The 144,179-nt window shown below is 34.2% G+C and overlaps 4 protein-coding genes and 1 non-coding gene across 12 annotated transcripts; 2 read left to right on the top strand and 3 right to left on the bottom strand.

Annotated features, from left to right (window-relative positions):
- The first annotated feature begins 77,664 nt into the window (after nt 1–77,664).
- On the top strand, nt 77,665–81,481 carry LOC133804982 (probable choline kinase 2). 2 transcript variants are annotated; one of them, XM_062243084.1, is made up of 8 exons: nt 77,666–78,070; nt 78,326–78,731; nt 79,575–79,696; nt 79,776–79,971; nt 80,052–80,169; nt 80,287–80,334; nt 80,903–81,003; nt 81,121–81,481. In XM_062243084.1, the coding sequence occupies exons 2-8, from the start codon at nt 78,378–78,380 to the stop codon at nt 81,229–81,231; spliced, it is 1,050 nt and encodes a 349-aa protein (XP_062099068.1). In that variant the 5' UTR covers nt 77,666–78,070; nt 78,326–78,377; the 3' UTR covers nt 81,232–81,481. The 2 variants fall into 2 exon arrangements, with proteins under 2 accessions (XP_062099069.1, XP_062099068.1); XM_062243085.1 differs by lacking the exon at nt 81,121–81,481 and having other exon boundaries at nt 77,665–78,070; nt 80,258–80,334; nt 80,903–80,969.
- Nucleotides 81,482–86,002: 4,521 nt separating this feature from the next.
- Nucleotides 86,003–86,073, top strand: TRNAG-GCC (transfer RNA glycine (anticodon GCC)). The gene has a single exon. It is a non-coding gene; the product is annotated as a tRNA-Gly (tRNA).
- Nucleotides 86,074–86,179: 106 nt separating this feature from the next.
- Nucleotides 86,180–89,365, bottom strand: LOC133804981 (uncharacterized). The gene is made up of 10 exons (XM_062243082.1): nt 89,197–89,365; nt 89,055–89,116; nt 88,787–88,906; nt 88,584–88,683; nt 88,360–88,440; nt 88,189–88,238; nt 87,908–88,058; nt 87,764–87,820; nt 86,692–86,813; nt 86,180–86,605 (listed from the first exon to the last, which is right to left on the bottom strand). Exons 1-10 carry the CDS (start codon nt 89,209–89,211, stop codon nt 86,395–86,397), a joined length of 969 nt encoding a protein of 322 aa, XP_062099066.1. The 5' UTR covers nt 89,212–89,365; the 3' UTR covers nt 86,180–86,394.
- A 4,550-nt stretch (nt 89,366–93,915) lies between these two features.
- On the bottom strand, nt 93,916–96,443 carry LOC133804980 (pentatricopeptide repeat-containing protein At4g08210). Of its 2 annotated transcripts, XM_062243081.1 has the most exons (2): nt 96,123–96,443; nt 93,916–96,036 (listed from the first exon to the last, which is right to left on the bottom strand). In XM_062243081.1, the coding sequence occupies exon 2, from the start codon at nt 95,967–95,969 to the stop codon at nt 94,119–94,121; it is 1,851 nt and encodes a 616-aa protein (XP_062099065.1). In that variant the 5' UTR covers nt 95,970–96,036; nt 96,123–96,443; the 3' UTR covers nt 93,916–94,118. The 2 variants fall into 2 exon arrangements, with proteins under 2 accessions (XP_062099065.1, XP_062099064.1); XM_062243080.1 differs by having other exon boundaries at nt 93,916–96,443.
- Nucleotides 96,444–98,187: 1,744 nt separating this feature from the next.
- On the bottom strand, nt 98,188–112,073 carry LOC133804979 (type IV inositol polyphosphate 5-phosphatase 3). Of its 6 annotated transcripts, XM_062243077.1 has the most exons (14): nt 111,864–112,073; nt 111,656–111,712; nt 106,920–106,971; nt 106,661–106,778; nt 106,336–106,410; nt 104,244–104,316; nt 103,985–104,089; nt 102,773–103,631; nt 101,932–102,116; nt 101,305–101,413; nt 100,302–100,444; nt 99,465–99,699; nt 99,159–99,232; nt 98,188–98,507 (listed from the first exon to the last, which is right to left on the bottom strand). In XM_062243077.1, the coding sequence occupies exons 3-14, from the start codon at nt 106,959–106,961 to the stop codon at nt 98,474–98,476; spliced, it is 2,052 nt and encodes a 683-aa protein (XP_062099061.1). In that variant the 5' UTR covers nt 106,962–106,971; nt 111,656–111,712; nt 111,864–112,073; the 3' UTR covers nt 98,188–98,473. The 6 variants fall into 6 exon arrangements, with proteins under 6 accessions (XP_062099061.1, XP_062099058.1, XP_062099060.1 ...); XM_062243074.1 differs by lacking the exon at nt 111,656–111,712 and having other exon boundaries at nt 106,661–106,823; XM_062243076.1 differs by lacking the exon at nt 111,656–111,712.
- Between the last annotated feature and the right edge of the window lie 32,106 nt (nt 112,074–144,179).

Raw genomic sequence — 144,179 nt, 5'->3', positions numbered from 1 at the left:
GCTACGGTGATTGTCTGTTTTTCTCTCTAGGCTCTCAATGAGAGCACCAAAATTTTGACCGCGTTTTTGGCCAACGACGTGTAGACGCCAAAACGACAAAAAACCTTCAAGAGAAAAATACGACATAAACAATTTTTATAGTGGTTCAGCCCCAATGTGTTAGTAATAGCCTAGTCCACTTAGAGTTATACTTATGAATCTACACTCAAGATCATATGAACCTGAGTCAACTGAGTTTCTTCAGTGCAGATGAAAAGAATACAATATTTCTCTCAAGAGACAAATACTCTCTCAGGAAAATTAGAATCTGAATCCTATCTATGATGCCATGAGCTTTGTATTTATAAGCCCAGGATCGTACAAATGCAGTCCCTCATAATCAGGGTCTTTTTGTTAATCTTTCAATATTTAATTAATAATAACATCTAAAATACAACAATATGCGATTCTTTGGGATAATATGAGAGATTCCCGCGTAGGTATGACCGATTCTAGCTGAAGCCGTTACTGGGATCTCTTGCGTAGCAATGATCTGTTCAGTCGGTCCACATTACACCCAGAAGGAAAACTGAAGGGCCAAAACACTTCACCAGTCGGCCCAACCCTCACTGGTCGGCCAAGACAAGTGACTAGTTGGCCAAACGCATGTCTAGTCGGCCAAACACTTGACTGGTCGGACAAGCTCCTAACCGGTCGGACAAGCACCTGACTGATCGAGCAAGCACCTGATTGGTCGGACAAGCACCTGACTGGTCGGACATGACACCTGACTGGTCGGACAAGCACCTGACTAATCGGTCATGACACTTGACTAGTTAGTCAAAAATCTTCACCGGTCCGATGAAAACTCTACTGGATTACTCCTAAGCCAGATTACCCAGCCATTCCTTGCCATTTGTCACTTCTATTGCCACGTCATTGTTTTCAAATTTTGGGATAACATTTACCAATAAAAAACACAGGGAAATCTAAGCATTTAAACAGAGAAAAAATACGGAAAAAGGTTTGAGCACATCTCCAAACTGGGGGAACACCATTCAACATGGCAGAACACAACTGTTGGCAATCAGAAATGAAGATCATATCCTCCCAACCTTGATTCTCAGCCATCCCAAGAGCAACCATGAAAGCTTTAAGCTCTACTTCTAACGGGAAACTAGCATCCACAAAGCTTGTTTCCAGCATAAAAACTTCACTAGAACCCCTTCGAGCCACAACTCCTGCTGCAGCAGCTCCATCCTTGAAGGAGGCATCTAAGAAAAATCTAATTCTCCCAGGTTTTGGCAGCAACCAATCTGGAGCACTCCAGTCACGACCTCTATCACATAACTCATGTTGATCTTTATGCTGGACAAACTCAAGAAAACGAATGTTAATCTTATGGAGAATAACTTGAGGTAAATCAAGTTTCCCCACATGGAAGGCAGTATTTCTCACTTCCCAGATTTGACGAGACAAAATAGCAGCATACAAAATAACAATATCTTGAGAATGTCCGAAGGAGTGATTAGGAAAATTAGAGGAGAATAACCAAATTAATAAATCCATAACAGTGGTGTAATCATTGGAATCAGGGCATATAGATAATCTACTGCCCAGCCAAATCATTTTCACAACCTCACAGTGCAAAAAAGAGAGCAAAATTATCAGGGTCATTACCACAGATAGCACAAATTGATTGCACTCCAAACAAACACGGCAACTTATCTCCAAACATAAGTATGTCTTTAGCCATCTCCCACAAGAAAAGTTTGAGCCTAAGATGAAGATTAGATTGCCAAAGCTTCTTCTAGATGACCGAAGCTCCCTAAAAACGAGCCTTATTTATGCTTCTGTAATCCATCTTGACAGAAAACTCTCCATTAGAAGCATCCTTCCAAACAAGCTTACCCGACATAGAAGCATCCAACTTTGGAGAATCAAACACCTGTTTAGCAACATGAGGAATAAGCCAAATTTTGAGAGCCTCCAAGTTCCAAATCCCATCAGAAGGATTAAGGAGAGAAGCAACTCTCAAATTGTTACCAACACAAGGATTAAAGGCAGCCCGATAGTCTTCCCAATCTAAACAACTCATCCAAGAGGAATTGGTTATAGAAACTGATAAACCATTTCCTATTAGAAAGCTCGAGTTCTTTCTAATAAAATCTCTAGTACCCCAAATGCCTTAAGCCAAGAGCGACACATGCGAAGGCAGTTTAGCAACCCAGGGGTCCTCCTCTTTACAATACTTCCTCCTAAGAACATTAGCCCAGCAAGTATCCTGACCTAAGAACAAGGTCTGGCCAAGTTTAGAGACAAAGGAAAAATTAGTATCCGCAAATCTCCTCAGCCCCAACCCACAACAACCTTTAGGTTTGCAAATAGAGTCCCAACTAGCCAGAGCCAAAAATCTAAACTTATTTGAATCGCCCAACCACCAAACTTTCTAGAGATATTGTCCAAATCATCATAAATCGACTTAGGAACAAGATAAGTGGACATGCAATAAGAAGGTAGTCCTTGTATCACCGAACTTATAAGGGTGGTCGTTCCTGCCTGGGATAGCAGCTTACAATGCTAGGCTTTCGACCTATTCATTTATCCAATAGAAATTTGAAGCTAGCATATCTATTCCTTGATATAACTTGGCCTAGAATTATACACAACAGATTTCCAAGGAACGTATCAGTCTTGTCCATCAATTTGAATCCTAACTTGGCCTAGAATGTAACCTTAACACCTTGAAGGACATTCTTGGAGAAGATCATAGATGATTTGTTCATATTGACCTGTTGCCCAAACTAATAGCTATACTTGTGAAGGCATTGTTGAAAAATGTTAACTTGATCTTGGTTCGCTTCACAGAAAAGCATATTATCATCCGCATAAAGAAGATGGGAGATTTTAGGGCATCCACCAGCCGCCTCATAACCAACCAGCTTTCTTTCCCTTTCATCTTTCAACAAAAGTTTAGAGAGGACTTCACTACCCAAAATGAACAGATAAGAAGATAAAGGATCTACCTAATGAAGACCTCTCGCTGGAGTGATTTCCTTCAAAGGACTGCCATTCAATAGATCAGCAAAAGATACTGTAGAAATACACGCAACCACCAAATTCCTAACCATAGGCGAGCCATTTGCTTGAAGAACCACATCCAGAAAACCCCATTCCATTCAATCATCGGCTTTAGACATATCCAACTTTATCCCCACATAGCCTTTCCAACCTCGCTGACTATGAAATCCATGCATGATCTCACTAGCCATAATCATATTTTCAGCAATCCATCTACTCGGAATGAAGGCCGATTGATAAGGAGAAATTAAAGATGGAAGGACTTTACGCAAGCGATTAGCTAAAATCTTAGACACCACTTTGTATGTCACATTGCAAAGACTGATTGGCCGAAAGTGATCAAACGAGGGGGCTCCATCATGCTTAGGAATGAGAACAATAAAATTTCTATTATTCTCTTTTGCCATGACATTAGTATGGAAAACTTCTTGGACAAAATTACATAGATTTGACCAAACAATGTCCCAATATTCCTTGTAGAACTTGGCAGGCATACCAAAAACAGTGCTACGAATTTCCTCCAAGCGAGGGATAGAAATATTCTCCTCATTTTTCCTTTCCGTGATGGTAGGACAAATGAGTTTCATGATTTCCCTACAAAAATTCAGATTATTGGAAGTGAACACCTCCTGGAACTTGCCTCTGAAATACTCTCCAATATCATTTATGCTCGTAATCTAAGTACCATTTTCCTTAGAAATAGCGGAAATCAAATTCTCTTTGCGCCTGAGCATTGTCGAAGTATGGAAGAACTTTGAGTTAGTATCACCCAACTTGAGCCAACTCACTCTGGACTTTTAGGAGCACAACATTGAACCTCATTGAGTAAACCTTTGAGGCTCCGAATACAATCTAAACAATATCCAAACATTTCTCAATTCCATCGTTTAAGAGCTTTAGTGATATTAGAGAGCTTTGTAGTGAATCTCAGACTATTAAGACCCTGAACATGACAATTCCAAGCCTCCAAAATCACCTCTCTACATGAAGGGTCAGAGTTCTAGACATTTATAAATCTGAAAGGACGTTCACCTGAAACAAAATCCATTAGGAGATTCAACACTAGAGGGGAATGATCAGAATGAATTATAGGCAATCCCTAACTCCAACGAGAAATAACTCCATGATCCAACTTGATGAGACCAAAACTCTGCCATGCCTTTTCTTAATAAGGGTTATGAGATCTTGACCATTCGACCAAGTAAAGAACACACCAGAGCTACCAAAATCAATAATAGCCCCTGGTCTTGAATAAAATTCCTTAGGCATCGACCCTCAGCCAAAGTAACCAATCAATCACCAATATTTTCGTCACCACTGAGAAAACAGTTAAGACCCTCCATATAATCCCACAGTAACTCAATTTGCTGCACCTTGTTACCCAAATCCTCCTAAAATTAATTTTGTTCCGTTCGCACAGGCAGACCATATGTGAAGAAACAACACCAACTAGGTCACCTGGCATCCGATTCAAAAATGGCGGAGATAAAATTGAGATTTAACTCCCGAATAGTCAAAGCAGCTCCTAAAGCATTTACTAAAACCGCATTAAAGAAACTCAATTTCTTCCAAATCTTGTCCATTTGTTCCGAACTTCTTTTTGTCTCCATTAAGAAAACCACATTTGGCCTTTACGTGTTTAGCAAGGCTCGAAGAGCTTTAATTGCCCGAGGTTGAGCCAAACCTCAGAAATTCCAAGCCAGGAGCTTCATAAAGACTTGGGGGGCATGCTTTGGCCCACCTCCTCGACCTCCCCAAAATCTTGATTGTGGTCATTTTCATTAGCAGAAGTCTCAACAAGAGATTTGAATAGAACGGAACCTTTACTTGTCAGCAGAGCCACCATACGAATAGGAAGATCAGCTATACAATTCCCATCTTGAATGGTGTGAACCTCTTCCTTAGTGTCGACCTTAACTCTCTGCACCTCTCCTTGTTCTTGTTATATTATATTATAATATAATGTAAAATTATATTATATTATAATATAATGTTTTAGATTAAATAAATGTGACAAAGTGTGTCACATATTGTAACATATAATAGAGAGTTACAATATTTAGATATATGAGATATATCCAAATAATGTAACATATTTGGTGTTACAAATTTGTAACCTCTAAATATTACCCTTTATTGTGTAAATTGTTGTTACACAATATTGAGATGAATTTCATAAAGCCATATGTGATATGGCTGTTAGAGATATGATTTTAACCCCAATAATGTGTTTTGGGAGTTACAAAATCATTTGGGAGGGTTTGGAACCGTTTGGAAAAACAGCACAATTTTTTGTGCTGAAATTGGTCAGTGGCCGTGGCCTGTGGGACAGAGACCAGTGGCCGCGGCCACCATTGTCTCTGGCCGCGGCCACAGGCCAAAAAACTAACCAATTTTCAGTTTTTTCAATATTTGTTGAACGGCTCAAAAAACCCAAATAACTCCCAAATCTCTTTTTTAATTCCATATTAATCCAATTAAACATTGGTAACAGCCATGGGGGTTGATGGAATTTGAAATTCAAAGGGTGTCTGTAAACTCTATAAATAGGAGCCTATAGCTCACTTGTAAGACACAACTTTTTCTATCCACTAGAGCACTTGGCTAGAAACACCTTGAGGCTTGATAATTCCAGAAAGCTTTTCCAATATTTGAGAGAGATCCCTTAGTGCTTGAGTTAGGGGAAAATAAGCTTTTGGATAAAGGTTTTAAACCTTGTTCAAGTTGGTGATCCCCAATCCTCTTCACTTAGGTTGTGTAAGTGAGAGTTTGATTGTGTCTCTGTTCTTCTTTTTATTCTTTTGCTTTTCTTCTTATTCTCTTGTTCTATTTACTTGTATATTTTGTTTAAGAGTTGTAATGTTTTCATTTGGTCTAAACACTTTATTTTACTTGTAATCTTTTGCTTAGAGTTATATTCTCATTATTCTCCTCTTCATCATCATCTTCTTCCTTTCTTTAGTTTATTTGTATTTTCAGTTATAGAGTTGCAACCTTATTTAATCAATCTATATTTACTTGTAATATTATTGCATAGAGTTGTAATATTATAATCATTTCCATTGAGGCAAAACAATATTTTCCTAACATTCAAAAGCTTATCCCTTTTTGTTTCAATGGAAGGGGAGACAATCAAGATCATGAACCAAGACCTAGTGAGATTGGATAGGTTTGATGGATCCAATTTTACTAGGTGGCAAGACAAGGTGAGGTTTCTTTTAACCATTCTCAAAATCGCCTACATCCTTGAGTCTTCCTTGGCTCCTCTAGCTGAGCCATCTGACAAAGACACTCCCGAGGAGGTGGAGAAGAGAAGGAAGAAGGAGGAGGACAACCTTCTTTGCAGGGGTCATATCCTCAATGCCTTATCCGACAGGCTCTATGACCTCTACACCGAGACCAAATCAGCCAAGGAGATTTGGGATGCACTTGAGAAAAAGTTCAAGGCGGAAGAGGAAGGTACCAAAAAGTTTTTGATATCTCAATACTTTGATTTCAAATTTTTTGGTGATAAACCTATTCTTCCTCAAATACATGAATTGAAAATTATTGTTAATAAATTGAAAGTGTTAAAGATAGAGCTTCCCGAGGCCTTTCAAGTTGGTGCTATTTTGGCTAAATTACCACCAACTTGGAAGAGCTATAGGAAAAGAATCCTTCATAAAAATGAGGATTATTCTTTGGAGGAAATCCAAAAACATATTCGAATCAAAGAGGAATCGATATGTAGAGATAAACTTGTGGAGGGGTCTAATGGAGAGACTTCTAAAGAAAATGCTGTGTCACAACCAAAACATCCCAAAAACAAAGGGAAAAAGGGTAATGAGAAACCTTTGGGTCCAAAAACCAACCCAAACAAGTTTAAGGGCGAGAAATGTCCTTGCTTTGTGTGTGGGAAAAAGGGTCACTATGCTAGAGAGTGTAGACATAGAAAAGACCAACAAGGACCTAAGGTGAATGCAACTCAAGAGGAAAACATAGTTGCTACCCTTAGTGAGGTGAATGAGGTCTAAGGCAAGGTGAAAGGGTGGTGGTATGATACTTGTGCCACCGTCCATGTCACCTATGACAAATCATTGTTCAAGACCTTTGAAGAGTCAAAGGGCAACCATGAGATACAAATGGGCAATGAGGGCAAATCCAAGGTACTTGGCAAAGGTACTATTGATGTCTACTTCACCTCCGACAAGAAAGTCACATTAGTGAATGTACTTTATGTTCCTGAAATGAGTAGAAACTTGGTAAGTGGTGATTTTCTTGGCAAGCCCGGCATTAAAGCCATTTTTTAGTCCGGTAAACTTATACTTACCAAATCAAATGTATTTTTGGGAAAGGGGTACTCTTGTGAGGGTATGGTTAAATTGTGCACCATTGATGTAACTTTCAATATTATCAATAAAAATGTTAATTCCGCCTATATTGTTGAGTATGATTCATTACTTTTGTGGCATCTTAGACTATCGCATATAGTTTTTCTACCATGAAAAGAGTAGTAAAATGTAGTATGATTGCATGCAATATTAAAAACTATGGTAAATGTGAAACATGTGTTAAGGCGAAAATGATTAAGAAACCATTTCCTAGTGTAGAAAGATCATCTAATTTACTAGATTTAATCCATAGTGATCTTTGTGAATTAAATGGTGTTTTAACTAGAGGTGGTAAAAGGTATTTTCTTACTTTTATAGACGATTTTAGTAGATATACCTATGTGTTTCTTTTAAAGCATAAAGATGAGACTTTTGATGCTTTTAAATTGTATAAATTAGAAGTTGAAAATCAACTAAATAAAAAGATTAAGGTGCTAAGAAGTGATAGAGGAGGAGAGTACTTCTCTAATGAATTCAATACATTTTGTGAAGAAAATTGTATAATTCATGAGTGCACTGCACCTTATACACCACAACACAATGGTGTTGCCAAAAGGAAAAATATGACTTATCTAGAGATGATAAATTCTATGTTGGTGTTTTCTAAGTTGAACTTCAACTTATGGGGTGAAGCGCTTTTAACCGCTTGTCACATTCTTAATCGAATACCGATGAAGAAAAATGAGATATCTCCATATGAGTTATGGAAAGGAAGAAAACCCAACATAGGGTACTTCAAAGTGTGGGGGTGTCTTGCATATTGCAAGAAAATCGAACCTAATAGAACAAAGTTAGGTTCAAGAGCCATAAAGTGTGCATTTGTTGGTTATGCCAACAATAGTAAAGCTTATAGGCTATTAGACTTAGAGTCTAATATCGTGATTGAATCTAGAGAAGTGGAATTCTTTGAGAACATGTTATGTGACAACAATTCTCAAGCTTCAACATCTCTAAAGGAGAATATGTTATATGAGAACAATTCTCAAGCTTCTACATCCAAAGTTGATTCTCAAGAGGAGAATTCTCAAAAGGATGTAAAGCAACCCTTTGAACCTAGAAGAAGTCAAAGGCTTAAAAATCATAAAAGTCTAGTAGTGGATGTAATGCCCCGGATTCCTTACTGTGGTTAACGGCTGGGTTGGTAGGCCGGGAGGGCCATAATTGTTTAATTATGTCATTATATGTGTTTATTCATGTTAATGAGAGTTATATTATAATATAATGTTAATTGTATGCATGTCAGTGATATATGCCGAGACCACATTATGATGTGGGTTTGTTCGAGTTATTCGACATGAGACGATCGTAGAGTATTGATTAGCGGTTTAGTCACAACGGGTTTAAGTGTCGAGACTTGGGTTGAGTCTCGGGGTGATTTTGATGATTAGAGCGTTACCGGGAGATAAAGGGTAACGGGATGTGAGTTGTTGGTGTTTATGATTATTGAGAATAGCGGGAATTGGAGAGTGTTAATTATGATTAACAAGTTAGGAGGAAAGTACCAAATATGCCCTGGGGAGCCTTTAGAAAGTATTAATTGACCTAGGGGTAAAATGGACATTTCACCCCTAGGATAGATATAACACTTGATGACTGAAGAAAGTGATGGAAAACAGAGTATACTTTAGAGTTCTCCCGTACCTTCTTCTCCTCACTGTTCTTTGTGGTTTTTGAACCAATTTTGAGGATTCAAGCTTGGGAAGCAAGCCTTGGGAGTTTGGGAGTGTGTTCCACCATTGAAGACCATCATAAGCCGAGCTTTGGGTAAGTTTCTAACCATGGTTTTCTTTGGTTTGCTCTGTTTTAGTTTTGTTTTGCAGTTGAGTTTTCTAGGGTGAATTCATGGTTTTGTTGGGAGTTTTGGCTAGGGTTCCCATGCTTGTGATGATTGGGGTGTGTTGGGATGGTTTTTGGGTTTATTTGGCATCAAGAATAGGCTTTGGAAGCTTGGGAATCGAGTTAGAATCGAAGAAGTTGAAGAAGGTCGGTTCAGGGGTGTTTGGGCCTGGAGGTAGTGCTACAACGCCCACCCTAGGGCGCTATAGCGCTCCTCGGGAGGCTTTCTGGTGCTTGGGAGGTTCTGTGTAGAGCGCTGTGGCGCTAGGGGTTGAGCGCTGTAGCACTACCCTGTTCCTTCCAAACCCCGTTTTGAGTGTTTTTAAGGGTTTTTGACTTGGGGTTTCAATCCTTAAGGTCCGGGATCGAATCTACTCACCGTGTGGGCATGTTTCGAGGTCCCGAGGGTGGTGCTTAGGTTAAGACCCTATTATTGTGGATTCTCATTAATTGAGGTTATAATTGGTTGTGAATAGGTAACCGCTAAGGAACTAAAAGACCGATCGTTCTCAGGGGTCGTCTTTATCATACTTCTCGCTCGAACTTAAGGTAAGAAAACAGTGTATGGATACAGTTGCACCCTGTACAGGTATATGACATGCATGGTTTGATATTGAAGCATGTTGGTTGATATATGTGAACGTGGATTGCATATTAAATGCTAATGAATGCTGATTACCTGTTTAAGACACTGACTAGTCAGGAACCGACTCTAAAGTCGATGATCACGCATTGAATGGCTCTATGGAATTAATGCGGAACCGACCCTAAGGTTGAAGAACTTATAAGCGCTTGCCTGGTCTACGACCAGATGTCTATAGCCAAGGTATACGACCCCGGTGACCGTTAGTCACGTGGCTAAGGGACGTTGTCCATAGTTACGACTCCAGAGTCGTGAGGAAGGTTATGTTGGTGACTAATCACCATACACCTGTCCTGATCAATTTGTGAGGAAATCACTTATCAATTAAGCCCTGGTGACCCTATCGTCACATGGCTAGAGGGAGCGCTGCTCGTTATTGTGACTGTTGGCTATTGTCACCTATTTGTTGGGCTGATAGTCCTGGATGATTATTATGATCGTTGTTGATATTATATCATATTTTATTGTGTTTTCTTGCTGGGCCTTGGCTCATGGGTGCTATGTGGTGCAGGTAAAGGAAAGGAAAAGCTTAACCAGCCCTGAGGGGAGAGCTTGGGCGGTGTTGTGTACATACAGGGCCGCTTGACCGCCACGGTAAAGGAGTTCTCAGAGGGACTAGGGGTTTACCCTATTTTTGCCGCTTAGGCCGGCGGGGATTGTAAATTTGGAACTGTAGCGACTCTTTTGTATTACGAACTACTTGTAAACATTTTGAAAGGCTCATGAGCAGTTTACTTACTTAATGAAATGTACCCTTTCCTTTTTACTGGTTTTCTACCTTAACCTGATAATAACACTTAGATCACGTTTTTAACCAAAGGACTCGGGTAGCGGGTCAAATTTCCGGTTCACCGTAACTGTTCTGGGGTAGCCAGGGCGTTACAGTGGATGAGATAGATTCTCAACGAATTTCATTCTACATGGTAGAAGGAAATAGAGAGGAAGTCATTAGGAAAATTCCTATTGTACTTCTCGTTGAGGATGATCCTAAGACTTATAGAGAAACTATGCAATCGAGAGATGGTGCATTTTGGAAAGAAGCTATCAATGATGAGATGGATTCCATTCTTTCCAATAACACTTGGGAATTGGTAGACCTCCCACCGGGGTCTAAGCTAATTGGGTGTAAGTGGGTATTTAGGAGAAAATACCACACTGACGGCACTATCCAAACCTTTAAAGCTAGATTAGTAGCTAAAGGGTTTAGGCAAAAAGAGGGTATCGATTATTTCGATACCTATGCGCCTGTTGCAAGAACAACTTCTATAAGAATCTTGTTCGCTTTAGCTTCTATACACAACTTGTATGTTCATCAAATGGATGTCAAAATGGCATTCCTTAATGGTGACCTCAATGAGGAGATCTATATGGAACAACCCGAAGGGTTTGTCCTACCAAAATATGAACATAAAGTGTGTAGACTTGTAAAATCTTTATATGGATTGAAACAAGCTCCTAAGCAATGGCATGAGAAATTTGATCAAGCCATCATGTCTAATGGGTTTAGACATAACAATGGAGACAAGTGTTTGTATTCCAAAACTTGTAAGGGATATGTGATCATTGTTTTCTTATATGTGGATGACATGCTTATTCTAAGTAATAGCATGAAAGGGATAGATGAAACGAAGAGGTTTCTATCATCAACCTTCAAGATGAAAGATCTTGGAGAAGTTGATACCATACTCGGTATCAAAGTAAAGAAACATAGTGGGGGTTTTGCGTTAGGGCAAGCCCACTATGTTGAGAAAGTATTGAACAAATTTAACCATCTCAAGGTTAAAGATGCCAAGACTCCATTCGATCATAGTGTAAAACTAGAGAAGAATGAAGGAAGAGCGGTGGCTCAATTGGAGTACGCTAGTGCTATAGGGAGTCTTATGTACGCTACCCAGTGTACTAGACCTGATATAGCATTTGCGGTAAGTAAACTTAGTAGGTTTACAAGTAATCCAAGTGTGGATCACTGGAAGGCAATTGGAAGAGTCCTAGGTTATCTTAAGAAAACCAAAGGACTAAGCCTTCACTACTCCAAATTTCCTTCGATTTTAGAAGGATATACAGATGCAAGTTGGATATCCAATCTTGGGGACAACTTGTCCACAACTGGTTGGGTATTTACACTTGGTGGAGGTGCAATTTCTTGGGGTTCCAAGAAACAAACCTGTATATCTCATTCCACTATGGAGGCAGAGTTCACAGCTCTAGCTGCTACCGGCAAAGAGGCCGAATGGTTAAGGGATCTATTGATAGAGATTCCCCTAATCAAAGATAATGTATCTACTATATCGATACATTGTGATAGCCAAGCGACATTGGCTAGAGCATACAGCAGAGTGTATAATGGGAAGTCTAGACACATTAGTCTAAGACATGAATATGTAAGAGAATTGATTCAAAGAGGAGTCATCTCAATATCCTATGTGAGAACAAGTGAAAATCTGGTGGATCCTTTCACTAAGCCACTAACGAGGGATTTAGTGGCTGCATCATCTCAAGGGATGGGACTTAAACTCCCTAAAGAGATTCACGATTGATGGTAACCTATCTTAACACTAGTTATTCAACTAGTGTTAGGTTCAATAGGTAATAACAAGTCAATCAAGTGAATATTAGTTGTACTCAAAACAAGTCCCGTCTAAGACATTGAGTACTTGTGTGTTACCAAGTGGAGGGTTAAAACCGAAAGGTTTTTTAATAGAATTTAGTCTTGTAAAGACAAGTATTTTTGGTAACAAAATACTGTAAGAATTCTACCTATATGGACCTTGGGGTGGTGCCGCCTCTCATGAGAATTGGGAGTATTCTCAAGAACATCCATGAATGGAAAGTGCACATGACCATTAACGGTGCAAAGCGAGACATAGAGGTCTCAAGTGAACATCGCAAAGGTGTGTGTGTTATCACCGATTTGTCATCATGAAAAGATGGTTCAATGCCTAGTGCAACCTAATTTTCGACAATTTTTGTGATAATTACACTATAGTAAAGTTCAAGTTGAAAAACACTTTACTTTATGCACTAATGTAATGACTCCTATAAGAGAGAGTTCTTATTTAATCAAGTGGGGGATATGTTATATATTTCAAAATATAATGATTGATTAAATAAGTGTTACAATAGATAACTATTTAATCTTGTGGGGGAATGTTATATTATTTTATAATATAATGTAAAATTATATTATATTATAATATAATGCTTTAGATTAAATAAATGTGACAAAGTGTGTCACATATTGTAACATATAATAGAGAGTTACAATATTTAGATATATGAGATATATTCAAATAATGTAACATATTTGGTGTTACAATTTTGTAACCTCCAAATATTACCCTTTATTGTATAAATTGTTGTTACACAATATTGAGATGAATTTCATAAAGCCATATGTGATATGGCTGTTAGAGATATGATTTTAACCCCAATAATGTGTTTTGGGAGTTACAAAATCATTTGGGAGGGTTTGGAACCGTTTGGAAAAACAGCACAATTTTTTGTGCTGAAATTGGTCAGTGGCCGCGGCCACCAACATTCAGTGGCCGTGGCTTGTGGGACAGAGACCAGTGGCCGCGGCCACCATTGTCTCTGGCCGCGGCCACAGGCCAAAAAAACTGACCAATTTTCAGTTTTTTCAATATTTGTTGAACGGCTCAAAAAACCCAAATAACTCCCAAATCTCTTTTTTAATTCCATATTAATCCAATTAAACATTGGTAACAGCCATGGGGGTTGGTGGAATTTGAAATTCAAATGGTGTCTCTAAACTCTATAAATAGGAGCCTATAGCTCACTTGTAAGACACAACTTTTTCTATCCACTAGAGCACTTGGCTAGAAACACCTTGAGGCTTGATAATTCCAGAAAGCTTTTCCAATATTTGAGAGAGATCCCTTAGTGCTTGAGTTAGGGGAAAATAAGCTTTTGGATAAAGGTTTTAAACCTTGTTCAAGTTGGTGATCCCCAATCCTCTTCACTTAGGTTGTGTAAGTGAGAGTTTGATTGTGTTTCTGTTCTTCTTTTTATTCTTTTGCTTTTCTTCTTATTCTCTTGTTCTATTTACTTGTATATTTTGTTTAAGAGTTGTAATGTTTTCATTTGGTCTAAACACTTTATGTTACTTGTAATCTATTGCTTAGAGTTGTATTCTCACTCTTCTCCTCTTCATCATCATCTTCTTCCTTTCTTTAGTTTATTTTTATTTTTAGTTATAGAGTTGTAACCTTATTTAATCAATATATATTTACTTGTAATATTATTGCATAGAGTTGTAATATTATAATCATTTCCATTGAGGCAAAACAATATTTTCCTAACAGTTCTTAGGAGTTAGCCACCTGTCCCACAGCAGCTCGAGATTGACAAGAGCTATAAAGCTTCAGGATTGGGGATGACATTTTTTTTTTGTTTCTTCAGGGGAGGAGTAACGATAGAATTGGTAGGGTGGGACTTAGCTTTTAGATTATGGATCGTGCCTCCTTTCAGATTTCTCAAACTTCTTTTGGGCCTACTTCCTTGGCCCACTTTTTCATGAGAGGTCTTTGGAACAGATGGGCCACTTGGTTTACCAAAAGGGAATTTTGGATCTAAGGTATTTTTGAAAACCTTAGCCAAGTGTCTAATTCTAGTATTTTCAAAAAGAGGGGAAACTTTGGGACCACCCTTAGGTCTGCCATTAGAGAGTTGGGACATGGTTGCATGGATGGTTGATAACTCTACGAAATAGAGTTATTTTGCCGCTTTTTATGTGCTAATTGTTGCATAATTCTTGAGTTTTTAAGTAATTTATTAAGTTTTTAAGTAATTTTGAATTTATTAGGCTTATTTTAATTTTATAGATTTTTGTGTGTTTTTATAGTTATTTTGTTGTAAAATATTGTAGTTAATTATTTGAATTATTGTTGTTTAGTTTGAGGTAAAAAATGTTGTGTTATTAAAATTAAATGTTAAATATAAATTAAGTTCTAATTAATATTTTCAAATAATTAAATTGATTTATTTTATAGTTGAAAATAATTTATTATGATTTAGTTTATATTTATTTTGTAGGGAAAATAATGCATTTTTGCTCTTGAGGAGAAAGAAAAATGAAGGAAATGTGACATTTTCAAGGAAAGTTGACATTTTTCTCCATGGCCCAAGCCTTCCAGTCATGGCCCACTCTAGTCCTAGCTGCCAGCTGGGCCACCAGCCACTAGGCCCAATACCTGGCCTCATGAAGCTTCCCTCTTGCTCTCCCAGCCAAGGGCCCAAGCTCCAAAATGCCTCCTGAAGCTTTCACGCCAAGCACGCCACTTGCCAGCTTGTCTCCAGCACCTGATGCCACCTGCCAGCTTCAGCACCCAGCAGTGAAGCACTCTCCAGCAGCAGCCAAGTCGAAGCAGCTCTCCCCAACACCCAGCTGCTCCACTGCCGAAGCCCACCAAAGCCACCAATTTTTTAGCCCAACAAATACACTTTTGTACCCTTGTCCCCTTTACCAAAAATACAACTTTTTACCCAAACTTTTCTACACATTTTACCCCAAAACATCATCATTACACCCTATAATTTATCACTATTTGCCATATTATAATTAATTAAATTAATTTAAATTGATTATTTTAATACTCATTTTTTGGCTATAAATAAGGGATTTGGAGTGCATATTTTGGAGGAGGTTACAATATCACAAAGTTTCTACACTTTCAAACCTCTCTATTCTCTTCATCTTCTTCTTATTTTTTGTTATTTTTCTATGTATTTTTAGATGAACAATTTGGGGGTTTCTTCTCCAAATTTTCCTATTTATGTTTGTAATTTTTAGTGTGTATTTTCTATTCTAGTTATGAATTTCTAATCTTTTTAAGATTATTAAGGTGATGATGAAACAATATGTAACTAGATAGTGTTTATTTTGTATGTTGATTTCCTATTTTGTGCAATAAAGTTTATGGATTTTTTTTCTTCAAATATTTTCTTTCATCTTAAATATCATGTATTTTGGATTGTTAGCACATATTTACACTTTGTTATTCATTAGTGCAAAAACATAATACTCTTTGTGTAAGATGTGTCATTAAATTGTACACATCCATGCTTAGAACAAAAATATTATGTTTTGCCTTATAAATAATGTTCATTGATTTATTTGTTATTTCATTATATTGATTTACACTAAATGCTTTGAAATTATAACTTTGAAAAGTAAAGATAAATCCTATATTTTTATAAAAACTTGTGCTTAAATAGAATAACTAATTTGAATAAGTGATGGTTTGATTAATTTCTACTATTACTAAAACTTGGGAATCAATGTACTTTTAAATATTATTGAACTTATATTTTGTGGATTCTATTATCTTAATAATCTTTCTTTTACTATCGTGATTTCTATTATTAATTTATGTTTATATATTGTCTTTAATATCTTTATTATTATCTTTTAGTTTATTTTCTTGTCACAAATTCTCATCAATCTTTGGGGCTAGGTTAGAATTTATTAATTTTGATTTAAAATAGTTTCCTTTTCGATTTTAGACAACTCATTTGGGTTCGATCTCGTGCTTACATGAACACTATATTTCATATACGATTCTTGCACTTGCGAGTATAAATATTTAAAACATACCCGTTTTGGGTCCATCAATGGTAGGAGCAGTCACCATACAAAGGGCCTCCCCAACTATGTTGTCCTCCAAAGATTGAGGTATGACCTCATCATCCATTTGCACGGTGCCGAAATCAGGAATTTTTGATGAACCTTCTGTGTGACCTTTCTTGTAACGCCATGGTTACCCCAAGGCAGTTACTGTAAACTTTGAACCGTGATTTAACTCGCTAACCAAGTTCTTTGGTTAAAAACGTGCTTCTAGGTGTTATTCAATAGGTTAAGGTAGAAAACCAATCAAAAGGAAATGATATCTTTTAATAAAAACATAAAACTGTTCATGGGCCCATAAAAAAACATTTACAAGTTATTTACGATACAAAACGGTCACTACAGTGTAAAATTTACAACTCACAGATCTAAGCGGAAAAAATAGGATAAACCCCCTAGTTCCCTTGAGAACTCCTTGGCCGTGGTGGTCAAGCGGCCGCATATGTACACATCGCCACCTAAGCTCTCCACTCAAGGTTGGGTGAGCTTTTCTTTCCCTTTACCTACACCACATAGCACCCATGAGCCAAAGCCTAGCAAGAAAACTCAATACTGCAAGAATATAATATCAAACGATGATCATAATAACCATCCAAGACTTTTAGTCCATAATAGAGGAGTAACAGTTGTAAAGTCACTAAGGTGGGTTTCGTACCCTTTACAGATAAGTGATCATTTCACTAGCTTAAGCGAGAAAGGTATCTGGTGAAATAGTCACCAGCATAAACCTACCAAGTGACCATAGAGTCACAATTGTGGGATTCCGTTCCCTCAGCCATGTGACAAACAGTCACCTAGGCCTTTGGCCCTGGCTCTGAGTAACTAGTCATAGACTAGACAAGCGCTTATAGTTTTCATCAAACTTAGGGTCGGTCCAGCATTAATGCTCCATATGAGTCATTCAATGCAGATGTCGATTAGATCTAATCTTTTATCGGCTCTGCGTTCATGATGCTTGTGCCGTTTCTGACTCTTAGGTCAGTAACACGCGACCAATGCCGATTCTGACTAGTCAATGCCATACACAAGTAAGCAAGATTTGCTAAGCATTTAATATGCAATCAATGTCCACATTTAATAATCAACATGCCTCTATAATAACCATGCATATCATATACATAGGGTGCAGTTTTCTTACCTTTGGTTCGAGCGAGAAATAATAAAAGAACGACCCTTGAGAACGATCTATCTTTTAGTTCCTTAGTGGTCACCTAGTCATAACCAATTGAATCCATCAATAAAGTAAATCAATAAGAGGTTCACAATCTAAAACCTCACTCCCGGGATCAACCCTGCACTCTCGGGACTCCCAATCCACCCAAACGGGGTAAAGGAATCAATCCCCGAGCCCCCAAAGTCATCCCAAGCCCTAAAAATAGGACTTGCTGAAGTTGACCTAGCGCTGGGGCGCTGCCCCAAGTCAGAGAGACCCAACTTTCTGCTCTACCTAGCATTGTGGCGCCACCTGCAAGACCATATTTTTGTGGTTTCCTCCCCTGCAATTTCCCCTGAAAACCAAGCCTACAAACCAGCCCCAAACATCACCCAAACATGCCATATAACCCCTAAACTTCATCCATACCCCAACCTCATCAAAACCCAAGCAACCTTACTAAAAAACTTCCATTGATTCCCAACTAAACACTTCAAATTCCTCAACTGAAAAACCATAAGAAAAACAGAGTATAGCTAAATTTCATGGATGAATTCTTACCTCAAGCTGGATTTGAGTCTTCTCCAATGGATGAACCAAAGTCCTAAGCTCCACCCTAGCTTAGTTCTTCAAATTGGGGTCAAAAATCCAAAGAAGGAAGAAGGAAGATGATGATCGTGAGAAGGGTTGAGGAAGCTCTGTTTTGGGTAAGATTCTACAGTCTACATAGCTAATATATATCTTAGGGGTGAAAAGACCATTTTGCCCCTAGGTCAAATAAATGTTTCTAAAGACTCACAAGGGTAAAACCGTCATTTTCCACCTATTTTGTTAATCATAATTAACACCCTCCAATTCCCGTTATTCCCAAAATTCTCAAATACCAAAAATTCATATCTCGTTACCCTTTAATTCCCGACAACACTCTAATAATTAAATCACCTCGAGACTTACCCCGAGCCTCGAACTTAATCCCGTTATGACTAAACCGCTAGTTTGCACTCAAAGATTGTCTCATGCCGAATAGCTCGAACAAATCCACATTATAATGTGGCATCAAGAATAGATCACCGACATGCATACAGATATACAATTACGCCTTCAACGGGCCAAATTACCAAAATCCCCTGTGATGAAATGTGGACCCACATGCATGCATTTAACATCATATTATAATATAATTCACATAAACATGAATATAATAATTTAATGGCATAATAAATCAATTATGGCCCTCCCGACCTACTAATCCAACCATTAAATCACATTAGGGATTTTGGGGCATTACATTTCTTCTTTGATAATTGCTCTTTAACATGTTCCACACGAATCTCTATTCCCAACCGAGTTGTCTCAAACACATTATATGCCGACAAAACCTTCAATCTATCATAATTATCAAGGTCATCCAAAGCTTTTGTCTCCATCATTTCCAAAACTAAAAAGAAACTGTAATTCTTAGACCCCAAGCGAAGTCATTGTCCATAAAGAGGAACTGAATGCCCATTTAAAGACATGATAGTTTTCCTTCTCCCATTGCAGTCCTGTTGTTCATGACCCAGAATCCCACAAGAGAAACAGAACAAAGGGAGCATCTCATACTTAAGCTGAACCCAATCACCTAGGCCTGACAGTTCTGGTGAAGAAGGTAATCGAATCCCCGCATGAATAGGAACATAAACCTGAATTTCCACTTTGAAACGAAGATACAGGTTCAATAACATACCATTACGAAAAACAAGAATGCTTTCCATGTATCTTCCCACCTTAACCACAATCCTACGAAGGCTGTTCTCCGACATAAAATCCACTAGCACACCCAATGCATGGACCCAAATCGGGGAGGTTTTCATACAAGCATCCCTCCAAACTCCCGAAGGAGGGAAAAGCTTCAACAAAAGAAAGCCATCACATTGAGATCACGGTCAGTTTGCTAGGATCCTCTGCACATCTTGTGCTAGGAAGATGAATATACCTTTCACAACCTCTTGCATCTTCAAGCTTCCTCTCGGTATCCAAACCTTACCCAGCACTACTCTTAATAATCCATTGGAAGTAAATCTCTTGGCCATGAACTTGCCCACCAGAGACCTCTCAATAGCTTGTCTACCCATCCCAGCATCAACAGCCAAATCTAGGGAAAAATCTTCAAGAGTCACATTTGCTGCTTCGCTCTGAAGGAGTTGCTGCAAGTGTTTTCTTCTTGCCAGCTGCTAGCGATTGAGTTCCTCAACGGCTAGCTCCGCTATGCCTACTCTCTGCCGATGAAGACATTGGAGACATATCACACTTTATATGATTTAAAGGCATGATCTCAAAGTCTGTCTACTCGCTCTCAGGATTGGCCTCGAAAGATCGACTTTCTACCGTGATCCAGTCCCAGGAGGAGGAGGTGGCGAAGGCCGAACAACGACTATTCCTGCGAATTCTGGTCCTTTCGTTGATGGATCGTTTCCTTGTCCTCCTCAATTTATCCCTTCTTATGATGGCAAAACAATGAATCTCAACCCATCAACTACTTCATGGGTTCAAACTGATCAACCTGACTCATGACTTCTTCAATCGGAGATGTTTCCACCTCCACCTCCAAAATTTCCTCAACATCCTCCATGGAGATGCTTGTCTCTAAACTCTAGGAAAGATCCCACAACAATCCCTCTGCTAGTGAAAACTTCCTAACGAACCCAAAAAGCTTTGAACGCCAACAAAGTTTTAGGAAGAAAATGAATGAAAAATGAGCCCTAGGGCTCTTCCCATGAATAATCTAAAACAAAAGGTCAAGTTTAATATTTTGCTAAAATTTAGGGGATCAAATATATTAAGTCTTTTTTTTAATACCTTAGATAAGATCACAAGCATTCTTAAGACTCGAGCAATGAAAACCCCAAGTCTCAAGATTTTGAAATGAAAAATACACAATTTCGATATGTAATATTTTAATAAGTTGTGTTAAAATTATTTCAAATAAAACATAAACAACAATACAAAGAGTTATATGGCCTTAGTAAGAAAATTATATGGGTACGTGTATGGAGTACGCTGTAACTATCTAAAGTGGTAAGAAATGATTTTTTTTTTCAAAACAAAGTGAACAATTATAATCTGTGGGTTTAAAAATTGGCCAGAATGAAATCGAGAGTTACAAATATATTTCGTTGAAAAAATTGAGAGATAATATTATATGTTGTATGGTTAAAACAAAAAGGGATAACTTGAAAAATACCTAGTTTTAGGATTAGTTAACTAAAAATAGCTACTAATAATATTTAGTTGAATATTACCTACTTTTTAAAGCACATTTCCCATATTACCCTTAAAATACTACTAGAAGTTCAATATAAAAATCTCAATCTTTGCCTCTGTTATGTCATTTACTTCCCTCTTTAAATAATATTTCACTGTCAGTTCCACTAGACCACTATATAATGGGTAGGGTCATTAATAGTTTGGGTATTAATCAAAGAATTTTAAAAGATGGGTAAAAATTAAAGAGGTTAACTTAAATTGGGTACTAGGTGTAATTTACACAAACCAAACAAAAACTGTATTGTTCAGCATTGGGCCTTAAATCAATATTTTTTTTAAATATACATATTTTAGAAAAAATTATATCTCACAACCTATTATTAATTTTATATACAGTTTTAACGGCAAAATTTTTAATTACAAAAATAATATTTTTTATACTGATATAAAAATAATACATAGCTAAGCAAATGTTTTCTCGTCATCACCAGAATCAAAAGTAACTATTTAGTTGCTTATAAATACCAAATAGAAACTGATTAGTTACAATTTTACAAAAAAAAAAATTATTTTAGTTAATTAACTCCAAACTTATTTTCAAAATTTAGTTACTTGGTTTGCTTTTTAATTTATTTAAATGAAAATTAAATCAAATAGTCACAAAAATTTACATTATTTATTGTGATTTTAAAGTGACTTGTAAGTTTATTTTTTTGCTTATTTTTTTGCTTAGTTAATCATATACCTCTATAATTTACATGTAAAAAATACAGGTGACCAAGTGACCAAAAAGTGTATTATATATATATATTAAAAAAAATAACTATATAGTATACTAAATGGAACCATCACAACCTACTCTTTAAGTGTGATCATTTTGATATGTGGGGAAATATAGATTTTTCCGCGTCAACGAAGAGGATGACCGGAATCAAAACTAACATTTTAGTTTCTTTTGACTAAAAAGTATATTTTAATTTTATATTTTGAATTTATTATGGGATATACTAAATAGTAATATTTTTAATAATATAGTTAAAAATAAATATTTTTTTTTATAAAAAAAGTAACTAATTAGTATCTTATTGATATTGTAAGTAACTAAAAGATTACTTTTATAAACCCAGAAAAATTGAAAAATCCACTAAACGAGACTTTCCCCAATTTTTCAAATTCAGGTATGAATAAGATTGGATTATGGTATGTAGGTGCTGATGTGGCACGTTATATATGTAAATAAATTTTTTGAAGGTATTTTTGTAATTAATTTATATTATATGTATATATATGAAAATTTCCTTATGGATTTTGACTATATTGTTCAGCCTGCCCATATTTTGATATAATAAATTTCATAAATATGATAAAATTAGACAATTTATATAAATGAGAATTTAGAAATCTAAATAATATATGAGATGATTTAACTATTTTTATAAAAATCTTTCAATTATATATATATATATATAAAAAGTAAAAAAAATGCCATAGTCTCATACCCATTTATAATTCAGAATTATTTCAGAATTGGTAAAAATCAACTAATATCTAGTTCCAATAAACGAAATGAGGCTTACAAACAATAATTAGTTAAATTTTGAATCTAAAGTAAAATTTTTCTAAAATCTGAAAAAATGCATCACAATACTCACTTACCAGTTTTTTTAGTTATTAGTCACCGTGTTAAGGTTACTTGTTTGCAATAAAACTATGAAAAATGTAAGTTACTAATATTTTCTAATCAACTGTGATTTCATCAATTTTGTGGTATATAATAATAAAATCAATCGATCTTTAGTTCCAGTTTAAGAAACAAGGCTTACAAACGATAGTGAATTAAGTTTTGAATATGAAATTGTATTTAAAAAAGAAAAAGACTTCACAATAATCCATTATCCATTTCCTCAATTTCAAAGTGACAATTGGTTACTAATATTTAAAAAAATAAAATACTATCTGGTAACTAATGTTTTGGACATAAGATAGTAATTGATTACTAATACAATAACCGTATATCAACTAGTAACCCTTATTTAAAAATTGGAAAAAATCGATAACCATTTATTAAACTAGTAGAAACCAAAAAATGTGGCAGTGACTAATTAATAAACGAGTAACATAAAAGTAACAAGTTTCCAATATTTTCAATAATATGGCAGCTATTAGTTACTAGATCAGAAAAATTAGATCAGAACGTGACATAAACTAGTAACTAAACTAGGAAAAAGACTCGTATATTAAAATTAAACATAAAAATGTTAATGAAGCAAAACATGATGAAGTGATAAATATCTGGAAAAAAAATTAAAATTAAAAAGACCCATGGAAGAATAAGAAGAAAAATAATGAATAATGAACCCGTGTTAAGTGAATTTGCAACCGGGGCGGGGCGGGAATATTTTTTGGGATTGAGAACAAAGATGGGGACCCGTTTAATAAAATAGATTAAAAGGAGAACCCTAAAGAGATACTGGTTATTACTATGTTTTGTTTTGTGTAGCTTTTTGTTTATGATTGAATTAGTGTTTTTATTTTTTTAAAAAAATCTTTGAATATAAAAGTATTGGATATAATAACATATATATATATATATATATAATCGAGGACGGAATAGGGAGAGAAGTAATGCCTCTACGCCCACCCCGACTTTGTGTTAGGGATGGGAATTAAACCCCGTCCTCGCGCTATTATTTGTTTGGGCAGGGCCTTATGGGAACTTATCCCTATTGGGAGATTGTACATCATTACTAGAGACACAAGTTATACATATGATAATGCAATGCTAGAGCTAGTAAGAGAGTTTTGGGGCTCACACCCTTCTAATTTTTTGTTGGCTTTTATTTGTTATATTAATCGGTCAAAAAAAATTATTTTAATGTAAATTTTAAGAAAAAGAGTACTATCCCCCTCAATTTTTTTAGACACAATTAGTTCATCTTAAGAAGATTCTACACCTATCAAGTTTGAAAATCGAACCACAACCTCATTATATTTATAATGATTAAATATAGTTTCTAAAAGATTTTTTTTGATGTGTTTCATAATAGCGGTCATAACCCAACATTGTAGTCAAAATTTAGACCGATTCAAGATGACTAATTTAAACTGAAATATATTATCCATGCATTAAATTTTATCCTACTTGTACCATAAATACAATATAAAAGTATGCCTATGCCAAAACTAATAAATAAATACATAAAAAGTCAGCTATAAATAGTAAGTGTAAGAAGAGGTAATGCGTCAATTAATATATATATATATATATGAGGTTTTTTTGGTAGGGCTTTCAAAAAGAGCCCTACCGTAGGAATTTTTTGTGTTTCTCCACCTTTGAACAGTTTTTGGCGCGATTTTTTTTTATAGCCGTGTATATTGTAGTTATTTAGAGCATCCTGCAAATTTTCAGAAAATTCTGAATAATTTACAATGCCGAAAGGGCTCTTTTGTGTTTCGGCATGCAATAATCTGTTTTCGGCACTGTAAATTATTCGGAATTTTCTGAAAATTTACAGGATGCTCTAAATAACTACAATATACATGATCATAAAAAAAAATCGCACCAAAAACTGTACACGGGTTGAAAAACACAAAAAAACCTTACGGTAAAGCTTTTTTTGAAAGCCCTACCAAAAAATTACCCTAAAAATATATATATTCAAAAAAAATAAATAAAAATTGAGGTACCTAAGGTGTCAATTTGAGCCCCATGTGAGATGTGACATCTATATATTTATCTTGTGATAATTGAATATAAATCACATTCAGCCCCGAAGTAAGATGTCACACTAAATATTTTGATGTTACTTTAGCATCAAATATAATTTATGTATTAACATAAAAAGAAAAACAAGTACAATATAAGGAGACTTCCCCATAGTTTATGCCACCATTTTTAGCCAATTATACATGAACATAAAAGTTGATTGGTGCAATTTAGTATCAAGTTTTATAAATTTTATTTTTATTTTAAATTAATATATATAAAATTTGATATTAAATTAAACTAATAATAATATATTATATAAAATAGTGTTGGAGACCAATAATACTATTAGCAATATTCATTATATATAAATAAAAAAATATTGTTTTGTTTTGGTTTTCCATGGTTGCCTCATTTTTTTATATATACTTTTTATTCTACCAAAAATATATGATTAATAGTACATATAATTGTGTCCATAATTAATGGGATCTATTGGGTCCTATTATATCGATCCATTCACATTCAATTTTGACCAATTACATCATAACATGTTAATATAATGTAATTATTAATTTATTAATCATGCCGTGTTGTATTTGGACTAATTTATTAATTATGTCACGTTGTATTTGGTCTGTAAAATATTATTTGTACTAGTACTTTATGATCTTCACATTATTATTTTTATTTTTGTATATTTACGTGGTTTAATAATTAAAATCTATCTAATTTAATAGTTAAAATCTAATTAGTTAATGAGTCACAAATTTATCTAGTTTTTGAGTTACTTTTATTATGAAATATTATTTTTAAGAGTTTTTTACTATAAGAAACGAGCATAAAAAATAAATTATTAATAATCAGCAAACAGTTAGATTATCTTCTCATAGTTTTAGAGAGAGGTTAAAAATATATTTCCTTTCAAATTCAAACAACAAATACTAATAATCATATAAATACAAGTATCTACTTAGTTCCTTAAAAAGTGGAGTCACCATTTTAATTTGAATCCTAATATTTATTATGTTTGAACCAAAATTGGGTATAACAACTTATTGACGCCGTTTTTCGTCTAACAGTGAAAGAAGAACACATAAACAATAACTGATAATGGCCAATTGAAATAAGACAATACAAACACACGATTTTTACGTGGTTCAGCAGTTAAATCTGCCTAGTCCACGAGTCTCTGTTATTAAACTCAAGATTATCTCTGAAAATTCTTAAGCATGAATTCGAGTTTTCTCTCAAAGTTCAGAATTTCGGTCCCTTACAATGGTGCATGACCCCTCTATTTATAGAGAAGGCTGCAGAATGCTATCCCACATATTTTGGATAGTTACTCTTTTTGTGAATAAAATTAATGGCTTTAAATGCCTATAATCAGATATAAAAGGAAACGTCCCCTGAAGACCAGGGGACGTATAACTGATCAAATAATATCCCACGATTCTAGGGGATTTACAGTAATAAATGAGGATTACATCTCGCATTTACAACACTTATAGATTTTCAAGGTGGTCATCATATGTCTCCAAGGCTTTAGCTGTCCAGGTTTCTCGTCATCTTTCGAGCTAGAGACATCTCCCGAGGTCACATGGCTTTCGAGATCGTATGTGCGTCGAGCTCGGGACCCCTGATCCGAGGTCATCCCTAAGGATGGATGTGTCTCCGGAGCTACCTTCCGAGATCATGATCACTCCGAGGTCACCATACTCGAGGTCGTCTATGTCCTGCAGGCTCGATATTTAATCCTGAAGCATATTTCCAACCTTATGAGTCCACTTGCTTGCGAATCCAACTTTCGAGGTCATATTTAACATAGCTCGAAATCTGGGTGTAACACAACTTTATTCTATATCTATTCTTGATTGATTCTATATTATTTGACTTTTTTTTTTTAAATTAAGGAAGGGGATTGGAACTTGAAACCTCATTGTATCAGGCTATGTTTATGAAAGTTGGTAATTTTTAATTAAATTGCAAAAAGATAATATATGTTGAATAGAAAGAAAAATAAAAACTAATTTATGAAAATATATAGACATAATTAAGGACCTAAAAGAAATTATTTTCGTCTTTAACATTTCTCACAAAGGTCATTATTAGAATTAATGGTGATCTTATAATCAATTATTTATTTACTAATATATCTTTTATATATAAAATAATATATCTTTTATATAAAATAATATAAATATTTTATAAAAAAAATTACAAAAATAAATTTTATTTCTTAATTTTCAACACTTGTATAAAATTAAATTATTAATTTTTGGAGATCAAAGGAGCTGTAAAATAATTTATTTATTAAGTAAATAAAAAAAATGGAAAAAATGTGCATGCTCTCCCCCACTTTCATTCTACCTCTCTAATTTGATTCTCCCATCCAAGCAATAATAGATTATTAAATTAATGTTGTAAGAAATAATTAAATACAAATAAAATAATAAACAAAATCTCTTGAAAATATTGTGATATTTGATACAAACCGTTAATTGTGCTGTGCTGAGTGAATTTCAAGTCACACTACGAATGGTGCCATGTCAAATCAGTGGTCTATGCAATTATGTAAAACATCAATAGCTAGTTCTAAAAGATATAACTAAATATAGGTATCAGTTCTAAAAGATTTTCAAACACCAAAAATATCATTTTTTAATTACTATTTCATATTTAAAAGGAATTTAAATGTATAGTAAATCTTTGATTTTTTCAATTAAATGCAAATAAATGATATAATATATATTTATTTGATTCTATACATAATTATTACTATACAAGGTAGAAGCAACGTGCAATGTACGATTATTTAGTTTTAAAATTGTAAATATTGTCTATAATTTTAATAAAAATTAGTTAACTATTTTTTTTAATATATATATATAATAGAATGAATTATAATTCTATAATATATATAAATATTTATATCAATAATTCTTGCATATATGACATCTAAACACAACGTTGACATATATATTGTAATATCCAACATTTTCATTATACATTTTTTTATTATAAATCAGAGTTTTAATACATAAAATGTACAAGTTTACAAATTTAAGAAATAGTAATAGAAAAATAGTGTTTAAAATATCATTTTATGTTTTAATGAGATTAAAGAGAGAGAAACTTGAGTAGTCAAGTATTAGACCCAAATGTCATATAATTTTAATTGGGGATTTTTATAAAATTAAGAAAGTTTTGCTAAAGGGCTTATTTGAAAAGAATTTTAGTATTTTGGGTCCAAGTGTAATTTTAAAAATAAATAAATAAAAAAAAAAGAAAAAAAAAGAAAAGGCTTCAGCCTTTCTTTTTACCCGAGTCCCTCTCTCTCTCTCTCCTCAGAAACTCTCTCTCTCTCTCTCTCTCTCTCTCTCTCTGTGTGCGTGCTACTGTTGCCGACGACGCAGGAGTACTTTCCGGCCACCACTTTTAGCCACGCGCCGGACCGTTGGATTCAGAGGCCTCCGAACTATAGTCCCACGCGGGAATCTAGAGCTCACTCGCCGATTAAACGCCTCAACCACTCGATTTAAGTTCGGCCACCCCGCGACTTCAAAGTTGCGATTCGGGCACCTCGGGCATCCGTTTGCCGATCCGTCACCACCATCGTGCTCCTCGTGTTGTGGGCTTCAAAACCCAATAACTTGTTCCTACATCTACCATAGTTGGGTGGTGGGCCCACCACGAGCCACCGCGATCCACCGTAGACCGACGGTCGAAACTTAGTGTTCGAGGTTCCGAAGTACGTTTTGAGTTTCAGAAAATCACCGTTTGACTTATTGTGGAACCCAATCATTGTGGTATAATTTCTTTGACCTATATTGTGATTTAATTGTGATTGATTAGAGTAATTGTTATTATGTGTATTTATAGTATATAATTATATATTATTGATATATGGAATATTTTCTGTAATTTACTGGCTGTCTGGGATTATATGTATTTTTTATACAGGTTTTGATTTTGGGATTGTCCACTTTATAGCCGTTGTGCTGTCCAATTTTCTAGAAAATATTAGATATTAAATAAAGTATAAAAATACATATTTAATTGATTTTATATTAATATGGAAATTTTTATGATTAAGTAACTTTAATTATTATTGTTATTATTTTGTTAAGTAAATCAAGAATATTGTTTCATATATATATATATATATATGAAAAGTGTGATTTATAGTAAACCTATTATTTAACAATTATTCTTATATATTAATATTTTGTTAATATTTGAATATCAAAATAATATCAGTATTAGTTTCTTACAGTTATTGATATTTGTAAGACCAGTAAATTTTGGATAAAGTATATTTATTATATCACTGGAATTGATATTATGACTAATTAATAATAATATAAATATTTATATTTATATTATTATCATTATATCGATTATTACAACTTTATGTTAAAAATATGATTTCTTTTATAAAATGACTATTTGAATATATATATACATTCATATATGTATTGTTATTGAAGTATTTTTGTTATTAATATTGAAGTAAGTTTATTTATAGACGATAATTATTATTCTTGTTATTATTATCATAAGAGTACATTATCTTATGAGCAAAGTTTAAAGCATGGTTTTATATGAAGAGTTATTTGTATTACGTTGATAATAATTATTATTATCATTCATATAGTTTATGGTATTGTTAATATACACTATCAATAGTGTATATTTACGATTTTGATAGAATTTAATAAATGATGTGCCTTGAATAGGATTTGTATGGATTTGATTGATTGACTCTTGCTGAGCAATTTTAAAATAAGCTAAGGACCTAAGGTAAGTAAATCTCACCTTTTGTGCTTAAGTGTAAGATGCATGACTACATTGATTGTGTACATCTGATGAGTTAAGTATGGTATGATGATGATGCATATGATAAGTATGTGAAGAATGGTTATATGAACACCATAAGGGTGTTGTGTGATATGTAATTGATTTATTCCGTGATATGTGAAAGATGTCTTACTTGGTTAAGAATGATATGAATTATGTGCAAGTATGTGTTCTTATGTTGATGGATATGTGGATTACTTTATGTTCATGATTTGCTATATGTTATGATATATGAAGCGTTTAAGTTTTTAGGCTAGAAACCTTAGACCTGAGCCATAGCTCTACGTTAAGGTATAACAATGCCACCAACCCAAAGCTTCATGTATTATGACTAAAGATGTTTTGAGTTATATGAGATGTGATACAATGCCTTGATTGATTACCATTAACATGAATCATGAACATGAACATTGGCATTTCAGCATCAGCATGTATGCATGGCATGTACAGTTATATGATACATTATTATGTGATATAAGACCATGCATATGAATATGAGAAAAGTTATGAAATGCCTTGAAAAGTCTTATGTAAAATTTAACATTTTAATGACACAAGACTTAAGCAAAGTGATAATAATATGTTTAAAAAGGGTGCCACTGTTTTGATGAAGCAATTAAGTAAGTTCAGCAAAGAAGACGGAGGTCTATAAGACTAATAGTGGCTGCCCATTAGTATGGGCTAGGTCAGAGTTGACCATTCAGACATGCTTGCCATGTTCCCGTCTTTCTCCTCCATATGTGTAATAAGTATGGCAGCTATGGCGACGATGAAATGAGTGTTATGATGAGCCTAGCTGAGATGATGGCTAGCCGGAGGAGAACCCATGGGATTCTATATGATATGTGTAACAAGCCCTGCAGGCATTGGCCGAATCAAACAGTGTGCACAAGTGATATTGGGCCCATAAAAATGTGAAACTAAAAGAAATAACATAAAAGTAAAGTTTGAAAGTGCATGAGCAATAAATGAAATGCATAAGTATATAAGTCAGCCTATTAGTATATGTGCACTACAAACTCACGACATTTATGTGTATGCATGAGATTTGCTTACTGAGCGTTAGCTCATTATGTTATTTTCCAACATTTTTCCAGGTGTGGCTTTAGCTGTTGAGCAACTTGTGGAGCACGGACTCAGTAGCAATGCAATAATGGTTTAGAGTTTTTATATGGCTGCCTTAAATTTAAAGTATTCATACGTGTAATAATTTCTTCTAATAAGTTTATATAAAAGTTTTAAATTTTTCTGTATTTCTTCGTATCATATTATTTAATTTTTTTGGTCAAGTGCCTTACATACTCGTAAACCCTAGAATTACGAGTATGTGGCAGACGTACCCTACCTTAGGGACGTTATATATATGTATTTACATGTTACATGACATATATATAAAATACAATAATATTTAAAAAGAAATTGATAATAGACATAAAATAAGAATATAAAAAGTCATAGTGTACGTAGATAGTAATATACATGCATCAATAATTTTTAGTTTCTAATAATGTATCTCACAATGTCATTTGGTGAATTTGATAAAGAAAAAGAACTCCAATCACTTGATAAAAAACAAACTATCACACAAATTTATAAGATAAAAAAAATGATATGTCTTTATTATTTTTAAATAAATATGATTTAATTATTTAAATTATCATAAAATATCTTAAAAATATCATTTTTCAATTAATTAATTAATTTATTTTTGTTTAAGTTTATATTTGTTCTAGTTTTTTAATTTGGAAGTGACAACAAAATATTATATATTATATGCTTAATATAATATTAAGTTTAAGTTTAATTAAATTTTATTTAAGTTATAAAATATATGGTTTTATTATTGTAAAATATCTCAAAAATATATTATTTAATTTTCTTAATTTTATTTAAGTTAAGTCATGTTTACAATCTACTGTTAAATATAAGAATGTTTCGTTAAAGTTAACGGAAAAAAAATAAAAACTATTAAAACCAAGAATTTCCATTATCTACAGACTTATTACATAGAAGAGATAGAAGTATACTTTCTTAATATAGGACTTAAAAATATATATAACTAATTACATTTTAGATATTATTCTTATTTATAACTAGCCCAAATTGGGACCAATTTTTTTTTTATAATAAAATAGAGGTTATTCTTATATAAAGGTTTTACTGTAATTAGAAATAAATACTAAAACTAATGTAATAATCAAATGTATGATATAATTAAACATTTCATAATTTTAGATATTAAGTTGACATTGTTTATGACAAAGATTTCACAAATTAATTATAAAAATCCGACTAATTTAAAGATCTCGGACCTTTAAAACTACTAATACATAACTACTATCTATTGGATATATACATAAAATAATCAAACTTTATTATTAATACATAGAAAATCCAAAAAATACGGGATCCCATTATTCATACATAACATAATAAAGAGAACAAATCTTTAATTAAAATTTAAATATTCAAAGTACTAAGTGCGGAAATCATAAAGACATAATTTAAAAGACTAAAAAATAACAACGTCATCCTCGATTGATCCTACCGATTCATTTCTTTAGTTCCTCACCCAATACACAGGCCAAAGCCGCCTCGGATCCGTCCTGCCTTCCATATTCATTTTCCTGCAATCTAAATAAAAAGGAATAAGACCCTAATGCCCATTAAGAAAAAACTACTAAAACATAAAACATAAAATATAAAATAGACTTCAATATTAATGATCATTAACTCATTATAGTAGTATGTGATAAAAAATCGCTATAGTCCTCTTATTTTAACTTTTATTTTAGAGGTAAGTTTATACACAACTATAGTCTACTATAAAAATAAAAATATCGAGATTTGCTATCTAAGCAATCATATTTCCCAAGTGACTAAAGACATAAAATGAACATACAAACACATAACACCTAAAATCTAACTTATTTTCCTTGCCAAAATCGAGATATTGGAGACATGTGCGAGATTGGAAACTCCTAAAACCAAACATTAAAAACCATCAGTTTCCTAGAAAAAGATGATGAAGAGAAGATTTAAAGCATCAAAATAAAGACTTACCGAAAATCTTAAGTTTCAAGGAAAACAAGTACCTATCCAAAAGTCATTATGACGAGTTAGGATTTGAATTAAAAGTATAAGAATAACACTACAAGAAAGTCTGAAATTAGAGGCGGACTTAGTCCGCTGGTAATGTACGGGTTATTAGCAGCGGACTACTGGGTCCGCCGCTAATAATGTGGAAATTAATAAAAAAAATTAATTTTTTTTATTAGCGGCGAACTTACCAATTATTAGTGGTGTGTAGCCCGCCGCTAATACAATGCCCGAGAAACGAAAGGTTGCTCAGTTTCAAAGTTATTAGCGACATATATTTTCCCTTAGTAGAGGCAGACTATTCGCCGCTAATACTATTAGCGACGGGTAAATATTTGCCGGTAATAAGACTATTATCGGCGAAATATATTAATAGCGGGTTATTAGCGACAGACTATTGCTAGCCAGTCCATGTCCAGTATTACGTCAAAATCCTTGATCTTTAGCTCTATCAGGTCTCCTTCTAGCTCCCTATCCTCGACTTTGATCGGTACTCCTCGTAATATCCATGATGATAGAACGATTTCGCTTGAAGGCAGTTCCGTAATATACCTATTTCTAAATCTTTCACAAGGTTTGTCTAGTTTCTCTATCGTTCCTAACGAGATATTCGAGTGTGTTGCTCTGAATCAAACAATACTGAACATATATCATCGATGATAGGAAGCTGACATGTGACCACCTTGTTATTGGTTTCGACTTCTCCCTGGGTCAAAGCAAAGACTCTGGCTAGAATCATCTTGTTATCTTTCTTCTCTTCTGCTTTAAGCTGCGGAAATTCTCTTTTCAGATGACCTTCCTAACCATACTTGTAGCAACCCTTGCTGTTTGCACGACACTCCCTAGTATGTCTTTTCTGGCACTTGGAGCACTGAAGGTATTCCACAAAACCCTGCTTGTTTATACCATTGTTAGTCTGTGCTCTTTTGTCAACATCTGTGTGCTTATTATCGGGATACTTCCTTTTCTGTCCATTATTGTTATGCTGGTTGTTGTGGTTCCGACTATTCTAAGTTTGATTCTATTGCTTGGAGTCTGACTTGCTCGCCTCCTCCTTGCTAATATTTCCCTGGAGCCTTCCACCTCAATAGCCATTTCCAATACATTGGCGTAAGAAGTGATTCTGGGGTTTGCCAGCTTAATCCCTAAAGCGATCTTTGGTCTGAGCCCTCTGGAAAACTTGGTTACCCACAAGTAGTCGTTTGTGACTAACTCTGGTGCGAACTTTGCTAGCCGATCAAACTATTGGGCGTACTCGATTACTGATAAATTTCCCTGTTTCAGGCTGACAAATTCTTCCACCCTGGTAGCGATGATTTCCGAATTGTAGTACTTCTTCTGAAAAAACTCCACAAATCTAGCCCGAGTCATGGTGGTGATATCGTGAGACTGTTGCACCTGATCCCACCAGATTCTAGAATCCTTTTTCAGTAGAGAAGAAATGCAGGATATGCGATCCGTGTTGCCGAGGTTCATGTGCGTCAGAATCAGCTCTACATTCTTGAGCCACTCCTCAGCCTCAAATGGGTCAGTTGTCCCTTCAAAATTTGGAGCGTGTTGCTTTCGAAAACGTTCATAGACTGGCTCCATGTACAGAGCTGGATAAGGGGCGAAATTTTCCATTGGCCATCTCCCGTACGGATATCCTCCATTCGGATAGCTGCCATTTGGATATCCTCCGTTATGCTCTGGCTAGGGTGCTTGAGCCGCTGGCTAAGGCTGCGGCTGAGGTTGTCGTTGTTGCTGCTGTAGTTCTTCTACTTGTCGTCGTAACCGAATAACTTCAGCGTCGTTGTCAACCGAAGGTGGTGTGTTCCTATTAGCAGCAGAAGTGGCAGCAGGTCTTCCCCTTCTTCGGACTAGAGGGGTATCGAGTGTCACGAGGGGCATTGTCGTTAGCGTGTGCAGACTTTTAGAGCGACATCTTCGGTAGAGTTCTAATAGTCGAGAGAACACGTTAGAACTTACCATAATAGTTTCTAAGGCAAGCACTTAGTCTAAGAAAACATAACTCAGACCTACCAGTTATGATTTCTTATGAAAATTTATGTAAGTCATCTTTATAAATTAGGGTGTGTTTCTATACTTAGACTATTATGCCATTTTTATTATTTTCTAAGTCTGTTTCTAACCACCCTATACGACTTAATTCTCAAGCTTGAAACTTGTCGTTGTTCCGAAGTTAACCATATTGAGGGAGGACTGGGATCCGTAAAATCATTCCCACTACTATGCCCCCTAAACTCTCAATACAGAACCCGATTCATTGATTTGTATCCACCCTTACAGAATTTAGCCATTATTTTTTTAATTTATTCTAAATTAATTATGATCTAAAAAATAATTCAAATTTCATACATGCCATTCAAAAATAATAATAACTTTATTCATTTGGGAAATTTTTTCACTTATTACAATAATAATTCAAAATAAATAAAGAAATAATACTAATAATAACTACAAATTTATAAAAACCAAATTCTTCTACATCTTATCCTTCATCTAAAATATCACCAGTTATTCCTCATAAATTATCATTATCATAAGCCTCGAATCTACTACGAGAAATATTTATTAGAATATTATTCTTTTGTTTATTGGTAAATTGAATCTCAAACCTATAGGTAAACCTAAGTATAAGAAAATAAGATCTAATGGGCACCGGCAAGTTATCCTCATTATCTAAAGCTTCTTATAATTCTTTCAATTTGGAAACTACAAAGCATATTTCTGAAAAGCCTGTAATAAATACGATTTAATTTTAAATTTAACAGCACATCAAATATTACTTCATATACACCATCTTAACAATTAAAACTTATATAAAACTTCATAATTGAATTTATAACATTATTCACTTGACAATTTTAATTGCTATTACAAATTCTAAAAAGAGAATAGCCACTAATGCGTATTTTTTTTTAAAAATATTATTATTTAAATATATTATTAAGTGATATAATTCTATATAAATTTAATTGTGATCTAAAGTACTATGTCTTTGATTGATATATCTATTTAAATAGTTATATTTAAAGTACTATATATAAATCATGATTTAATGATCATTGACATCATCAATAATAATTGTTAAGTTTAGCATAAATAATGAAGTGTGGTCAAAACATTCTTTTTTATAATTTGTGGTCTCATATTTACATTGATATCTTTATGAGATTCTTTAAAAAAGTAATTGGTACCAATGAAAAGAAAGGTAGTCTTTTTTGTTTCACCAGATGAGAATGATATACAATGGAATGGAGAATCAACTCAAAAGGGAGTCCACTTTGACCAATTGCATGACCTACTTTAATTAAGGAATAATGTATTACAAATATTACATCTTTTTTACAAGATTATTTGGCACATATATAAATCAAAATGGATATTACATCAAATACTATTGGTATAATACATATAAATATATATATGGAAAATTTACAAGAATAACAAAATCATAAAATAAATAATCGTCTTATGCGGTTAATGAAAGTAGGGGTGAACATTTGACCCGCAAACCTGTCCGACCCGCAACCCGAAAACTCAGTTTTTGACAAAACTTGTTGGATTCAGGTTAAATCTGGTCTGAACCCGACATGACTCGGGTCGGGTTCGAGTTTAGACCCGAAACTCGAACAAATAAAAAAATTATTTTTATTTTTATTTTAATTCAAATTTGATGACAAAATAACTCTAACTCCCTACCCTTTCAAAATCTTTTACCAAGGCCCAATTTATAAAAAATCAATTGAACCAAACTAATAACAAAGTTAAAAAAAAACATGTTAAAAGTAAAAAAAAGTTAAAAAAATGTCAAAAATTAGTATTTTTGAATTTTTTTTATCAAGGCTCATTTTCGGCCCAATCCCACCCGACCTGACCAAACCCAAAATTACCCAAAAAACCAAAAAATTCGGAGCGGGTTCGGTATCCTATTTCCCAACCCAAAAACCCAACTCGTGTGCACCATTAAATGAAAGTGTTAACGAAGATATAGTCCTACTAATCTTCTCTTCCTTTCTCTTTGCACAACAACGGGTGCACCACAAGCCATGGTCGTCGTCTGTAGTTTGTCAATTAATTCTGTAATTATAACTCAAAAAAAAAAAGCAAAAAAACAGTTTGTTATGTACTTCACCATATATTTGTATAAAAAAAATCACTCATCATCATATTTTTGTATATATTTTCTTCTACTAAATGTAACAATTTTTTTTAACATAAATGACTAGAATTATGTATATCTTCCATTATAAAAATCACGTTCCAAATATTACTACATTGTTTTGGGGAATAAATACAAAATAGGTTTAGGTATAAAATTTCAATTTCCTCATCATTTTCATTTTCACCATTAATTTTTTTTCAGCTTTAATTTGATGCATCTTTACCCATTTAGCACTATGGGGGAGCATGTGGTTTGCCCCCTACTCTATCATCACCATTTAAGAGGAACAACTTCTTTCCTCAAACTAAACTTTATAATATTTATACAAAAAAATTACAGTAAGTTATGATTACTGGTAGGTATGATCTTGATCATTCATCTAAATTGTACTCGATGATGATGATAAATGGTTAAAATTATAGTGTACAATCTTAATGAATAATCAAAATTGTATTTCAATAATAAAATATAAAAAATCATAATCTATCGTAGAATAACCCACAATAATTATATTGACAAAAATAAGACTTTGGTGTAATATTTTAGAAGATATGCAACACCATTTATCAAAACAATTATATATGAATATATAGATTGGACATGTGTGGTCCCAAACTCACCCCATTCTTGCTTTAAGAGTAAGCATTCAACACCATGAATCATTGCTAGTCAAAAAAAAAAAAAAAAAGCATGAACCATTCATATATATTTATTGGTTCAAGGAGATGTCACTCTCTAATTTTGAATGGTCAACAAGTGTTAACGTAATTTTCCAAAAATAAATAAGGTTCAAATCACTACACATTAAATATCAATCTTTTTTTTTTTTGTTGAAAAAAAAAATATCAATCTTACACCTTCAACCGGTTTGTATGAAATAAAAAATAAATAAAAAGAGGAAAGAACTAATGAAAATTAAAAAAAATGAAAGAGTACATACTTACTCAATACTTAAGACTCCCTACCACCTAGTTTTCCTACATTTTGAATTCTTGAGTCATGTAGTTGGCCAAATAACACTACAAGAAACTAGTTCTTTGCCGGCGTAATTCGTAATTGCGCCGGCAAAAATCACTTTCACCGGCGCAATTCATGAATTGCGCCGGCAAAAATCAAACCCTATGCCGGCGCAATTTAACGCCGGAAAAGATGACTTTTGCCGGCGCAAGTCGGGGTTGCGCCGGCAAAAGTAATGCCAGATTTTTCAAAATAAGCGTACAAACTTTTGCCGGCGCCTTTCACCTAACGCGCCGGCAAAAGTCAACGTGTTTTTAAATTTTTACACGTTTGAAATAAAAAGTAGGTGGGCTTACTTTTGCCGGCGCGTTTCGTTGCGCCGGCAAAAGTGACAAAACGCGCCGGCAAAAGTCGACATAATTAAAACGACATCGTTTTACTTTAGGGTTTACTTAAACACTTTTGCCGGCGCATTTTTAGACTTTTGCCGGCGCAACGAAACGCGCCGGCAAAAGTCTTAACGATATATCTCAGCCGCAGCCTCCTTCTTCCCCATTTCTGTTCTGAGTTTGTAAGCTCTCTCTCTCTCTCCTCTGTGATAGTCTCCGACCACCGGTGTCCCATAATCCCACGCCGTGGCTCAAGTTATATATTGAAGCATCTCTCAAGGTTAGTAAAATGAGAAATTTTTTAACATTTTTGGATTTTTTTCTCAATATTATGTTTTGTAATTGTATTTTTTTTTTGTTATTCTCTCCCTATGAACAGGTGTGTTGTAACTCTCTCGGTGAAACAAATGCAAAGGTTAGTTTATATATATATTTATATATGTTTATATATATTTCGGTTTATATATATATATTTATATATGATTATATATATATGTATATATTTATATATATTAGTTATATCCGAATATATATATGTATATATTTATATATATGTATATATTTATATATATTAGTTATATCCGAATATATATATGTATATATTTATATATATTAGTTTATATATATGTATATATTTATATATATTAGTTATATATATATATATTAGTTATATCTGAATATATATATATACTTAAATTTGGTTTTTTTTTTTTATATATCTGTATATATGTTTGTATATGGATATATGTTTATGTATTTCTGTAAATGGGTGTGTATATATGTTTATTTAATGTTAAATTTTTGTAGAAATTGATTAATATAAATGTATGTGTGTGATATTTGTTATTATAATTATATTTTTCTGTTTATAAAATAAATAAATGTGTAGTTTTAAAAAAATGATATTAATAATGAAAAAGAAAATATAATTTTAGTATTTATTAAAAAAAATTTGATTTGAGAATGTATATTTTTTTAATTTTAATGCTTAATATGTATATTAAAAAATAGATTAGATTATGTATATTAAAAAAAAATATATTATATTTTTTATATTAAATATTATTTGTTTATAAATATTTACTAAATAAATTGTTTTGATGTTACTGATATAGAAAGATTTGATATATGTTATTAATCTTGGTTTATGTTGTGCATGTTATGAGAATGTTCTGTATATTGCTCTGGGACTATTCTGGTTATATATGTGTTTAATTTGTAGGTTTTTAAATTTTTGGGATAGTTTGAAATATAGTCGTTATGCTGCCCAATTTTTGTTGGAGTTAGTAAAATTAATAAAAGTTTAATAATTAATTAAATAAATATTTAAGTATAATTAAAAAATCATCAAAAAAATAATTTTTAACTATAATTTAAATAAAATAAAATTACCAATCATAATAATTAATAATTAATAATTAATTTTAACATTAATATTAGATGTTTTGTAATTGAAAAAGTTAAAAATATAAATGATTTAATAAAATATAAATATAATAAAATTATTATTGATTAAGTAAATAATCCAATACAAATTAAAGAATTTAATAAAAAATTACAAAATGGAGATTAATGTATAATTAAATTAATTTTAAATTAAAAGTAATAAATAAGTAAATGTTAAAGTAGACTAGTCAACGGACACGTGGCAGTACATGATTGATAAAATTTGTTATTATTCTTAAAATATTTTTTAATTTAACAAAAAAATAAAATTTACATTTTTTAAAAAAAAATTCAAAATTTTTTTCAACTTAAGATTAAGTATGAAAAATACATTTTTTTTAAAATTTAATTTTATATTGTTAATATCCTCAAAATTTTTAATTTATTATTATTAAAATCTTCCTATTTATCATTTTGTCTACTTGTTTTCAATTAAAGATTAAGTAATTTTGTTTAAAATCTAAGCAATAATTTAAGATTAAATATTTTTTTTACTTAATCCTAAATAATTGATTAAAAGCAGCAAATTTGATTTTTTTTTTGTAAAAAATGAAAAAAAAAATTATTTTTTGTTACCTTTAAATTGGAAAACAATAAATTGGATTTTTTTAAAAAAATAAAAAATAAAAAATGTTTTTTTTTTATGAAAAATTATTTAAAATAATAATAATAATAATGTGTACCAATCATGTGGTGTCACGTGTCATTTAAGTGTTAGTAAGTTGTAAGTTTGAGTAATTTAGCCGGAAATATCTCTATAAATAATTATTTTTGCCAGAGATAGGATATTATTATCAGTTAGTGATAATTAGGGAGACAAACAGTCATGAAATACTTTGACTATCATTTCCCTTATTTTAAGACAATTATTAATATTTTCTTAATTATTTCGCTTAAAGATGGCAAGCGACAGAAGCTGGATGAGTGCGAGGAATCGTTGGTCTCTGGAGTATAGAAATGGTGTTAAGGAGTTCTTCGATATCGCCAAAAATCAGTTGAACGATCGGGGTTTGGTTCGCTGTCCGTGCAAGAAATGTGGGAATGTTAAGTTCCAGCCTATAAATGCAATTTCGATGCATTTATTCAACAATGGCATCGTACAGTCCTACAAAGTGTGGCATTACCATGGAGAGGCGCTGCCGTCGCCACCAGCTGTGGTACGAGATCATGATAGAGATGAGATAGCGGATATCCTGGAGGATGTTTACGCTGAAGATGACGTTCCCCATGGAAACTATAATGATCCTCCCCAAGATGATCCTCAACATCGCGACAAGTATGACAATTTATTTAAGGAGATGTCAAGTGAACTGTACCCGGGTTGCCGAAAGTATTCCGCGTTGAACTTCTTGGTGAAGCTGATGCATCTCAAAGTAATTAACAAGTGCAGCAATCATTACTTTGATGGTTTGCTGGAATTGTTAGTCGACGCTATGCCTGACGGAACAATTTTACCTAAGTCTAACTATGAGGCGAAGGCAAAGTTGCGGAGTATTGGATTGGGATATGAGTCCATCGATGCTTGCAAGCATGACTGTGCACTGTTTTGGAAGGAGAATGCGAATTTGGAATTCTGTCCGGTTTGTGGTGAGTGTCGCTGGCAAGATAATCGTGGGAACGGGAAGAAAGTGGCCCATAAGGTCATGCGGTACTTTCCGTTGACGCCGAGATTGAAAAGGCTGTACAGTTCCAGATATACTGCAGAGGATATGAGATGGCACTATTCTAAAAGGCCAAGGGAAGATGGTGTGATGAGGCACCCCGCTGACAGTAAGGCGTGGAAGCACCTTGATGAGTTGTACCCATCTTTCGCAGCCGAACCTCGAAATGTTAGGCTTGGGTTGGCTACAGATGGTTTCAATCCTTTTGGGAACATGAGCAACTCTTACAGCATGTGGCCTGTAATACTTGTCCCATACAACTTGCCGCCGTGGAAGTGCATGAAACCACAGTCATTAATGTTGTCTATTCTTATTCCAGGTCCTTCTTCACCTGGAAAAGATATCGATGTCTATATGAGACCTTTGGTTGACGAGTTGAAGGAGTTATGGATGAATGGTGTCGAGACAAGAGATGCATACAATAGTACATTGTTCAATATGCGTGCAGCAGTCTTGTGGACCATTAACGACTACCCAGCTTATGCTATGATGTCTGGGTGGAGCACAAAAGGGTACAAGGCGTGTCCCACATGCAATGAAGAAACTCCCTCTGTAGGGATTAGAAGTAAAATTGCATACATTGGCCATAGGAGATTTCTTGATATGGATCATGAATGGAGGAGCAAACGAGCACTATTCGACGGTAACAGGGAACTCAGGCCACCACCGAAACATTACTCCGGTGATGATGTTTTGAAGCAATTAGAGAATTTGCTGATTAGACATCCTGGGAAACACAAAGAATTTGGTGGTGTGAAACGCAAAAGGGCTCCGATTGAACTTAATTGGTCGAAGAAGAGCATATTTTTCGAGCTTGATTATTGGAAGGAGTTATTGTTGAGGCATAATTTGGACGTAATGCACATTGAGAAGAATGTTTGCGACAGTGTCTTGGGAACTTTGTTGAACTTAGAGGGAAAATCTAAAGACACTGACAAGGCAAGACTTGATCTAGCAGACATGAAAATTAGGGAAAAACTCCACCTCCGCAAAGAGGGAAACAAGTGGAAGAAACCGCACGCCAGTTACACCCTCAGTGTCCCGGAGCGTCGAGTTTTCTGTGAATTTGTGAAGTCAGTTGAATTCCCGGACGGTTTTGCTGCAAACCTTTCGAAGAATGTCAATGTCAATGATGGCAAGATAACTGGGTTGAAATCACATGATTGCCACGTGTTGTTTCAGCAGTTGTTGCCCGCCGCACTTAGGTCGTTTTTGGTTCCGGAAGTTCGGAAGCCAATTATTGAGTTGTGCGGTTTTTTCAAAAAACTTTGTGCACGGACTTTGAATGTGAAAGACCTTGAGAAGATGGAGACAGACATTATCACCATTTTATGCAAGTTGGAAATGATATTTCCTCCAGCATTTTTCGATATTATGGTGCATTTGGTTTTGCACCTTCCGAAAGAGGCAATTCTTGGCGGTCCCGTGCACTTTAGGTGGATGTATCCCATTGAACGTTCGATGGGAGTTTATAAACAATATGTAAGAAATCGTGCACGTCCTGAAGGTTCAATCGCAGAAGCTTACGTGGTGAACGAGGCTTTAACCTTTTGCTCAATGTACCTGCGGGGGGTTGAGACTCGATTCAATCGACCTGAGAGGAATGACGATCGCGTTGAATCCCAACCAAATCGGGAATATTCTATTTATAAGGCTGTTGGTCGTCCATTTGGTAAGAAATCAAGTATGCTCCTCAATCCGCAGTTAAAGCAAAAGGCTGAGTGGTATATCTTGAACAATTGTGCCGAAATTAAGGAGTACCTTAGGTGTGTTTTCTAGTATTTTTTCAATAATGATGTTTGGTTTATATACCGAGTAAATGCCAAAATCATAGTTTTTTTGTTCATTTGTAGTGAGCATATGGATGAATTAAGAAGACGGGGGGGCTTGAATCTTGAAGTTCAACAAGAAACTGATTTTCCTCAGTGGTTCAAAGAAAGAGTATGTATATTAGTCAATTCTTTTCTGAAACCTCACTTAGTCAATCCAAAACTAACTTTCAATGTTAATGTTGATAGGTGAACGGTTTGCATGAGTCAACACCTACTGAAGTGAATAATGAATTGTATGCTCTCGCAAACAAATCAAGCGGCACCGTGTATTCATATCCAGGGATGATAATGAATGGTGTGAAATTTGTGACTCGTGGTCGTGATATGAAGCTTAAAACACAAAATTGCGGTGTAATGGTGCCAAGTGAGGAAGGAGTGAACTACTATGGAGTTTTGGAAGAAGTAATTGAATTGTCCTACTTGATGGGTTACAGTGTTGTCCTATTCAAGTGTAGATGGTTCAATACAAGTAGAATTAAAGTGGAATCCAATTTTACGAGCGTATATGTGAAAGAAGAATGTTATAAAGATGATCCTTTCGTTCTCGCATCTCAAGCGAAGTTGGTGTATTATCTTCGAGATGTGAAAAATGGGGATGATTGGAGGCTCGTTAATGAATACATTCCAAGGAATGTATGGGATTTCACAAATTCCGATGTTGATGATACTGAGACCACAAATGATATACCAATATTGCAAGAAGTTAATTCTTCTTCATTTCAGTTGTGGGTAGAACTTCCAATTTTTGATAATCTTCAGTATGATCGGGTTGATGTCAATGCCACTGAAGTGCACAACGTTGATGATTTGGTTGGCGAAGGTTCAGATGAATTTGTTGTCGATGATGAAGTTGAATTTGAAGACGACACGTTGGTCGAGTATGAAGACGATGAGGATGACGATAATGTTCTAGTCGATAGTGATAGTGATAGTGATGTTCGTAATGATGTTGTAGTTAGTGATGACGAGGACAGTGATATGTAATTTAAACAAGTGTATGTAACTTTTTATTTAATTCAATGAAAAGTTTATTTATTATCATTAATTAATGATAGTATTAGATATAGGTACACATGCACCTATTGGATGCTTTGGGGATAGTCAATGTATTCATGTACTGGTACTCATTTTTTCAATATATTTGATGAAATATGTTGAAAAAATGGGTAGTCGCACATGTCTGCTTACTATCTCCAAGGGATCTATTAGGTCGGAATAGGGTAGGTTGGGAAAGACAATAAGTAATAAAATGTTAATTCAATAACAAAAAATAATAGTGATGCACCTAGTGGATGCCTTGGGGATAGACAATGTATTCATGTACTGGTACTCATTTTTTCAATATATTTGATGAAATATGTTGAAAAAATGGGTAGTCGCACATGTCTGCTTACTATCTCCAAGGGATCTACTAGGTCGGAATATGGTAGGTTGGGAAAGACAATAAGTAATAAAATGTTAATTCAATAACAAAAAATAATAGTGATGCACTTAGTGGATGCCTTGGGGATAGACAATGTATTCATGTACTGCTACTCATTTTTTCAAAATGTTTGATGAAATATTTTGAAAAAGTGTGTAGTCGCACATGTCTGCTTACTATCTCCAAGGGATCTACTAGGTCGGAATAGGGTAGGTTAGGAAAGACAATAAGTAATAAAATGTTAATTCAATAACAAAAAATAATAGCGATGCACCTAGTGGATGTCTTGGGGATAGACAATGTATTCATGTACTGCTCCTCATTTTTTTTAAATGTTTGATAAACATTTTAAAAAACTGAGGAGAAGTACATGACTTCTTACTATCTCCAAGGGATCCACTAGGTCGGAATAGGGTAGGTTTGGAAATACCATAATGAATAAATGTTAATTTTATAACAAAAAACAATAGACATACATAATTTGAATTAGTTAATTAATGAATATTTTAATGTAGAATGGCCGAAACAAGTAATGACACAGGTGGTGGCTCCAAGAGAGGCAGGGGAGCTTATTACGGTGCCAATATCGAGAAGGAGCTGGCCATCAAAAAAGTTACTCATTTGAAAGTAGAGTTTGATAAAGAAACTGGAAAAGCTATTCAAAAGTACGGCAAGTGGTTCAACAATTCTATGGCTCGTTATTTGCGTAGCACCGTACCCCCAACTACACTAGCTTGGGAACAAGTAAAACCAGCTGATATCGAAGTTATTCGAAAGAGACTATCTGTAAGCATTCTTTAAACCTTTAATAACTCATTATTAAATATTTTGTCTATCTTCAAAATATTTTAACAAATTCCAATTTTAATTGTGATTTTAGGAAAAATTCATTTATCCAGAAGACAATCCAGTAATCAACGATGCCATGGTAAGACAAATGCAAAAACATCTGACTGATTGGCGCCACACGATGAAGAAACACTGGGTAGATGTTGGAGGAGAGGTGGACAATGAGAGAGCGAAGTCAAAACCTTTTGTGTCGATCACTTCTTCTGATTGGGCAGTTCTGTGTGATTTTTGGGTTTCTGATTCTCACCAGGTATGCCGTACATTTTACATTAATTTTTAATTATAAAATTACAATTTAGATTAATGAGTACTGTTTTCTTTTTGAAGCGTATATCGAAGAAAAATAAAGAAGCTCGAGCTAAAATGACCATACCAGGAGGACACGGTTCCAAATCCATCGTTGCCCATGTTTATGATCACGTAAATTATAATAACTTATATCCTTACATTTACGAAAATATTATAAATGTCACAATGTTTAAATAATTTGCTTTTTTAGATGGACCCATCTACTGGCCAGCTCCCGAGCATGATCGACACATTCGAGCACCTGCACAAGAAGAAGGATAAGTGGATTAGTGATGCAGCGGCGACAAAACATGTAAGTTGCATAACCTTAACTAATTTATGATCATTTAACTTTAAAAAAGTTTAGTAAATAATTAATAAATATTAATTATTAATTGTTGTTGTCAATTAGTAATTATTTATTAATTATTAATTAAATTTTTAACAATGAAATCTTTATAATCTATGTGCCAATATTTTTATGATTAATGATTGTGGACTAAGATAAAAAAAGAATGTAATTAATGTTGTCCCCGTATCAGGGAGCTTGTGGACTAAAGTAAATTTGGTCATGAAAATCCATATCTGAATCAAAAACATGTAAATATAGTTGATGTATATGTTTGGAGACGTAAATTCCTCATTAATGGAATTAACTGCACTTACCGTATATATCAACAACATCTTCATGATTTTGATTCAGATATGGATTTTCATGACCAAATTTACTTTAGCCCACTTGCTCCCTGATACGGGAACAAAATTAATTACATTCTTTTTCAGTCACTGGTCTGCAGTCATTAATGATAGGATGTTGGCAGATAGATAATAAAGTTATATTTTATATGTTGTTATATTAAAAATTTATAAGTTAGGTTTTCAAATAATGTTATATTGGAATTCGAAATACGTGCTTTTTATTGTGCAGAATGAGATGACCGAACGTCGAGCATCGCAGAGTACGGCCCCTGCATCATCTGCTGCTTCTTGTGTCGGCGATAATGTCGACGGTCATTTTCCGCCTGATATGGATATTGTCACGGATGTCCTTGGACCCCGCTCGCGTTATAAGAAAGGGTTTGGGGGGTTGCCTAGGTTGAAGGCAATTGGCGCAAAGAGGGCAGCATCTTCGTCAACTTCTCAAATGTCCGGGCAATTGCCACCTGAAGTGGACACCATTTTGCAGCAAAATCAGGACATTATGCTAGAAAATCAGAACCTAAAGAAGCATACGACTAAACTTGAGAGTCGTCAACGGCGTCAAGATCTCCTGCTCAGTGCTTTGTTGAAGCAGGTTGGTCAATTGGCTCCTGGTTTTACTGTTGACTTACCAGACCAGGATTCGGACGAGGACGATGATGCTGATGGGGGCGGGAATGATGAGGCGGCCAGTACTCATTTGTAGAACTTTTTTTCTATTTATTTAAAATTTAATTTATGAGACATTTATTTTACTAAATTACTTTTATATTTTAATGTTTGGTGGAGACAATAAATATTAATAGTTGTAATTTTTTGTTTATTTATTTATAAAATTTTAATTTTATTTTTATTTCTAATTAAATAATATTACTAAAAAATTAAATAATTATTAATATATTAAAATTGAAAATTATTAATTAATATTAATATATTGAAAATAATATTAATAATTTAATACAAATTATTATTTTAAAAATACTTTTACCGGCGCAAAATTACGTCGGCAAAGAGTTTCAATCTTACCTTCACATATACACTTTTACCGGCGCAAAAATGCGCCACTAAAAAATTAAACTATTGCCGGCGCATTATTGCGCCGCTAAAAGTGTTTTTCACAATATCGTGACAGATTTTTTTACCGGCGCATTTATATTTTCACCGGCGTATTTTTTCGTCGCCAAAAAAGTCCATTGCCGGCGCATTATATTTGCGTCGGCAAAAGTGACATTAGCGACGGAGATACGACGCAATTCTTTGCCGGCGCAAAATTGCGTCGGCAAAAACTCCATAGTTTTTGCCGGCGCAAAACCATACTTTTGCCGGCGCAAATTTGCGCCGGCAAAAGTCTCCTTTTTTGTAGTGTAATAATAATAATAATAATTGTTAAAAAAATAATAAATCCATAAAAATATTTAAAATACATTGAATTTTTGTATACCCTTTCTTGATTTTCATTTATAATAAAAATCATCTCTAATTGTAAATAAATTTAAAGTTTCGTAATACATATTATTTTTTTGATTGAGCTCCATACAAATAAATAATTCTACGAGAATAAATCATATCTCATATAAAAAGAAACTTTCATTGATTATTTATTTATTTATTATTTAAAAAAAAACTATTTTTATTATATTATAATTATATTTTGAAACTTATCTTTTTGGAAAGTGTTGGTGGTCGTAATCTAATATGTAACGAATACCTACCGAACCGACCATGCATGAAAGTCTTTATCGTTTTTGTTTATATATTTATCTTTAGTAAGAACGTACGTACCGACTATAAGTGATAAGACTATAAGACTAAAATGGACATTATTTCAACCACTTTTATTTTCCTTTCTATTAAATATTTATAGCTTATCCAGATCTATACCCTACCTTTCAAATAATAAGTTAGGTAACCACTTAAATGGATTTTCCAAATTGACTTTATATATATATATATATATTAATGTACGTACCAAAGCTTATACCAAAAAAAACATGTGCATTTCCTTTCAAAATATATATACACATCCCATTTAATTAGCACGAGCCCTTTATTTGTTTCCTTTTTAAATAATGAATATAAATTAATTAATTTTTTTACTTAATTAAAATTAGTTTAATATATCAAAGAAAAGTTATAAAATTACCAAGAATCCAATTTGTAAAAACCTAAAACAAAAGTTAAAATAAAAATAAAAATAAATAAATCTCAAGCATAATTTAAAAGAAATAATAATAGTAATGATAAAACCACAAAATTGATCAAAATCAAAAGCCCAAAATCATCACAAATCTTATTCTTAACCATAAAATGTCCATGTGTTTGGTATGAGGTTTGATTAATGTGGGAATGAATGGGAAGTATCTAAATCATTTTATGACATTTGGTTCAAGTTTTTAAGTGAAACATGCCAAATCAAAATCCAAAATCACAAACACATTAATTAAGATTGATTTGGATCATTCCCAACCTAGCTACAACAAAAGTCCCCAACCCTATCCATCCCTGACATCCCAGACTCACTTATATATGGGCATTGTCATCCCAACCCTATCCATGATAATTGAAAATGACAACTCATTCAAAATGTTAATTGTAGGCAATGTCATTTTTTTTAAGTGGTTTCTATTTTTTTTATTATTGGTAAGAGAGAAGACAACAAATTTTAGTTCTACCAATTAAATGAATGATAAAATGTATTGTCATCATCAAAAAATATTTTGAGTATTTAAGTATACTTTTAACACAAATAAATGTCATTTGTCCCACATTGAAAACTTATATATATATTTTACATGTTTTCTTGTTTTTAATGGTCCAAAAAATTGAATTTTGTTATGGTTAGAAAATAAATAAAGAAATCATATACATTTAATTTTTTATTTAGTTTTTAATTTGATATTCTTAGTTGAATACCATGGCTGCTGAGAAGGTGCTGAGAAAGTGTTGGTTTTAATAGATCAAATCAGAGATTATATGCAGCGGAACAACAATCAAAATTGTTTATTTAACCCCATAAAATTTCTAGATCTACTTCTTCACATACATATATTTAGAAAATCAACTCAAATACTTCCTTGCTGCTATCTTTTTGTATGTCAAAAATCCCTGAGATCTCACACCAGGATCTTCCAAAATGTTCTTAACACACAAAGAACGAGTGTGGACTCGTTATACAAAACAATATGCAAAATCTATTTATCAGATGTTCTCAACACAAGAGATCTGATAAAGTTTGGACCTAAGTTTGTAAAGAACAGTGACCTATGCTTGTAGCACTGTTCTCTTTCTCTCAGGACGATCTGTTTTCTATCACTGAAAAAGTATCGCTCTGGAAAGCTGTTCTCCTATATTTAATATATTCAATATATTAAAAATAAAATATTAGTTATTTAAAACAATTTAAAAATAAATAATCAGTTATCAGATTTTGTTTAAATAATAATATTTTAATCATATTGCAATATCTAATTATTTATTTAATATTTAAATAACTAAAATTGTGGAACAAAGAAACTTCTAGAAGCTTCTTGTGCGTGTAGCACAGTGACTATGCACTGTGCTACACGTGTACCACATGCCAAGGAAGACATGTGATTTTTCCCAATTTTTATTATTATTTAAATACCAAAAATCTCAAAAATAAATTAATTCAAAATTAATTATATTTTTGTTAAATCAAATAATTAATTAATTCTCAATTAATTAATAACACATAATTATACAATAATTATGTTTAGTGCATAGAAAAATATTTTATTTATCAAATAAGTCATTTTGTCCATTTTTTGTATTTATCTTTGTCAGTGTTTGTTTGGGCCATTTCGATGACCATGGACCTATAACATTAAGCTCCAATAAATTAAAACTAAATAATTAAACTCTTTAATTATAATAGTTAATTTATTAATTCTGATATTTCTCCACTATAAATTCAGAATTGAACTCTTTATGTTATAGATATACTTTTACAGAAATCTTATTTTAAGCTGTCCATTGATATAACCATCTTACAATAGTTCAACCCTCTAATTAATTAGTTCATAAATTAGAATGGAAGAATTACCATTTTACCTTTCTAATTTACTTCTTATTACTTAAGTACCATTAATTCACTAGTGAACAATTAATCTATAATCTAATTATAGATTTGAGCTCAAAATCATTCAGTTCCAAAATTAACCCTTAAGGGAACTAATATACAATTCGTTAGAAAAGATTAGATTCCGTATTTTTGATACATGTTCCCAGCCATCCATAATATTAAATCTCCAAAACAAAAGTCATTAGCTTCATTCTATGAAGAGACCTTAACGAATGAATCAAAAGATTTAATAAACATGAACACTTAGAATTTAGGTTGATCTATAAATGATCGTCAATTATGATATGAATTACAAGTCTTTATTATTAAATGGTTTTTGGATAAATAATTTTATTTATATCGATCAATGTCATATATAATCATATTATATAAAGCACATTTACCGAGATGTCTTACCACATTAATAATCTGAATCTATATTATTTGTATCAACATGATACTCAGCAAACCGTACTTACAACCCCAATTAAAGAATTCGATAACTTCAATTTGTTGTTGTTGACTATTTTTATTCATTCACGTGATCTTAATTCTCTCGTATTAATACAAGACCACATCCTCAATAATGAATATGAAAGTTTTCTGGTATTTACAAAATTATTCAAACAATAATTTAATAATCAAAATATAACAATAATAGACCATTGTATTTATTTATTCATCGAAATAATAAATATCTTTTACATACTTTTAGGACATACTCCTAACAGAAGGAGTGTTGAAAATTTGTGTATAATTTTTGTATGTATTCTTTGCATTTCTGCATTCATTTATAGATTGTATTTGGTATTTGAATTAACAAATTAGTATGTGATTAAGCTCACATGATTTTGAATTACAAATTAGTATAGAGATGTAATATTTAATTTAAAAGTGCTTCTATGAGCACACCTTTTTTATATCTCTTCTATGTAAAAAGTGTATAGATAATGGAAATTCTTGGTTTTAATAGTTTTTTATTTTTTTCTGTTAACTTTAATAGAATATTCTTATATTGAACGGTAGATTGTAAACATGACTTAAACTTAAATAAAATTGAATAAATAAATAATTAAACAAATTAAAATAAGATATTTTTGAGATATATCACAATGATAATTATTTAAAAATAATAAAATCATATATTTTATAACTTAAATAAAATTTAATTAAACTTAAACTTAATATTATATTAAACATATAATATATAATATTTTGTTGTCACTGCCAAATTCAAAAACTAAAACAAAGATAAACTTAAACAAAAATAAATTAATTAATTAATTAAAATATGATATTTTTAAGATATTTTATGATAATTTAAATTATTAAATCATATTTATTTAAAAATAAAAAAGACATACATATCATTTTTTTATCTTATAAATTTGTGTGATAGTTTTTTTTTATCAAGTGATTTGAGCTCTTTTTTTTCATTGTATTCACCAAAGGACATCGTGAGATACATTAAAAACTAAAAATAGTTTATGCATGTATAATATATACTACTGTCTACACTATGACTTTTTTTATTCTTATTTTATTTCTATTATTAATTTCTTTTTAAATATTATTGTATTTTATATATATGTCACGTAGCCATGTAAATATATATTTATGTCAACGTTGTGTTTAGATATCATATATGTAGAGATTATTGATATAAATATATATATATACTGTAGAACTATAATGTATTCTATTATATATATATTTATTTAAATAGTGAACCAGTTTTTATTAAAATTATAGATAATATTTACAACTTTGAAACTAAGCAAACGTATATTACATGTTGGTTTTACCTAATAATATAATAAAGGAGATAGACTGAAGAAAAGCCTATTTATTATTATGAGTGAACTACAAAATATGATAAATAATGAAATAGATATTAAATAATGAACATGTAAAATGATAAATAATGAAATAGGCATTTTAGTTTAGTACATATTGTAAACTACTTTTTTATTCAAATTTATGAACTAATAGATTATATTAAATTTGATAAATATATATAAAATTTGTTGTATTGAAAAACATTATGAGGTGACCAGCCAACCTTATAGCTATAATGACAATATAATTTTGATAATATTTGATGGTTTCACTATAAATAAAAAATAGGTATAAAACTACAACAACAAGACAACTACATGTATTGATGCCTCCTGTTGACGCGGTTCTTCGGCAACAGATAATTAAGAGAAGAAGAGAAAGAGATTAGTACTAAAAGTAGAACCGTCACAGATATGAAATCTTTTGGAAAGAACTAGGTGACTCAAGACACGTTTTTAAGTGGTTCGAAGGTTAAAATCCCTCTACTCCACTAGTCAATATTATTGATCTCCTTTGGGTATTTGGTTTACAAAGTATATAGTTCTCCAAAGACTATTTTTTCCAACCCCTATCAACTCCCAAGGTCTCCCTATTTATAGGAGAAGGCACCTGGAAGTTGGTAGGGAGGTCATCCCGTGACCTTACCATTTGTCATATCAAATCTATGACATTCATGATTAATTCCTAAACCTGACACACAAGTGTGGTCTAATCAGTATGGGAGGAGATAATGGGCCGCACGGCCCAACCCGTCCGTGGGTGTCTGAATACGCACGTTCCTGCTGCGTGTCCGAGAAGTCATGGGGATATCGGACACGTGATGGCAGGAATATGCACGTTTATCTTGCGTGTTGACTTCCCATAGGGTCGGAGCTTCCTGAGAAGCTTGTGACCGGAGCAGTTCATAACCCGAGCTGCTCCGTCCGTGGCCTTCGGATGTCATTCTCAGCTCCTGGGGCAACAAATGCGAGCTGGAAACAGGACCCCCTCGAGCTGACAAAGGCCCGTCCTGGAAATAGAGCCTCCGGCCTGCGGGAACCTCGGACTAAATCAGGTTTAGTCCGAGGCTCGCCCTGCTAAACAGCCCGTGGGAAAACCAGGGCGTACATCTGCCCCCCAAGCTCCTGCTCGTGGTCTATGACGTCAGATACAGGAGACCACAGTAGGGGCTTCTAGACTTCCCCCACAACCCTTCGCATTCCATTCTTTTTGCAGGCGTCTGATACGTGGAACGCCGTGGGTGGCGGCGGTACACTCTACGAGAACCGCATTAAATGGCCTAGCCTACTGTCCAGCCGTCGTTTCACATTTCGAGTGGAGGGTTTCCCAAGAGCCTTTTACACGTGATCCTTCCCTTGTATAAAAGGGGGTGGTCATCCCACGCACGGGCCACCTTATCATTCAAAAAATTCCCAAATTTCCTTCTTCTTTCTCTGACCTTCCAAAGAACGAAACCCTCGTCTCTGCTGTTCTCATCTTCTCCGTTCACGAAGCTTAAGCGTACGAGTTCCTTCAAAGCCTTGGAGGCCACTGTACCAACGAAGCTCCTACCAGCGCAGCAACCTCGCTCACCATCCAACCATATACTGTAAGTTCTTCTGACCCTGTTCACTTTGAAAGCATGCCCCTGTAGCTTAGGTAAAAAAATATTACTGTAGCCACATGCAGGGGTTTTCTGAGCTGCGTGAACACAGAGGGTGACAGCCCTTCTTAGGTTAGGGCACGCCTGCCATGGGACACCGTCTTAGAGTATGGGTTCATGGTGCTCCTTCAGGGACAATTTCTGGGTAAGACCTTTAGGAATTTTGGGTGCAAAACCGGGTAGCTTAGGGAATACGCCTCAAAAGCGGTTTTGCACGTTTTGCCTGTTGACACTTTCCCCCCAAGGAAATTTTTACTCTGAGCCCCCTGACACACGAATTCCGAGTAATCTGGGATCTATTGGGGGCCTAGGCGCATGTTCATTGAACCGCGTGGTTCTACTCTCCACGGGCTGGGCTTACCCCAGCTCGTGTAATTAACATTTGTTTCATCCTTCTGCTTGGGTCGCCTTTTCTAAAGTGTTTTCTTTTGTCCGATAGGCGACCAGATGGCCCCGAAGAAGAACCTGCCCCAGAAGAACGTGGGAAGCTCGGCCTCCCAACAAGATAAAGGAAAGGCGGTGATGCCCAGCTCGCCGATTCCCCACTTTGGCCCGGCCGTGGAGAAACAGGCCGAGGTGGCCCCTGACGCGTTTTTCGAGGCGGAGAGAATCGTCTCGAAGTTAACCGAGCAGGCCAAGATCACAAAACTCTTCATCACCCACAACATTCCCTTGGGGAAAGCCTCAGTGATTGCCCGACCTGCTGCGGAGGGTGAGCGGAGCTGCACGCCGCTCGACGAGTCGTTCGCGGCCTGGAGCGGCGAACACTTCAAGGCAGGGGCCTTCCTCCCCCTGGACCAGTATTTTGCTGACTTCCTGAATTATGTGGGGTTGGCCCCATTTCAGCTCCCCCCCAACTCGTACCGTCTGTTGGCGGGGTTGAGGTATTTGTTTCAAAAGCATGAGTGGGAGGTCCCCACTCCTGCTGACATTCTGTACTTCTTTTGCCTCAAAGCCAACCCGGACCAGCGGGGGCGAGGCGACGGGTTCAATTACTTAACCCGCTTCCCTAATACAGCAGCGATCATCGAGCTGCCGAGCCATCCGAACGACTTCAAGGACCAGTTTTTTATGTCAACTGGGTTCCGCAACTGCGATCATCACTACTTCAACCGTCCTCGTAAGTGATCCTTGATCTAGCCCGCCTTCTAAAGGTTATCTTATTTTAGCTCTTCCCTTATTCCACTTCTGACTTCAACCATCCTTGCAGCCATCTACGCGAGGACCGAAAAGTCTGTGACCCTCGGGGATCAATACGACACACTGGCGAACTTGCCCCCCAGTGAGAAAGACTACCGCGTGCTCGTGACGGACGAGACGATGGTATTCTGCAAGCTGATTTTCCCAAATCAGACTTTGAATTTGAAGAGGCCTCGGGGGCCTCCCCCAGCCCGCGACAACAGACCGATCATCGCGGAGGGGATTGCCGACGACGAAGGCGAGGAGGAGGGTGACGAAGTCCCTATCGTGATGAACAGGAAGAGGACCTTGGAGGTCGCCCAGGGTATGGGCGAGGAGAGGGTCCGATCTGGAGCAGCCGCGGGTCCCTCCGGCCAAGGTAATCCTTACTTATTTAAGAATGTAGATAGGGCCACTGCAGACCCCCGGATGGTTAGGTTCAACCCTAGGCAGCTCGTCCATCGTCACCCGAGGAATCCGGACCTGGACACGCTCTTGCTCCATTGCGTTGACCAGCTTGTGCTGGACAACCAAGAGAGTCGGCCTAGGGGTACCGTAGTAGTAGATAACACCCTAGCTTTTAGGTCGATCCTTTTTTAGGAGTATGGGACCAACTTACGCACGTGGCCGGCGCTCCAGAGGGGCATCTATGCCCCGGGGACCAGGCAGTATGTAGAAGAGTCCAGCCCCGAGTCGGAACCGGACCTAGAACCTGCACCAGTTCGTGAGACAATCGTCTTAGACTCTTCCAGCTCGGGGGGTAGGGCTCCCTTAGTATTCGCTTACTCATTGCCTTTAAACCTTTTCTCTATTTCTGCATGATTGCTACCTTGTAATAACCATGTTTTTTGTTCTTAGCAGAAGAGATGTCTCAGCCCGGAGGTAGTCTGCGGGGCGTGGTCTTCGGTGGGAACCCCCCAGCAGGGCCGAGGTTAAAAAGGCTCCGCGAGTCCAAGAGCTCGGCAGGGACCTCCACCAAATCCCCGGCTAAGGAGAAGGAGAAAGCCCCGCCATCCCAGGTCGCGGGGGCGATCCTTCCTGTTGCCAGGACAGGGCCCATGCCACCGCCACCCCAACGATCTCCATTAGCCACCCAGGACGGGGTAATAGAGGTCGAAAATCTGGCCGCGGCAGCCCCGGATGTGCGTATCCCGGTCGATCCCCGGGCTCTGGAGAAGATGCCCGAAGCATTCCGGGGTACGGTGTATGAGTCGGCTAGCTATGCCGTCAGCCATTTCTACAATCTCAAGGAGAGGGAGCTCCGGGCCATCGAAACAACGAGCCCGGTCCGAGTTATGGAGTCTTCGATGGACATGACCCTAACGGTAAATTGCCCCATCTTTTAGAGCTTCAACATTCACACGCCGCCCCCCCCCCCCCCCCCCCCTTTTTTTTTTCTTCTTTCAGTTAGTTAATTTATCCTTCCTTTCTTGCAGGGCATTGCTGCCGCATACAGAGGCATTGCTAGGACCAAGGTCCAGCTCGAGGGTTTGGAAGCTGAGCGCCAGACCGCCCTCCAGGAGGCTCAGGAAGCGAGAGACGCGCTGGCGGCCTCTAAAGCCGAGCTAGAGAAGATCCGCTCCGAGAACCGAGAGCTTAAAAACTCCCTGGCCGCATCGTGGACAGACCTCGAGGTGGCCAAAACCGAGGCCCAGGCCGCCTTGGAAGCCGAGCGGGCCGTCTCGGAGCAGTCCATGCAGGACCTGTTCTATCACTGCTGGGCCCATAATCCAGATGCGGACTTTTCTTTCATGCCGCCGGACCTCTGGGCATTCTTGCTACCGAAGCTCCAAGCCCGCCTAAATAAAGAGGTACCTCCCTCTGAGACTGGAGAGGCCTCCGCCGCGGCGGAGCAGGACGAGACCGCGACCTCCAAAGGGCCAACTGATGGGGCTTAGGATACTTCTCTTTTAAGTATTTTGAACTCTTACTTTCTATTGTAAACATTTTTTTTTTATGAGGTGTTTCCACCTCGAGCCAATTTTCTCAGCAATTTTAACATATATTTTTATGCATTTGGCTATAATTCATCCCTTTGTTTTTATGAACTTAGTTCGGGTTAACCGTTATTTATATCCCGGGCTTTTAAAGAAGAGCCACGATCTATAAATTTTTAGTTAAACTTCTAAGTTTTATGACCTGGTTAAGACCAGGAACTTATTTTGAACACTTAGTTCGCGTCAACTTTTATCCACATCCCGGGCTCCTTAAGGAAGAACCGCGGTCAATAAATTTTAGTTAACTTCCAAGTTTTATGACCTGGTTAAGACCAGGAGCTTATTTTGAAAACTTAGTTCGCGTCAACTTTTATCCACATCCCGGGCTCCTTAAGGAAGAACCGCGGTCAATAAATTTTAGTTAACTTCCAAGTTTTATGACCTGGTTAAGACCAGGAGCTTATTTTGAAAACTTAGTTCGCGTCAACTTTTATCCACATCCCGGGCTCCTTATTGAAGAACCGCGGTCAATAAATTTTAGTTAACTTCCAAGTTTTATGACCTGGTTAAGACCAGGAGCTTATTTTGAAAACTTAGTTCGCGTCAACTTTTATCCACATCCCGGGCTCCTTAATGAAGAACCGCGGTCAATAAATTTTAGTTAACTTCCAAGTTTTATGACCTGGTTAAGACCAGGGTAAGGCTTAGTTTGTGATAACTCTTATCCATGGATAAAAATTAACACCTAAGTCGTTAAGGAGACCTGGTTATATCCAGGTACCATATGCACCCCAAGTAACTGGGAAAGGGTCTTTCGCGGTTACTTTGAAATCACACTTGCAAATAAAGAGAAACATTTGATTTTTATTTATACATGGAAGGTGACCTTCTAGGCCTTACAAGTGGATCATTGATAGTATTTCTTTAGGTGGATAGCATTCCAAGTCGAGCTAACTTATAAGTTCCCTCTTTGATGACTTCAATGACCTGGTATGGTCCTTCCCAGCTTGGTCCCAAAACCCCATCTTTGGGATCTTTCCCGGCCAGGAAAACTCTCCTTAAGACCAAATCACCGACGCTAAAGGCACGTCTTTTGACCTTAGTGTTGAAGTAACGAGTGATCTTCTGTTGATAATGAGCGAGCTGGAGTTGTGAATCTTCTCGCCTTTCATCTACCACGTCTAGGGAATGGCATAGGAGCTCGTGGTTCCTGTCTTGGTCGTAGGACTGGACCCTATGTGACAGAACTTTAACCTCCACGGGGAGGACTGCTTCACTCCCAAAGGTTAGGGAGAAAGGAGTGTGACCCGCGGGAGTCCGATGTGAGGTCCTATATGCCCACAGGACTTGGGGGAGCTATTCTGGCCAGACCCCCTTTGCCTCATCTAGCCTCTTCTTGAGGCTCGCCTTCAGAGTTTTATTGACAGCCTCGACCTGGCCGTTCGCCTGGGGATAGGCCACGGATGAGAAGCTCTTCACAATCCCGTGCCTTTCGCAAAATTCGGTGAACAGATCGCTGTCAAATTGAGTGCCATTGTCGGAGACGATCTTTTTAGGTAGGACAAATCGACATATGATGCTTTTAACCACGAAGTCTAGCACCTTTTTCGATGTTATTGTCGCCAACGGCTCTGCTTCGGCCCACTTGGTGAAGTAGTCAATGGCCACTACGGCGTAACGGACCCCGCCCTTTCTGGTAGGCATGGCGCCTACCAGATCTATCCCCCAAACGGCAAATGGCCAGGGAGACGAAATAATTTTTAGCTCGACCGGAGGAGCTCGGGTAACCGCAGCGAATCGCTGACACTTGTCGCACCTTTTTACATATGAGATCGAGTCTTTGGACAGAGTCGGTCAGTAATAACCTTGCCGGAGAACCTTCAAGGCCAGGCTTTGCCCCCCGGTGTGGTCTCCGCAAAATCCTTCATGAACTTCTTGCAGGATGGCCTTCGCTTCACTTGGAAGAACACATCGGAGGAGAGGTAGGGAATACCCACGTCGGTACAGCACCCCTTCGACTAGCGTGTATCTCGAAGCTTGATAAAGGACTCGACGGGCGTCGTTGCGCCCTTCGGGCAACTTGCCCTCGATGAGATATTCAAGAATGGGAGTCATCCAGGTCGGCCTGATGTCAATCATTTCAATTTCCGCCCGATCCTCGTCTATGCTAGGATTCTCCAAGAACTCAACTGGCACCAACCCTAGTGTTTCCGTCTCGCCCGAGGTGGCGAGCTTGGCGAGAGCATCTGCGTTGGCGTTCTGCTCCTGAGGTATCTGTTTGATTGATCCTTGAACAAACACAGACAGTTCGGACTTTACTTTTGCTAAATAGGCGGCCATCTTGGGCCCCCGCCCCTGATATTCGCCCAGAACCTGGTTCACCACGAGCTGGGAATCGCTGAAGCATTGGACAGAGCCCGCCTTTAGCTCACTAGCTATCCTAAGTCCGGCCAACAAGGCCTCGTACTCTGCCTCGTTGTTAGACGCCTTGAACCCGAACCTTAGCGCCGAGTGGAATCTATGACCCTCTGGGGATATCAGAATGATTCCGGCACCGGAGCCGTTCTCGTTAGATGAGCCATCAACGAAGATCTTCCACGATGAGCGTGAGGGAGCGACCTGAGACGAGTCTTCTGATGGAATCTCCTGAAATCCTGCGCATTCAGCCACGAAGTCAGCCAAGGCCTGACTTTTTATGGTAGTTCGGGGAGTATAGAAAATCTCGAACTGACTGAGTTCGACCGCCCACTTTAGCAAGCGTCCCGATGCTTCAGGCTTTTGCAAAACCTGCCTTAAAGGCTGATCGGTCATGACGTGCACAGAGTGGGACTGGAAGTACGGCCTGAGTTTTCGCGAGGCCGTGATTAGGCAGAACGCCAGTTTTTCCATCATTGGGTACCTTGATTCAGCTCTGAGGAGTCTCTTGCTGATGTAATATACCGGTTTCTGAGCCTGGTCCTCTTCTCGTACAAGAACGGCACTGGCTGCGTCCTCAGTGACGGCCATGTAGAGGAAAAGAGGTTCTCCTACCTTGGGCTTTGATAGCACAGGTGGTTCAGCCAGATACACCTTCAGATCGAGGAATGCGCTTTCGCACTCTACTGTCCATTCGAACTTCTTATTTCCCCGGAGCAGGTTGTAAAAGGGCAAACACTTATCAGTCAATTTGGAAATGAACCGGTTCAGTGCTGCCACTCTTCCTGTGAGGCCTTGGACATCTTTCCGCGACCTGGGGGAAGGAAGCTCGAGCAGTGACCTGATCTTGTCGGGGTTTGCCTCGATTCCTCGGGTATTGACTATGAAACCCAAGAATTTCCCCGATGCGACACCGAAAGTGCACTTTTGAGGATTGAGCCTCATGCCGTATTCTCGCAGTATGTCAAAGCATTCTTCCAGGTCGGCGACGTGGTTGCTGGCAGTCTTTGACTTGACGAGCATATCATCGACGTACACTTCCATGCTTTTCCCGATCTGGTCCGCGAACATTCTGTTAACTAGCCTTTGGTAGGTAGCTCCGGCATTCTTCAGACCGAACGGCATGACCTTATAGAAATAGACATTAGTCGGGTCATGAAGCTGGTATGTTCCTGGTCTGCTGGATTCATCGCGATCTGATTGTAGCCCGAGTACGCGTCCATGAAGGACATGAGCTCGTGCCCTGCCGTGGCATCCACCAATTGATCGATCCTCGGCAATGGAAAGCAATCCTTAGGGCAGGATTTATTCAGGTCGGAGAAGTCAATACAGGTCCGCCACTTCCCGTTGGGCTTTGGAACTAACACAGGATTGGCAACCCAAACGGGAAATTTGGCTTCGCGGATAAAGCCACACTTTTTGAGCCGGGCCACTTCTTCTTCAAGGGCTGCGGCTCGGGTCGTCCCTAAACGTCTCTGCTTTTGAGACTTGGCAGGGACGCTTTTATCTAGGTGGAGCGTGTGCATGATGACGCTCGGGCTGATTCCTATCATGTCCTCATGCGACCACGCGAATACGTCAAGGTTCTCTTGCAGAAACACAGTCAGCTCCGCCTTTCTTTTATCGCAGAGGTTCTTTCCGAGCTTAACCGTTCGTGACGGGTTTTGTTTGTCGATGCTCACCTCCTCGAGCTCCTCAATAGCTTGTAGTTCGGACCTGTCCTCGCCTACACGGGGATCAATATCCTCACTTAGGGCGGTCTTTTCATCTTCGGAAATCTTAGGTTTTTCAATCTCAGGAGCTGCCTTTGGTCCCTGAGATTCCCCTTCGTCCTGAATGGCCATCGTCACCTGCCCGGGTTTAGATTTTCCCTTCATGGAAATGCTGTAGCATTCCCTGGCAGCGAGCTGATCGCCCTTGATAGTACAGATCCTTGTTGAAGTGGGGAACTTCATGGTGAGGTGCCGGATGGAGGTGATAGCCTCGAAGGCTATGAGTGTAGGTCGGCCCAAAATGGCATTGTAGGCAGCGGAGCAGTCAATGACCACGAATTCGAGTAGTTTGGACACTGTCCGGGACTCCTCTCCTAGGGTGATCACTAGCTCGATTGTCCCTATCGCTGCTGATCCTTCTCCTGAAAAACCATACAGCATCATCGAGGTTGCCTTAAGCTCGGCAACAGTCAGGCCCATTTTTTCCAAGGTGGATCGGAACAGGAGGTTCACCGAGCTCCCATTGTCCACCAATACTCTCCTTACTTTCCGGTTGGCGAGCTGGACTGTTATGACCAAGGGATCGTTATGAGGGAATTGTACATGGCCCGCGTCTTCCTCCGTGAAAGTTATCGGTTGTTTCTCTAATCTTTGCTGTTTTGATTGACGCACATCCGAGGCGAACTCCGCTCCGTTGTGGGCCTTTAATTCATTCACATACCTCTTCTGGGCGCCTCTACTCGTGCCGGCCATGTGCGGTCCTCCAGAGATGGTGGATATCTCTCCCTCGACCACGGGGGGGAGGACGTCCTGATCTACCCGAGGTCTGGGCTGACTGGCGGGGACCTCCGTAGCGGGTCGACTTGTCGAGACCCTGTTCCGGAGGAATTGCGCCAATGGACCTGCTCGGATGAGAGTCTCGATTTCATCTTTGAGGTGCCTGCAGTCGTCGGTGTTGTGCCCGACGTCGTTATGAAAACGGCAGAATTTGGAAGCGTTTCTCTTTCCCTTAGGGTGTTTCAATGGCTCCGGCCTCCTCCAGGGGACTCGAGTAGCGTTGGCCAGGAAAATATTTTCCCTGGTCTGGGTGAGTTCGGTATATGTTGTGAACACGGGCTTGAATTTATCCACAGACTTATTCTTCTTTTGACCGTGCTGACTGTTTTCACCATTTCCTTTTCTTTTGCCGCCACCGGGCTGGTTATTCTGCGCGACGTCGAGAGTCGCCACTACGATCTCTGTTCCCGTCCCAGCGGGCTTTTCGGGGACCTGGCTGGTCCCTGCGGCTGAAGCTTCCGCTTCTTCCAAGTTTATCCATTCTTGGGCTCTGTTAAGGAATTCACTAACCGAACTGACCCCCCTCCTTTGAATATCCTTCCACAGATCTCCGCCGACTAGGATCCCGGTCCTCATGGCCATGAGTTTGGAGCTGTCGTCAGCGTCTCTGGCTCGAGCAGCGACATTTGCAAATCTGCTCAAGTAGGCTTTCAGCGTCTCACCAGGTTGCTGTCTCACGTTAGCTAGGGAGTCGGCCTGGACTCGGGCGGCCTGAGAGGCGCGGAATGCCCTCTTGAAGTCAGCCGAAAAGGTCTTCCAGGAGCTGATTGACTGCCTTTTACTTTGCTTGAACCACTGCCTGGCAGGTCCAGTTAGGGTGGAAGGAAAGATCAAGCAACGAAGCTCCGGTCCGATGTTATGGGCCATCATTAGGGTGTTGAACATCCCTAAGTGGTCAGACGGGTCTCCATCCCCGTTGAACTTTGACAAGTGGGGCATACGAAAGCCAGAAGGGTATGTCGTCGCTGCTATATTGGGGGCGAAGAGTTCCATCTCATCCCCTGAATCATATTCGTCTTTTTCTTTTTCCGATAGGAGCTTCTTCATCAGCTCCTCCATCTGAGTTAGGCGCTCTAGGGTTTTGTCCTGAGATCCTGGGTTATTCCGGGGCTGTTCAACAGCTCCGGACCCGTTGTACATATTAGTCGGGTTGTTGCCCCTCCTATCTTGAGATAGGTCATTTGGGGCATTTCCATCGTTACGTACTTCGGATCGGACCCCCACTGAGCGGGCCTGGCTACCATCCCCAACTCGACCCTCTCTGTGAGAATTGAGTCGATCTCGAAGGTCGCCTCCCTGGGTAGTATGGTGACTTTGTGCTGAACTTAGTCGCTGGCGCAGGTCTCCTCCCGAGAGATCACTCCGTGCACTGCCGGTCCAGTGTGTAATGCCCCAAATTCTCCGATGTATTTAACGGCGTGAACAGTAGGCCGGGAGGGCCGTACTTGCTTAATTATGTTATTAATTGATAAAATGCATGCATGTGAGTCCATATTTTTAATTACAGGGGTGTGATGGTAATTTGGCCCGTTGAGGGTAAATTGTTTGTTTGGATGCATGTTGGTGATATGTTTTAAGGCCACATTATAATGTGGATTTGTTCGAGCTATTCGGCATGAGACGATCTTTAAGTGTTTAAGTAGCGGTTTAGTCATAACGGGAATAAGTTCGAGGCTCGGGGTGAGTCTCGGGATGTTTTAATGATTAGAACGTTGCCGGGAGTAAAAAGGGTAACGGGACATGAATTATTGGTGTTTGGGAATTTTGAGAGTAGCGGGAATCGGGAAGCGTTAATTATGATTAACGGTATAGGTTCGAAAGTACGAACTTTGCCCTTGGGAAGGCTTTAGAAACTTTTAAAGACCTAGGGGTATTTTAGTCATTTGGGTTTGGATTTATATGGCTTTGGATGGCTGTAGAAACAGAGGAAAAACAGAGCAACTTCATTACCCTTCCCGTACATCCATTTCTCTCTTTCTTCCTTTGAAGTTTTTGGTCTCAATTTGAAGATACAAGCTAGGAAATCAAAGCTTGGGAGTTGTAGACTCGGTTCACCCATTGAAAAGGACTTTAATTCCATTTGAGGTAAGGATTCATCCATGAAAAACAAGCCATACTCTGTTTTGCTTTATAGTTTTCAGCTTATAGTTTTGGTGTGGATAGTTGGAATCAATGGGAGTTTTTGTGTAAGATTGATTGGGTTTTGATGAGGGTGTGATGTAGATGAGGTTTAGGGGTTGAATTGGGTGTTTGGTGAGGTTTTGGATTGGTTTGGAGGGTTTGGTTTCAAGAAAAATCGCAAAGAAGATGAACCAGAAAGTTTCTGGTCTGTTCTGGGCGCAGCAGCGCCACTTGGGGCGCAGCAGCGCTATTCAGGGCTCAGAGATGGGCTCTCTGACTTGGAAATAGGGCTGCAGCGCCACTCACAGGGCTGCAGCCCCTTCTGATGGGGCTGCATCGCTAGTCCATTTTTCAGCAAGCACATTTAAGGGCTCGGAATGATCCTTAAGGTTCGGGGTTTGGTTCCTTTGCCCCGTTTGAGTATTTTAAGCATCCCAAGAGTGGGGGATTGATCCCGGGAGTGTGATTTTAGATTGTGAACCATTTATTAATTTATTTTATTAATGGATTATAATTGGTTATGATTAGGTAACCGCTAAGGAATCTAAAGGTTGATCGTTCTCAAGGGTCGTTCTTTTACTCATTCTAGCTTGAACCAGAGGTAAGAAAAATGCACCCCAAGTGTGACATGCATGGAGATTCATGAGGCATGTTGGTTGTGTTAATATGGACTTGGATTGAATAAAGAATGTTTAGCATATGTTGCTCACTTACGCATGGTACTGACTCATTAGTCAGATTTGGCAAAGGTGCTAGTATCAACTGTGAAGCTGTGACTTATTAGTCAGGTTCAGCAGTGGTATTGGGCACTGGTCACACTGCGCTGACTCATTAGTCAGGACGGCCTTAGCGTGTAACGCAAGCCAACAAAGATTGGATCTAATCAACTATTAGCATTGAATGGCTCAAAGAGCATTAATGCCAGACCGACCCCGAGGGTCGATGAATGAAATAAGCGCTTGGAGGCTAGTGGCTTACCTAGCAGCCACTCTCCCATTTGAAATAGTGACATGCTTGACAATCACTCAGTATGGTTTACCAGAACCTGTTGAAGGCTAGAGGCTTACCCAACAGCCACTCTTCCACTTGAATTAGTGACATGCTAGACAATCACTCAGTATGGTTTATCGGAACCTCATGTGATGTTCACTCATTTGTTTGAAAGCTTTATGCTCAGTGTGATTATAATGATAATCATTTGATAATGTTTATGCAAAGTGTTATGTTTTCTTGCTGGGCTATGGCTCATGGGTGCTATGTGGTGCAGGTAAAGGGAAAGAGAAGCTCACCTAGCCTTGAGTGGAGAGCTGATGTGGTGATGTGTACATATGCGGCCGCTTGACCACCACGGCCAAGGAGTTCTCAGAGGAACTAGGGGGTTTACCCTATTTTTGCCGCTTAGGTCGGCGGGATTGTAAATTTTAAACAGTAGTGACCATTTTGTACTGAGAACAACTTGTAAATGTTTTATTTAGCTCTGCAGAGCAGTTTGTAATGAAAATCTCCATTTCCTTTTTACTGGTTTTATACCTTAACCTGTTAATTACACGTAGAGCACATTTTTGACCAAAGGACTCGGGTAGCGAGTCAAATTTCCGGTCCACCGTTCACCGTAACTGTTCTGGGGTAACCAGGGCGTTACACAGTGACTCCTGCTGGACAGACTCGGAGTGCGTCTTTGGCGGCCATGACCTGATCCTTCCTCCGGCACCCTGCCGCGCCAGGAGGGTCCAGCTGACGGCGGGCCCCTCCTGCTATTCCCGTAGGTCGGGATGTCTCGGACGGGCTGAGGAGACGGATATCTGATGGGAGAAGGAGGATGCCTGACCGGAGAGGCGATCCTAGTGCCGTCCGGACGGACTAAATTTGGTGGGGGCCTCTCGGCCCTGCCAGCTTGCTGGTCTCGCGCTGGGCGAGCTGGACGAGGAACTGGATGTCCTTCGGGGACGGGCTGACGTCTCTGGCTCTCCTCGGCCCTTCTCCGGGAATTTCCTCGATCTCTTCTGGGCGCCCTCAAGGAAGGCTGAGAACTAGGGGTTGACGTCCTAACCGAGCGGCTGTACTGCTGCTGTCTGGCCCGAGGCATTTCCCTGAGGCTTGCCTCCTGATGGTGTGATGAAGGGGTGGAGTTGGCTGCAGGAAGTCTACCCGAACGGCTATGCCTGGATCGATTACTCCGGCGAGACTTAGGAGCCTCGCCTTGCCTCTCTCCAACGTTACCGTTGGTTGTGAGAGGGGGTAGTTGGCTCAGAATATCCTGGATTTGCTGACCAACTGCTGCTAACTGGCTCCTCAGCTGAGCATTCTCCATCTCCACCGCAGTGTAATAACATGGATTCGGATTAGGCGGCCGGGGCGCTGAACTACCAGTGTCGTCTTGGCCCGCCGGCTGCTTCCCTGGCCTCTGCTGGACTTCAGGATCTTGCTCATCAGGGAGGGCAACCTGGTGGGCCTCCTGCCCATCATGCTGTTCTGTCTCGTTGCCATGCCTGGATCGAGTGGTCACCATAGTTGGATGTTTGTGGTAGTACTAATCGGACTTGCTCTCAATGAAAGCACCAAACTGTTGACGCGGTTCTTCGGCAACAGATAATTAAGAGAAGAAGAGAAAGAGATTAGTACTAAAAGTAGAACCGTCACAGATATGAAATCTTTTGGAAAGAACTAGGTGACTCAAGACACGTTTTTAAGTGGTTCGAAGGTTAAAATCCCTCTACTCCACTAGTCAATATTATTGATCTCCTTTGGGTATTTGGTTTACAAAGTATATAGTTCTCCAAAGACTATTTTTTCCAACCCCTATCAACTCCCAGGGTCTCCCTATTTATAGGAGAAGGCACCTGGAAGTTGGTAGGGAGGTCATCCCGTGACCTTACCATTTGTCATATCAAATCTATGACATTCATGATTAATTCCTAAACCTGACACACAAGTGTGGTCTAATCAGTATGGGAGGAGATAATGGGCCGCACGGCCCAACCCGTCCGTGGGTGTCTGAATACGCACGTTCCTGCTGCGTGTCCGAGAAGTCAGGGGGATATCGGACACGTGATGGCAGGAATATGCACGTTTATCTTGCGTGTTGACTTCCCATAGGGTCGAAGCTTCCTGAGAAGCTCGTGACCGGAGCAGTTCATAACCCGAGCTGCTCCGTCCGTGGCCTTCGGATGTCATTCTCAGCTCCTGGGGCAACAAATGCGAGCTGGAAACAGGACCCCCTCGAGCTGACAAAGGCCCGTCCTGGAAATAGAGCCTCCGGCCTGCGGGAGCCTCGGACTAAATCAGGTTTAGTCCGAGGCTCGCCCTGCTAAACAGCCCGTGGGAAAACCAGGGCGTACACCTCCAATATTGATTTGTTGTAATCATTCAATTAATTAATTTACTTTAATTTGATAAGATGAATATGGTTAATTGTAAAAGAGGCTTATTACAATACTAGACACAAATAACGTGTAATGCACGTTTCTTTAGTTTTATTTATAAAATTTATTAATTATTTTTATTAAATTTATATTAATGTCATATCAATTTCAAATAAATATCCTATCTTAATTAAATAATTTATTTATTTTTGTTAAGTTTATGTTTAATCTAGTTTTTTATTTAGGAGTGACAACGAGAGATATATATTATATGTTTAATGTAATATTACATATTATATGTGCATTTTAAATTTAAGTATCTTGCTAGTTTAAAAAAATGTCGAGCCTAGACCGTCCCAAATTCACTTGGTCAGGCTCTAAGTTATTCTGCGCAGCATCAGGATTTGGGTGGCACTGAGGGGGCTCGGTTATTTCTCGTTCCTGTTTGTGCTTACGCAGTCGGGTTGGTAGTACCCTCAGCCCGGTTACTCCTCCGGAACCTTGGCTGAATTGGCTGGGATGCTGGTGGCGGCACCTGCTCCGCCCTCCTGGCGATCGTGCTCCCACGAGGATGTCCCCTAGGCCTCCGAGGAGGTGCCTAGGCACCAGCAACCTGTCTGGCTAACTCTTCATTGCATTTTGTTGCTTCTGCCCACTGTTTGCGCAGTTGGCGATTTTTAAGTTCCACAATTGGAACATATCTTTCAAGATTGTAATACATATCCTCGTCAGGCCTGGGGGCAGGCGGCCCTCGAGAGTTGGATGAATCGCTCCTTTCTTCAGGATCTGGATCCATCATGGGATGCTTTCCAGGCCGTCGTGGGTAATCCTCAGCATGAGGAATCTCCTCCTCAGGTATATTGGGCATTGGTCACTCACCCGTATTGGGGTTACTCGCAGCGACCATTGATTATTTGAGACGCTTTCTGACTAAACAGGCTCATGTCTTATTTAATAGCTCTCAATGAAAGCACCAAACTATTGATGCCATTTTTCGTCAACTTAGAATAGAAGATCAATTAAACAAAATTGTTGACCCTGATTTTGGCCAACCAACGTCCACTTGAATTGTTATTGAAATGAGATTCAAAGGGGTGATCAAAGAACTCGGGTTCAATGAGTTCCACTGACCTTTGAAGAAGAAAATACAATTATTCTCGTGTAATCTCTCTCTAATCTCAAAAGATCTTTCAGCCAAAAGAAAAAAGGATCCTCTTCCCTGAGCCCTCTTCTTCTATTTATAAGCTCAGGGAAGATTTACCTCGATTTGTTACAGATATTCTTTCCTAAATAATCGGATACTCAGGAAATCATGGGAGATAATTTCGGATTCCATCATAACTGCTTAAGATTTTCTTCGTATATAGCGTGCGTACGACCAGGCTGGTCGTAGGGAAAAGTTTATCGTGCGACAGTAGATGTCTTCCTAGTCGACAGTGGATCACAGATTCTGCCAGATGTCAGCCATGTGTATTTAATGCCTGTCATGTCATTCACTTCTGATTTTCGGGATAACATTTGCCCCCCAAGTTTGTTTAGTGCGACCAGCAATAAAAAAACTTAAGGGAACAACCGTTCATATCCCCATGATGTCTGTCTGACTCCCCGTGCATTTTCGAAAACTGTGACATAATTATGTCTAATCAAGCCTTTTCAGTTTCCAAAAAGGCAACTTGACGGCTTATACACTTCCCCACATTTCGAAAGTGGGAAGTGAAAATTACTGCTTTCTGGCCATACCTTCGATCCCTATAAGTAGGCTTTTCTTCCCCTTTAAGAAATTTTTACTCACCATCTTTGCCAATATTTTCAAGAACTTGCACCAAAGTACAGAGCTTCAAAACCAGTCTGACGTCTAGCCGAAGGTCTTCCGACTCGAGTTTTTCATCTTCTTCCGAACCTCCATTTTCGCCCAGGTAAGAACTTCGTTCTTTAAGCTTTCCATTACGCCATGCATGCCATTTTTATGCTCTGCGACTTCTGTGTTCTTGAGTAGGGTTTTAAGGGTTTTTTGGTATAAACCACCTATTGCTTGGTAAGAGTGCGTCTTTATGCATTGTATAGGTCAGGACTTTAGCTTGATAGTTAGGATCACTGGTTTGGGACGTTAGGTTGATGAAAGATTCAACCTTTAAGCCAGGTGAAAAAACCGAAATTTTTTCCCGCCCCTCAGGAGTCGAAAAAGTTCTCTTTTCAGAAAACAGTTTACTTCCCTTTTTGTTTTTATCCGTCTTTCAAACTACCCATGTTGAACTTATCGTAGGATTAGGATGCTGCTGGTTATTTAGACACGAGCAACGTTATCCTAATCTTCCACACTACTTCGCGGATTGTGTCTTATCTCCTCCATTGTCTGTTTGCAGTTCATATGCAAGACCCTTGGGGAGGAGAAAGACCTATTGAAGACGAGCTCTTGGCCCAACTACTCGAAGGCGAAGAGAATCCATCTACGTTGATCCCAGAAATCCCCTTTTCTCATCCTAGCCCAAATCGTCCATCAGTTCCCAATCAGAAAATGGCCAGAACAAAAACCAAAGCTAGAAAAAGACGCAACTCTAACTCTCCAAGTCAGCCTTCTGCTGATGCCCCCTCGACCAGTGGTCGAGGGGAATTTGCCCTCGAGACCGACGTCCAGAGGCGTCCCCGTCCTCGCCATGCTGACCAGCCGGCTGTCGAGTGGCACGTCGTCCTCCCAAGTTCGGTGACACTTCGTATGATCGCCAACTACTTAAACAAATACAATCCGACAGGGGTGACCCTGGTCAGACCTTCCACCGACCAGCGAGCCAACCTGCCAGGAGGGGCTTACAGTGCCTGGTCGAGGTACCACAACAAGGTAGGTGCCACCCTGCCTCTTCATTCATTCTTTCAAGGGGTGACAAACTACTTTGGGGTGGCTCCTTTTCAAATCACCCTGAATGGGTATAGGATGATGGCCGCCCTCTATATCCTCTACAAGCTCAGAAAATGGCCAGCTCCTTCTCCTCATGAGGTCAATTTTCTGTTTGACCTCAAGTCCAACCCCAACCAGGATGGTACGGGGTTCTTTCATTTCTGCCACCAGGAGACTGGGCGCACCTTCCTGTCCGACACCACTCACATCTCCAACATGGGGAAGTACCATCAAGAGTACTTCCTTACGCCCGACATTGCTGTGGATAATCTGGCCTTCACTCGAGGAGGTAAAAAAAAATAATGATCCCTACACTAGTAGTTTCTGTACTTTAATCCTTTCTTGTCATAATACTTCGCTATTCTATTGTGTTCCAGGCCCGTGGTTACGTCTGACCCCCACTCTAGGAATGGAGTCGAGGGCAGCACTCTTAGCCAGCATGCCAAATGCTGCTAAGAGTGCAAAGAACTTAATTAATGAGGCTAACCTTAGGCTGGCTGGCCTTTGGGGCTCCCAACCTGCGACTAACGAACCCGCGACGGGTGGTGTCCACGTCGATGCGGAACCTGAGCAGCAACCTCAGGCACCCCCTCCACGGAGGAGGCCAACTGGGGTTACGATCAGGGAACCTGCCATTCCCCACCGAGCAGCGGAATCTTCGGTCCCCAAGGGCAAGGGGAAACAAAAGGCTGCCGAGCCTACCGAACTATCTGACGACTCGTCGGATGTAAACGGTACATCATTCTCATTTTTAAATAATTTTTCAATCCCTTCTCATTTATTTGATGGGGATGGAAACTTTAGGAACACCCCTTCTTTAAACTTAGATTTCTTCCAGGAACTAGGTAGTTCAGTAGATAATGTTACGACCAGTAGGTGTAGCTCGGGTACCCTACTTGTAATCCTTTTACTTTGATCTCTGTTTTCCTGTGACCCTTTAATCTCACTGTTCGAATTGTTTTCCTTTGTGTAGGTATGGACTCTGAGGACTTCTTCGAGCATTACCAAGCTGCTGCTGCCTCTTCTATCCCGAAGAAGGACAGCAAAAGGGCTCGAGGGGAAAGCAGCAAGACCCCTTCAAAGAAGGCCCGGACAGAAGATGCTCCTGTCGCCGCCCCTTCCAAGGAGGACTTACCACATCCGCCTGCCTCCGAGCAGACGACCCCCACGCCTGCGATCCCCAGCCTTCCTCTAAGGCTACAGACAAGGAGACTTTGGATCACTTGTCCGAAGGCTCCCTGTCCAGCCCCATAGTTGGCATGGCCAGGGAGAGAATATATCGGCTCTCGAAGCATAGGCGCAGCCAGACCGCCATCAATGACATTGCCGCAATGGACGTTGATCAAATCATCAACAGAGGGTTAAATGAGATAGCCAGCGTAAGTCATCTCCTGCCACCTCAACGTTTATATTAGACTTCCTTTCCTAACTTTCTCATTTTTTCTTCAGGGGCTGCTGTCTTTAACTGCTAGCTGGCGACGTGCTGGGGCATTGGTCTCTCGAGAAAAGAACTTCGACTCCAGGCTTGCCCAGGCTAAGCAAGCACTCGAGGCTGATAACAACAGGCTGCTCGTGGAGAACCAGGAGTTGTCCAAGTTGAAGGAACAACTGTGCGAGGACCAAGCCACTCTCACCCAGGAGCTTCAGGAGGCCCAAGAGTCATTGAGGAAGGCCAACGAGGAGCGGAAGACATGGAGGGAGAGTGCTGTACTCCTCACTCAAGAATGTAAGCAGCTCAAACTCGACCTAACCGGCAGCAGGGAGGAGACAAAAAGGCTCGAGGGGAAGGTGCAGGAGCTAGAGGAGGACGGGGCCAAAACTTTGAAGAAGTACAAGGAAGCCACCTTCCTCTGTTTCTACGACTTCTGGAAGCACAACCCGGAGGCCAACATTAACTATCTCTCCGAGCGGTTGCAAAGGACACTGATGGCGCAGTGCGCTGCTCGGTTGGAGGCAGAGGAGAGAGCCAAGGCCAAAACCCCTGCTGCTGATGTTGTGGCTGGTCCTTCGGCTAATCAGAGCAGTCCTAATCTAGAAGACCCTCCTGCTCCCCAGTAATTCTCTTTTTATATTTTTTTTTATTCAGCTTTTATGGCCCATGGGTCTTTTTGTAAAGACAATTTACTTTTATTGCTGCGAGGGCAGCTTTTTTACTTACACTTGAACAATTACATCCGAGCAGTACTGCTCACGGTGTAAAGGCTTTTTCTTTTAATTACATATTTACATCCGAGCACTAATGCTCGCGGTGTAAATGACTGCCTTATTGATATTATAATGTTTCTTTTATATAATACCTGTTCGCATGACCGAACTTAGCATAGTACTTTGATTTGATTTAACAAAACATAAATTTTGAAAAATACTCTAAGTACCGTAGCATGCTTTCACTCATTTTGTTCATGTGTTTACATACCTCATGGTACGCTTTGCTATCGATGTACTTTATATGCCCCCCAAGTGATCGAGGAGCTTTAGGTCCTTGGTCACTTGCCTTGACCACGACCTGTTCGAACATTACTGCTCATTATAAAATTCAACACTTTGTAATACAACAAAACAACACATGTAATGAACTTGTAAAAATAAATTTACAAAGGTTGGCAAGAATGACTGGCTGCGCACAGTCCCTTATAATCTCGTATTAAAATGGACTAAACATGTCTGTACGAGGGATCTTAAAAAAGATCTTACACTTATAAGCGATTAGCCATACAACGTGGCTAACCCTTTTTTGAAACTTGTAAAAAGTAAGAATTAATACAAGCCAGTCCTTTAAAAAGGATTGTTCATTGGTAGTACTTGCGCAGGTGTTCTCCATTCCAGTAGCGTGGAACGAGATCTCCATTCAAGCGTGCAAAGTTTGTAAGTGCATGGATGAAGGATTTATTCGATCTGGTACGGTCCTTCCCAGTTTGGTCCGAGTACTCCAACAGTGGGGTCGCGGGTATTCAAGAAAACTCGTCGTAGCACTAGATCTCCGACGTTGAATTTTCTTTCTTTTACTTTTGAATTAAAGTACCGGGCGACCTTTTGCTGGTACACAGCTACTCGGAGTTGGGCTTTTTCTCGTCGTTTCTTCTAGTGAGTCTAGGGACTCCATCATTAGTTGGTTGTTTTGGTCCTGGTCGTATGTAATTCGTCGATGCGAGGGCGGATCTAACTCGACGGGAAACATGGCTTCATACCCGTATGTTAAAGAGAACGGAGTATGACCTGTCGCCGTTCGGTGAGAAGTTCTATACGACCAGAGGACTTCAGGCAATTGTTCTGGCCATGCTCCTTTGGCGTCTTCTAGCCTTTTCTTCATGGTAGATTTAAGTGTTTTATTCACGGCTTCTACTTGCCCATTTTCTTGCGGATGCGCGACTGAAGAAAAGCTTTTAATAATTCCGTGTCTTTCGCAGAAGTCTGTGAATAAGTCACCGTCAAACTGGGTTCAGTTGTCTAAGACAATATTTCAAGGCAAACTATATCGGCAAATAATGTTCTTGATGACAAAGTCAAGAACTTTCTTTGTCGTTATGGTAGCGAGTGGTTCAGCTTCAACCCACTTGGTGAAGTAGTCGACCGCTACAACCACGTATTTTACCCCACCTTTTCTTATTGGCAGTGATCCGATCAAATCTATGCCCCATACTGCGAAAGGCCACAGACTCTGCATCTACTTTAACTCGTTTGGAGCTGCGCGTGGAATTTTGGAAAATATTTGATACTTATCGCACTTCCGCACGTACTCCGCAGAGTCTTCGTTCATAGTTGGCCAGAAATAGCCCTGCCTTCAAATCTTCTTTGCCAAACTTTGCCCCCCAGCATGATCTCCGCAAAAGCCTTCATGCACTTCCCTCATCAGTTCCTTAGCTTTCTCTGGTGTAATACATCTGAGCAGTGGCATGGAATATCCCCTTCGGTACAAAACACCATCGACCAGTATATACCTCACAGCCTGCCTTTGAAGAGTTCTGGCTTTGTTTCTATCTGTCAGCAGTGTACCGCTAGTCAGATACTCCAAGTATGGTGCCATCCATGTGTCTTCCATCCGGATTTCCATGCTAGTCACATCTGCTTGTATGCTTGGCTCGCTCAATCTTTCTACTGGCACAATATTCAAAGTGTCAGCATCTTTCGCGCTTGCGAGTTTGGCTAAGGCATCTGCGTTCGAATTCTGATCTCGAGGTATCTGCTGGAGGGTATACTCCTGGAACTGTGCCAACAGATCTCTAGTTTTGTTTAAGTAGGCTCCCATTTTGAGACCCCGTGCTTGATATTCCCCTAGAACTTGATTCACCACCAGCTGTGAATCACTGTAAATACCGAGCACCTTTATATTCATGTCTTTTGCCAATCGTAATCCAGCGAGGAGGGCCTCGTATTCTGCTTCATTGTTCGATGCTACGAAGTCAAACCTAATGGCGCAGTGAAATCGATGCCCTTCTGGCGTTATCAATATTACTCCTGCTCCCGCGTGAGATTCATTTGACGACCCATCCATAAATAACTTCCACGAGGGAGCTTCATCATGAGGCTCAAGTGCATTAGGTTTTTTGCACTACTCGTCGTCTGGGAGTTCGGTAAACTCTGCAATGAGATCGGCCAAGACTTGTCCCTTTATTGCTGCTCGCGGTGAATATGTGATATCGAACTGCCCTAGTTCGACTGCCCATTTTAATAGACGCCCAGCCGCTTCTGGTTTTTGGAGGACTTGCCGAAGGGGCTGGTCAGTTAAAACTGTGATGGGGTGGGCTTGGAAGTAAGGACGTAGCTTCCTAGAGGCCAGGATTAAGCAATATGCTAACCTCTCGATGGGTGGATATCTTAGTTCAACTCCGATTAGCCGCTTGCTTACATAGTAAACCGCTTTTTGTACGCCTTCTTCTTCTCGTATCAATACCGCACTAGCAGCAACTTCAGTGATCGCCAGGTAAATGAACAAAGTTTCTCCTTCGATAAGCTTTGACAAAATAGGAGGATGTGCCATATGGGCTTTTAAGGCCTGGAAAGCTTGCTCGCGGTCTCCCGTCCATTCAAACTTCTTGCTGCCTCTAAGTAGGTTAAAGAAAGGGACGCATTTGTCTGTTGATTTAGAAATAAATCTACTTAGGGCCGCAATTCTTCCAGTCAAACTTTGTACATCCTTGATCTTTTCCGGCGATTTCATATCAATCAGGGCTTTTATCTTGTCTGGGTTGGCTTCAATTCCCCTTGAATTAACAATAAACCCCAAAATTTTGCCTGATCCGACATCAAAGGAACACTTGAGAGGATTTAGTTTCATCTGGTATTTGTTCAATACATCGAAAACTCTTGCAAATCCTTCACATATCCTTCTGCCTTTTTCGACTTTACCAGCATGTCATCCACGTACACCTCCATGTTTACTGCGATCAGTTCTTTAAACATGTGGTTAACCAGCCGCTGGTAAGTCGCACCTGCGAGTTGCGAGCCTAACTTATAACCTCAGAACACCTCCGAGACTACGTAATTCCTGAGCTCACCAATCCAACGCTGTCACTTACTGCTTAGCGAGGCTGTCTCTGATTTGCTGATCACATGATGACTGTGCTAGTCTCAAGCCTACACCTTACGAGCCTGAGATTCGAGATCAAACTTCCCATTCTTCGAAATCTGGGTGTAACAAATAAAAATTAGTTCACTGTTTTAAAATATATATATAATAAAATAAATTATAGTTCTATACTATATATACATATTTACATCAATAATCTCTACATATATGATATCTAAATACAACGTTGACATAGATGTATATTTACATGGTTACATGACATATATATCTAATACAATAATATTTAAAAATAAATTAATAATAAAAATAAAAAAAGAATAAAAAAAGTCATAGTGTAGACAATAATATAAATGCATTAATTATTTTTTGTTTTTAGTTTATCTCATAGTATCATTTTGTGAATTTGATGAAGAAAAAAAGCTTTAATCATTTGGTAAAAAATAAACTATTACACAAAATTATAAGATAAAAAAATTATATGTATGCTTTTATTATTTTTAAATAAATATGAATTAATTAATTAAATTATCATAAAATATCTTTAAAATGTCATATTTTAATTAATTAACTTATTTATTTTGTTTAAGTTTATGTTTGTTCTAGCTTTTGAATTTGGCAGTGGCAACAAAATATTATATTATATATATTTAATATAATATTAAGTTTAAGTTTAATAAAATTTTATTTAAGTTGTAAAACGTATGATTTTATTATTTTTAAATAATTATCATTGTAAAATATCTCAAAACTATTCTATTTTAATTAATTAATTAATTTTATTTAAGTTTAAGTGTTTATATTATGTTAAATATAAGAATATTCTGTTTAAGTTAACATTAAAAAAATAAAAAACGGTTAAAATAAAAAAAAATTGTTATCTACACACTTATTATATAAAAGAAATATGCATTTAATTAATTGATTTGTATAATATCATCCCGAAATATGAGGGAAGATATTCTGTAAACCACTCTATAAATAGTGTGGAGCAATTCATTTGTAGGAGATGAGGATATTGATATTGGAAAAACCATATACAATTGCTTCCATAAAGCTATTAGAGAATTCCAAAAATTTAATAATATAGACTCGTGTATTAGGCTGATTTTAACTGTCGAACCACGTAAAAGATCTTGCCTCCATTTTTTTTATCTCTTCTGGTATATTTAAATTTAACTGATTTTTTTTTTAAGTTGACAAAAAACAGCGTCACCACTTATATATTAATATAATGTCAAATTTTAGTCATAACCTAGAATTTGGAGATTCAGTTATCGAAGTAAGTAAAAAATTTATTTTGTTAATTTTCTTATTCTCATTTTCTCATTAATAGGCACTGTTTGTGCTTTAAATAAAGCTTACATATAAATATTTGACAAATAATATTCTTTAAAAGTTAAATATTTTATTTTTATCTTTTTTTTAAAAAAAAATTATTATTAAATAATAGTAAGAAAAAGTAGGAAAAAGAAAAGATAGTGAGGACAATAATTTGATGCTTTTATTATTTTCATAATAATCCGTGACGTAATGTTTTGGTAATTATTATTATTTTGTTTTAAGGAAAGTCCATTTTGTAATTATTATTTATTTGTTAAAAAAATACTTTTTTAGTATTTTTTTTTACATTTTCATTTGATGTCGTCCCATATATGAAATGAAATTAAACAATATTAGGCAGCACATATATAATTACACGTGTCACATTTCTATTGTCAAAGATATAGTTTGGAATTAGTCAACAAATTATGAAATCGCTATATATATGGACCCGAGCCCCGCCCCATATAGAATCTGCAGATCTTCGCTCTTAAGATTCCAACCACGACTTCGTTGGGTTTCACTGCTTAACCAAAAAAATCCCTTTTCCATACAAGCTTACTGGGTTTTGCTTTTTCCGCTGAACAAAGAAAATCGAGAAAAGCTTATTCCTGGAAGGAGTATATATTTAGCATATATAGATACATCGTAGAAGAGCATATCCCAAGTCATATAATACATATTAAATTCATTGTTTGATTTTCTGTTTCTTTGTATATTTTAAGGCCACGAGACTATTTTATTGCATAAAGCTCTTTAAATTCAAAGACTTTTGATAATCATCTGACTTGTTATATACATTTGTGTGGAGTTGTGTGTTCCCTCTCACCACCTGCAACTTTTCATTCTGACAAATTGGCTTTTTCTGCGTCGTTTGGTGAGTTGTATCTCTGTTTGTATTCAATATTCTAATGGGGGTTTTCCCTTTTCCCTTTTTCGATTTTCTATATTATTTTCTTGTGTTTTCCTCATCTGGGTTCTTCTAGTTTTGTTTTTTTGTTCAGTTGATAAATACAATTTTGTACCTTTCTTTTAAATTCAACGTTTGCTTAAGATTTCAAGTTTTGTCTGAGTGAATTCTGTATTTGTTTCTTATGTTCATAATTCCTTTTTTGCACTATATGCTATGCAGGTGAATCTGAAGAGAAAATCTGATTGAGAAGAAATTCTTGTTTGATAACGATATGGCTATAAAGGCAAATGGGTTTGTGAAAGGGTGTCTATCTGAGGAATTGAAGAAGCTAATTCGATCTGTGGCTGCTTCCCACTATGGTGATGTTCTTGATGATACGGATTTATTGCAGATCCTTCCCTTGAAGGGGGCTATGACTAATGAGGTTTTTCAAATAACTTGGCCAACAACACATGTAGATTGTTCTAGGAAAGTATTGGTCCGAGTTTATGGTGAAGGAGTTGATGTTTTCTTCGATAGGGAAGATGAAATTCGCACCTTTGAGTACATTTCCAAACATGGTCAGGGACCTCGTCTTCTGGGGAGGTTCGCAGATGGAAGGATAGAGGAGTTTATTCATGCCAGAGTATGTCAAATCCAATGTTTATACTACTGCGTATTATTTATGTATATGCATGTATATAGTATTTTGATTATACCATTTCTTCTCTCTTGATTGTTCTTTTTAGTGATTTAATTTTTTAAGGCCAAAAGGGATATAAAGTGGAGATACTTCATACTATATTCTCGCTTTTAAATGACAGCAATAATGAGGTTCCATAAGCACTTTAGAACTTGATTGAGTGGTAATAGTGCCAAGCACTAAAGGCGAATTTTGACCATTTTTTTTAGTATTGAGGTCTTGTACGTTTCTTTCTTTCTTCACAGGGAATTGACATAGTTTCTTATATAAATATTTTGAGTCAAACAAATTGGACTTAATCTTGTATTTAATATATGAAGATCGTCCTTGGCTTTATGTTATAGTGTTATAAAATGATTAAAATAAGTAGTGGTACATATATGAAAACAAAGAAGTAACTTTTCTCTAAAGTTCTGTTCTTAGATCCTTGTCTATAATTATGCTGAACTTGCAATTCTGTATTATACTCTACTCTGCAGCCTGTTGTCCATCTTTAATTATTACCCAATAAGTGAATTGATATAGATATTTTATATATATTTCTTCTAAGGTGATATCACTTAGATATAAGGATAATTCAGTTGTATATTGTGTTTATGCTCTTGTTAAAAAATGAAATGGAATTGGGGTATAGAGCTCTTCTAGTGTTTTGGTTAATCAGGATAATTAAGGTCTTACTGTGATTGTAATTGTCAGTTTCTCAATTACACTGATTATGTATTTCTGCAAGTAATTGTTTGTCAAATTCCTTTTTCTTGTTTTAAGTTTTGTTTGTGAAATTTTCAGACACTTTCAGCTGCTGACCTCCGTGACCCTGAAATATCTGCTCTTATAGCGGCTAAATTGAGAGAGTTCCACAGTATAGAGATGCCAAATTCAAAGAATGTGCGCCTGTGGAACACATTGAGGTACTTCTTGTTGTTCTTTTTTCAAGAGTTATTTCTTCAAAGAGAATTGAAGATTCTAATGCTTTCGTTGGGATAACAGGAAATGGCTTCCTACAGCAAAGAGTTTGTGTACCGAAGAAGACACCAAAGAATTCTGCTTAAATACTCTGGAGGAGGAAATCAATATGCTCGAGAAAGAATTGTATGATGATTCTCAACAAATTGGGTTTTGCCACAATGACTTGCAGTATGGCAACATAATGATGGATGAGGAAACAAGATTAATCACCATCATTGTAAGTGATTATTCCACTCCATAATATGTTGTAAAAGTACCAAATTGTGATTTATATTTATCGTCTCTTCTTGTTTCCAGGATTACGAGTACTCCAGTTACAATCCCATTGCTTATGACATTGCAAATCATTTCTGTGAAATGGTAGCAAATTACCATTCAGAGACACCTCATGTTTTGGATTATAGCAAGTATCCAGGTAACTAGCTCTTGATATAGATAGATATATGTACTTTCTGCTTATTTTGAGTATCAAGTTTTTGTTAAAGCTGCAAACTATTTAACAGCTGGGCTTTTCTTAATTCCAATGACATAGATCTGGAGGAGCGCCAAAGATTTGTCAGGATATATCTGAGCTCTGCAGGTTAGTCCATTAGTTTCTTGATTTCCTATAGAATACAAGGATATAGATGTTAACATGTCTATTGGTTCTTCTGTTTAGCTGTTTAAGATGATTATCTTCTCATGTGAACAACTACATATTTGGATGGAATATATTGATAGTTATCTGAAACTTCAGTTTTAGGATTGGTGTGAATTAGATTTCTGACCACAGAATTTTAATGCGTGGGGATCTCTTCTTCATGCTTTATTAATATGGTTGTTGTCAGTTTTTTCTCTACATGTTTGAGTGGGGAACCTAACTTGACTTTCAGCTCATAAATTCAAAATTAAACAACTTCATTGACTTTTGTTGTTTTTCTTTTTGACATAATCTTGCACTCATCATGACTAATCTCAATCAAAGAAGTTTTTTTCAAATCTAAATTGGTTTGTTCTCTAAGCTTGTTGACCTTAAAAACAATTTGGTGATTTGTCCCAGAAGAATTCAAACAATGGTTTTCAAATTTTCAATTCCTCTGTTCATCCTGAAAAAAGTTTGGTATCTCCAAATTATCATTAGTTAAAGGACTCCACATCCTTTCATGCAGGCTATGAACCTAGTGACACTGAAGTTGAGCAACTACTCAATGATGTGGAGAAATACACTTTAGCAAACCATATCTTTTGGTGTTTGTGGGGAATCATTTCAGTAAGCATTTTCGCCACTCATCGGTTCCTCAGTTTTTTTTAAGCCGAAAATGAATTGTGGTGTTGTTGAGTAATGAAAGAAATTTAACATGGGATTTCAATGACTGTTAACCTGCAGAATTATGTGAATGTTATTGACTTCGACTACATGGAGTATGCAAGACAGAGGCTTCGACAGTACCAGTTGAGAAAGCAAGAATTGTTGGGCTCTCCAGGCGTTTCTCCTTGATGAATACTCAAAGAGGGGAGCTTCATAGCAGCCATTTTAAGGGGGCTGATATATTATAGTGTGACAGCAATCATAGCATAGTATGATGAGGCTTGTAAATAAACCCACTTCTCTTTCTGGGCAATGACTGTAAATTTGTTAAGGTTTCGGCAATGTTTTATGATATCAAATGTCATTTTGTTTTGACATAATAAGCCTGTAAGGGATATATATATATATATATTTAAATATATATTGACATATCCGTTTTGACAGTGTTACTATATAATGAATTAAATTGATATAATTAATTATTTTTTAAATAAAAATTGTTTCAGGATGTTACAGCAGAAACTGTTCATATTGAAACAGACAATGTAATTGAGTCATGATCAAATAATACACTTTAGTGACTACACTTTTCTTCTTCTTAATATGTTTAATCACACTTCACTTCACAATTCAAGTTTTGCAAACTTTCCTTGACTTTGCATTTATTCATACTTGAACTCCCTTCAATGCTCTCAGATTGTATTTTTCTTAAAGAGGCAAGTGGGCTTCAAGAATCCAAATAAGTGTTATAGAAGAATGATAATGATAATGCTCTCCACAAAATAAGTTGAATAAAGACCAAGTGAAGTCAAAAAGAAGAAAACAATTGAGTCGAGAAATTAAGTAATATATTAATCAAGTCAACCAAAATATTTAGAAATTACATCCATAATTATTACAGAAAAAATCTTCAAATAATATTGAAACTTGCACAACAAACAAACACTGTTGCAACTTAACATATGTATCAACTTGTGTATCAAATTCTATTACCAAAGAATGTTTGATTAGTTTTTTTTTAATTAAGAAAAGGGGTTTGATTAGTATTTAAATCATGTATTTTTCTCAAAATAGAGACCACACTAGCTAAATTGAAGACATTAGAGTTTATTTTGTATGACTCAAGAAAACATTCTTTTCTACTTTTTGACCCTACAAGATTTGGCTAACTAATAATATTAATATTGGTTAATTTTGTTTTAGCAAAGTAGCAAGAGAAAAGAAAAAGATGAGTGGTGTCTAATAGTGTATAGAAGTATTTTGTACGACTCAAGAAAAAAAAAACATTCTTTTGAGTGAAACTTGTGTTATTTCTTGACATAACTATTTTCTTTTGAGTACTTTTTTGTTTCAAGTGTAAAAGTTAAGCATTTTGTACAGTTCTTAGCACAAGGAAGGTGAGTTGTCTAACAGGAAAAGAAATGCACTAAAATTTAGAACCTTTTCATTGCCCTTATCCTTTCCTACATTCCTTCCTCAATAGATAAGATTCTTTGGCCACTTTAGTTTTTATCATCCAAACCGATAGAGATTTACAAAAATGTACTAAAAATTTAAAAAAAAAATGAAAAAAATAGAACATAACAAAAATACGGAATTTTTATTTAAAAATACGGAAGGGCAAAAGTGTAAATATCAAGTGATAAAATCGTAAATAAAAGTGATAAAATACAATTTTTTGTGAATAACGTTTACAAATTTGTAAACATTTGTTATAATATTTACAAAAATCACTTGTAGAAATATATTTTTTTTAGACAAAATTTACAAACCAATTTGTAACTAAATTTTTTATTTTTGTAATAATAGTTTACAAATCAAGTTTTATAGCTAAGATATATATTTTTTAAATTAATATTTACGAAAATAATTTATAGATAAGAAATTGTAACCAATTGTTACAGGAACAATCATGTTTAAATTATACAACTTAAAAATATAAATTTAAGATATTATTATTTATAAAACACTTTATTAAATATATATTTATATGAAAAATGCGGTTACTAGTGAAATATAATTTTTTTTTAAACAACTTTTACTAATTTTCCCTTGATTTGATTTATTTATTTTTAATATACATATTTAAATTAATTAAACTTTTAATTTGAAATATTATTGGAGTTTGGAGTTTTTCATAAAAATTGAAACACTATCTAAAAAACATCAAAATGTTACTATACTATATTTAACTTATGAGTAATACAAGATTGATATATTCACCAAAAAAAAAATACAAGATTGATATGACATCATTCAGAAAGAGAAAAATGATATTAAATAAATTATGAAATAAATTATTTTAAAAAAAAAAAAATCACAACTCTTATGCTAAACGTAAGGAAAGTGAACTTGCTGAAAAATTCTGTTTTGTCCCACTACAATTAAATGTAGATAAAATTGTGCTACTTTTCACAACTGCAAAAAAATATCGTTCCTAATAATAATAATATTCATCGGTGAAAATGATATTTTTTTTAAATTATTTTGTTATTTGGTTTAGTTTTGATAAATTTTTGTAAAATGAACTCTGTCTAAAATTTTGACTGACTGTCTAAAAATTTCGACTAGCTATCTGAAAAATTTCGACCAGTTGTCTGAAGTGTCAGAGACTATTTTGCAAAAAATTATCAAAACTAAGCCTGAGTAAAAATAACTTTAAAAAATAGATCATTTTACCAAGAGACCATATTTAATAGGATTTATGCATTTTTGGATCATGTGTTTTATCACATTACTTGTTTGGACCTTGTATTTTGATAAATTACTTTTTGGACCATATGTTTTATAAAATGGTTCAAATAGAACCCTAAACCCGATTTTTATCAAATTTTTCTCAACTGAAATCACAAATAATTCACAAATCTAACAATTCAGAACAAAAATAAAATCATTCTGCTTAAAAACTGTATTGTTATATTCAATTTTTTCTTCATCAAAATTGAGTTTAGGGATTTATTTGAACTATTTTAAGAAATATAAGATCCAAAAATAAATTTTTTAAAATACGAGGTTCAAACAAGTAATCGAAAAAACCACATGGTCCAAAAATATATAAATCCTATTTAATAATAATAAACATAAAAAAAATCATTATACTATAATAATCAAATTCAAAATAACTGTAGTCATAGTAATTATATAATTTCAATCAACCTAACTTTAAAAGAGAAGGCAAAAAGATCACACCATTTACAAATTTGAAAACAATTATTACAAATTCGTAAACAATTTTTACGATTTTGTAAACAACTCTGGTTTCATGATAAAATCTTACAAAAATATGAATTTCTTTTACAAAATACATAGTGACAGAATCGTAAATAAATAAATAGTAAAAATACTTTTTTTTTTAAATAATATTTACAAATTTGTAAACATCTACAAATTTTACAATTTTGTTAATAATTTTTACACTTTTATAAACAACAATTACATATCGTAACAAAAAAAAATTGTAACAAAGATTTACATTATTAATTTCATAACTAAAAAAGTATATTTCTCTAACTAATATTTATATAAATACTTTATAAATTTACTTAATATAATTATAGCAAAGATTTACAAAAACTAATTTTATAACTTTAAAATATATATTCCTAACAAAGCTTGAAAATTAGATTGGATTATAGTTTTAGTTTAAAATTCGGTGTTGGGGTTTGATTATTAGCTTTGATTTTCAAAAGATTAAATATGTATACTAAATATATATATATTCACCCATTCACCTTACATTAAAATTAAAATAATTCAATGCTAGGTAGTTATGCTTTGCAAGATAGATTATAAACTCCAATTGCTAATATATATATACAGTTTATTTTTTAAAGAGTAAATAACAGCTAAAATATCTAATATTTTCAAAATTGCACTTTTATACTTAATTTATTTTGTTGCTGTAAATATACTCAATGTTTTCAAAATATTGCACTTTTATACTCAATTTTTTTTTACAATAAATATACTCAATATTTTTAAAATGCAGCATTTTTATACCTATTTTTTTATTATTTTGATAAATAATAAGAAAATAAAAGAAAAATATAAAATTTTAATTATTTTTTAAGTTTTAAATTATTTTCTCTTTCTTATTCTTTCTCAAAATAACTATTTTAAACTAAACATTAGTAAATATTTTATTAAAATTAATAAAAATCATTTAAAATAGTTAAAAACTTATATATTTTTTCATCAATTTAAAATATAATTTTTTTAAAAAAAGTAAAGGAAAAATATAAGTTTTAATTATTTTGATTAATCTTAGTTTTTTATTATTTTGAAAGTGAAAATAATTTAAAATTTTAAAATAACTAAAATCATATATTTTCCCTTTACTTTCTTATTATTTCTCAAAATAATTTTAAAAAATAGGTATAAAAGTGCAACATTTTAAAAATATTAGGTATATTTACCGCAAAAAATTTAGGCATAAAAGTGTAACATTTTGAAGACATTAAGTAAATTTAGTGCAAAAAAAAAAAGATTGGATATAAAAATACAACATTTTAAAATTTTTGGGTATTTTATCCGTCATTTATTTTTTAATATATATATACAGATTTACATACACATAAAGTCTATATTATGGAAATATTATTGAAGCTAAAATGCAACATTAGAAAATGTATAAGTAAATAATTGATTTCTACTCATTAATCTTTATTTCACTTGATTTATAAATCTATCATTTGATAGAAAAAGTGAAACTTTGTTGAACTCAAGTTTTTGGACTTTTTTTTTTTTCTTTTTGAAAAGGTCTATGGTCTATAAATAGAGTAATTCTTTCTCAATGTCAACCAAATTTTTTTTGTGACCCATAATTTATTTTGCAAACCCTTAAGTAAGAGATTAAACTTATTTGGATTGAAGAATTCTTCTTCTTCTTATTTGTATCCAATATAATCATTATATGTAGAAAGTAATTATATATAAATTTACAATTGAATCAGCACATCAAGCACCAGTGGTCTAGTGGTAGAATAGTACCCTGCCACGGTACAGACCCGGGTTCGATTCCCGGCTGGTGCAATTTTATATTTTATTCTTTTAATATTAAAGTTTTTTTTTGGGTTTTTGTACAAAAAAATTAAAGTTAAAATCATATAAAAATTGTACAAAATAAGATCCATTGCAATGTCACTAACCTTATTTAGGATATTTATACTAATCATAAAATGCATACATAATTTGTTGCAGTATATATCTTTTTAGTGTAAAAGATCAGAGTGTACAAAATAAGTAGTTTCACGTATTACATGAAAGAAAATTCCATCTAATATTGTTTCATAGTTTGGTCAGCAACCGTATGGGAAGTTTAGTATTAAAAAGGACTTAAAAATCTACTTCTTCTTATGAAGAAATACCAGACAAGGAACGTAGATCCTCAGTAATGGAGTCGATTAAAGCATGAGAGCCCCTAGTAGCTGCAAGCATTAGATGTTTAGTAGCTTCAGCTCTATCGAAATAGAATGCGCCTGGAACCAACTTCTCTTTCGGCTGTAGAGCCAACCAGATCACCGTGTCTGCGCCTTCCTCACTTGTTCTAAGCTTTCCAGAAAATCTGTGACAACAACAAAAGAAAAATCATGTAATGATTGTGTGCATGAGATGAGAATGCGAATGAGAAATGAATAGTGAATTAGTTACGATTTAGAGAAGTCGGGTAAGCTCTTGCTAACTCCTGGTGTTTCTGCCCAACCCGGATGCATTGAGTAGAATCCAATCCCTTTGTTTTTGTACATTTCAGCCCATTTCTCTGTTAGTGCCACCTAAAAAGAAGATAGTATTAGAAATGACATAAATATGCTTACTTTCTTATGTAGCAAAGCAGTAGTACAATTTTGAGGAAATTATAACAATTGCTATGTAGGTATCTAGGAGGGCTCCAATGAGCAAACCACATTCCTGACCATATGAGCTAATCCTCTTTGGTGCAAAGCAGTACTACAGTCACTAATGATACTAGGAGATTTTTCAATCTCAATCGAAGAAAGAGCTTGTTTTTCGAAATGTCATAACCGAAGTTCATATGGTTGGTTTGTTCCCATACAAATATTAAGAAATTGTTCACAAAACACCAACACAAGATTCTTTGCTAATCTCTTTGGAAAACTCCCTGCCATTACAATTCCGGTCAATAAGACAATAACATTTTCATCTTCACACACCCTCTACATTATGAAAAGTTTAGAAGTTTCATTGGATAACAGGGGAAACTATTTTTGTATTTGATGGACCTAACTAACACATCTAACCCTACAAAGAAGCTATAAAGAAATAAACAAAACTATCGAAATTGTTTATGCTGCTCTTTCAAATCTCAGAAATCTTACACCAAAGCTGCAAAATTAGCTATTATGAGATCATTTTTCTAAAAATGTCCAGGTATATGTCATAAAGTTGGATTGTACTCTTTGATATCTATATAAATACAATCTAGGAACACTAAATCTTGAGAGATTTGACAATGTCACATTCTTGTGCTTGCTCTCACCTGGCTTCTCCTTTACTCAAAAACACACTACTGAACTTCTGCGGCTTAATGGGAGAATATAGACAACATTCTTATAAAATTATCTATTAAATTGAATCAAATATTGCATTGATGGGAAATCTATTTGTTTAAGCCAAAAGCAATATAGCCTGAGCTGTAAACACTTCAAGGACAACCAGATAGCTAAGAATTCCAACCCAAAATTCAATATTTAGTTCATCAAACCTGAACACGCTTGTTTCGAGCATACTGCTCCACACCATTAAAGTTTCCATCACTAAACTGCAATAACAAGATGTAATGGAAAATTCATTAGTAACATGGTCAGATCAATGTAGCAAAACAAGAACAGTACACGAGTAAAGTTACCTGTAGATCTTTGGTCAAGGGTGCAGTGTACATTCCACCAGAAGCAACGGTGATAACCCGAGCATCAGGGGCCGCTTTCTCCAAAGACGAAAGCAACAGTTCAGTCATGGCATAAGTACCTAATACATTAATGGCGAAGTTCATCTCATGACTGCCAAATTAGAAAGAATCAGTTTTTCAAAAGTAAAAAGATTGCAACCAACATATTAGAAACATAAAGTAATGTCTACAATTTATGCAAGGGAAAAAAATAAAGAAAAGAATCAAACTTAAACACACACCCTTCTGAGGTAGTAACTCGGCTATTTTCAAGCATGCCAGCATTGTTGACCTAAAAACCATAGATTTGATCCAAGTTAGATTTCGTCATTCGATACCAGAAAAGTCTAAGCTTCTTCTTAGATTTATGATCAGTGATCAAACATATTATGAGTTAAGTGAAAGTAAATTACCAATACATGAAGTGGCTCATCCTTCAAAGAAAATCTTGATGCAAATGACTTGATATCACTTACAGAGGAAAGATCACAAACCTTAACATCAATAGGGTCATTGAGTTACCATAAAATAAAAAAGAAAAAGAGAAGCTTTGATTAATAGCTATAATAATAGCTCTTATAATAAACATATACAAGCAATTTAAATTAAAGAAAGTAAAAAAAAAAAAAAAAGTTACCTCTAGATGAACATTTTCGTTTCCTGTTGAAGACTTAATATGAGATAAAGCAGCTTCTCCCCTCTCCTTATTTCGACAAACCAAGTAAACAGTTGCCCCACTAGCAATAATAAAATAAAATAAAAAAGTAAAGATCGTTGCTTTAATAGTATAATTTGAGTTCAAATACTGTGTTGGCACTGATAAATAGATAAGAAAAGAACCGTGAAGCGAGGCCTTGTGCAGTGGCAAAACCAATGCCAGAATTAGCTCCTGTTACTATGCAATTTTTGCCATCTATTCTTGTTTGGATGTCCTCTGCCTTGAAATTCTTTGAATGTTCACTACAATTGAGTCAAACCCCATTAAACACATATAAACTCATACCCAAATACAAGTAGCATAAAAATATAGGCTTTAAATCAGTCAGCCATTTTTAGAAGCATATAAGGAGCATAATTGAAAAGAAAGTAGAGTTGGAAAGGGCCTTACATAAAACCAGACTTGGTAAAATTGAGGTACCCATATAACCCAAATGCGCTTGATCTCCATGCCTGAGAAATTGAAATTAAAATGAATAAGTGGGCATAACAAAAACGAAATAAGAATGAAGTTTAAAGAAAAAGAAGATTACTTTGAGAATAAACATTGTGATTGTTGTTCTTGTTGGTATGGAGTAAAGATTAAAACTTTGTCATCTCATCTCAATTCTCGAACTTCATGCCTTGTTCTGCAAGGAGCTGAGTCACACGAGGGGCTTGTTGAGGCTGACATTGAGCCACGTATCACTATTGCTTTGCGCTACTCAGAGTAACCCAAATATTTTGAATAATTTGTTATTTTTTGAGGTGTGACATTGAGCCACGTAAATAAGAAAAGGAATATTTTAGGGTATTTTTGAGCTCGAGTCCCATCTTTTATACTTTGTAATATTTAAGTCCTATAAATTAATTTCATATAAGTTAGATCCAATTTTTTTAAATTATATCATCTAAGTTCTAAATGTTATTTTTATTTCTTTTTTCTAATAAAATATATTAAAAAAATACAAAATAAATAGTAAATAATACTTAAAATATTTAAACAATTAATTTATGACAATAACAAATATGACATAAGAAAAAAACATATTTTTATAGCAATTTTAAAAATATTTAAATTTTTTTATAAATTAAATTAATGTTTCATTAAAAAAATATTATTACCTACATTGTTATTTTATAATTAATATTAATAACTATATTATCTTGATTATCTTGATATTATCAATTTTTATTATGTTTATGTTTGTTTATTTCATACAATTTTTTTAAATAATGCAACTTAATAGTATATATAAAGTTATTTATGTGTATATATATGAATAATTATAAGTTGCATAATAGAAAAACTTTACAAAATAAAAATAAAAATAAATATGTAAATGATAAACATTGATAATTTCATGATAGTTCACTTATTAATATTAAAAAAATACAGGTAAGAATTTTTTTTAATGAAAAATTAATTTAATTTATAAAACTATTAAATATTTTTTAAAATGTTATGAAAATATATTTTTTTCAATGTCATGTTTGGTACTGTCATAAATTAAGTAGTTCAATTTTTTTTTAAGATTGATTCACCATTTTTTTTAATATTTTTTTTATGTATTATGAAAGAAAAAAATAAATAAAAATAGCATTTAGGGACCTAAATGATACAATTTGAAAATGTTGGGGACCTAACTAATTCAAAATCAACTTTTGGGACCTAAGTGTTACAAAGTGTAAAGAATGAGGACTATAGCTAAAGAAAAAGGAATATCGGGAATCAATGTCGAGGGTTGTTCTTCGTCCTCGAGCAGTTGAGCTAGCAGATTGTCGTCGATGGGTCTTTCTCCTCCCCACGGGTCTTGCATATATAAACTACAAACAGACAAAGGAGGAAATAAGACACACAACCTGGGAGCTTATGTTGAAAGTTGGAATAACGTTGCTCGCGTCTATCGACCAGCAGCATTCTAACCGAAACACTAAGTTTTATGCGAGCAGTTTGAAAAACTGATCAAAAAGTGAAAATAAAAAGTTTTTCTGAAAAAAGCCGGGAAAAACCCAGTTTTTCAGCTAGCCTAAAAATCTAATTTTTACTTCGATTTTACGCCCTAAACCCATGATCCTGACTATCAAACTGATTCCTAACTTATATAGAGCAAAAGTACACTACCCTATCAAGCATCAAACGGTATATACAAAATCTCCGCAAATTTTACCCAAGAACACAAAGAGTTTCAGAGCACAGAAGCAGTATGCATGGCATCTCAAAAGGTTAAATGTCGAATAAAATTTACCTGAATGAAGATTGGAAATCTTGAAAAGGAGTAGCTTTGGGTTTGCAGACGAGAGATCATCGGTAAAGCGTCTGAAAACTTTAGAGTCCTGGGCTCTGGAATATAGTTCTTGGCAAAATGATGGCATGTAAAGAGTTAAAAGAAGAATGTGGGGATTATTTATAGAACAAAGATGTGCCGAAAAGGGGTAATCATGAGTCCTTTTTCAAGGCATGGGGGAGTGTAACGGCCGTCAAAATGGTTTCTTGAAAACTGAAAAGGCATGATTGGACGTGATTATGTCACTGTTTTCAAGAACGCACGAGGGCTCTGACAGATTTCGTGGGGCATATGAAAAGTTATTTTCCTAAGTTTACTTATTGTTGGTCACAATAAATAAACTTGGGGGGTAAATGTTTATCCATAAATTAGCTGCTGATGATGTGGTAAGGAGTTACGACACGTGGCGGACACGTAGCAAAGATACGGCTCGCCTATCGACCAGCATATTCCCACATGAAAATATCAAGTTTTATATACGACCAGCCTGGTCGTACATTCCGTTCATTTATGTAAAGATTTGTATAGTTGTGATGATATCCGAGAATATCTCTTCATTATGACCTGCAGATCCGTTCATTAAGGATATATATTATTTCCTAATTCATGTAACTCTTCCTGAGCCTATAAATACACAAGAGATAGCTCAGGGAAGGGGATGAATCTTTTTCTTGAGGAATCATACTACTATTATCCATCGTAGTATTGCTTTTATCTTCTAAGGTCCGTGAAACTCAGGAACCCTAGTTCTTTGGTCACACATTGGGAAATCAATATCAATAATAATATCAAGTGAACGTATGTCATTACCAATCACTGGGGCCGAACCACTATAAATCTCTGTGTTCTTTATCTTTCCATTAGATTATTTTCAAGCTCTATATCATTTTCCTGTCGTTTCCTAGACTCCGTGTCGTTGACCAAAATCAGGGTCAACAAATATATATATATATATATATATAATTTTAGGTGAATTACACAAACATAGCATTAAGAAATTATGAAATGTATCCAAAAATTATAACTTTCTATTATTATAAAAAAAATTATAATTTCTTTAATCATATTATATTCTTTTTCTAAAAAAATTATTATTAACTAGATAAAAATAATTTTTTTTAAATATATGTAATATTTTGTTATTATAAAACTGCGCAAAGCGCAACTATATTTCCTAGTTAGATTTATAAAATCAATTTTTTTTAACATGTACTTAAAATAAAATATCATTATCTCAAATAATTAAATTGAAACATTGAATCTTAAATAATGACTCATTATGTGCTTTTCATTACTTAATTTAAAGAAATAATGACTCATTATGTACTTTTTATCAATTAATTTAAAGAATTAATACACGCATCCTACAAAGTGCATAATATAAATATTACATAAAAATGTAAATAACCCTTTATAAACAAGTTATAATATGAAATTGAAATGTTAGTTCATTTACTTCATTAATATTATTGCTTCTTCTCACTAAAAATATTAATACTAAAACACTACAATAATTTTGACATTCAATAACAATAATTAATAACATGATTTTCTTCTCACAAAAAATTAATACTAAGACACGACAACAAATTTGACATTCAATAACAGTAATTAATGATATGTTTCAAACATATAGCATCCTTTTCATTAAAAAGTGATGGGTTTAAAGTGGCATTTATTTGCCTATAATCCCATATGGTATAGCGACGGACTATTATTATCTATAATTTCATATATATACTAAAAGTTTCTATCAAACTGATGTATATATTATAGATTATAAATAAAAATCAATTCAACATATTCCATTTTTAAAAAAAAAAATACAACTCAAGCAAATATTTATAAATTATTATTTGCAAAAATAAATAACTAATATGATAATCAACAATATAATCTTATTATTGAGAGATAAAAGTCGATTCAATAAATAAAATCAACCATGGGTGTACGTTGTCAATTTAGAGCAACTACAATACTCGTTGCCAAAGATATGACTTGTTGACTTTTTTTGACAGGCAACCAAATATAAAGATGACTTACCATTGTAACCGAAAATTGCTTATTAATTATGAAGGAGCCGTTGCCTCTGTGAGGCAACGGTGCTTTCTTTATTTATTATTATTTTTTAATTATACATATATATATATATATATATATTATATAGGAAATGTATCCATTGGTAAAAAACAGTAATATTTTAAAAAAATTTCTTCTATAAATACTCATCTATTTCATTCAATTTTCACACCATTTCATATATTTTTCTTCCAAATTATCAATATCACAATCTTCAAGCAGACTTGGTAGAACACATATGGTCAAAATTTAGAAATCATTTTAATTAGTTTTTTTTTAATTATGTTAGATTGATTAATTACGATTATGTCATTTTATAAGTTTTTTCTAAATTTAGTCTAATTTAAATATCATGTACTATTTATTTATATTAATATATGAATTTAAAAAATTTAGTATGATAATATTTATAATTATAAAATGATATATTAAATAATAATATGTGGGGACCATATGTTGCCAAAGGTGATGTGGATGAGAGAGAAAATAAAGAATTATATTTTTTAGTTGATTTAGATATTTTAGGCAACGTTGTTAGTTTGCATTGGAGATGCTCTTATTATAGTAACAGTCACTTGTTACAACGAGATAATAATTTTTTTTGTGGTCATAAAACCATTCCTCTTCATTTCTCTTTCCTGGGATCTATTTCAAAGTCACCCATCACAGCGTATTCATGATTTGTGACAATAGTGCAAGGATCTGCACATAAAAATGGAGAATAAATAAGATGCCATAAATAAATGATAAAATGAGTGCAAAACTTAAAGCGCAAATGCTGGTTACCTAGTGTTTTCTCTTTCAGTTCTTTTATTTCCTAAATGTACGTTGGCAAGATCCAAATGTTAACCTCGAAAAAGAGCCACAGGGAACACCAGATTAAGCATGCTACTTTTGCGAAAGAAGCAAACTCGACACATGTAAACTATCTCGCGATGTTTGCCATATGCGTGTTTTCAAAGTACTGAGTTGAAGAATCTAGTCATTTCTCTCCACTGGGGAACTGGCTGCATCACTTGGATAAACAAAGCTTTGCAGATGCAGCTAAATAGAAAACACTCAAGAACTCACCAAAAACTTGTAGACTTTACTACAATAAAGAAGCACTTCTAACTAGTGACCTCAATCCAACTTTTTCCAGCTTCCTTAGATCCTACTTCCTTGGCGGTTTTTCTCACTTTGCATAAACTATCCCACATACCAAGCTCGGCATAAACATTTGAAAGTGTTACATAGGTGGAAGAATCTTCTGGTAAGGTTGCAAGAATATTTTTATCAATAACATTAAGCAGTTCAGCATTTTTATAAGTTCCACAGGCCCCAAGCAAGGATCTCCATATGGTTTGGTTAGGCTCACATGGCATGTCAGCAATCAACTTTTCTGCCTCTTTAAAACACCCAGCTTGACTAAGAAGGTCAACCATGCAGTTATAATGCTCTAATAGAGGCTCTAGGCCATATTCAAGTTTCATTGAGTTAAAAATGGCCCATGCCTCTTTGACAAGACCGGCATGTCTACAGGCTGAAAGGACACCGAGATAGGTGATTTCATTTGGCTTCATTCCTGATTCTCTCATCTCATGGAAATACTGAATAGCTTCTTTTGCTCTTCCATTTTGCCCACACCCAACAATTATCCCAGTCCAGCATACTGTATCGCGATCTGTTGTGCATTCAAACAAAGCTAATCCATCCTCAATTTCACCACATTTTGTGTACATATCTATTAGAGAAGTGATCACAACTCCCTCATAGTCATATCCTCTCTTGGTGCAGAAAGCATGAATCTGTTTGCCATTTCTAAGAGAAGATAGGCTGGAGCAAACTTTGAGAATACTTGAAACAACAAACTGATCAATTTCAAGATTCAAATTATGCATATTTCCAAAAAGTGACAGAGCTAACTCACTTGGCCCCATTTTAGAACACCCTGTGATCAAACCAGACCAGGCTACAGTATCTTTTCTCGGAAGCCTGTGAAACAATTGTAAGGCATGTTTAATCTTCCCAACTCTTGCATAAAGATCTACAAGAATACTTCCAACAACATAATCTAACTCATACCCACCAGTTACAACCAAACCATGGACTTGAAGCCCAAGTCTTAAGTTGAGCAAATTCATACAGGCCTTCAAAGCAGCACTGAAAGTGTAGGAGTCCATCAGTGCACCTGACCTATGAACTAATGAAACTAAATTTAAGGCTGTTGTGTTATGCTCGTTAATAACATATCCAGAGAGCATGGAATTCCAAAGTGCTAAGTTATCATGTATAGAAGAATTACAGCTAGAGTACTGTGCAAAAAGCTTTGTCGCTGAAATCACTTTATTGCAATCAGAATACATATCAACCAGAGCTGATACAGTAAACCTGCCGGACTCAAAGCCAGACCTTATGACATAACAATGGATCTGTTCTCCAAATTCTAACAGACCATGACGACCACAAGTTTTAAGAGCACACGGGAATGTAAATCCATCGAGTTTAAGACCTTCACGGTGCATCTTTTGTAAAAATTCAGAGGCACACAGGCTACCCTTGTCTGCAAAACCAGCAATGATGCTGTTCCAAGAAACAACATTAGGTTCCGGCATTCGATGAAATAAATCCACTGCTTCCTTCATTGAACCTGACTTGATGTAACCTGAAATAATAGTATTCCATGTAGTTGAATTTGCTAACAAAATCTCATCAAAAACTGCCTTGGCATCGCTCAAACTCCCACATTTAACATACATATCCAAAAGAGTATTCATCAAAACAGTGTCAGACTCCAACCCAGCATTACATATTCCTTCATGTATCAGTTTACCGAATTTGAGGTCACCCAAAAAACCACAAGCTTTGAGCACAGCAGAGTACATGAAACCATTTGGTATGTCTGATTTGGACTCTAACATATGAGTGTACAACCCGAGTGCTTCGTGGGGTGTTCCCAAATCAGTATAGGCAGAGACCATAGTGGTCCACGTAACAATATTCTTCACAGGTATTTCATCAAACACCTTCCGTGCATCTTTCAAATTTCTAAATTCCATATACATTGAAATCAAATTATTAGCAAGGAACATATCGTTAAACATGCCAAGTTTGACCAAATGGGAATGAAGTACCTTTCCTGGATTGAAGGCCCGAACTCGACCACAATGGCGCAAAGCCTTGGCTATACTATTCAGGTCCATAACTGCTATGAAAAAAAGTAGATTGGAGCTCTCAAGAGCTACTAATTTTTATGGAACTTTTAAGCATTATATATGTACACTAAAATTTTTATACGTATAGCTACCATTTTCGGACCATTCCTTTCTGAAAATAAATTTGAGTAAATTATCAAATAAATTTCAAAATCAAAATAAGTTAAATAACAATGCAGATCGGTTTTCGAAAAAGAAAAATATCAGCGAGGTGAACTAACTGGAGCTCGGAGTTAAATAAGTATAATTTTATTTCACATAAATTTTGTATCTTTATTTTGGAGAAAATTGTTTTATAATCCAATTTTTTTCAAGTGACTGTCCACTATACAGGAGGTATTAATCTAATTTTCAGAAAATTAAAATTATGAATAATTTACGAAAATATGTTCAAACCAATTACAGCATGTAATTTTTTTTCCATTTTTTCTACTATAATCATAATGTAGGTTGTTGTATAAAAAATTAAATTAAATTTATATGTCCATAAATGTAACTATTTTTTGTTACACCTGACAATTTTCCATTTTTGGCTACAGCTTTTTAATTCATTGTATCAATGAAAAGCTGCCAAATCAGTTCCAGTGGGAATTCAACCGAGATGCAAAGCATTTTTATTTTTTTAATTGTATTAAGAAAGAGTTTTTCATAGATAGAACATGTATTTTGTCTTATTACCTGTTTAGATTATGTGTTTTGATAAATTATTTTTTGGATCTTATATTTTGTAAAATTGTTCAAATAGGCCTCTAAACCTGATTTTGATTAACAAAAAATTAAGTATAACAACACAATTCTTAGGCAAAACAACTGTATTTTTGTTTTGAGTTGTTAGTTTGATAAATCATTTGTAATTTTAGTTCAAAAAACTTTGATCAAAATCGGATTTAGGAGTCTATTTAAACTATTTTAGAAAATACAAAGTTCAAAAAATAATTTGTCAAAACACAAAGTCCAAACAAATAATGAGACAAAACACATGGTCTAAAAAAGTATAGACCCTATATTAAATATATATGAAATGGTAACAATAATTTAGAACAAATAAACACAATAATATCATTAAAAAACAATAATAAAGAAAATAGTTTAAGATAAATGAATGATTTGAATCTTAGAATGTGCCCTAGTAAATGTTTTGCCAATGACAATTTTGTTACTAAACAACTAAGTATTAGGAAAAAAAATTAATAAAGAAGCATAGAAAATTAAATTTTGCCAATGGTTCCGTATGGTATGGAGATTAACTATTATTATTTATAATTTATTATATATATTAAGGCGATGATTGGTTGAAGATAATAGAATGGAATGGAAATTAATCAATTTTCATTTCATTATTTTGTTTGGCTGTATCTCATAGCATTGGACATTCCAATAAAATAATTTTTCCACTATTTTGGTGGAATGCAAATTTTAAAAGAAAATTATCAAATTTTTTTATTCATATTATTTTTTATTCTATTTCTATTCATATTCATATTCATTTTCTAATTTTCATTCATATTCATTTATTTCCATTCACTCAAACTAAACGTCACCTAAATGTAATAATAAAAATGAAAAATAATTTTTATTTCATAGATAATTTTATTAAACTTACATAAAAAACACTACATATACAAAAAATAGAATTGGATTAAATAAGAAAGGAAAAGAATTGGATTAAAATTATTTACAGACATAGTTGAGAATAATTTCTTTTATATATTTATATATATATATACATATAAATAAATGTTTTATTGTTTTGAAAATTTTCCTCGTTCAGCCAATCAAATTTGCAGTATTTTAGTCATATTCAATCCAATCCACACTAGCATGCTTGGTTTGGTTTGGAGGAATCAACTATGGAATGGAATGATAATTACCATTCCAATGTTTGGTTTGCAATTTAAGTAAAGGAATGCTAATTCCATAGAATTCCACCATTAAATGAAAATTCTTTTCCACTCCAAGGAGAAGTAGTCTTGTATTACTATAATACAATCAAAGAAAGGTTATAATGGTATTATTAGACTTCACACATTTATACACACATAACAAATACAACTCAATATTGCTACAATGTTTTTCTGATTAAGATATCTGACTCAGTAATATAGTAAACCCTACTAATTTACATACTAATTGGAATATACACACTAGTAGTGGAAATGGTGACAAAAAAATGATAAGCAAAAGAATGAACTAAATGGGTAATAGTATTTCTTTGAATATCTCACAAACTCTCCCTCTCAGTCAAACTCTCTTTACTGTTTTCTCTGAGGTTAGCTTCCCTTAACGTTCCCAGTTGGACATTTCCTGCACAAGGTAAACCCAGAAACAAACATTGTATGAACTTCAATGAGTGAATAAATGACTGAAGAAGAAAACAAAAATCAACACTAATTGTCCATTCTGCCGCCTACTAAACTAGTAGATCTCAACTTGAACAGAAGCTGTTTGCACTGCTGAACTAGTGAATTTGTAGCAATTTGGGACTAGAATATTTTTTTTTTTGAAAATAGGCTCTCTCTAACCCTACAATATTTCGGGACCAGAAAATTATAGCAAATTGCTATATCGGTAACTAAGAGGGACTCGAATCTCAGACCCAGGAAACTATGACAAATTGCTATATCGGTAGCCAAGAGGGACTTGAACCTCAGACCTTAGAGGAGTAAACCACATGTCAGACTGTTTGACCTATTATCCCTTTTTAAGTTTTCTAGTGCACTTGAGATGAGTCAATCCAAAACCTATGGTATGCAAGCTTCCAAATCACCTATCAGTCTGCTCCAATCACAAACCCATGGTTGAATGAAAGGAACAACTCATGGCAGGAGTATGACAATATTTACAATGCTCAGGATTTTGGATCACAAGAAAAGTAGAGTACATGTACTGGGTTTCATTATTTAATTGTTTTTAGCTTACTCAGAAATAAGCCAAAAAGGAATTGCTTTTACATACATGTGTTTCTGTTCTTTGGTGAGGAGGCTTGACATGGAAGATCTTTGGGTCAAAGCTCGAGTTCGTCTCATTCGCTACAAAAGAGGTAGAAGTGAAAACATGGTACATAAACTAGTTTTGGTACATTCTTATAGGCAGGCAGCAGCAAAAGTAGAAGCATAGAAGAAAAATGTGAAGACAACTCTAACATGCACAACACAAGCCTATCTTACTATATAGGTGCATAATTGCCCCCCTTTCCAATGTGAAGATCATAAGGAAATCAATAAGATATTTTCCAACTTCTAGAGTAACAAAACTACTCACCTGTATCAAATGTAAACTGCTCATTCCAACATTAGTATCAATTTCTGTTACAATATCTTCATTCTCAATCTCTGCGTTAGTAAATGTGAGGGCACGTTGTAGCTTCCGAGAAGAAAACACCTCAACTTCAACCGAGTACGTGGCTGTCACGGGGCGATGATCAGAAAGTTTAAGTTCTGTCCGTCTATAGCTCAATTGCCTCAATCCTTTACCATAAGAAAGAATGCGGTCACACCTGATGGAAGAATACAAAATAAACACACCCGAAATAGTTTAGAAGAAGCTTCAAACATTTATTTATTAGAAAAGGAAAATTTTCAACTCATCAAAATGTTACCCTGCAACCACGTTAGTCAACAACAGTTTTTCGTCACATCTTAATTTGGTCACTTCCCAAATCATTAATTAAAATGTACACGTAATTCAGTTTTTTAAAAGGAAAAAAAAATGGAAATAAAAACCAGATTCATTAGTGGCACAAAGATCTCAACAGAAAGTCATTCTTTTAAAGGCAATACATATATTGCATGATAACAACAGTTGTAATAGTTAAACATGTTATCATAAGACTGTAATGATAGAACTAAAAGAAAGTATAAGTTAAGAACAAGGATATGAATTCAGTCAATGTTGAAAGTTAGAAACATTCAACATTATAATTTAGGCATATTCATATTTATAGGCAAAATAACACGACTGAAACTAATAAAAGGTGGTTATAAATTACGCAAAGATCAATTAAAATTGAATCCAAAAAAGAGTCCAATAAATGCAGATAATAAAGTGCATCTAAAGAAAGCTAACTAGTAAAGATATAAAAAATTAACCAAAGCATACCATGCTGGAGTGCGTCTCCCAGCTTTTGGTTCATCTCCAATGTACCTGTCTGAATTGATCTCATATTTATATGTTGGTGGAAATCTTAAAGCACCCTCAGACCATCCACCAAATGCCCGACCTTTTCTAAGCTCTCGAACAAGCTGTAAAATTAAAGAAAAACATGTTAAAATGTCTTCAGAAGTTACACTAAATCCCACTGCTCAAACCAACTTGAAAGTATTAAATTTAGAGAAGCGATAAAAATGCAGTTGCTCTATCCAACCAAAATTTCATCTTAATTGCACGTAATTTCGAAACCAACAGAAAACTCTAACAAATTGTTAGGTAGGTACCCATGAGGAATTGAACACGAGACCTCATGAGAGCAAATTATAGGCCTAATCACTGGATCTGGCCCTCATACGTGTTTCATGCTTCCTTAAATGTCTATATTGAATGAATCACTGATCTTTCTCCATCTATTATTTCAATACCTAACTAAAGTTTCTGAGATTCAACTAAACAGTTCCAAATGAAAAATCGTATACGAAGTTCAATTTCCGAACACCACAAAATCAATCTATATATTGTCTGCAATGCCATAATCTAAAAAAAAAGTTTGGACATGGTGGGGCGTAACACCATGAGACATGGGATTCTTTTGAGCCACACAATGCGCTCTTCATTTGAAGTTCTACAGCATAATTTGAACTAGAGAAATAGTTGAAAAAACAAAAACCAAGCATAATTTAATTAAGAAACAGTTTTTTCCTTTTGCTACTCTACTTATACAACAAGAAATATATAAGGTAAATTTTGCAGATCACAGTCAAGTGGGGCTGAACAAGTATTTTCTAGTGCATGTCAGAAATAAAAGCATGCCAATAAATTTAGTTAGTAAGACATTTGGAGTGGTTTAAACTGTAAACCACCAAATACACGCATAGATGTCAGCTTATTCATAATTAATCAAGCATATGCACATATGGATCAAGTTCTATGTGAAGAAATACAAACCCACCTGGTCACTTTCAATCAACTCAGCCCACTTCTTCTTGGAAATTAGTTCTCGTACTTTTTCATGCGGCAAATTGATTCGGTAATTCAAATCCCCTAACCAAATAATTCTTCTGCAAGAGAAAAGCAATAGAGTATTGCTTAGTCATAGTCTAATACAAGGGTAGGATACTAAAAATCATATTCAATCCAAACCGATCTGATTCAATCTAATTCAATTATAAAAGTTGTTGCATTTTTTAGCAGATAGCACTCCCAAAATCTAGTTATAAAATTTAATATCTATTTGAGTTTAATTGGCTAGTGAATTTCTTATGATACATGCTATCACACGTGATTAAAGAAAACATAATCACACAATTTTTTTCTGTTTTTAATTTTTTTAATTGGAAAACTAACAGGTTTAAAGTTAAAACAAATTACAATCTAAACCAATCCAATTACTAATTAGATTGGATTTAGTGAAGATTTTCCAAATCCATTCTGTAATTGGATTGGACATACTATATGCTTAAATTGTAAGATTGGTTTGGATAAGCAGCAGTCCAACCTAGATATTAAAAGTAGCCAAATAGTCAGGAGACAAAGACAAATAAAAGCTAAAATAAAAAAAAATTCCATATGTACTCACTCGTGGTCACGGATGCTTTTGGGAAGGCCAATAGAGGAAAGTGAATGAAAGTGACTCCTCCGATGTATTTCTTGGACATCAGTATTTCTTTTAAGTTTGTCTACTTCTTTTTCACCCGATGTCAAATGAGTGCATATAAAACAAAACATTGTCTGATATATGGACATGCTCACAGAAACTGATCCCTGAAATGTTGATATGCATATGAAGTTGTGTTAAGTAATATTGGTTCACAGTAAGTCAGACATGGAAAGCTTCCTAATTGAGCATTTGATTGTTTACATAACATGTTTTCTATGCTTGAGTAACTAACAAGTTGGCTATCCAACAATTAGAACTAAAAGATATTAAATAATTATCTCCAGCAGTTTTTTCTAATAAAAGATGTACATTGGACTATATCTCAGTTTGGAATTCAAGTTGATATGAACCAAAAACAAAAGAGATATTATCATGAAAAACTCAAACTAAATCTAAAATAGATTCTTTTCTGAAAGAAAGGAAAATCCAAAATAAATTTTTGGGTCTTTATAATAATTTTATTCTATGAATATCGCTTTAATTTTTAATTACTATGTCTAAAATATAATTAAATGGATAAAAAATTTTACCTAAATAATGGAATACAAATTAAAACAGACATGGTCGTCTTTTACAAGTCAATTTTGACCAAAACTGTTGATATGGATTATTTGAAGCAATTTTTATTTTTATCTTTAAAAAAATTAATATATCAAAGAAAGTAAGGCTTGTTTTGTTGAAAAAAACTCAAATGAATAAATCAAATTAATATAAAACCTAATGATGATGCAAACAGTGAAAACGCATTAAGAAAATTTACCTTGTTACCAATGTAACCCATAACACCAACACCAACAGTGGACACCTTCACGTTCTGAATGTGTCTTCGCAAGTTCCTACGGACCCATATGGTAAGGAAAATACCAACCATCTGCTTACTTACTATCCTTACAAATGATGATCTTCGTTTTCGCTTCATGAGAGATTCAAGATCAATTTCTGCAAGCAAAGCTAGGTCTGCTGCTCCATCTGTTGACTTGAAAGAAGTATATGTTCTAAAAGACTTTGATACTTTGAATGATTTAGATGGCTTAAAAGAACTTGTTCTTGCTAACAAATGTTGTGATAGCAAGTTTAATGGAGGCTCTGGCCAGCTTAAACCGATCCTTTCAGTTCCACTAAGCGTCTTCGTTAATTTCACATTAGTTTGACCTTGTTCTAATATTAGATCACCATCATTTCGCAAACAATTTATTCGATTCAACCTCTTTGAAGAAGAAAATTGCCTGCTGAGCTTCTCTTTACCAACCATTGCAGAATCCAAATTCACATTTTCACTTGTGATTTGATCTGTTCCTTCACCTTCCTTGCAGTTCCAGTAGTGATCTGGGGCTTCTTCATTTATTAATGGATGGACTTCTTCACCAATATCATAGAGTTCGTCATTGAAATCACTATCACTATCACTATCAACCAGTATCTCTTCTTCTATATCAGGTATATCATCAGATGGCTTAAACTTTGAAGGAGATGGAGGATCACTGAAGGATTTAATCTTGTGTGTTGTAGGTCGTATTCTATCAAGTGTTTCTCGAATAATATTTTCCCACATTGCAACCGGACGCTTGTCTTCGGCGCCAAAGATGTTTCCAGCATTTAGTGGCACAATCTCTTGAAGCCTGGTTAATGAAAAGCATTTGTTTGAGCATGACCTCCAAGGGAGTTACTAAACTTGAGCTAAAATAGCTAGAATACTATTTTAAGAACTTTCGAGCAAGTCAGTCCAGTGCAATCATCCTCTTTATTTTAACTTTTCTAATAAAATTGTCTGTTTCTATACCAAATTAAATATTAAAAATTAAAAGAGAGCATTTGGTTAGGATTGTTTGACCATCTACATTTAGAGTTGGAAAGATGTTACCACATTACTTATTTTGGCTAACAAAAATGAAAGCTAGCTTGGTTAAAATGATAATAATTCGAAAACATTATCAGCACATAAGAAATTCAGAAAGAAAAAAAAAATACTTACCCAAGCACATAAATGTCAGCTGGGTCACTGATACCAAGCCACTGATCAATGTCTAGGTCTTCTGGGGGAAGTTTTCCTCCTACATTCCATGTCCCGACGCTTATTCTAAGAATGGAGAGAACAAAACATGGAAAACAAAGACAAGTGATTAGCACAGTCCAATAAACCAATCCTCTTTCTTGGCACTAATAAGAATCAGTGCAACTAAGATTTAGACTTACATGTAGACTTGGAAAAATAGGGAGCGGGTGCACTGTACCTGAGTTCCTTTGAGTTTATATATTGTGCCCTAAATGTTTCTGATTTTCGTCTTCGCAGCCTTGGAAGAGTATCTGAATTTCATTTTACAGACAAGAACACAAGAACTGAAGAATAAAATATATGAAAGATTTGGTGAAAGCAGTATCATGCAAAACTTTGCATGGTACAAACTCAAGAAGAAAAGATATGACAAAGCTTATTTAATGTTGAAACTATATAAAACATATGAAAGAGCTTATTTAATGTTAAAATCATACAAATTTTTACATGGTATCTAACACCCCCCTACCAAGAATAAAAAAGAATTTAAAAAAACAAATGAAATACATTTTGTGGAAAAGACAGAGTCAGCTGAGTATTTGGGATAAAAGAAGAATGATTAATAATAAGATTCAATTAGTTCCATTTCAAGGTAATTAGCTATACTCTTTTGAGTTTAACTTAAGTGTTAGATATTACAATTACATATCAAGGGGTATGGTTTTAATTTGATCCATTTTTTTAGATTAAATTGATATCTAATGATCCTTCTACACCATAGATTATAATGAATGGGGTTCTATCACCACTTCTTTTCTCTTTCCACCCCTCCAATTAATTTTTATTTATAAATACTATTTTATGAAAATTGACATGAACATTCATAATTTCAAATAATAAAACCATATTTGTTATTACATTTACTCTCTCAACACATATAATAGCATTTGTATAAAATTAGGTTGTGGATCTTTAGATGAATTAAATAAAATGTGAATATGGAAGATTGAAATTATAATGAAGTAAAAAATTCCATCGTTTTAATATTATTGTTGCATATAAAAAAACTAATGAATGATAGAATATAGAGGTCAGCATATATATATATATATTTATAAAGTTACAAATGGGTTTTTTATTTTTGTACTTATTGATAAGTTAAAATGTGGGTTGATGAGAGAAACAAATGAGTAACCATAGAACCACTCTGACGATTATAGTACAAAGTGTAAGAGACTTGATTGGATTAATAAGAAGGTATGAAGTTTTAAAAAATATTGACAAATGGGGGTGAGACAACAACAATTGTAACCAACTTTCCAGTGGATATTTTGGTCTTTAACAATCATATTTTGGGCTAGTTTGGTATTATCAGATTTATGAAGGAATCAATTTTAGGAATGTTGTAAGAATTCGCAAACTAATAAAGGTGACAAATCATACGTGTTGGGTAACTCTAATATTAAAATACAGTGTAAATATAAAATTAACAAAATAAACATTTTAAAATACTTTCTAACATAAGTTACAAAATACTGTATCTAGATCAAAATAAAAATGTGCAATTTTTATTTTCAAATATTGAAGATTATTTCTAATATATTAGAGATCTCAAATAATTTCATCATATAATATTTTAGTCTCTTGTATTTTAGTTTAATGCCGGTTTTGACCATTTGTATTAAAATATTCTAAAACTACTACTATTTACAAAAATTACCAAAACTTAACAAACTTTAAAACTACCTTTCTATTTTAGCTTACATGAGTTGAATGTAGTGATGTTGTCCTAATCACAGGGATTAAGTGTGGTCTAGTCACATAAACTATTGAGAGATAAGACATGCAAAAAAAATAGATTTTATGAAACATGTTAATGCAAAACTAAACCTTATTTTGAAAAAATAATTTAATGGATCGTTTTGTATTATGCTAGACCAGTTGGTTAAGTAAGATTATGAAGAAATGAACTGTTGCTACTAATTGAACAAATAAAGGTATAGAACTATGTACCAAATATGCTTCTTTAAAAGAAAATGACAAGACAGACCGTCCAAAAAGAGCCAATAATTCTAGTGAAAAGTTTCTCAACCACAGAAACAGAAACAAGTGTTTCAAGCTGGATTTGGATTTTGCTCGCTCTGTTTGAAAATTGTGTAGAGCTGCCTATATTCATTATCAAACCAAATTTGACTGTAGTTGTCAGACCAAAATTTGTAGAGCAATAGTTAAAAAGTACTATAGATCCATTATATTTATATAGGCACTCACATATATATATATATATATATATTTTTCAGAAATTTAAATTCTGGGAATGGAAATATTACCATTAGGATCATCCATTCGATCATCTTCTTCGTTCTCTCTACCAAACCGTGATTTTGTTGAACGTTCTGAAAATTCTGACAGAAGACAAGTAATCTCAAATTGGGTATTCATGAACAATAAAATGAAAAGAAACTTCATTCAAGGAAAATCTCAAAAAGGGTATTCATGAAATATAGAAGATTTTAAAGAAATTTTGACAAAGGACTATTAAACTAGAAGCTTATTTAGAGATTATAGACCTATTTCAAAGTAAAATTATGATTCAGAAAACGAAAAACTATAATTGTTTGGGTGAATAGTAAGTGAATTGAGTGGGAATCTGACCATTATCCGAATCGGAATCATTATCGTCGTCGTCATCTTCTTCAGGGTCGGCGCTGTAATCTGAGTTCTTGTCACTGATGTTCAACCATTTGCGCATCACCACTCTAGGCCAGAACAGCTGTATGCACGACCAATCGAAACAACACAATTCAGCCCAACTTCTCTGCAAATTTTCTCAGTTTCGCAAAATCAAGCAAAACCCAGAAACCAAAACAAAAAATGAAAGAGAGAATAGAAGAGAAGAGAGAGAGTCCTCTACCTCTGAATGGTGCTTCGAACCTTGTTTCATCTGTTCAGTCATAGATGAATAGCTAATGGAAAGCAAATCGAATATTGAATTGAATGAGAACAGAGTTTTAAATAAGCGAAAGGGGTTTCTTCTGTAAACTCTAAAAAAGGAGACAACGCATAGCCTGCCTCTGTCTAATCACCATTAATGCCCCCAAAAAAAAAAAATTCCGGTACCCAATACTGCAGAGTACAGACTACATTGGACTACTTATACTTTCGTTATGAAATAAAATCCAGCCACGCCAGGCCGACTACGAAAGGGAACACGCAAAAGGGTCCCCACTGAGGTGTAGGAAAGTAAATTTTGGGTTAGAGTTTTAACTCATTTTTGGCTTTTGAAAATGCACACCAAGTGTTTGTTTTTATTTCCCATTGTGATCAATCAAGTTTTATGGCAAAATTTAGGATATTGTGGATTAGTGGAATGGTGAATTTGATTTGATCCAATCACATGGCCCCCATAGTTGTTGGGTGTCAACTTCCTCTTCATTTCCTAATTCCCTGGGATCTAGGCCACCTTAATTGTTTCTTACTTTTATTGATTATGTTATTAATTATGTATGATTAGTACTTAATCATAGTATAATAGCATGTGGCTTAGAGATGGTATTATTAGATATTATGTTGATAAACATAATTTCTTATCTTCCGAATTATAAGAATAAGTCTCGATCACTCAATTTATTTATATAAATTTAAGTTAATTATGAGGACCACCAATTCTTACTAGTCATATAAATTTGGTTAAGCAATTCATTAAGTGTAATTTTGAGTGTGAAATTTTATGTATTTAAGTAAACAACATTGTCTAATGTCTCATTTAGTTAGTTGTGTTGTGATGAATGTTCCCAAATCTCAACCACCAATCCTTGTCTTCTATCCAAACACTTGAGATGGCTTATCTTTTAAGTTATCTAATAAATTAAATATTGTTTCTATCTAGATGATATATAAGCTTATCTATTCTATTGGTATCCAATGAATTTAGATATAGTGTATAGAATCTCATCTAAGTCTTACTTTACAAAGAAAGTAAAGTAAGAATCACCTAAGTAATTATAATAGTAATATATTAAAAAAAGTCTCTTCTTTCAAGTCTTGAAGACTAATTTGTGAAAGTTTCAAGAAACCGACCAACAAAAAAGAAAAAGAAAATGTTTCTCTCACCTTTTGAAGTTTTAAGAGTATGTTTGGTTTGGTGGACTAGTTTGGTTTGGACTTTTACACTTAGGAATTAATTCTATAGGAAACCTTTGAAATGGAAGTTTATTTTTAAATAATAATAAAAATGACAATTTTGCCTTTTTTTTTTTCTTCTCAAATTAATAAATTAAAAAAAATTAATTTAAATTTCTCAAAACATGCTACTATTACTACTACTGCTACTAATATTATTGTTATTATTTAAAATCACTTTAATTAATTTAAGATTGTCATTTTGTTGATAAATTTAAAAGTGTTATTATTATTATTATTTTAGTCTATTATAAATTAAGTAATAATTTTTATTTTTTTAAAAATAATTTAAATTATATAAAATAATATTATTTTATTTTAAATTTAAATCATAAATTTCTTTATAAATTACTCAAATTTTGATTATTTTAAAAAGTACAAATAAAATAATTGAAGTGGGGATATTTTTATCAATTTATCAATTATTTCATTTCATTCCCACACCAAACCAATCAAAATATTTTTGATTTCAATGTTCATTCCAACAACAAACCAAACATAGTAATCAATTTTCATAATCATTCTTATTATATTCTATTACTATTCTTATTACCATTATTATTTAATTCCATCAAACCAAACGCCAACTAAGTGAGACCAATTCCATCTAAATAATCAAATTTATATCTAATTTTGATTGAGGAAAAAATAATAAAATAAATCTAATTGTAACATTAGCTAGTTATTACAAAACAAGCTTTTGGTTTAGTTGACTTAAGGCTTAAGAAATGGTGAATGTGTCAACTTTTTCAAGCCAGATGGCATTTTGGGGGGCACACCACTTTTTGCCAATTCTTTTTTTTTATTATTATTATTACTTTTAATATTTTTCATTCTAAAAAAGAAAATGATAAATTAAAAACTATTCCAAAATAGTATAAAAGAATGATTATTCTTCAAACAGAATGATTGTGAATAGAAGAAAAAATGGAACACAAGTTGGGAATACAAACAACAGGCACCATCATCTGTGGTGTTTTTATTGATAATTGTTGAATTTATTTTATGGCACTATTAATCATATTGTTTGGGTTTCTAGTAGTATCTATCTACATTAACTTGGATCTAAAAGAATGGAACTTGATAGATATAAGACAATCTGACACTATATATATATATATCTATATACATATGATATTTATAATCCAACTATTTCCAATGAATCACTTATTTTGGTGGAATTTATTTTATTACTTCTTATTATATAATTTATTGGGCTATACCTAATTCTTGAGTCAGTACTCAAAGGTTTATTATATACATATTTTTATATGTATTTCTCAATTCTGTCAGATGAATAAAAGTGGCTAATATGAAAATCTTAATAATATATTTATTTCCATTTGTTATATTAGAAAAATGGAGTATTTTTTTTTATATTTATGACTTATAAATAATTTTCAGCGCGATAATAAGTACTAAGTATCCTTACTTAGATAAAAATGAACTAAAAGATTATTTTATGAAAGCTTAGTTTGAAAACCAAAAACTACTAATTAAGATGTCTTTGAAACAAGTAATGGTACTAGAAAGAATGTCTACTTTCAACCATATTTGTGCACAAGTTAATTACCCAACATCTTAGTGGTAAGATTTTCAAATTTAAATATGAAAATTTCTCATTATTTACTAAAATAATGAAAATATAACTCATTAAATAACAATTTTATGGAAAATAAGTTTCTAAAAGTAAGTAATAAAATATTTAAAATTACATTAAAAATATAATTAACTTTGTTTTTTAATCTATAAAAAAAAATATTTTAAATTGGTGGATTTTAGGGAGCAATGCATCTTGACTCAGATCTAATGGGTCAAAAATGGCATGAAAATAAAATCAAAACAAAATTATAACTTGTTTGACCTTCTTCTTCACCAGTATCCAGTGTGCCCCCCTTAATAATTTTGCTGAATAATTTAAATGAACCCCACAAAACCAAAAATTTCTAAAATGGATTATTTTTATTTAAAAAATAATAATGACCTTCTAGTCTTCACATAAATCTTAAAATACAATTTATGAGAAATGCTAAAGATATTATGAGTTTTCTCATTATTTAATTAGTGAATTAGATATTACATCAAATTAATTTAAAAGTATTTAACAATTGATTCAAGTGAAAACAACTCAATTCACTAAACATTATTCAAACTCATTATATCTAAGATAACAAAGTTTACTTTTATCTCAAGTAAAAATAAAACATGAAAAAAATTAAACCATTTTTAAGTTAAGGGCATGTTTGGAGACAAAAAAAAAAAAAAAAGAGGCTAAAGTTGTTGTACGAATGTTTGTTTTGATATTTATATCCGTGTGTAATAAGCTATTTGGCCATAATTTTGATATTCTAAATTATTTAAAAAAATTTGAAAATTTATGAAATATGTCATGTGATTATATTACATACTGATAACTTATGTGTATACCAAAAATATTAAAAATGTCTATAAATTTACCCAATAATTTTCTATAAATATATATATATATTTATACACATTAATGGAGATGGGCATGAGACCTGGTTATATGGTACTTTAGCAAAAGGTGGAGATCTAGCATTAAATAGCACACAAACCCATCACAAATTGTTCTATACCAATTTGACTCATTAATTATCTTCTTTCTTTATTGTTTTTTTAAATATATATGTATATAAAATGCTTTTGTTTTTTTTCTATTGTTTTATCTAATAATTTGTTTTCGTGTATATCAGTACTTTGCCAACAATATAATACATGTCTGGTTTGTTTTGTGTTCGATGCTTATACATATATATATATATATATATATATTCAAGTATATATGTACACACACTTGACCACTTTCATAGCTCAAATTCAAAAGATTTGGACTTTTATGCATAAACCAATAAAGTGTTCCATTTAACATAATTTCTAATATTTTTGGTGTTATTTTCTGCTTCTTATTTTCTTGGAGCTTTGTCTTAAATTTCCTTTTTAATTTAACAAAAGGATAATAATAAATATGTCTCATAAACAAATACACTACTACAAACCGAGGCAGATAATAGGAATTTCTATATTTATCTAATGAAGATAATAAAAAAAATTATTATGCATTTGGTACAATTCTTTTGACCTAAAATATACATATTCTTCCAAAAAAAAAAATACAAAGCACCAAACCAGAGTGAAAAATTACAGTTAATGAAATTACTCATTTGGTTCTGAAAAAAGTTGGAAAAAACATAGAAAGAAAGTAGAGTATTTTTCAAAATATATATATATATATATATGTTCTTATATTTAGGTTCAATAGGGTTAATTACTTAATAGATTTTTTTTTTTTTTTTTTAAAAAGGCTCAGAATTTTAACTCAAAATATATCCCAGATTGTGAACTCTAACAAGTCTCTAGCTAACTACTGTATTTCTACACAAAGACAAATTTAGCATTATTATTATGATTTTGATCTGAATGAGCATTATTATTATTATTATTCTTTACCTTTGTCTTAGAAAGTTTGAAGATAATTGTTTAAGCAATCTTTTACTTGCCAAAATCCTGTTTGGTTGCCATGAAAATTTAAGAGAGAGAGAGAGAGAGATCATCACCATTACAGAAGAAGAAAATGATAGATCCAAACTAGAACTTAACAAAAAAGACATATATATCTCTGTAAATGAACAAATAAAAGATCAATATATATACATACCTTTTTGTGTGTATATAGAAAGATTTTCCTTCGCAATGAAGATCTTCTTTCAAGAAAAGTGGAGACTTTGATGAGAGCTTATAGTATATTAACTCTCCTATATTTTCTGGTCTTCTGCAAATGGATCATAAACATACATATATATATATATGTATATATATACCTTTGAGTTGTGAACTTGCGAGGTGTTTTGTTGTCTTTTTTTCTTGACTTGGACACAGAGAGAGACTCAGTAAGGAAAGTGGGTTCTTTTGGCTCTCTTATATAGTAGGAACCAGACACCACCACTCAACTTTCACTATTTTTTTTTTAATATTATATATATATATTTATTATTTTTCTTAATAGTGGTCACAGTTTCTCAACCAATCAACATTGTTTTCACAAATAAAAAGTAGAAAGTATCATACTGCAGCAATACACATCTCACTCTCTCTTTCCTAGTTTATAAATTGAGTAAATGCATAACAGCAAGAGGTCCCCATTATATACACACTACATATATATATATACATTGTATATGTCTCTTTTTAAAAAATAAAATAAAATGAAAATTGTGGAAAAAGTTTTATAATCACTTTCTGAAAATTAGACAAAGGGGTGGGTGTCACAAACATTATCTATTAAGTTGAGCTTGAAAAAATTTATACTTTTTCTTTTTTCAATTATTTTTTATGAAATATTTCCAATAATGTTGAAATCTATAGTACTTAAACTTAAATGGAAAAGAATATATATAGTAGTTGAAATGAAATAATTTTTGTCCTTTATCACTAGCATTATTTTTGGGTATTTGATGCAACTTCAGAAGAAGACAGGTTATTTGTAATTTGTAATTTTTTTTTTTTAAATTTGAGGGAAGGCTTGAACCCCACAACAAGTACATATTTAACTCATATGTATTTTTTTTTAAAAAGGAAAATAAATATATATTATGTAATTAACTCTTTTGTTCTCAATTTTTTCATCCCTTCCATGTTCCACTTTTTAAAAACAGTTGCTTAAAATACTAATTAATTAATTTGTAGAAAATAAATAAATAAATAAAATTATTATTTTAGATGATGTAATTAAGTTTTTTAATTTTTTTAATTATTAAGTCTTTATATACTAAGTAGAAACGTCGTGCAACGTTTGTTTAGTTTTAAAGTTGTAAATATTATCAATAATTTTAATAAAAATTATTTCATTATTTTTTTAAATATATATATAATAGAATGAATTATAGTTCTATAGTATATATAAATATTTATATCAATAATATCTACATATATCACATCTAAACAGATATATATTTATAAGACTATATGATATATATATAATACAATCATATTTAAAAATAAATTAATAATAAAAATAAAATAGGAAGAGAAAAAGTCATCGTGTAGACAGTAGTATATATGCATAACTATTTTTAATTTCTAATATATCTCACAATGTGCTTTGGTGAATTTGATAAAGAAAAAGAGTTTCAATCAATTGATAAAAAATAAACTATCACACAAATTTATAAGATAAAAAAAATATATGTATGTCTTTATTATTTTTAAATAAATATGATTTAACTATTTAAATTATCATAAAATATCTTTAAAATATCATATATATTTTAATTAATCTATTTATTTTTGTTTAAGTTTATGTTTGTTCTAGTTTTTAAATTCGGTAGTGACAACAAAATATTATATATTATATGTTTAATATAATATTAAGTTTAACTTTAATTAAATTTTATTTAAGTTAAAAAAATATATGGTTTTATTATTTTTAAATAATTATTATTATAAAATATCTCAAAAATATCTTATTTTAATTTTTTTAATTATTTATTTATTTAAGTTTAAGTCATGTTTACAATCTATTGTTAAATATAAAAATATTCCGTTAAAATTAGCATAAAAAAATAAAAAATCGTTAAAATTAATAATTTCTGCTATTTACACACTTATGAGATATATATTGTCAACCATGGGTGCAAGTGATGTGTCGTTACTGAAGTGAACTATTTTTTTTTTAAGTCAACTATTTATTAATTCTAAAAGAAAACTAACTAATTTTCTTAGCATATTTTAGTAATATAAATATATATATATAAATTTACAAACAAAATGTACAGGTGTCCTCATCATCCCACCCCAATTATGAATCAAAGATAGAAAATTATTAAATTACACGCACTCCATCAAATTTTGTAAAATATAACTTTTTTTTTCTTACATTTTATATGTACTTTATAAAAGTTATTAAGTAAAATAAAAAATGAATTTTGGTAATATATTATAATAAGATGTGATAAAAAAAAATTGATTGAGTCTCTTGTCTTGATCACTTTAGATATTATATTACCAAAACTATAAAAATTATTAATAAGACCACTAGCAAGATTAGTCATATAATTTCATCATTTAATTTATTGGATGACATAAACTATATAATTTATGTCAATGTTAAAGTAAAAGTAAGATGAAAAATCACTTTAAGATAAAATTTTGAAAATATACAACTCGTGAATAACGTGAGGGGGAAAGGGACCCATTGTTTTCTTAATTGTTGAATAATTACCTAACTTATAATTAATTAATTTACTCATTGTTAAAGCAGTCTTTTGTCAACTAAAAAATAAAGAGAATTAAACGATAATAAAATAATGACACAAGAATTTTATGTGATTTACTAGTTAAATTTTATCTACGTCCATGAGTCGAGTCAATTTTATTGAATATTTTGAGTTAAAGTTTATAAAGCAATTTACTAGAGTATTAGTACAATAATTGTGCGTGCAAATAAATGAATACAATCCAGCCTATTTATAAGGCTGGTATCAGATTTCTTCTCCCGTATTTTTAGGGAGGTTCAAATTCAAAATATACAATTCGTTATATCATCAAAATATCTAATAAGTTTCCTTAAATAATGGAACTGTTATTTAAAACATTATTTTTTTTTTCTTTGATGACTTAAACGCCCTTTTGAGATAATCACATTGTCTTTCTCACGAGCTGGAATGATAAATGTCCTTCGAGCAGTGTAATAACCAAGGTTATTTTTTTTATAAGCTCCTTAAATATGACATTAGGTTAAGTTTATTAGTTTATAGTAATGACTTGAGTAGAATTTAAAAAGATTGCTTTAAGTTTAAATTATTTATTTTAAGGTATAATCTTATGACTTAGAAATAATTATAATTTAGATAATTATAATTATTATAGCTAGTATTTATGAGATTTTTAGTATATGATTAAATTAGTAGATAGTTTTAAGCCTTTATAAAAATTATGCACACGTGTTATTTGAAGGTTTAAGAAGTATACATGTGACACTAAAATTAAGTCTCAATTGTTGGAATTTATTAGGCTTGGTCGAAACTCCCTATAAGATTAAGCTATGTGGAATTTTACATGAATAAATATTTAAGTGGCAATACTTACATTGAAGAACCAAGTCTTATTTGGTTGAAGAATACACTAGGTGGCGTGGGAAGCATAAGAATAGGCAAGGTTGGACTAGTTTGAATTAAGTGACTATGTGTCAACAAAAGCTAGTTAAATGGAGACTAGAAAACTAAGTTGTGGGAGACAACAACTATATAGAGAAAATAGGTGATAGTTGAAGCTTTTTGGAGCATTTTGAGCTTGAAAACACATAGGTGGAGGCGTGGGAGACATTGTAGAGAGATTAGTAAGGGCTTTGACTACATGTTGTTGAGTTTGAGTGTGTGTGGCATCAAATGAGGATTTGTAGCATTTTGAATTGGGACACCATGGGGCTTGTAACGCCCCACGTCACTATGGCTACTTCCTGGAATGACGACTGGCCCTACAAACCAACACGAGTCTTTCCAGCGTGCTTTTTCCTCACTCGCACGCTTCCTAGGAAAACTTCCCAAGAGGTCACCCATCTTGAGATTACTCCAAGTCAAGCACACTTAACTTTGGAGTTCTCAAGTGATGGGTTACCAAAAAGAAGATGCATCTTGTTGGCATAGGTAGTACCCATCAAATCTTTTAAGCCATCTTCAACTGTGTAGTCTCATACCTACATAGTCTTAGAATCATCACACTTGACCTTCCCCAGGCGATGTGGGATTGCACAGCTTTTTACCCGGACTTTCCCCCTACGGATCACGGGATTCTGACTGTCACAAGGCTGGTCGAAACTTCCTTTGGGAGGGAAGTTCAAAATTTAAAATTGTGAAGAAGAGTTGAGAGGTTTAAGGAAATAGGTTAGGGTTTAGAGCCTATAAATATAGCATTTCCCCTCACCATTTTTCACATAAATCAAATCATTTGAGTGCTCGAAAATGACTCTCCTAAAAAGCTTCATCTCTCGCTCATTATTTTCTTATATAGCCTAAATCTACCTAAGTATTAAAGCTCTTGGTGTCATTGTTGGAAGATAAGCATTAGAGTGAAGGTTCGGTATTTCATCTTTTGGTTCTAGAGTGAAGGTATGACTCTACGAGATTTAGAATTCTTGGAAGTATAGTTTTATCATAAGTCTCTAATTAAAAAAAAATTATGTCATATATAAGGTTTTGGGCAAAATCTATTAGCACAAGCAATATCTTTTCTTCTCTTTTTCCACACTCAAGGTAAGGAAAATTATGTAGTTTTAGTTATGACATTTTTAGTGATTTGTATGACCCTAACATTTCAAGCACAAAAGAGATAAGTGTGACTGGACTTAAGGTGTTCATAAATGTATGACGGACCTAAGTTGATGTCTGAACTTTTACATTAATTTACGATATGTTTGTTATGATTATATGTTTATATGACTTTTGTTTGTATTTTCCTTATTAGGCTTAGAAGCTCACTCCTTATGATATTATTGTGCAGATAATTGAGGTTAAAATAACCGGTGGCGAGTGAGACCTAAGGAGCTTAGTAATGTATTCGTGAGGACTATGTAGCTGCTGGAATTATCAAGGGCCTACAATTTTGATTATGAAGCATTTTCTTTTTAAGTATTTTTATTTATTTATTTAAATTCGAATGTTGCTAAGTTAATTTTGTTAAAGATCTTATTTATTTTGTAAAAATATGGGATCCCTTTGCTTTATGGTATTTTCTTAAACAAAAAAACAACATTTATATTTACGATTTAACGTTGTGTTCTCAATGATATTATGAGAAATTGGGACATTACAATCCAATTTGATGAATTACTTCCAAGCCGATTCTTCACTTAGTTCGGTAAATCTCCTATTGTTTTCCCGGCTACAACACATTATTTAATAAGTAATAAATGTTAGTTCTGTCTTCGAGTTTTTCATTCATTTATTCGAACTAATATTATATACCTCAAAAGTTGGGTATAACATTCCTAATAATTTATTGGAAGTTAACTCAAATCTTTCTATCCTTAAAAGAAATTAAAAAACAAAAAGCTAAGGGTGTGATTGGTTCGCGATTGGAAAACTGTATTTTTGAAAAGTGGATTCTGAAATGAAAATCTGAATTTAGTGACTAAAAACATGTTTTTGAAAATGTGATTGGTTTAATGTCAGTAAACTGTTTTTGAGTTTTAAAAAATTAAATCTGTGATTGGTATTAAATTTGAAAATATAACAGAAACTAAAATATGTGGGATTTTGGAAAATAATTTTACAAAACTGAGAAAACAAGTTTTTCTCGTTTTCTAAATTATAACACAATATTAAAATTTTGATTAGGATACAGTTTTCAAAAACACCATACCAATCATATATTTTAGTGGGTCCACTTATTTTGAGTTTTTGAAAACATAAATTCAAATCTAAATCTTATACCAATCACACCCTAAGCTATCCATTTTCTTTTTTCTTATTAAAAGAAATTAATAATAATAGTTTTAATTACAGAAAAATTTCTATAAATCAATGCTATTGAGACTAAAAAATATATATTATTTTTAAAGAAGCAAAATATTTATTAATTTAAGATTTGTCTTCTTAGTGTTTTATACATGTACATAAAAAAAAAAAAAAAAAGACATGGTGGAGACAGTTAAAAGTTAATGTGCTTACATAAAATTAAAACATTTATAATGTAAATGTAGTGCAAAAATATTAATAAATATTAAATATATACATATAACCAAAAATATTAATATAGTTAATATAATGTATAATAAATTAATGTAGTACATATTTAAATACAACAACATATAATCGATTACACGAAAAAATTATGAAAAAGTTATAAAATAATGGAATCACCAATGTCTTCCTAATGAAGAATAATATTCAAGAGAAGTGCATACGCATCAATGATGTTAATAAATATTATACATCTCAAAAGTAACTTTATAAAAAAAAAACGACTACAACATGTAAAGGTTCTTCCAAAAGCGATGATTCTTTTACAAAAAAGAAAAAGAAAAAAAAAAGTTTTGACAAAAAGAACAAACAAATGATACGACACAAATGAGGGACAAAAATATCACAAATCGGATCGGAATGGAAAATATTATTTAATTGAAATTATATATTTTTCGAAACATTTATTTATCAATTAATTCTAATCACATTTAATATATGTAGACTTTATTTCTACAATACATAATATTAGAGTACGGTATCTCACTGGAATAAGTGTAAGAATATTGATCCATTAATAAAAACAATGGTAACTCCACTAATAATTAATTGGTTTTTAGATGTAGTCTATGATTCTTGTCATGGTATCTGAATCAATTCCTTAGCGATATTCAATCCACACCAATCCAAAGAGTGAGTCAAGCTGCACGAGATCCACATAGTACAAAAAGACACTTGAGAACCAAATAGTGAGCTAAGCCGAACGAGATCTGCATAGTGCAAAAAGACACTTGAATGAGCTAAGTCGCACAAGATCCGCATAGTGTAAAAAGATACTCGAGATCCAAAAACATAAGCATGCTGTAATGCCCTGAAATCTTCGATGTGGTTTAATGGCGGGAATAGTAGGCCGGGAGAGCCATACTTGCTTAATTATGCCATTAGTTGATAAATGCATGTATATGTTAATTATATTATAATATGATGTTAAATGCATGCATGTGGGTCCACATTTTTAATTATAGGGGGTGTGATGGTAATTTGGCCCGTTCAGGGTATAATTGTATATTTGTATGCATGTCGGTGGTATGCTATTGAGACCACATTATAATGTGGGTTTGTTCGAGCTATTTGGCATGAGACGATCTTGGAATATTAATTAGTGGTCTAGTCACAACAAGTTTAAGTTTGGGGCTCGGGATGAGTCTCGGGGAGATTCTAATGATTAGAGTGTTACCAGGAATTAAAGGGTAACAGAATATGAATTATTGGTGTTTGAGATTATCGAGAATAACGGGAATTTGAGAGCGTTAATTATGATTAATGAGATAGGTGGAAAATACCAATTTTGCCCTTGGGAGCCTTTAGAAACCTTAAATTGACCTAGGGGTAAAATGGTCATTGCACCCCTAGGATAGATATAACCATTTTTTAACTGAAAGAAAAGAGGAAAACAGAGTATACTTGAAGCTTCTCCCGTACCTATCTTCTCTTCAGTTTTCTTTGTGATTTTTGAACCATTCTTGAGGATTCAAGCTTGGGAAGTAAGCCTTGGGAGTTTGGGAGTGTGTTCCTCCATTGAAGAGCATCATAAGCTGAGCTTTGGGTAAGTTTCTAACCATTGGAATCCCTGGTTTGCCCTGTTTTATAGTTGTAATTTCTAGGTTGAGATCTTGATTTTGTTGGGAGTTTTGGCTAGGGTTTTTATGCTTGTGATGTTTGGGGAGTGTTATGATGGTTTTTGGGTTCATTTGGCATCAAAAATGGGATTTGGAAGCATTGGAAACATGTTGGGATCGAAGGAGATGAAGAAGGAGGTTTCAGGGGGCATCAGGTCTGGAGGTAGTGCTATAGCGCCCACCCTAGGGCGCTACAGCGCTACACAGGGGTCTTTTGGGCGTGTTGGGGGTTCTGAGTATAGCGCTGGGGCGCTAGGGATCAGCGCTGTAGCGCTACTCTGTTCCTTCAAAGTCACGTTTTGAGTGTTTTTAAGGGTTTTTGACTTGGGGTTTCAATCCTTAAGGCCCGGGATCGAATCTACTCACCGTGTGGGCATGTTTCGAGGTCCCGAGAGTGGTGCTTAGGTTAAGACCCTATCCATGTTGATTTTCATTAATGGAGGTTGTAATTGGTTGTGATTAGGTAACCGCTAAGGATTCAAGAGTCGATCGTTCTCAGGAGTCGTTCTTATTATTATTTCTCGCTCGAACCAGAGGTAAGAGAACTGCACCCCATATGTGACATGCATGCTTATTCATGAGGCACGTTGATTGTGTAAATGTGGACATGGATTTATTATCGAATTCTTAGCAAATCTTGCTCACTTGTGTATGGCACAGACTCATTAGTCAAAATTGGCAAAGGTGTCAGTATCAATTGTGAAGCTGTGGCTCATTAGTCAGGTTCGGCAGTGGTATTGGGCACTGGTCACATAGAGCTGACTCATTAGTCAGGACGGCTTTAGCATGTTCAATGCAAGCCAATAAAGATTAGATCTGATCGACATCTGCATTGGATGACTCAAAGAGCATTAATGCCGGATCGACCTCAAGTTCGATGAATACTATAAGCGCTTGTGTGACTTACCCATCAGTCACTCATCTGTTAAAGTTAGAGACTTACCCATCAGTCTCTCATCTGTTTAAGGCTAGTGGCTTACCCAGCAGCCACTCTTCTGTTTACCTTAGTGACTTGCTTGTCAGTCACTCAGTATGGTTTTCTAGAACCTCAAGTGATATTCACTCATCTGCTTAAGGGCTATAAGCTCTGTGTGATTATAATGATAGTCATTTGATAATGTTTATATACAATACTGTGTGTTTCTTGCTGGGCTTTGGCTCATGGGTACTATGTGGTGCAGGTAAAGGGAAAGAAAAACTCACCCAGCCTTGAGTGGAGAGCTTAGCTGGTGATGTGTACATATGCAGCCGCTTGACCACCACGACCAAGGAGTTCTCAGAGGAACTAGGGAGTTTACCCTATTTTTGCCGCTTAGGTCGGCGGGGTTTGTAATTTTGAAACAGTAATGACCTTTTTGAGTTGTAAATAACTTGTAAATGTTCTTGTGGGCCCATGAACAGTTTTATGTATTAAATAAAACATACCCTTTCCTTTTTGTTGGTTTTTCACCTTAGCCTGTTAATAACATTTAGAACACGTTTTTAACCAAAGGACTCGGGTAGCAGGTTAAATTTTCGGTTCACCGATCACCGTAACAGTTCTGGGGTAACCAAGGCGTTACAACTTCGTAGGCAGGCTGAGCATGTACAGACATCACTAAAGTCAAGCTCGACTCATGGTTTGGTAACTATTTATGTAGTTATATGCATAACTGCTTAAATATAGTATATGTGCTTTACCTGTATGCATGAGCTACCATGTTAAACCTGTGCCCTAAAATATTATATCCTCAACAACTGTGTGCTAATTAGTACTGAAATTGCTGGAATATACTTATCAGTATTGTTGATTATGAATTATTATGTGATACATGCTGAGTGCTAAATGCTATAAACATGTATCTGCCTGAATAATTGTATGACTGTGGAATGTGATAATTGTCTGCTTTTTCTTGGACCGTGAGGCGGCAAGAGGTTTAGTTATTACTACCTGACTGGCTGTATTGATCAATGTTTCAGCAAGGTATCAGAAATAAGAATGAATCCAGGGCAGACAGACACTTCAGCTGGCCAAAGTGATCAGGGCCATAATAATAATAACAGTCAGGGTCAAGAAAATGACCAGTCTCAGATTCCACAGCCACCTTCTGCAAACTGGCAGCAGTTGTTTAATGATTTGCAGGCAACAATGTTGAAACAGGGAGAGGAGCTTCGTCTCCTGAGACAGCAGCAAGTGCCTGCAGTGGCTAATGTGTCAGAGGCACCTCCTGTGTCGGTGCAAGCAGCAGAGCAACTGCCTGAGGTAGGAAATAAATGGGAACCTCTTTATGAAAGGTTCAGGAAGCAACAACCTCCAGTTTTTTAGGGCAGTGCAAATCCTGCCAAGGCGGAGCAATGGATGAGCATGATTACCACTATCCTTGACTTTATGAGGGTAGCTAGTAATGAGAGGGTGGCCTATGCCACCTATATGTTTCGGGAGAATACCCGGATTTGGTGGGAGGTGATTACCCAGACCAAGAATGTGAACGCCCTAAGTTGGGAGGAGTTTCAGACCTTGTTTAATGAAAAGTATTACAATGATGCTATTAGGGCAGCTAAAGTTGAGGAATTCATTAGGCTACTTCAGGGAAGTTTGTCAGTCACTGATTATGCCTTGAAATTTGATCGTTTGGCAAAGTTTGCCAGGGAAATGGTGCCCACTGATGGGACCAGGAGATAGAGATTCCTGCAGGGGCTACAGCCCAGATTAGCCCGTGATGTACGTATCACCACTGTGGCTGGGGTTACTACCTATGCACAGGTGGTTGAGAAGGCACTCACAGCTGAGAGTACAGAGATCAAGATCTGGCGTGACAGTGCAGCCAGAAAGGATTTCAGGAGGGTAGTTCCTCTATTTGTGGGTTCTAGTAGGGGTGTTGGCCCCAGTGATCAGAAGAGGAAGGTTCCTGACACCTTCCCAGTTCCAGGTCCTGACAGGTGGCCCCGTGGTATTACAATGGGTCGTCCAGGGGGTAGTGAAGCCTAGAAGACTCATCTTGAATGCCCTAGATGCAAGAGGCGTCATTTGGGAGAGTGTAGGGCAAAGGCCTGCTACTTGTGTGGAGCGGTAGGTCATTTTAAGAAAGATTGCCCTCAGGTAAGAAAAGAAGAACCCAGGAAGGTGGACAGCTCGACCTCAGCTCGAGTGTTCACGTTGACCCAAGCAGAAGTTGAGGCTTCTCCCTCAGTTGTTACAGGTTAACTTCTTAGTGCTAGAACCCCTTATAATGTCTTGATTGATTCTGGTGCTACACATTCTTTTGTTGCTAGTAGTGTTATTGATAGATTGTGTAGACCCTGTGATTTTTATGCTGTAGGGTTTGGTACTTTGTTACCCACTTGAGAGTTAGTGGTATCCAGGAGATGGGTTAGATCTTTGCCAGTGACAGTGGAGGGCAGAGAGTTATCAGTGGATTTAATAGAGTTGGTTATGACTGACTTCGATATGATATTGGGTATGAATTGGTTGGCAAAGTATGGGGCAACCATTGATTGCAGAAGGAAGATGGTCACCTTTGAGCCTGAAGGTGAGAATCATTTTGTGTTTGTTGGTGCTGTGCATGGACCTCACATTCCTATGATTTCGATGTTGAGGGCTAGGGATTTATTGCAAAGAGGTTGCATTGGATTCTTAGCCAGTGTGGTTGATACCACTCAGGTCATCACAGTGAGACCAGAAGAGACTAGACTTGTTTGTGAATTCCTGATTGTATTTCCAGAAGATTTGCCAGGGTTGCCACCGCACAGGGAAATTGAGTTCGTTATAGAACTGGCACCAGGGACGGAGCCAGTGTCTAGAGTGCCTTACAGAATGGCCCCAGCTTAGTTGAAAGAATTAAAGGTACAATTACAAGAGCTGTTAGATTTGGGTTTTATCAGACCTAGCTTCTCACCTTGGGGTGTGCCAGTTCTGTTTGTAAAGAAGAAGGATGGTTCTCTGAGAATGTGTATAGATTACAGTGAACTGAATAAGTTGATAATTAAGAACAAGTATCCTTTGCCAAGGATAGATGATCTATTCGATCAGTTGCAAGGTAAGAAGGTATTCTCTAAGATCGACCTTCGTTCTGGTTATCATTAGTTGAGGGTCAAGGAAGGAGATATACCCAAGACTGCTTTTCGTACTAGGTATGGGCATTATGAGTTTGTAGTTATGTCGTTTGATTTGACTAATGCCCCTGCTGCTTTTATGGATCTGATGAACAGAGTGTTCAAGGATTATCTAGACCAGTTTTTGATTGTCTTCATCGATGATATTCTGGTATATTCTCAGACTGAGTCAAAGCATGAGCAGCATCTGAGGTTGGTTCTACAGAGACTGAGAGAACATAGACTGTTTGCTAAGTTCAAGAAGTGTGAGTTCTGGTTGTCTCAGGTATCCTTTCTTGGGCATATTGTCAGTAAAGAGGGGATTAAGGTAGATCCGGTGAAGATTGAAGCAGTCAGAGATTGGCCAAGGCCAAAGAATGCTTCTGAGGTTAGAAGTTTCCTTGGATTGGCAGATTATTATAGGCGGTTCGTGGAAGGGTTCTCAAAGATTGCTAGTGCATTGACTGAGCTGACACGCAAAAGTCAGAAATTTGTGTGGTCAGATAAATGTGAGAACAGCTTCCAGGAACTAAAGCAGAGATTGATTACAGCTCCAATTCTGAGTCTTCCGACAGATCAAGAGAAGTTTGTGATTTACTGCGATGCTTCTCATCAGGGTTTGGGCTGTGTTCTGATGCAGTCAGAGAATGTAATAACTTATGCTTCTCGTCAGTTGAAGGAGTATGAAAAGAGATATCCTACTCATGATTTAGAGTTGGCAACGGTGGTCTTTGCTTTAAAGATATGGATGCATTATCTTTATGGAGAGAAGTGTGAGATCTATACAGACCACAAGAGCCTGAAATACTTCTTCACCCAGAAAGATCTTAATATGAGGCAAATGCGTTGGCTGGAGTTAGTAAAAGATTATGACTGTGAGATTTTGTATCATCCAGGAAAAGCCAACGTGGTAGCTGATGCTTTAAGCCAGAAGGGTCCAGGATAGATTTATGGTATGAGGCTGATTGCCAGAGAGTTAGCAGATGATATGACCAGAGCTGGTATAGAGTTGCTGGTGGGCCAGTTGGCTAATATTATGCTACAGTCTACACTGTTGGAGAGGATCAAAGAGGGTCAATTGAATGATCCACAGCTGATCAAGATCAGGGAGGATGTTCTGGCTGGAGCATCCAGAGATTATACAGTGTCTGAGATAGGGTTGTTGAGATACAAAGGGCGGATATGTGTTCCGCTAGACACTGCCTTGAGATGAGAGATTCTGGATGAATCTTGTACTACACCTTACTCTTTGCATCCAGGCACCACGAAGATGTATCAGGATGTGAGATCGTTGTATTGGTGGCCAGGGATGAAGAGAGATGTAGTAGAGTATGTAGCTAAGTGCTTGACATGTCAACAGGTCAAGGCTGAGCATCAGAGGCCGGCAGGGTTATTGCAGCCTCTGGATATTCCAGAGTGGAAGTGGGAAGACATCACAATGGATTTTTTGGTGGGCTTACCCAGGACTGTTGGTCAGCATGATTCTATTTGGGTGATAGTGGATCGCTACACCAAGCCAGCTCACTTTCTGCCATTGAAGACTACTTATACAGTTGACCAGTATGCAGATCTCTATGTGAGAGAGATCGTGCGCCTCCATGGAGCACCTAGGTCGATCGTGTCAGATCGGGACCCTACTTTTACTTCCAAGTTTTGGGGGAGTTTGCAGAAAGCCATGGGGACACAATTGAAGTTCAGTACTGCTTATCATCCTCAGACAGATGGGCAATCTGAGAGGACGATCTAGATTCTGGAAGACATGCTGAGAGCATGTGTGTTGGACTTTGGTGGATCTTGGAGTAAGTATCTGTCTTTGATAGAATTTTCCTACAACAACAATTATCAGTCTACCATTGGAGTTGCACCTTATGAGATGTTGTATGGTAGGAAGTGCAAATCTCCCATTCATTGGGATGAGACAGGTGAAAGGAGATACTTGGGTCCTGAGGCAGTTCAGAGGACCAGTGAGGCTATTGAGAAGATTAGAGCTAGAATGCTTACTTCTCAGAGTAGACAGAAGAACTATGCAGATCCCAAGCGCAGGAACGTGGAGTTCCAAGTGGGAGACTATGTCTTCCTTAAAGTCTCGCCATGGAAAGGGGTGAGAAGGTTTGGGAAGAAGGGCAAGCTGAGTCCTAGATTTATAGGTCCATTTGAGATCCTGGAGAGGGTTGGTCAAGTGGCTTACAGATTGGCCTTGCCTCCGGTGTTGTCAGCCGTGCATAATGTATTTCATGTTTCAGCTCTTTGGAGGTATGTATCTGATGTGAGTCATATTTTGAGTTATGAGGATCCGGAGCTTGAGCCAGATCTCTCCTTTAAGGAGCAGCCAGTTCAAATACTTGATAGGAAAGATAAGGTCCTCAGGAATAAGATGATACCTTTGGTTAAGGTATTGTGGAGGAACAACAAGGTCGAGGAAGCGACCTGGGAGCTGGAGTCAAATATGCAGAGTCAGTATCACGAGCTGTTCAGGTAAATTTCGGAGACGAAATTTCTGTAAGGAGGAGGGGATAGTTGTAATGCCCCGAATTCTCCGATGTGGTTTTATGGCGGGAATAGTAGGCCGGGAGAGCCATACTTGCTTAATTATGCCATTAGTTGATAAATGCATGTATATGTGAATTATATTATAATATGATGTTAAATGCATGCATGTGGGTCCACATTTTTAATTACAGGGGGTGTGATGGTAATTTGGCCTGTTCAGGGTATAATTGTATATTTGTATGCATGTCGGTGGTCTGCTATTGAGACTACATTATAATGTGGGTTTGTTCGAGCTATTTGGCATGAGACGATCTTGGAATATTAATTAGTGGTCTAGTCACAACAAGTTTAAGTTCGGGGCTCGGGATGAGTCTCGGGGAGATTCTAATGATTAGAGTGTTACCGGGAATTAAAGGGTAACAGAATATGAATTATTGGTGTTTGAGATTATCGAGAATAACGGGAATTTGAGAGCGTTAATTATGATTAATGAGATAGGTGGAAAATACCAATTTTGCCCTTGGGAGCCTTTAGAAACCTTAAATTGACCTAGGGGTAAAATGGTCATTGCACCCCTAGGATAGATATAACCATTTTTGAGCTGAAAGAAAAGAGGAAAACAGAGTATACTTGAAGCTTCTCCCGTACCTATCTTCCCTTCAGTTTTCTTTGTGATGTTTGAACCATTCTTGAGGATTCAAGCTTGGGAAGTAAGCCTTGGGAGTTTGGGAGTGTGTTCCTCCATTGAAGAGCATCATAAGCTGAGCTTTGGGTAAGTTTCTAACCATTGGAATCCCTGGCTTGCCCTGTTTTAGTTCTGTTTTACAGTTGTGATTTATAGGTTGAGAACTTGGTTTTGTTGGGAGTTTTGGCTAGGGTTCTTATGCTTGTGATGTTTGGGGAGTGTTAGGATGGTTTTTGGGTTCATTTGGCATCAAAAATGGGATTTGGAAGCATTGGAAACATGTTGGGATCGAAGGAGATGAAGAAGGAGGTTTCAGGGGGCATCAGGTCTGGAGGTAGCGCTATAGCGCCCACCCTAGGGCGCTACAGCGCTACACAAGGGTCTTTTGGGCGTGTTGGGGGTTCTGAGTATAGCGCTGGGGCGCTAGGGATCAGCGCTGTAGCGCTACTCTATTCCTTCAAAGTCCCGTTTTGAGTGTTTTTAAGGGTTTTTGACTTGGGGTTTCAATCCTTAAGGCCCGGGATCGAATCTACTCACCGTGTGGGCATGTTTTGAGGTCCCGAGAGTGGTGCTTAGGTTAAGACCCTATCCATGTTGATTTTCATTAATGGAGGTTGTAATTGGTTGTGATTAGGTAACCGCTAAGGAATCAAGAGTCGATCGTTCTCAGGAGTCGTTCTTATTATTATTTCTCGCTCGAACCAGAGGTAAGAGAACTGCACCCCATATGTGACATGCATGCTTATTCATGAGGCATGTTGATTGTGTAAATGTGGACATGGATTGATTATCGAATGCTTAGAAAATCTTGCTCACTTGTGTATGGCATAGACTCATTAATCAAAATTGGCAAAGGTGTCAGTATCAACTGTGAAGCTGTGGCTCATTAGTCAGGTTCGGCAGTGGTACTAGGCACTGGTCACATAGAGCTGACTCATTAGTCAGGACGGCTTTAGCATGTTCAACGCAAGCCAATAAAGATTAGATCTAATCAACATCTGCATTGGATGACTCAAAGAGCATCAATGCCGGACTGACCTTAAGTTCGATGAATACTATAAGCGCTTGTGTGACTTACCCATCAGTCACTCATCTGTTAAAGTTAGAGACTTACCCATCAGTCTCTCATCTGTTTAAGGCTAGTGGCTTACCCAACAACCACTCTTCTGTTTACCTTAGTGACTTGCTTGTCAGTCACTCAGTATGGTTTTCTAGAACCTCAAGTGATATTCACTCATCTGCTTAGGGGCTATAAGCTCTGTGTGATTATAATGATAGTCATTTGATAATGTTTATATACAATACTATGTTTTCTTGCTGGGCTTTGGCTCATGGGTGCTATGTGGTGCAAGTAAAAGGAAAGAAAAGCTCACCCAGCCTTGAGTGGAGAGCTTAGGTGGTGATGTATACATATGCGGCCGCTTGACCACCACGGCCAATGAGTTCTCAGGGGAACTAGGGGGTTTACCCTATTTTTGCCGCTTAGGTCGGCGGGGTTTGTAATTTTGAAACAGTAATGACATTTTTGAGTTGTAAATAACTTGTAAATGTTCTTGTGGGCCCATGAACAGTTTTATGTATTAAATAAAACATACCCTTTCCTTTTTGTTGGTTTTTCACCTTAGCCTGTTAATAACATTTAGAACACGCTTTTAACCAAATGACTCGGGTAGCGGGTCAAATTTCCGGTTCACCGATCACCATAATGGTTTTGGGGTAACCAGGGCGTTACACATGTTGAAAAATGGATCACTTGTGATCAGGTGATTCAAGATCGGTGAGCTAAACATTGTTAGAAATAATATAGTGGAGAAGAACAAAATATATATTAATATATTTAATTGAATAACAGAAATGCAAAAAATATAATAGGAAGAATAAACTAAAACCGAAGCACGTGAAACACGCTTTCCTTAAAGCAGATTTGCCCCTTTTTCCCTAAATGGTGCTAGAGGATTCGCGAGCAACTACTTCCCAGGATACAACAGCTATCAAGCAGAATGAAAGCACCACTGCGTCTGCTTAGGCGAACTCGAAACAAACCTTCCATCTATCACTAGAAAATACTATAGAGATAGAAGAGAGAAAGAGACTAAGTGTGTGATACTTTGTATCTGTGTGTCCTAGAATGAGAGGAGAATCCTCTTTTTATAGGCTTTATGGAGAGTTGAAAATATGTGAGAATCAAGTGCATTAATGCCCAAATATCCAACAAATCTGGAATCTTAATTTCTGAAAATCAACCAGAATTAATCACACTTATTCTGGTAAATCAGTAGTTACCCAAAGTGATTTTCTGAAAATTAATCAGAATTAATCACACTTATTCTGGTAATATCAGTTGTTACACAAAGTGATTTTCTGACAATCAATCAGAATTAATCACACACTATTCTGAATTTTAATCAAAGTAATTTGCCAAAATCAATCAGAATAAACCACACAATATTAAGATAATCTCATCTTTAATCAAAGAGATTTGTTGAATCATTACCATTTTAGGCATCAATTTCTCATCCATTTAATTTTTTCCAACAAAAATCGTCACCATCATGATGGGGGACATTAGAGTATGGTATCCCACATGGAATAAGTGTAAGAACATTGAGTCATTAATAAAAATATGGATAACTCCACTAATGACCAATTAATTTTTAGATGAAGCCTTATGATTCTTGTTACGTGACACTTGTAAATGAATTCCCAACAAAAAAACAAGTTAATTTGAATTATGGGATGTGATTTGATAAAAGAGCAAAAGAAAATGTCTGATGGATATGCAATATCATGTGAATAGTGATTTGTGTTTATGTTTGTTAATCATTTGATAATGACTAATTATTGATTATTGAATGAATAAAATTATATTTTTGAAAAATAATTAGTGACTAGCATTGCATCTTGATCCAAGTATAAGAACATTTTTAATGTTTCATCCGAATAAGTAGTTTAACTAATATATGTTTTTGGCAAAGAGGAGTGACAAGCATATTCGAAACATTTCACCATCATATGCTATCTTAATATAATTTAAGAACCTAATATCATTAAAAAGAAAGTCACTACAAGGTTCCTAAATGGAATTTTTTGGTTGAGTGGGCACTATAAGATTTTTCTTTAATTATGAGAAACTAGAGAAAGAAAAAAAAGTGAAATCTAAAAAAAAATTCAAAGATGAATAAAGTCAACAAATATATTATGAAATGTAATCATAAACAATGTGGAAAAATTATAATAATGTAGGATCTCATTTATATAAGTCTATATGCATATTTTCTATAAAAATATATTCAAAACAATATATATAGTAGAAAGTATAAAACCATACAAGCATGTAAATAATACAGACACGAAAATACAATAATAAAACCATTAGAGTACTTACGAGATGCGTAGCGGAAGAATGACTACACCTTTTGGATTCCCTAACATTTTGTCCTTACTGAATGCTAGATATTGCAGGGAATCCAAACCGTTTTGAAACAAGACCACAATCTTCCAAGTCTTTTTCTAAAACAATCTAGTGTTTATGTAGGCAAGTCTTAACACATGAGAAGAGAATTCATTGAGAAAAAGCTAAAAGAGAGTGGGCGGCTAGGTATAGAATTCTAGTAGTGAATTTTTACCTTGTCAAATGCATCTTACCTAATGCATACTATAACACTAGTATATATAGACAATTAGCTAGGACATAAAATATGTTTTAGTTAATTGTCTATAGAACGCTTTACACCAAAATTAACCAATTATAATTTTGACATTTATTTAATTTATTTTATTAATATTAATACCAATTTATCAATATTAACAAATTGTCCCAATTGGTTATAATACTATCTTTTTGAGACTTTGCAATAAAAGCCTCAAAGTTTCTTCTATTTCTTTTCTCACAAAATATCAATAAATAATTTAACATTATTTATTTTCATTGGCCTAGTTAATATGATATTTTTTATAATTAATAATTAAATTAAGTTATTCAAGACTACTAGGTTCATTTTTATAAGAGATGACACAGACCATAGATCCATGAACTCAAGCTCCAATAAGTTATCATGAGTTTATTTATAACAAATAATCTCACTACCTTATTAATTCTTCATGACTTCACTATAGACTCAGAATTGCACTATTGAATTCATAGAACACTTTACACCAAATGTAAATATGTTATCCATTGTTATAACCATAATCATCATTCAATCCTCTATACATGATCTACTAATGAGATGGGTGAAAATTACCATTTTACCTTCATTTGTATTTTATCCTTAACTGCCACAAAGTTTCTTGTAAATGATATTTCCGTAAATTTAATTATAGAAATTAGTACTCTATCATTTAACACTTGAACCAAGCTATAAGGAAATCATTGTTTCACTTCTTAAACATAAGCTATAGATTTCATATCTATGATAAATACTTCCACTCAATTATACTACCAAATCTCCAATATGTAAGTATGAGCTAGTCTGTAGAGTAAGCTGGTAACGAACAAATCAATAGACTTGAATAATACAATTAGCAAAATATTAATCATTCAGAATTAAGATTGAATTGACCTATGGTCAACGTTGTGATATGATTAGATTAGATACTAACGATACTTACTTATCTTGTCATTAATCAATATCGATCTAGTCCAATGTAACAAAATACATATGATCTTATCTGCTTGGTCAATGTCCTGGTTATGACATCACATCAGATATGTAAGTAGATCTTATCGTAGATTACCCAATCAGTAAAAATTCAGTGTACTGATTTAATCTTAGGACAAAATGCTTCTGAACATATAATTACAATTATAATCCACTATAATCGAGTCACTATAATTGTAATTATACATATGTTCGGAATTTTATAAATGTTTGTATTGAAAAAATTAATCATATAATAAAATATATAAACAACACAATTTGATTGAACAAAATGATTTCTACTACTTTATTGATAATGAATGAATTACATACAAAACGTGGTTTTACAAAGACGAACAAAGTCAACAAATATATTCTGAAATGTAATCATAAACAATGTGAAAAAATTACAATATTAGGTAAAATCACCTCACACCATGCACAAACCTCGATGTCACATGCTAATAGGAAAATCGCTTATTTCGAAAACTGAAAAGGGTTCAAGAAACCCACAAAAACAATACAAAAAGAGCAACAAAAAAAAACATAAATGATATTTTGTACGAGTTATCAATAATGTCCAACACCACTTCATCTAACATAAGTAATTAGTATAATTTAATATTGCGTATCTCATATTTTTATTAAATTATATCAATTACTATATACCGTGTGGACCACACTGTCCCATAATAATACTTTATAATAAACTCAATATAGAGATATCAAATAAGTGTAACTGCAACTCCATATAAGAGAGCTACCATCATAAACCATGAAGAAAGCACCATACCCAATCTTGTTCTAGTCAATGGCAGACAATCTTGTTCTAGTCGCCACTACCACTACACTATTTGAGCACTAAAAGAAAATTGTCATACTAGAGCAACAACAAAGTAGAATTATTTGGATTTTGAAGTTTTAGATAGTTAGGTTTTTTTTCTTCCTTTTTTTGAAATATAATTGAGGACTGAGTTCAGTTCAAGTTTTGAGTAAACTTGGAATTGAATATATTAAATCATTTATGTTATTATAAGCTACTATAATAAATCAACAAAAACCGAGCAAAATTTTTTTTTTGTTATTTTCAAAAATTAAAATAGTCGAATTCAACCAAAATTGAGGAGATGATATTGCTATTATATATATTTTTATAATATTTTATTGAATATAGTTCATGGGCTCATTAATTTCACCCTTCTATTATTTTAACTACATTTTCTTCAATTCTTAACTTGTTTATTTGAACAGCCATAAATTAGGTACTTCTAGCTATTGCAAATAATGCCTTATAATTATACCATCATTAACTAGATATTGACATATACAGAAGAATAATGTGATCATATAATTATATTTATTTGTACTTTTATGTTGTACTATTTTTTTTAGTATGTGGATCTAAATTCACATGAATTAAGAGCATCCCAATGCTAAAAAAAAAATTAAAAAAATAAGGGTGACTATTGCAATTTCATTTTTAAAAAATGACATACGATATGATGAGATAATTCACCAACACCCAACCATATTGGCTGTTTTTAATAAAAGTTGTCTTAATTAGACAACTACAAAGTATCCATTGTCAAATTTGTCTCACTAATAAAAAAAAACATAAAAATTGTCAATTTTTTCAACATTATATCTCAATATATATACATAATATTCACATTCAAAATATTAATTAAATGCACCGGTGATTCTGTACAATATATATTTATATACAATGAATCAAAGCTACGTGTCAACTAGCTATGTTCAATTCATAAAATATTTATTCATTGAATACGTGGCCACTTATGGATGATTTAGTCAAATGTGGTCCTATAGTTACTTTCATGTGACAAACATAAAATATACATATTTATTGTATTAATCAAACATTATCAAAATATTTAGTCATAGAATCAATGATTTGCTTAGTTTAATAATTTATTATAAAAAAATTTAATTAAATATTAGTATTTGAAATTAAGCTATATTAAATTCACTAATGGCCACATAAATATTCACTTTATACTTATTTATTCTCTCCAATTTTTAACTTACATCTTAGATTATCCTTGATTTTTATTTTGTTGTAAAAATGTTCAATCTGTTCAATTCAACTTTGTTTATTTTTGGACAAAAAATATGCAAGTACATGATTGTTTGTTAATTAATAATCGATAATCATTTGGAAAAATTGAAGAAAAAAAATAGTTACTAGTTATTGTATTGTATTTTTCAGATTTAAACTAGTAACTAGTTACCAATATAAACTAAAAATAATAATAATTTGATTTATTTATATTTCTAATAGATTATCATGTCCTTGCACATGTGTATTTTTTATCAAAAAATATAAAGAGTTGAATAGGCTGACCATTTTTACACCAAAATAAAAATGTAAGACAGTCAAAGGTGCAACTTAAAAATTCAAAGACAAAGTGGTACAAAGAAAATATTTAAGACACTAGTGAAATACACTCTCAAAATTAATAGTTATACAATTTTATTTTTCTTTTTTGGAATATTCATTAAAAATTCTTCAATATATATAAATTCCTAATTTCAAAAATATTAATTCTTAGATTTATATTAGTATAGCTCAAAATGGTAGATTCAGAAATTTTGTTCATTCGAGGCGTAAATTTAAAAGAAAATTGGAATGGGTGTTATATAAAAATATACATAAAAAATTTGAAATTGTGAAATTTAGAAAGATATAAATGTTAAAATATTTACATCTACGAAAATAATTAAATTGCATAATTTAAAAGATATAAATGTCAAGATATATATAAAAAGACTAAATTGGAAACAACATATTAAACTTTTTTGAAAGAAAAAAAAAATCAGGAGTTGTCCCTGATAATTAACATATTAATATAATTTTCCTTGGATTAAATAAATAATCAATTTATGTTTGTGATAGATTTGGATGTCGTCCAATTAACTAAAAAGACAAAAGTTAAAAATTAAAGTTAGAAATTGTGTCAGTTTGTGATATTTTTTGGAGAGAAAAAAAAATATCTTAGAAAATATTTCTATATATAATTTTATTTTTTTGTAAAAGAGAAAAAATAAAATGAAGGTGACAACAAACGTTAATGGTAGTCTACTAAAAACACCTTAATGTTCTTGTTAATTATATTTTTACCTTTTTTGTCAAAAAAATATATTATATTTTGACATTTATATTAACTGGATTTATTTTGTTATAAATATCAAATGTATTAAATAACAATCACAAGTGTTAATTTGTAATGGGTTAGACACCAAATTAAGATACCATTTTAGACCGCAGATTTAAATCATTCATTAAACATTTAGTTTGTGTCAACAAAGCTTTACTAAGTAAACTCAATCTTTTGCCCTATTTATGAAACCATCAACTTTAATGATATTGATAACCCACTTTATTTTTTAGGGCACGTGTGACATGATGTATAAAAATGTTGTGTTGTATTAAATAAGTAGAATATTATGTTTGAATTGAATTTTGTATTGTATTAATTATTATAATTACAAATTTTAGTACAATAGCAACTGTACTATTAATATTAAATACATAAGAAATAGTATGGATTAGCTTGCATTGTAATATATTTTAAATTAAGTTGTATTATGGTAAGGTTCGGGGTCGGGGTCTAGGTTCGGGGATGAGGTTCGAGTCCGAATCCGAGGTCAGTGCCGGGGCCGAGGTCGGGGACGAGTCCAAGTCCAGGTTGTGGCTGGATCCGGGACTAGGGTCCTAAATATAATTATTACAGTACAATTCAATTGCGTACTAAATATAATATAATTTAATACAAATGAATAACAGATACAATTGTATAAAATTAATATTGTATAATACAATCCTATACAATATAATACAATATACAATACAATACTACATATTAAACGTGACATTAATGTCCTAAAACATCAAAGCTTCAAATATAGAGGGAGTTTTTCATCCACATAAATAATAAAGTGGGACGATGTTATTTTATTGGATAATTAAAATCAATTTTAGGGAAGTTATTTCCACATAACTATAGATGTTCCTTCTATTCATAAAATAATTAATTAAATATTATTTAAATTTAAATTTATTCTAAAATTATAGAATAGTTTTATTTAATAAAAGTAATTGATAAATATTTTTTTTTGTTATAGTAACGTTTTTTAATGAATATTTTTTTCTTTTAATAGATTTTTAACTATTGATTTTCTTTTAACTTTTTTAATTAAATGAAATTATTTTTTAATTTTTAGAATTAATTTATGTTATTTTTGTATATTTTTATATAATTTTTAATTATTTTTTATAACGTAAAATAATTTTTGTGGATGTGATTTTCTACAATTGATTAAACGGGCACCAGTAATCTGCCAAAAACAAAGAGAGATACAAGAGTTCAATTGGAAGCACCGGTGAAGTGTCAGCCAAAAGGACTCTGTCGCTCAAGTTAGTCAAATTGTAGTAAAAGTTAATCAAAAGTATTAAAACAATAACTTAAATAATGATGAATGGATGAATAGAATAATGGTCAAGGTGACGGCGGCAATGACGGTGGAACTTGACAATTGGGTCAGATTCAGTCAGGTCCGGCTAGGCTGACTGATTCGACTTGCTTGACTAGATCGCTTCGAGAGAATAGTGCTAGTCAGAGAGAATAATCAGAGTAATGGTTATCAAATGATCCGCTCTTGGCCCCTGAGGGTCCTCCTTATAGTCGTTCTCCTTACTGTTGTAGTTTCACCTACCTGATCCGTCTGGCTCGCTCTGAGTCGTTCTCCTCCGATTTTCATGGGAGGGGTTGCCTATACCTTGACCGTTTCAAGGTCTCTAGCTGATTGAACGTATTCAGATTCAGGTCCGGGTATCAATTGACCAATTGGTTGGTTCATTCGACATATGTGAGTCCATTTACGTTGGGTTGGTCCTTACTAGCTGGTTAGGCTGGCTTGTTGGGCCCGGTTGGCTAGTCCGACTCGCTTCATGGACTATTTTAACATGTAGACAAATTTTGCCCACTACATATTTATATTAATTTTTTTTAGCTATTTGGACAGTAAAGGTGCAACGTTTTACCTACTTTTAGTTTTTTTTTACCAAAAATAAAATTTGGATATTTAAATATTATATTTTAGCAATTTTTGTATTTTCCTACAACAAAAATTTTTAGGTATTTATATATTAAATTTTGTAAAAATTAGGTATTTTTACCACAAAAATCCTTTAAATATATATAATTATAGATGTGAGGGTACCTAAAATTGAGTGCCTCGTTTGTCTAATGTATAATATTCCTCAAGTTCTTTTCACTTGTAATTAATATTAGAGTAATAATATATACATCAAAATATTACATCAGACGTAGACGTGACAGTTTTATTTAATTAATTGAATTTATTTAAGGAATAACCACTATTTCAGAAAACAATGTCACCTGTAATGTTTTAGTGTACATATGAATGTGCTTATATTATTTAAAAAACACATATATATATATATATAAAAAAGTAATGATATGTGCATCCAAAATATGTACACAAATATTATACATAGTGACGTGTCACTGCTTTTGAAAACAGTGGGCTCCAATTTTAATAAATATGACTAACTAGGCTAAACTACCACATCACTATGTATATATATTTTGAGTGCACATACCATTACTAAAAAAAAATCAAAACCTCAAGGAGAAGAAAGCTTTTCGATATGCCTAACTGCCTATATATAGTAAGTCATCGTCTAATTACCACCGCCCAGTTGACAAATGTGATTTCCTCAATTGATACATGTTTATCATAATTTGTTTGAAAATTATATAAACTGATAAATTTTGTAACACATTTTTCATTTTTATATTTTATACGAAGAATAAACAAAGGTCAAGATTAAGATGTTTAGTTTTTAATTAATATTTAAGTAATAAATATTAATTAAATTTAAGTAAATTTATTAATATTTTATAAATAGTTTTTAATTAAATTTATAGATGTTTGCATATGATGTTTAGGCTATTAATTAGTATATACTTGTGTTAAATATGTATAATTATATCAAATAAATTATAGTTAGACGCACAATATATATTAAATAATATGTATTTATATATTTTTTTTGTATTTATTAATATTTATTCTAGTTGAAGTATTAATTATTATGTTGTCTCGTAATTATACTGACCTGACTCAAACAAATAATAAAGCTATAAGATGAACTAATATCACCCATACTTTACTAGACGATTATATATTTTAAAAATAAATAAATAAACCATTGATACTTACTATATATCAGTGTAATTATATATTTTATATTACATTCTTTTCTGCACACTTTTTTTTTACTCTTTTAAATTAATAAATAACATGAGTATTCCACTGATAATTTAAAAATTAAAATATAAAAAATTAAATAACATCATGTGATTGTGATGTATGAATAAAAAAAAGTGTAAAAGAAGTACAATAAACTTCTCATTATTTAATCAGGACTACCTTACCTGATTTATTGCTTTTGTTGTTTTGCATAGATCGATTGAGGAATGATAATAAACTATATAAATCTATATTACTTTTGAGTATTTTTGGGGCATCAATCGAAAAATAAAATATATATATCATAATATTTAATCAATGAATTCCCCTCCAAAATAAATAAATAAAGACATCAGACATACGTGGCAGAAGAAGGATCATACAATATGAATTTGTACTTTCTTTTTCTTCTAGAGGTTTCTGAATTTATAGGAGCCACGCATATATATATATATATATATTGGTCAAATTAATTAATATTATTTTTTTTTGCAGAAAATTAATTAATATTATTGGGTATACGTTACTGACATGCATGTCCATCCATATTCCTTACCTTAACGAGTTTTTAATTTATATATGTACCCTTCTCCCATAATTATTGTTATTTTTCTTTTAAATTATTAAGATCACACATATAATTATAGGCGGCTAATTTTGTGTCGATCTTGAAAAAAAACATAATATAGTCCGTTTTGCAAAATGGGACATTCCCACGGACTTTATTAATTTTTTAATTGTGTTAAAATCGACTGGTAAATGTTTTGTTGACCAGTTGGGTTTTTTTGTTTTATATTTTGTTAAAAGTTGGATAGGTAATTATTTGGTACTTTGTGTTTTTGTAAAGTATTATTTTGGTATTCTCTGTTTTCAATAATGTTCATATAATACCCTGTATTTTAAAATCGTACATATTTGGTACCCTAAACTTAAATTTAATTAATAAAATTTTACCAATTTAATCAAACTGTTGTCAATTATGTAAGTTCTAAATTTAAATTTAATTATTTAATTACATATAACTGATGTCAGTTTGATCATATTGACAAAATTTTATCTATCAAATCTGAGTTTAGAGTATTAAATATGTATAATTTTAAAATACAAGATACCATATGAGCATTATTGAAAACAGAGGGTACCAAAGTGATACTTTGCAAAAATATAGGGTACCAAATGAGTAAATTCCCAAACTTAAAAATCTAAAGTATGAAATGTGACAATATTATCAGACGCAAGTACAGCAGATGATGAGTCTTAGTGTCAGTGGTACATAATAATACGTACTCTGAACATTGAGTAATACAAATAAGTACATCGGAATAAATGTTGAAGCACATTAATGGTTTTGAGAACATTCACAAAATGAATAAAACGCATGCAGATGACATTTTTTGTATGAATTGTTGTTGAATATATATTATTGGAGTGGAAATAATTTAAGGAGAAATTATTTTATATAACTTGAAATTTAAAATAATAAATTGTAAATAATAATTGATTTTTGGATTTTTTTTTCTTATAAGAAGCATGATGTTATTAGGATGTTAGAGTGTCATTTTTAAGATAAATTTCAGAGCAATTTGTAACACTAATTTTGTCATAAATTATCGAGAACACATCGTTGAATTATAAGCATAAACATTGCTCTTTTATTGAATGAAAATTTAAATAAGTAAATGAATCCATAGTTTTGCAAAAATAAAATAATTGTCCTTAACGTACTAAAATGAGCAACATTAAATAAAACTTTAAAAGAAACATGCTTTAATAAAAATAGGCCGCTTGATCTTTCTCGACTATATGGTCCTCACGAATACATCACGAAGCTCCTAGGTCTCACTCGCCACCGACCTTTCTATCTTTAATTGCCTGAATCAACAACATCATAAGGGGTGAGCTTCTAAGCCCACTAAAGAAAATACAAACAAGAGTCAGTCATATAATCAAATATATCATAAACTTCACAAGAGTCATAACAGAACTTATTTATACTAATCATACAACATCATAAAACCTTAGGTCATAACTAGCCTAAGTCATAATCATAAATCATAATCTAAATTATAGTTCATAGTCATAAGTCATAGGTCCTAATAGTAGGTCATAGGTCAAAAGTCATAATAATAGGTCATAGGTCATAATAACAAGACATATATAATAAAAAGATAAGTGTTTATACAGGAGTGACAATTAAGCCCCGAACATAAGTCCGTCATACATCGAACATCAACTTAGGTCCGTCATAAAATTTTGGCAATCGAGCTCCGTCATACATCATTGGACACCTTAGGTCTAGCCACATTTACCCATTTATTGTACCTGAAATGTTAGGTCATACAAAATATAAACTAGGTCATAAACTAAACTACTTAATTTTCCTTACCAAATTCTGGATATCAGAGACAAGTGCTAGATCAGAAACTCCTAAAACCAAACATTAAAAACCATAAGTTCTCTAGAGAAAAGAAGATGACACTACAACAACAAAGGTCATTTGTGACAGTTCTTAACTGCCACAATTAATTTTTTGCGTCAGTTTTGAAAGTGATGCGGAATCTCATGATGCAAACCAACATGATATTTGCGTCAGTGCCAACTGTCACAAATGTTGCATTTGTAGTAGTGTCCAACTGACCCAGTCCAATCACAAATCAAATTATAATTAGATTTTATTGGATTGGAATTTTATTAGGCCAAATCAGATTGGATGATAATTTCCAACATTCAATCTTTAGTTGAATTAGATTGGTTTGGGGTAAAGAAGTTAGATCGGATCAGATGAGCACCGATGTCACCCTAGGAGAAAAAATAGAAATTCCTACCAAAACGGTGACTTGTATAGCTATATAGCTCTATAATTATACATATAGTTTGATTAAGAGGATCGGTTCCATAAATATGTATAATTGATATTTTTATAAAATAAATTTATCAATATCTATAATTTTGTAATAAATATAAATTTAAGTACATAAATTATTATAACATCGATCAAATATATAAATGATAAGTGTTAAATAGTGTGATCCGGTGGTAAAAAATTCAAAGTTAAATAGTGTGATTGCAAATATATATATATATATATATAGGGGACGATTATAGTGGGGCATGTCTTTTGCCCCCACCGGTAAAGACGTCTCTGTTTTTGACATGGGTAAAAATTATAATCATTTTTTTAAACATATATAATAGTGTACATTATAGTTATTTAGGACATTCCACCAATATTTTTTAAAATATTCCGCATAATTTACGATTCCGAAAATAAACTTCAAAATAACTCGTTTCACACACGGATAAAACAAGCTTGAAAACAACCTATTTTTTATTTTCAGTAATGTAAATTATTTAAAATTTCAAAAAAAAAAAAATTGTGGAAGATTCTGAATAACTATATTGTACACCGTTATATAAATTTTTTCTTGAATTTTAATCTATCAACTTATCGAAAACACGAAAATAAATTGTTTTTAAGCTTGTTTCATATGCGCGTTAAACAAATTATTTTGAAGTTTTTTTCGGCACTATAAATTATTCGAAATTTTATAAAAATTGGTGGAACGCCTACTATAACTACAATATACACCGTCATATAAAAAAATTGAATTATAATTTATTCAGGAACTAAAAACAGAAACGTTTTTACCAATAGGGACAAAAGGCATGCACCTTCCTAGAATTTTCCTAAATATATTCTTCTTTTTTTAAATCTCAATCCTATGATGTAGAGATCCAGACGTCACTAATTAAAATATAATTCTTCCTCTTCAGTTACCTGTTTTTGTTTGATTCAAGAAAAAAAAAATCTCAAAATTTCAATGGGAAATTAATTAAAGGGACAATGAAGAGTGTCAAGGTTGTTAATTATATATAAATCAGTATGTATAATCACTACAAAACCAAACTATTATACTATGGAGTCTAAATTAACTATATTTATGTATTTTCATAATCAAACAAGTGATTTTTTTTATTATTTATTGTTATATGTGCTAGCTAGGAAAGTTGTATCTTGTCCTTTGTTCATATATTTAAATAGATATAATTAATTATATTGGGACTTTTTTTTTTAATCTAATTACTAGCTACGTGGCCATAATTAAGAAGGTCCATGTGTTTGCTTATTTACTTAGTTTAAATTCATTGATACTAAGAAAAAAAAAATAGTTTATTAAATTATTAAGTGCTAGTCATCAATAATATTTTAGTGAAACAGCTCAAATTTTTGACAAGTATTACAATGAAAGAGATGCAAATATTATTTTGCTAAGCATGGCCATGTGATTAGAGTCAACTTATTGCTTATCATAGCTTGAGTTTGTGATAATTATCAGTTCAAATTAATAAATTAATGATTAATTTTTTGATGATTAGGTTTAGTGTTTTTTTTCTTCATGTGAATGGGAATGTTTATGTTTGATTCTCATTGTGTTTTTGTTCTGCCTTGATTGCTTTTTATTCTTTTTTATTTAAAGAAGAATCAATTGATTCTAGTTATGCACAATGATTAATTGAGTGAATTCTCTAATTGAAATCCAATGTATTCGAAACAAAAAGTTCCAGATATAATTCTAAGACATTAAAAAAAAATAGATATCTTATTCAGCTTATTAAAATGGATTTTTTTCATTGAATAAATTATGCAACTATACTAAATATAAGGTTTATATGCCAACTAATTTACCTTGTGATTTTTTATTAAATACAAAATTGCTCATTGGAAAAAAATTGTCAAAATTTATTTTCCAGTATATTTTATATATATTATATCCATAATTTTTTTTTATAATTATTAAACTAGAAAAAAAAATTGTCAAAAAAAAAACTAATAAAACTTACCTCGTTAGAATCACAATTACAAGTACGTAAGATTACAATTTTTAACATGCATTCTTTGTCCATCCATTTTAGTAAATATCAAAATATATAATTTTTTTTAAAAAGAATAAATTAATTTTATGCAAGTAACGGTAGTGCCCACAAAATTGCATATACAGAGTATATACCGATCCCATATTCTTTTTAGTACTTTATTAAATTTGATTTTATTTGATATTTTAGAATTTGAAATACAATATTATCAGTTTTACTAAATAAAAGGGTACTTTAATTTAAGGATAGTAAGATTATATTAAAAAAAATATTGACTAAACTTGATTTTGCTTCTTTTTTTTTTGCTAAAAGTTTAAATTATAGTTTAGCTATAGTCGAATAAGAATGCTTGTTGATATTGCTGTGGAGGATATGGAATGTGCTATCTTTGGTATCGAAATGACTAAATAGTACTCACAAAAATGACAAGATATGATTACAAGTATTTCAAAATTTGTATAAATATTTTTTCTTTTTTGTTTTGTTTAATTTTGACGGAAAGTAAAAAAAAAATTATCAAACATATTTTTCCAAAATAATTTTTATTTGTTTTTATTAAAATAGACAAAAAAAAAGTGTTATTAAATAGTGAATTGGCTATAGAATAAAAAGCCAGAGAAATCGTACTCAGAATCTTCTTATGCCTTCGAGTTTGTACGATATATATATATATATGTCTTTTTCTTATAATGATAAAATTATTATGAACACTCTTCTAGAAATGTACTAACACTATACCATTCATAATTTTAAATGATAAAAAAATTGAGTGAAATTTTTATCGATAACTAGAAAAAGAAAGTATATATTATTAAGGCTAATTGAAGTTTTGGAGATGTCTTAAAAATAAAACTAAGTTAAATACTAGACTTAATACTTTGTTTAAAAGAATTAAAGAATAATATTTTTGTTAATCAATCTTTTATCTCTCCATTTATCACTTGTCCATAAAATTGATATAATATTTTTAGATGTAGAATAGAAAATGATCATATTATGAAAAAATTGTTAAACATCGAAAGTGAAATTAATTTTAGTAAATTTTGCAAAACAAAATGTCATGAATGAAATAATTAGCTAAAATTAAAAGTGCCAATGTGGTCTTTTTATAAAGTAACATAAAATAAAATCATAGCCACCAATAAGGATCTTTTTAGTCATATCAATTTTAGCGAAATAACATATTTACCAATGTCATATAAAATTTTAATAATGACTATTATTTTATAAAACATACCAAAATTAGTTATACTCTCAATTTTGATCGATCTTTTAATATCTCTTTTGACCTTAGTTAAATTGCATAATATAGTTTACTATCAAAATTTATACTAACCCAAATTAAAAAATTTATAACCAAATCTTTTAACCTATCTTCTTCTTCAAAGCTATATTTTAAAACTCTCCATCTACTTCTGCTATACCCTTATTGTTTATGAGAGAGAGAGAGTTTCTTCATTAAGTAATTTAACTAAAGGTAAAGTAGTAGAATTATTCATCCAATTCAATTTGCACTAAATACAAATTTCATATATCAGAACCAATCCAATCTGCATA

The sequence above is a fragment of the Humulus lupulus genome, chromosome X, assembly GCF_963169125.1.
Source record: "Humulus lupulus chromosome X, drHumLupu1.1, whole genome shotgun sequence".
Classification (NCBI taxonomy): domain Eukaryota; kingdom Viridiplantae; phylum Streptophyta; class Magnoliopsida; order Rosales; family Cannabaceae; genus Humulus; species Humulus lupulus.
This window is presented reverse-complemented; position numbering and strand designations above follow the sequence as displayed.

What these genes read in the sequence shown, in the direction of transcription:
- LOC133804982 (XM_062243084.1), top strand. Translation starts at nt 78,378, where the DNA reads ATGGCTATAAAGGCAAATGGGTTTGTGAAAGGGTGTCTATCTGAGGAA. An exon ending in GGATTATAGCAAGTATCCAG is followed by an intron (nt 80,170 to 80,286) that starts GTAACTAGCTCT and finishes CCAATGACATAG; the next exon opens with ATCTGGAGGAGCGCCAAAGA. An exon ending in GTTTGTGGGGAATCATTTCA is followed by an intron (nt 81,004 to 81,120) that starts GTAAGCATTTTC and finishes GTTAACCTGCAG; the next exon opens with AATTATGTGAATGTTATTGA.
- LOC133804981 (XM_062243082.1), bottom strand. An exon ending in TTTACCAAGTCTGGTTTTAT is followed by an intron (nt 88,907 to 89,054) that starts GTAAGGCCCTTT and finishes ACTCAATTGTAG; the next exon opens with TGAACATTCAAAGAATTTCA. An exon ending in ACGAAAATGTTCATCTAGAG is followed by an intron (nt 88,441 to 88,583) that starts GTAACTTTTTTT and finishes ATTGATGTTAAG; the next exon opens with GTTTGTGATCTTTCCTCTGT.
- LOC133804980 (XM_062243080.1), bottom strand. Translation starts at nt 96,191, where the DNA reads ATGGACCTGAATAGTATAGCCAAGGCTTTGCGCCATTGTGGTCGAGTT.
- LOC133804979 (XM_062243074.1), bottom strand. Translation starts at nt 106,961, where the DNA reads ATGACTGAACAGATGAAACAAGGTTCGAAGCACCATTCAGAG. An exon ending in TGGGTTACATTGGTAACAAG is followed by an intron (nt 102,117 to 102,772) that starts GTAAATTTTCTT and finishes TCAACATTTCAG; the next exon opens with GGATCAGTTTCTGTGAGCAT. An exon ending in GCAGTTTACATTTGATACAG is followed by an intron (nt 99,233 to 99,464) that starts GTGAGTAGTTTT and finishes CCTCTTTTGTAG; the next exon opens with CGAATGAGACGAACTCGAGC.